This window comes from Cavia porcellus, unplaced genomic scaffold (assembly GCF_034190915.1).
Source record: "Cavia porcellus strain 051 isolate PalLab524CR breed Dunkin Hartley unplaced genomic scaffold, mCavPor4.1 scaffold_4, whole genome shotgun sequence".
In the NCBI taxonomy this organism is placed as follows: Eukaryota; Metazoa; Chordata; class Mammalia; order Rodentia; family Caviidae; genus Cavia; species Cavia porcellus.
Window position 1 is genome coordinate 104,343,957 of NW_026947487.1, and position 121,896 is coordinate 104,465,852.

The 121,896-nt window shown below is 41.0% G+C and overlaps 3 protein-coding genes, 2 long non-coding RNA genes and 1 other non-coding gene across 18 annotated transcripts in view; 3 read left to right on the forward strand and 3 right to left on the reverse strand.

The window, feature by feature from the left end:
• The window catches only part of LOC134475784 (uncharacterized), a 4,592-nt gene extending 1,940 nt beyond the window's left edge, over positions 1–2,652 (forward strand). The window contains exon 2 of the long non-coding RNA XR_010047025.1: positions 1–2,652. This exon is cut by the window's left edge and continues 1,599 nt beyond it. This is a non-coding gene — a long non-coding RNA (uncharacterized LOC134475784).
• Positions 2,653–26,976: 24,324 nt separating this feature from the next.
• Positions 26,977–32,164, forward strand: LOC134475785 (uncharacterized). Its single transcript, XR_010047029.1, has 3 exons — positions 26,977–28,161; positions 30,743–30,966; positions 31,903–32,164. It is a non-coding gene; the product is annotated as an uncharacterized LOC134475785 (long non-coding RNA).
• A 5,890-nt stretch (positions 32,165–38,054) lies between these two features.
• Ist1 (IST1 factor associated with ESCRT-III) lies at positions 38,055–90,845 on the reverse strand. Of its 4 annotated transcripts, none has more exons than XM_063247608.1 (11): positions 90,723–90,845; positions 90,061–90,221; positions 48,726–48,828; positions 47,313–47,493; positions 46,638–46,725; positions 45,061–45,144; positions 44,274–44,384; positions 43,147–43,350; positions 42,487–42,579; positions 41,246–41,294; positions 38,055–40,062 (listed from the first exon to the last, which is right to left on the reverse strand). In XM_063247608.1, the coding sequence occupies exons 2-11, from the start codon at positions 90,109–90,111 to the stop codon at positions 39,866–39,868; spliced, it is 1,161 nt and encodes a 386-aa protein (XP_063103678.1). In that variant the 5' UTR covers positions 90,112–90,221; positions 90,723–90,845; the 3' UTR covers positions 38,055–39,865. The 4 variants fall into 4 exon arrangements, with proteins under 4 accessions (XP_063103678.1, XP_063103679.1, XP_003472001.1 ...); XM_063247609.1 differs by lacking the exons at positions 90,061–90,221; positions 90,723–90,845 and adding exons at positions 68,849–68,964; positions 81,388–82,457; XM_003471953.5 differs by lacking the exons at positions 90,061–90,221; positions 90,723–90,845 and adding an exon at positions 81,388–82,456.
• LOC111757455 (small nucleolar RNA SNORA73 family) lies at positions 65,578–65,782 on the reverse strand. Its single transcript, XR_002791799.1, has one exon. It is a non-coding gene; the product is annotated as a small nucleolar RNA SNORA73 family (small nucleolar RNA).
• Positions 90,846–90,938: 93 nt separating the features above from the next.
• On the forward strand, positions 90,939–108,597 carry Znf821 (zinc finger protein 821). 6 transcript variants are annotated; one of them, XM_063247606.1, is made up of 6 exons: positions 90,939–91,105; positions 91,833–91,895; positions 94,497–94,613; positions 105,371–105,475; positions 106,654–106,820; positions 107,633–108,597. In XM_063247606.1, exons 2-6 carry the CDS (start codon positions 91,833–91,835, stop codon positions 108,285–108,287), a joined length of 1,107 nt encoding a protein of 368 aa, XP_063103676.1. In that variant the 5' UTR covers positions 90,939–91,105; the 3' UTR covers positions 108,288–108,597. The 6 variants fall into 6 exon arrangements, with proteins under 6 accessions (XP_063103676.1, XP_005004677.1, XP_003471998.1 ...); XM_005004620.4 differs by having other exon boundaries at positions 91,059–91,230; XM_003471950.5 differs by lacking the exons at positions 90,939–91,105; positions 91,833–91,895 and adding exons at positions 102,313–102,438; positions 104,417–104,562.
• Atxn1l (ataxin 1 like) lies at positions 94,496–121,489 on the reverse strand. 5 transcript variants are annotated; one of them, XR_010047027.1, is made up of 4 exons: positions 121,357–121,462; positions 119,549–119,607; positions 106,271–106,342; positions 94,496–105,181 (listed from the first exon to the last, which is right to left on the reverse strand). XR_010047027.1 is itself a non-coding variant. In XM_063247604.1 (4 exons), the coding sequence occupies exon 4, from the start codon at positions 118,246–118,248 to the stop codon at positions 116,179–116,181; it is 2,070 nt and encodes a 689-aa protein (XP_063103674.1). In that variant the 5' UTR covers positions 118,249–118,365; positions 119,113–119,470; positions 119,549–119,607; positions 121,357–121,467; the 3' UTR covers positions 110,679–116,178. The 5 variants fall into 5 exon arrangements, 4 of the variants coding, with proteins under 4 accessions (XP_063103674.1, XP_063103673.1, XP_005004675.1 ...); XM_063247604.1 differs by lacking the exons at positions 94,496–105,181; positions 106,271–106,342 and adding exons at positions 110,679–118,365; positions 119,113–119,470 and having other exon boundaries at positions 121,357–121,467; XM_063247603.1 differs by lacking the exons at positions 94,496–105,181; positions 106,271–106,342 and adding exons at positions 110,679–118,365; positions 119,113–119,455 and having other exon boundaries at positions 121,357–121,466.
• Between the last annotated feature and the right edge of the window lie 407 nt (positions 121,490–121,896).

Sequence of the window (121,896 nt, forward strand, 5' to 3'; positions counted from 1 at the left end):
TGCAGTGGGAGAAAGTGGCTTTATATGCCAGTGGCTTTGCAAGGGACTCACCTCTCCCTGCAAAAGCCCTGAGCTCAGCTTACATTTTTACATTTTACATTTTACTTTTTACATTTTTACACCTTTGGGCTGTGCCATGTTAAGTAAGCACGGAAAGACTGACCTTCAGTGAAAGCAGAGGTGACATAGAACTTCAAGTGGAATTTATCTTTAAATTTATTTCCATCTCTCTGTTATCTTAAGACCCAAGAACTCAACTCTTGGTCATAGTTAGATCCTCATTTAGGTTAGGAATGAACAAAAAGAAAACACCTGCAGATCTTAACTGAAATCAAATGCAAGTTTGTCCTTATAGCTAGACAGGATAGTTATGTGCAAGTCAAATTGTAATTTATTATCACTGCTGCAACATACGAGAAACCAGAAAGAAACCTGGTTTCGAAACATAAAAGAGGTTAAGGCAGAGCTGAGGACTTAGCTCAGTGGCATAAATACCTGCCCGGCAAGCACAAGATTGTGAGTTCAATTCCCAGTGCAAAAAAGGAAAAGAAACATAAAAGAAAATATTCTTTGGCAACTTCTTAAATTCTGTTTTACATATTTCTTATTCTTATATTTCCTTACATTTGGAAATTGTATAATACAGAGGACCCATTTCTTTGTTGTCCTGAATAAGAGCTTGCCAGTTTTGATAAATAAAAATTTCATAGTCTTATTTGCATTTTAAGTTAAGTACATAGTAAATGCATTTGGTTGTTAGTATGTCTCAAGTTATTCATTAATTATCTAACACTCAAGTTTAGCTGGGTAACTTATGATTCCTGGTAACTTTACCTAAGTAGGAGGATTTGGAAGCCCAAGGCCTGATCAGCTGATTCTACGCAGGCTTCATTTAGAGGCATAAGACCCGGAGTTTCCAGTCTCATACCCTTTAGTCTCTTGAGTTAGATCTACTTCCTTGTTCATCTTCTGACGTCTCCCCCGGATTTCAGTGCAGTTGGCAAAACTGCTGCAGTACATCCTCCTGGAAGATACGGGCTGTACTAAGAGGAAATCCGGCAGTTTTTGGTTCTGCTTTTCTGGCAGGTGAAAGTCACTGTCCTGGCTGCTAACAACCCCAGCTCTCAGTTCCACTACCTCATTCAGGTCCACCTTGGGTACGGAAGAAGGGCTGCCCCAAAGCTACGGTCAGTAGCATCCTGCACATTGCTTTGTGCCTCCTTCCACTGGGACTCATGGTAACCTGGTGATATCTCAGTGTCCAATGGCACTTAAAATAAGGATCACAGACCTGGGTGTGGTGGGGCATGCGTGTAATCCCAGTACTCTGGCAGGCTGAGATAGGAGCATCACAAGTTTGAACCCAACCCGGGCAATTAAGTGAGATCTTGTTTCAAAATAAAAAACACAAAAAGTCGCTTATGTAACCCAGGATAAGAACTTGGATTCAATCCCAATATAGAAAAAATCACAAAGATTAGTATTCTCTGGTTGTAAATTTTAACTGTGAAGAGTGATCTGTCCTTGTCTGAGATTTCAAAAATGTCATCCAAGTACAGATTTGTGTGTCTTCGCCTTTCTCCTTTGGAATAAACCTAAAGAATTAAGTAAAACTTTTCCATACTTTCTTTTTTTAATTTTACTTAAAGAAAGACTAAACAAAACAGAAAATAGGTAGAAATAATACATACATTCAGAGAAAAAAATAAACAATAAGAAATCACTAATTGATGTTTACATATTGGTGCAAGAATGGAACATGTAAAGTGGGGATTCAAACAGTGAGGCTGCAAACAGTTCTGTTCAATTGTCCAACAAAAACTTAGTAACATTGTTATCAATCCTATACACTTAAACATACATGCAGTTATCCATATCTTCATTTATGTTTAGATTAAACAAACTAAAGCAGGTTAAAATCATTCTGAACAAAGAATAATAGTATTGCTGGATTTCACATCATGATACTGCATGATCAGCACTAGATACTGTAGTGTCTTTTTTTAAAATTTAATTTAAAGGAAGACTAAAAACAGAAAACAGGTAAAAATAATACATAATTTCAAAGAAAAAATAAACAGTAAGAAATCACTAGTTGATGATTATAGATTGTCTTCTTACAAATAGTTATTCAAGATACTAAAGTGGAGCATATAAAGTGGGGATTCAAACAGTGAGATTGCAACCAGTTCTGTGCAACTATCCAACAAAAACTTAGAAATATGGTTATCAATCCTGTGCACTTAAACATACATGCAGTATCCATATCTTCAATTATGTTGAGACTGAATAAACCCAAGCAGGCTAATATCACTCTGAACAAAGAATAATACTATTGCTGGGTTTCACATTATGACACTCCAGGATCAGCACTGGGTATTTTAGTGTCTTTTTTTTCCTTAAAAGTATCTGTTTATTTCATCATATGTCATAAGATCAGTTGTCATAAACTGTTTATAGATTCTACACATGCATGAGTCTTAATGTGTATTTCCTTTCTATATTGGAGAAATAAAACAAAGCAAGACAAAACAAAGCATATTCCTATAAACGCATGAAATGAAACAAACATATAAGACCGTTGTACAAAGAGTTCTACCATGGTTCCTGTGTTGTCTCTTGTTATCTCCAATAAAGTTGGCTATATCATCAGACATAGTATGATTGAATATATCAGTACATAACAGTATTAATAAAAACACAACTTTTTATATAGTATAGAACTTCAAAAACCAGCATTTATCAAACCAGAATGTGTATCATAGAGTCTTGTCATCTTCTGTGTAGTTGCCTATACTCTCAGACTTGATACTATCAATCATATCAGTTTTGAATAAAATCTTCTCTGCCTCATTTTTGTTATGCTCTTTTTTGCCATCAGTTGTCTGCTTATTTTCTTTATTCTGTTTTCTGCTCCATTCATTGAGGCCTCTCTGCCACTGTCCCTGGAATCCCAGTACTTTTCTCTCTCTCTAGAATGCCCTGCAGTATTCTCTGTAGAGTTGGATTGGTGGTTGCAAATTTCCCAAGTTCCTCTTTGTGTTGGAAGCATCCTGTTTCTCCATTAATTTCTTTCTTTCTTTCTTTCTTTTTTTGGTGCCGGGGATTGAACTCACAACCTCACGTTTGCCAGACCGGCATTTATGTTGCTGAGCTAAACCCCCAGCCATTCTCCATTAATTTCTAGAAACAGTTTATCAGGGTATATCAATCTGGGATGAAGGTTATTTTCTTTCAGGGCTTGGAATATTTCACTCCAGTCTCTTCCTGACTTGATGATTTGTGTCAAGAAGTCTGCTGTTATTCTGATGGGCCTTCCTCGATAGGTTATCTGTTTCTTGTCTCTAACAGCTTTTAATATTCTGTTTTTATATTGAATTTCTGGGATCTTGATTATTATATGCCTGGGTGTAGCTCTGTTTTGGTTGTAGGTGGCTGGAGTTCTGTATGCCTCATATATCAGAATATCATTTCCTTTTCCTATGTTTGGGAAGTTTTCCTTAATTATTTCTGTGAATAACCTTTATAGTTCCATTGTTTGTACTCCAGCTTCTTCATTCACATTCTTTATTCTCAAGTTATAGATCCTTTTGTTGTCTTCTAGCCTCTGTGTTGTTACTGATTGTTTCCTTGTTATTTTTTAAAAGTTCCCCCTTTCATATTCCCACATTGCAAAATTGTCCTCCAGTTTGGATAATCTATCCTTACTTTCTTTCAAGCTGATTTGCCATCTTTCCCTAGAGTTTTTAATTTCCTGGTGATCTCTTTGAATCTGCTTCATGTATTCCATATTTTTTTTTTATTCTTCACCAAATGGATCTCTCCTTTGTTTGAGTTCCTCCCTTCTTCTGTCTGTGTCTGCTTGAGGGATGCTTTGTATCTCTTTTATTAATCTTCTTATATCTTTCTTTATTTGGCTAAATATTTCACTTTTGAACTCGCCTATGAGGCCCCGAATATATCTCTTTATGTCCACCAGTGCTATGTCTGATATTGCATGTTTGCTGTTCTCATTCTCCTTTGTATTTACCTGTCCTGGGTCAATGTTCTCAGGGTTGGGGTTTGGGGACTTTTTATTGTTGCTTCCTCTTCCCATCTTTTTTGCTTCTTCCAGGAGGCCCCAGTTTCTTTCTTTTTTGGTTACAATTCTTAAGCACGCTGGCTAGATGACCCTTCACATTGCAGTGTGCTGGTGAGTTGCAGACAGGGACAGTGTATGCTGGCCCCTCCCCTCCAGATCAGTCAAGCTGCTGTGGCCTGCACTGTATCACTGCTCCGCCTCCCCTTCGGGCCAGCCAAACCTCCAAGGCCCCACTGGGCCAGTGTAGTTAGTGTGCACCACTGCTGCAGGGACTTGACCTCGGATAACCTACTGGGTCTCAGCCAAGTCATGTGATCCAGGCCTAGCTCACTCAACCAATCCCGTTGGGAAAGGGAACAATTGACTGAAGTCACTGCTGCCCCTGTACTTGCCAGTCCTGCCGGTCCCAGAATGTCATCCGCCGGAGCCCCCCTATTTATGGAATGGCTCAACTCCCACCACTCACCACAGGTCAATGTAGGCACCCTGCCAACTCAGCTCTCCGTTGGGCTTGCTGACCCCCAAACTCAATGTAACTGTGCCTTCAGTGAGTCGAAGTGGCAGGACCTCAGACGGCTTGGCAAGTCGTGGCGGGACCTCGGATGGTCGGCAAGTCACCTTAATTTCTTCTTGGGATGAGAGAATTCATCTCCCTCTGAGGCTCCCCACTCTGTGTTATGTTGAACTCTAAGATGACTATCTCAGGGAGCCTCTGTAGCCAGTTGTTATCTGTCGGCCATCTTTGCTCTGCCTCCTACACTTTTTTTCTAGGTCACATTTTAGGTTTTATCACCCTCTAGGGAGGGTGACCCCCAGAAGACAGCCTTCAAATGCAGCAGGGGACTGAACGTGTTCCCATCACTGAGTCCTTGCTGGGGATCTGCACAGCCTTGGGCTATGGCACAACAGTTCTGGCAACAGCCCATGTTGGTAAGTGCCTGCCTCAGGTCACCTCATTTCTCCTTTGCAGTTGGTTAGTACCCTACTGAGAGAACAGCAGGCACAAGGAGTGATCAAAATGTATGGTGGATATTTACATTAAAACAGCTAGTACAGTAAAATATTTACTAAAGGAGCATATTTATTGCCACTAATCCTTCTTAAAATATTGCTCTCCAACATACTTATCCCCTAGTTTTTGCCACTTTCTGGGACAGTTCTGGAAGTTATCTTTTGTGTCCTTCTAAGATACGATAAAAAACAGCGTGAATGCTGCTGTCAAGTGCCATGCAACAGAAAGGCAGGTTTGTGAAAACATGATGAGAATCTAGGAAAACGGCAGAGTGATGAGCAGCAGGGAAAGAACCTCTCCAAGGTTTGGTGTCCAGACCCTGGAATATAGCAGCATGGGGAAGAGAAGGAGGAGAGAGGTGGGTCCCATGGACACAGGAAGGATCTGAACAGAGACCTGAAGCCCATGCAGAGAGAGAACACAGGAATCCATCAAAAATAAAACCAGAGGTGGCGGCCCTGCCAGACAGGGAGAAGCAGCAAGAAAGCCAAGTGGCCTTCATGTGTACTGGCAGAGGGCCTCCTGGCTGGGGCAAAGCTGCAAGAGAGCCATGCATCCCCCATGCGCCGTCAGCAGCCCCGCGGGCCGAGGAGAACCGTAAGAAAGCTGTGCAGCCCCACCCCGACCCCGTGCACCTGCAGCGGCCCTGCCAGTGGGAGGAACAGCACGGAAGTTCCCTTCCCCTCACTTCTCACCCATAAGCAACCGGACGCAACACAAACTGAGATGATAACCGAAAAGGGAAACAACCTGACATTTGTGCTGTTTGGCTGTGCAGGCCCAGGGTGGTAGTCTGAGTAACTATTTAGAGGATAACAATATGCAATGTAGTAACAATTGTGGATTTCCTACTGTCCTATCACTGTTTTGTTTTGTTTCATTTTACTGTTCTGTTTTATTCCCTTTAAAAGAAAAAAATTACAGTGTGTCTTCATCCACCCTATTCACCAGGCCTGGCACTGTGTAAATTCAGGCTCTTCCCCAAAGTCAAAATGGCCATGAGAGGTAAATGTTGGAGGTGACTCAGGACATTGAGGCAGCCACAATAGGCCACTACAGGCACCTCTAAAAGAGGACTTCAGAACTGTTCCAGAAAGTGGGGTAAGTGTGTACAAAGCAGGAGGGAGTTCTGAAAGATTGATGGGTAGGTGTCCTTTACTGTAGTATATTTTAAAATTAAACATTCATGATGTTTTTTAGTCATATCCTATATGTCATCACAATAAATAACAAGAATATCTCAGGCCAAACAATAACAAATGACTATTGAATTTGGCCATTTTGTTTATGTCTTAAAGCTGTATGAGGACAAAAAAACCCTGAAAAGAAATATGGGAAGTTAACAGTATAATTTTTGGATAGCAGAAATGATAGATGTTTTACTTTCTCTCATGTTATTTTCATTGCATTTCTTGGTTGTGTACAGCAAGTAATCGTAATGAAATATTGCTTGAAAGTACCATAAAAGTATTTCCAAATATGAAAAATGTCTCTAAAGCATAAATTTAATAAATAGCTATCCACTGAATTTTCTTTGGGTCAAAACTAAGAGCTTAAGGGGACGGTAAGGAATGGAGTTCGCATGCTGGACACAGCGGGGGCAGCAGGGACGAGCAGCCAGTGACTGCACAGGAACCGGACATGGGTCCAGGTGATCTGTTTTCCTTCAGTAGCACTCTGAGAACTAGTAAATGGAGAAAGAAAGGGAAAAAAGATGAAGATAGCTGATGCTTTGGGTTTTACAAAAAGAGAAAGGGATGAAGTGGAGGATCTAATTCAGGCACTCGACATCGGTTGCCAAATGTTGCCCACCTGAAAAGTGTTTGGAATCCACCTAAGCTTACTAGCAAAATATGCTTTCCCTCTTACGATGGCTACACTGGGCAGTAGAGACTCCCAACTGCCTTGCTGCATCCTTTTTTCAGATATCTAAAAACCAGTCTGTGTACCATTGTTCCTCTTATGTTGGTTGTTAAGTGGGTAAGGTAGGGCTGGGCGTGATGCTGCCTGATTGTAATCCCAGGGCTTTGGGAAGCTGAGTCAGGAAGATTGCAAATTCAAGCCTCGCCTAGACCTAGTGACTTAGTGAGACCCTGCCTCAAGATAAAAAGTGAGAAGGGCTGTAGCTCAGTGTGGAGATCAATTCCCAGAACTGCCCCAAAATGGATAATATGCTCACCATCCTTCGTCAGCAGGAAATGCAAATTGAAGCCACAGTGAGACAGCACTAACCTCCCACCAGAACAGCTAAAATTAAAACTTTTGACAAGACCAAGTTTGAGTGAAGCGGAGGAGGAGTTAGAATGCTCACAAGCCAGTGGTGGGAGTGCAAAACGGCACGGTCACTTTAGAGGACAGTTTGGCAGTTTTATTTTAAAATTCAAAAAAAATTGTTTTTGGAATAAAGTTCGAGCTACATTTACCATATGCCCAGAAATACCATTCCTAAGTACATACTCACCCAAGATAAAGGAAAACCTATATCCATGTGTGTTCAGAGTGGCTTAACAAGAGTCTGAACCTGGAGCACCCCAAATGACCATCCGGTGAATGAAGAAAACATGTCAGCACAGGTGAACCCCAGAAGCAGTGTGGGTTCAGCTCCAAGCCACTGCCATAAAGTAAATATCGCAATAAAGCAAGTGACATGAAATTTTTGGCTTCCTGTGCCTATAAAAGTTGTGTTTGTGCTATACCGTAGTCTTTCTAGTAAGTGTTCATTAGAATTTTGTTTTTAAAATAATGCTTATGCCGGGGGTTTGGCTTAGCGGTGTGAGCGCCTACTTGACAAACGCGAGGTCTTGAGTTCGATCCCCGGTACAAAAAATTAATTAATTAAATAATGCTTAAATTTTAATTTAAAAATATTTCAGCCAGGCACCATGGGTATAATTCAAGCCCTCTTGAGAGGCTAAAATAGGAAGCGCATTCAAATTTAAGCCCAGTCTGGGAAATTTAGTATCTTGCTAAAGTGTCAAAATTAAAAATGAGGCCAGGTATAGTGGCTCACGCCTGGGATGTAGCTGAGTGTAGAGGCCCTGGATTCAATCCCCAGGACCGAAGAAACAAAACAAAACAACTTACTCCTAAAGACTGCCAAGGATCATCTGAGCCTTCTAGAAGCTGACTCTTTCTGTGGGCTCACCTCGATGCTGACGGCTGCAGATGGATCGGGGAGATGGTTTTGGAGCTTAAGCTGGTTGTGGTGACTTCTTAACATAAGACAGTAAAGTCCGCCACGTCAGTCAGCTCTTCCTTTCATGAGAGATTTCTCTATCACATGCAGGACTGTGTCTGCATCTTATTTGCAATAGAACGTCTTCCCAAATTAGAGTGAAGTCTCAAACTTTGCTACTTTATCAACTACTGTGTAGTATTTTAAATCCTTTGTTGTCGTCTCAGCAGTGCTGACATTGTCTTCAGGCCCGGATTCCTTGTCAAGAAACCACTTTCTTGCTCATGAATAAGAGAAACAACTCCCGGTCTGGTGAGGTTTTCTCAGGAGCCGCCAGCCTTCCCGCCACAGCTCAGGCTCCAGCCCTCATGTGTTGGCCACTGCATCTCTGTTCCTTACGCCGCTGAGGCCTCGGACCCCTCAAAGTCACCCAGGAGGATTAGAAGCAGTTTCTTTTTTTTGAAGTATGGTTTGATTTTAGATTTTGTATTAGTACGTGTTTGTGATGCGTAATAAATGTATTCGTTGTGGGGAGCTGATGCATATGTGTGTATCACGGCTTAGTCCTTGTCACCTTTCCTTCCCTACCCCTGCTCATCTCCCCATTTCCATTGACTGTCTTTTATTTTGCTCTATAAGTTGTTTATTACTTTGGGCTTCTCATATAAGAGAAACCATATGATGTTTCCTTCCATGTCTGATTTATTTCACTTAACATTATGATCTCAGTGTGCATCCATTTTCCTACAAATGGCTCAGATTTATCCTTCATAGCTGAGTAGTACTCCACTGTATATAAATACTTTTCCTTCATCCATTTATCTGCTGATGACGTACAAGCCATTTCCAAGATTTTGATCTCCTCCCAGAAGTCACAAATGTTCTAAATGGCACCTAGAAACCTCTTCCAGAAGGTTTTTACTTAGCTCAGATCTGTCTGAGGATTCAGTGCCTGTAGCAGAGATCGCTTTATGGGATGTGTTCCTGAAATGAGACTTGAGCTGCTGGGTTGCTGCGTGCCTGTAATCCCAGCACTCTGAAGAATGAAGTAGAATGATTGCAAGTTCACACCCAGCCCGGGCAACTTAGCAATTTATAGAGACCCTGTCAGAAAGACAGAAAGACAGCGCACCAGCAGGCAAACCCAGTCTGGGAACCAGCGCCATGCACAGGCCACCGCTGGACTGGAACAGACAAACCCCAGCCCTTTCCGGCAAGCAGGCTGGCAAACAAGAAGTACCAAGCCCCACCCCTGCCGAAAGCGACCAGCCTACCCTGAGCAGAGGCTGTGGTGGTAGCTATGAAGGTGAAATGCAGTTGGACGCCTGTGGTGCTCTGGTGTTTCACTGACATTGCAGGTCTAGGGCGGGTGGGGTAATGTTCAGAGGATAGTGGTGCACAGTGTGACACCCAGGGGGGATCTCCGGAGGGCTGCAGCCATTGTTGATTCCCTGTGGTCTTGTTTTGGAAGTCCTTCATTGTTTCCATTGTTTTGTTGGGTTCAGTTTTATCCTTTTTTGTTTTGTGTGATTATGTCAAATCCGATGGCAGGAGCAGCCATTTCAAAGATAGCAAGATATTTTGGTAGCAGTTTTGGCTTTATTATAGGCTTGTTTTGAAGTCCTTCACTGCATTCATTGCTTTGTTTTTATTGTTTCTATTCCACTCTGTTCTGTTTGATTTTCACTATATCCAAAGTTATCTGTAGGTATTTTGAAGACATCAAAAGGCATTATGGTAACTATGTTGATTTTGTAATGTTTTGAAGTCCTGTATCTCTCACACTGGTTTGTTTTGATTGGTTTTATTGTTTTATACTCTTAAAAAAAAAAGACAGACAGACAGATAGGCTGGAATGTAGTTCAGTGAAAAGGCTCTATGTTCAATCTACACCAAAAAGAAAAGAAAAAAAATTTTAAAAAAACCTGGGGCAAAGTCGAAATTACTCCTTGGTCCATCCATTACATAATGATGTCATACTGGCAGGCACAAGAACATTATGAATCTCTTTATGCATCTCTGTCTGAGCTCTGGAAGGACAGATGCATTGCCAGTGATCAGTAATATTTAGTCTAAAAAGTCAGCTTAAAATATTTATTAAATAGGTGTGTTGTCATCTGGGCCTTGTTATTTCACGTAGAATGCATGGGCAGAACAGAGTCCCTATAACTCTCAAAGGCCCTGGGATTTTCAGAATTTTAAGCAATCATTGGCTTTGACTTAAAGTCACCAGACGCATTATACCATAACACGTCAGCCTGGCCTTGGAAGCCAGGCACTGACTTCTCTGGCTAGTAAAGTCCCAGCTGGTGTCTTTTCAATAGAAGGCAGCTGTCGTGGCCGCCTTCTGGGAGCGCGCTGCCTCCCCTGCACATCCGTGTGGCGGAGACGGCGTCTTTCCTTAAACCCATAAACCGATGTCTTCCAGTTTCCATTTTTCTTCTGCACCTCCTTCCCTTCTCTCAGCCTTCCAGAATGGAAGCGAGTTCGAGCTTTGTTGTGGATTAGGCTTTGTTAGAGCAATGCTGTGGCTGGTTTGCTTGGCTCTCCAGACCACTAAAACTTTCTCTGCATCGGCAATAAAGCCATTTACTTTTTAATCATTTGCAGGTTCCTTCAAGAACTTTTGCATTCACAGAGTGGCTGTGTTCAGCCCAAAAGGCCCAGCTTTGGGTTTGCTCAGCTTTTGACACATGCCTTCCTCATTTAGCCTAATCCTTCCTAGCTTTTGATCTAAAATGACAGTCAGACTTTTCCTTTCGCTTGAATATTAGAGGCCACTGGAGGGTTGTGAAACAGCCTTGCTTTTACTGTGTGTCAGGGAATAGAGGCCTGGCGACAGGGAGACATGAATGATGGCCAGTAGGGGGAGCAGTTGGAACACACAGGACAGAGCCGTCCGCTCAGATCTGTATTCTCAGGGGCATAGTATGGTGTCAAGATTATAGTGGGTCTCAATATTTGTTGCAACCTTAATTGTCATCATTAGGATGATAAATGTACATTACAATTCTCAAGGCTATATATCACCTCTAGAGGTTCATAACTTCGTATGTATTAAGATGCTAAAAGGCTTTTTCTAGTCACTTTTTGTGGAGGCTTTTTTATACTTTTCTATCTTTAAAACCTTAACTGATATGTAAAACTTGTACATAGCGATGGTGACATACGATGTTCAGATAACAGTAGACATACGTATACTTTGTGTAGTGTTCAACCCAGAATGAACACCCATCTCCGCAAACAACTAGCAGTTTTTAATATCATTTAGCTTCCTTTTTAAAAAATATACAGCACATTATCATTATCTAGAGTCACCATACTACTTTTCCCTTTTTTTTTTTTTTTTTTTTTTTTTTTTTTTGTCTTTTTCCTTTTTATCGGTACCACGGATCGAACTCACGACTGCCTGCTTGCAAGGCAGGTGCTTATGCCACTGAGCTAGATCCCCAGCCCCTACTTTTCCTTTTTCAGTTGCAAAAGTAAGTATGCTTTCATGCAAATAACTTTGAAAATACAGAGCAGAACTGTGACATTTTCTTCTTTGGCAAATGACAGTCTTTTCCACGATATCTTTCTGCTAAACATAGTGAATGCCTCAACACTGGGGTTTTTCTGACACTCAGAAGCAACACCTTGCCCCGCCCGTATGAAAGGCCAAGAGCATAAATGTTATACCAAAAGCATAAAAGGCCCTTATCTTATTTTAACCAACCTGAAAATTACTATTTTCCCTTTGCTTGTTTTGATTTTCTGTGTGTGGTAGAGGGATTGAACTCTGGGCCTTCACACTGAGCTACACCCTAGGCCTTTTTTGTTTTTTCTTTTTTGTAGTGGGACTCAAACTCATGACCTTGTGCTTACCAGGCAGGTGCTTATGCCACTGAGCTAAATCCCCGGTTTGGTTTATTATTTTGAGACAGGGTCTCCCTAAGCTGCTTTACTGCCCAGGCTGGTCTTGATCTTGCAGTCTCTCAGGCTCAGCCTCACAGAGTGCTGAGATTATAGGCAAAAACCACTGTGCCTGCTTTATTCCGTGCTTATTAAGCTTTGCTCTTTAAAAATGCACAAGCTAGTTTAAATCAAATCGACTTAGTCCCCTGTGATTTCATACACTGCCTCAGTAAGAGAGTCCCCAGAAAAATACTAGCTCTGAAGGAGTTCATGTTCCTCACACAAAAAATAGTTTTTAATTGAAATTAGACAAGGACGGTGATCAGAGCTCATGCTGCTCTGGGTGGAGGTTAACTGACTACATAGATGTAAGATGAACTCAAAAAGGTTGAACAATCAGGTGAGTCTGGGATTAGCATGTGAAGAGTGGGGGAGGGGGGAAGCCTGTGACTGCTGGAAAGAGGCCGAAATCTCAGGGCCTGTGACTTGTGAAGGGCAGTTGAGGCCACAGATCCAGCAGGCCAATAAGTTATCAATGTCAGTCTTTTTCTTTTTCCTTTTGGTTTTTTGAGACAGGCTCCCCCTATGCAGTTCAGGCTGGGCTCAAACTCACCACGTAGCCCAGACTGGCCTTGAACCTTTAGTGAGTCTCCTGCTTCAGCCTCTCTGGAGTGCTGGGATTACAGGCATGTGCCACCATGCCCATCCTGTTAATGTCAGTTTTGAAAAGCACTCTGCAGACCCTGTTTGCAGCCTGTGGTGATGAAGACCGAGGCTGGTAGGACAGGGAAGATCGGTGTGTGGAGCAAAAGAAGTTTAAGCGTATCACACATTCTGAACAGCTCTTAGGTGTCAGGATGCTGGCTTGGCTTAGCAGCAGGAAGCGACATACGGGCTCAGCTCTCATCTTTTCCTCCTTTCCTTGCAGTGATCAGCCCGTTACTTGGACACTCACTGGCAGTGCAGATTGTGTCTTAGCACATAGCAAGCGATCCACACCCACCTCTCGAAGGTGGAGATCTGTATCTTCCTACAGGTACATAAGCCAGGTAATCATCAGTGACATGGCTACTAGCAGGGAATGGCATTGCTTGTGTGACTGTTGGCTGCCAGAGATGTAGAAGACGGCGAGCATGATCAGCTCTTTTCCTGGCTTAGCTGGTTCTAAGCTTCATCTCTTTTCCTGGCTTAGCAAATCAGAGTTGTGGTTTTTTTTTTCCAAACTGCCATAAGAAAATAATTTTATTTGGGTTCTTTTGTTTGCCACAGCAAAACCTTTGTGGTTTGCATTTGCTGTATCCCTTAGCAGTTCTGAAGCTCACATTGAACATGTGTGCTAGCCAAAGCTGTGCTACTAACCTAGATTGTGGCCCAATCTGAAACTCATTTCTACCCCGCAGTGGCCTCTTAAATGGGTGCGAGCCACTTTAACTGATTTAGGACAATCATGGTTCACTTCTGGACGGGCAGACCCATGTTGCTACTTGTTACTGGAAAACAGGTTTTGGTTAGAAAAGAGGAAGGAGAAAATAAATGTCCATTGTTGGAGAGGCAACCAACAGGTTCTGCCACTATGCAGAACTTCCTGGTCAGGGCTGGAATTCTCCACAAGGTATCTAAAACTAGAATCCCTGAGTTGAAAAGTAGCCCTTTTGTAAAAGAAAATGACACCCTGTGTCAGTGATGGTCTCAGTTACTTTTCTCATTGCTGAAACAAAATACCCAACACTCCAGTTAAAGGAGAAAAAGTTTATTGTGGCTCACAGTTTGTAGAGGTTTCAGCCTATAGTTGGCTGGCTCCAGTGCAGGATGGCATTGCAAAGGAGAAAAAGTTCACGGCAGGAAGAAAGCAGCAGAGTCACAAAGAAACAGCAGCAAATGACAAAGGCCACCCTCATTCTGTCCTTTATAATCTACAGGCTGCACACCCCTCAGGCGGGTAGCGCTCACACCCAGAAGATGCCAAACCACTCAGTGAACTGACTTACTAATCCCAGCACCACACACCCTACTTCTGCTTCCCAAAAGCCCCCCTTATGACCACATGAGGCTTTGGGGGACATCTAGAAATAAGCCATAACAGATGTTGAATCTTTTACAACTTTGAGTGATACCAACAGCCCACAGTGGCATGCATACCATAGGGTTACCACAACTGCTCTATGTCAAACAAAATATGTTTGTCTTTTGTTTTAGGAAGGTCTTTTGAGATAGGATCTCACTATGTCGTCGAGGCTGGTCTTGAACTTGCCTCTGCCTCTCAGATTCATGACCATGCTCCTGCCTCTGCCTTCTAAGTGCTGGGATTACAAATGTGTGCCAACATGCCCAGCCTAAAAGTATTTTTTCAGTAGTCAAATTTGGCCAGATGTGGAAGCACACACTTGTAATCGCAGGTACTTGTGGAAACAGAATCACAAGTTCAAGGCTAGTCTGAACAATGTAGTCAGGCCCTGTCTCAAAGTAAAAAATTTAAAAATAGGCCTGGGTAAGTTAGAGTTAGAGCACTTCAAGGCTCTGGATTCAATCCCTAATGCTGCCAATAAATAAGGGAAAGTTAAAAAAAAAAAAAAACTTGTTAATACCAAGTATTGCCGGGCATAGAGGCACAGGCACATAATCCTAGCACTCAGGAGGCTGAAGCAGGAGGATTGTTGTGAGTCTGAGACCAGCCGGAGCTCAAAGCCAGCCTGAACTGCATAGCAAGACCCTGTCTCAAAAAGACCAAAAAAAGAAAAAAACACAACAACAACCACATATTGACATGGCTGTGTAACAGTGAGAATTATAAGAATCAAACCCAGTGCTTCTCATATGTTTTCCTTTATGAAAACTTAAAGGATGATGAATAAGTATCTCCCTATTCCTAACTCAGTTCTAACGTATTTTTAAATATTTGGTATATTTATTAGCTAAAATTTATTCATTTTGTTGAAATATTATTTAAATCTTTCTAATCTTGCAGTTTCCAATAAAGGTGTGGTTGTAGATTGGTTAATTTCCCTTTTAATTACATAAGTTTGATTTTTACCATATAAGCGTATTTTAAGGATATTTTCTTAAGAGCATCTAAATGCATGTTTGTTATTTTTTCTGAGTGAATGTTCCTTTACATTTTTATCGGTACCAAGGATCGAACTCACAACCACACACTTGCAAGGCAGGCGCTTATGCCGCTGAGCTAAATCCCCAGCCCCATAAGTTTCCTTTTCATCCCCCTAACATTTCTTTACCTTAACTTCTATTTCATATAGTATTCTTGGTAATTGGGCTCACTTTCTTTAGTTACTATGCCTATTGCCCCATATACCTTTATGTCTTTAACCCTTTTCTATGGTTATGTTGGAATGTATGTTTAAGGCCAGGCTTAGTGTTGCATGCCTATAATCTCTGCACTTGAGAGGCTCAGTTAGGGTTACCATGAGTTCGAGATCAGCCTGGGGTACATAGTGAGACCCTGTCTCAAAAGAACAAAAGAAAGAAAGAAAGAAAGAAAGAAAGAAAGAAAGAAAGAAAGAAAGAAAGAAAAGAATGTATGCTTACAAAGCAGGATATAACTGTAGTTTTAAAAATCAGATCTAAAGCAGGGTGTGGTGGCATGCTCCTGTAATCCCTCATGAGGCTGAGGCAGGAAGATTGTTGCATATTCAAGACTAGCCTGGGCTACAAAGTGAGCCCAAGGCCAGCCTGAACTGCGTGTCAAGACCTGCCTGCACACACACAGACACACACACACACACACACACACACACACACACACTCAGATCTAATAATCTATATGCAATATGAGTTTACTACACTGTTATGATTGTTGGCCTACTTGTATTTCTATTTGTAAATACTTCTTCCATTTCCTTCTCCACCTTCTGCTTTTATTGTTTCTCCTAATTCTTTTTATTGGTTACTTTAAATCTCTTTTAACATTTTCCTCAATAGATTTTTGGCATTGCCGAACTCAGACCCAGAGCCTCAGCGTGCCAAATGCTCTACCACTGAGCTACGTCCTCAGCTCTCACTATTGTTACTTTTCTTGGATGATCTCATTAAAGGTGTTTCTCCTCCTGAACATGACAACTAGGAAGGCTTTAACCTCTTCTGTATAATCTCCCTTTCAGATTGTTTCTCCCAATGTTTTAAATTACTGCCTAGTCTTCTAGTTATGCCATTGTGGATTTTAGATACACAAGGAAAGCTTTTTTCCCCTACAAGTTATAGCTGATGACGTATAATGACAGATGTTACCAGTCCTGCACCTAGCTTAGGATTTTGGGTGGATTGGGAAGGTACTTGTCGCTTTTACTATCTCTCTAGATTTTTTTTTCTTCTTGTTGGAAGTAGCCATTTTAGTAGTTGCTTTGAATGTGAGAGTGTGTGTGTCTCGTTATTCCTGACTCACAGTTTGGGTATAAATGTGTGGTGGAAGAGCCACTGCCACGCGGTGGTAGAGTGTTTGCCTAGCATGCACAAGGCCCTGAGTTCAGTCACCGGAAAAAGAGAAAACACTACTTTTCTGCATGTGTGGTGGATGAATTAGTAGTCCACGTGAGCGGGACCGCCCAGCTGAACTGAGTCAGCACGGTGTTGTTGCTGAAACTGCACACAAGGAGAACAGAGGGGACGGTTGTGTGCTGCTGATTTTCCTGGTGAAGCTTGCTATGGCTGCCTGCTGTTATCATCAGAGGAGCTGGGGCCTCGCCACCGTTGCCAGGGAGGACTGCTGTCCTCTTCCGGGGAGCTCTGGTCTCTGCCTTTGCCTGGAGCATCGCCTCCTGGCTCCAGTGCAGATCCTTCACCCCAGCAGTGCAGCCCTTCCAGCTTCCACCCCTGACCACTGGGTCTTCCCAGGGCAGATCCCTAATACGAACTTGCGCGGGACATTTCGGTGGGCTCCAGGCCCTGGACTGGATCCTTCGGGTCTCCAGCGCACAGACAGGTGTTTGCACTCTTCTCCATCTGATGCAAGTGAGCACCAACTAATACAACATAGTTAGCTTTTCCCCCTTCATATTTTGACTTTAACCCATTGTCTTCTGCCCAGCAAGCAGTGACAAGTTCCTAAGCACAAAAACAGTGGCAGCTTTGGGTAGAACAGCACACTTCCATTTGGCCTGTGAGAGGGCAACCGAGCACAGATGGATTTGTCTTCTTGGCGCATTGTCCCTGTCACTATAAGAATGTCCTTCTTTGTCTCTAGTAACAGCTTTAACGTCTTCTTCGTCTGATACTCGTACAGTCACTTGTGCTCTCGCCGATGATTGTTCATGGGATGTCTGGGCTCCACCCTTTACACTTCAGATCACACCCAGAGTCTGCTGTGATAATCTCTGCTTCTTCAGACTTTGACCCATTTGTGTCTAATCAGTAACAGTTTATAACTGCCATTCTGCTGTGTGTTTTCTACATGTTTCTTTCTCTTTTTTCTCCCAGTTTCTCTATTCTTCTATGTTGTACCAGGTATTTTGCAGGATACCATTTTTATAGATTTCTATTTCTTGCAATTTTTGTTAGGACACGTTTGCAGCACATAATGATTATCTCCATCATGACTGAGTTGGCACATGGATGTAACACATCTAATTCTTCTTGTTCCTTCCCCTCATCTCCCTCTTTCCTATCTGGAACTCTTGACCTCCTTCCCACTGGCAAAAAGTATTGGCTTGTTTCCTATTATTTATCTTTTATACTGCACTTTCATGTAGTTATATTTTGGGATTCTCATCTAAGAGAAATCGAGACATTTAAGCTTGCATGTTTGATTTAACATTAGTCTCAAGATGCATTTTTTTCTTACAAATGATTTAAATTTATCCTTCATAATTAGTATTCCACTGTGCATTATTAATACCATATTTTCTTCATCTGTTGATGGACATGTAGACTGCTTCTAAGATTTAGCTATTATGAGCTGTCCTATTAAAATGGATATGCATGTACTACTGGACTGTGATATCTTTAACTCTTGGGAAGATACATAGGGCAGAAATACCTGGTTCTAATGAAATTTCTGTTTTTAGTTTCTTGAGATTTCATATTGATTTACACAATGGTTATACTAGTTTATATTCTTACCAACAATGTAGAAGGGGTTCTTTTCCCCCCAAACCTCACTAGCATTTATTATTTGATTTCTTGATGATAGCCATTCTTTCCAGAATAAGATACCATATCAGTGTTGTTTTAATTTGTGTTTTTCAACTAACTAGAAAGGTTTCTCATAAATGGCTTTTATCAGATTGAAGAGATTGTTATATCTATTTTCTTCATTTTTTTTTATTATGAGTGCATGTGGTACTTGTTAGAGGATTTCTCTGCATTTATTTATTTTTTATTTTTTTTGTCTTTTTCCTTTTTATCCGTACCAGGGATTGAACTCATGACTGCCTGCTTGCAAGGCAGGCGCTTATGCCACTGAGCTAAATCCCCAGCCTCTCTGCATTTATTGAGATAAGCATTTGATTTTTGTCCTTGTGTCTCTTTAGTGCATCTACTGATTCGCATATGTTGAGCCATCTGTGCATTGCTGAGATGAAGCCTACCTATGAGACATGACTTTTTGGGGCTGGGGATTTAGCTCAGCAGTGTAAGCACCTGCCTGGCAAGTGCGAGGTCATGAGTTCAATCCTCAGAACCAAAAAAAAAAAAAAAAAAAGAAAAGAAAAGAGAGAGACATGATCTTTTAATGATTTTTTGCATTCTTTTTGACACTGTCTTGTTGAAGATCTTCACATCTATGTTCGTTAGTAAAATTCGCCTATACTTTTCTTTTTTAGTTGAGTCCTTGTCTGTTTTTGAAATGAAGGTAATGTTAGCTTCCAGGAATGACTTTAGCAAATTTCATGTAAAAGTTTGATGTCATTGTAGAATTCAGTAGTGATCCTTTTTTTTTTTTTTTTTTTTTTTTTTTTTTTTTTTTTGTCTTTTTCCTTTTTATCGGTACCAGGGATCGAATTCATGACCGCCTGCTTGCAAGGCAGGCGCTTATACCGCTGAGCTAAATCCCCAGCCCTTTCAGTAGTGATCTTGATATGGAAATATTTGAAGCTATAGTATATGAAGTTTTATTCAAATATTTCAAGGAAAAAGACAGACACTATGGTAACTACTATTAAGTCGGGTTATATGGTGGTGAAGCACTAGGTTGCTGAAACAGTCATGCTTTGACCTGTATTATTATATTGTTATGTCCTGTTTTATCTCAATCTCTCCCTTATTCATTAAAAAAATTATTTAGTTATTTTTAATGTTTTTTTTAATTAAGGGGAAAATTTAAAAAATTAGCAGGATATATAATAGTAACTTTTTTTGATTCCCTATTAACTTGTTTTGAAGTCCTGTAATACTCCCACTACCTTGTTTTGACTGATTAGACTCTGTTCAAAAAAAAAAAAAAAAAAAGAATTCAGTAGTGAATCTGTCACATCCTGAGTTTTTCCTTTTTGCTAGGTTTTTATTTTTGCCTCAATTTCATTGCCTGTTATTGGATTATTTGAGGTTTTTACATCTTCTTGGTTCAATTTTGGTAATTTATATGTGACTAGGAATCTTTCTATTTTTTCCTGAGTTCTCCAATTTATTGGAGTACAGATTTCCAAAGTAATTATTAATAATCTTCTGAATCTTTGTTTTTGAGTCTTTGTTTTTCTAGGAACTTGAGGTACATTAGTAGGTTATTTTTTTAGACTTGCTTGTTTTGCTGATGTGGGCATTTACAACTATAAACTTCCTTCTTAGGATCGCTTTTATTACATTCCAGAGGTTCTGATATATTATACTGGTGTTCTTGTGTCTAAGAACTGTCTAATTTCTTCCAGTATTTCTTCTGTGACCCACTGATTATTCAAGAGTGTATTGTTTAACATTCATGTGTTTGCAAAATTTCTGTGGTTTCTTTTGATTTTTAGTTTCATTTTACTTATGGTCTGATGATATGCATGGGATAATTCCAATTCTTTTGCATTTAAGCATGCTTTATGGGCTAGTATGGGGTCTATTTTATTGTTTGAGACAGGGCTTCACTATACAGTCCAGGTTGGCTTCAAACTCAGCAATTCTCCTGCCACTGCCTCCCAAGTGCTGGGACTACAGGCATGCACCTGACACACCTAGCTACTTTGAAGAAAATTTCTTGTGCTGCTGAAAAGAATGTATATTCTGTTATTGGGTAGAATATTCTGTAGCTATCTATTGAGTCCATTTGTTCAAAGGTATGGTTAAACTCTGATATTTCCTTGATTTTTTTTTGTCTAGTTGACCTGTTTGCAGTAATGGAGTATTGATGACCTTCAGTATAATTGTGTTGATAATCACATGATGCTTTACATCCAGTTGTGTTTCATGCAGTTAGGCTTAAACTTGCAATTCAGTTCCCCTGCCTTAATCTTACAGGGTACTTGGATTGTAGGCCTGCACCACCAGTACTCAGGATAATAAAGAGATTTGTTTAAAATGCCTGAAACCAACAAGCCTCCCAGTCTTAGCTGAGGAGCTTTGTGGGCACACTGTGGTGTACCATCAGAATTCAGGAAGGCAACTGACAACTCTGCCTTAGTCTTCACTTCCCTGAATGAGAGTTAAGGGCTTGTTTTGAGTTTTCTTGAGCATCTGCACAGCCCTACACACGCATGTGACTTTCTAGATTTCCAAAAATATATCAGAGCTTTTCAAAGGTCTAGTGAATGTCTAATATATCCCCTTTTATTTTTAAGCTACTTGGTTAGCCTATTGTGTGATGACCACATTAGGCAGCTGTGAAGTTAAAAGATTATCCCTGAATATTTTTTTAATGTTGCCAGAGAAAAATTATTTTGTATTGTGTGAGCATCTGGTGAGGCCAGATAGGAAGAGTTTTGCATGTAGGGTTCATCTCTTTTACTGTGGATTTACTTTTTTTTATATCATCGTGCTCAGGATTACTTTTAATATATAAAATCATGTTTCAATTCTGAAAAATTCCCAAATGTCATCTCTGAAATGATTATTCTTCTGCTATTCCCTTATTGTATGCTACAGCCTTTCAAACTGTCTCCAGTTTTTTGTTTTTCATGCTAGCACTTGAACTCAGGACCTCATGCTTGCCAGGCAACATGTTCCACTGAGTTACATCCCCAGGCCCTGTTCTTAAGTTTTTAAAATAGCTGTGTATTCTTTTCTCCCTGAGGTGTATTCTAGATGAACTTTTTCTTCCTCCTTTTCCTCTTGTCCTCCTCCCCCTTTTTTTTTTGTTTGCATTTATTTATTTATTTATGCATTTTGAGACAAGGTCTCACTGTATAATTCAGGTTGGTCTTGAACTCCCTATGTAGCTTAGGCTGGACTTGAACTCACAGATATTCTCCTGCCTCAGCCTCCAAAAAAAATTATGCTTAGTCCAGGCTGGTCTTAAAATGTTTTTTATTGTTGCTGTTGTTGTCTTATTTATTGTTGTATTTATTTCTTGAGACAGGAGTTCACTATGCAGTTCAGGTTGGACTTTAACTCATTATATATATGTAACCCAGGCTGAGCTTGAACTCGTGGTGATCCCCTCCTTGGTCTCTGAGGATTCTGGGGTTATAAGTATGGACCACTGTTAGCATTCTGGGGGTGCTATGGACTCTTTCCAGAGAATTTTTCTAGGTTTTTGTCCTGAACAAAAAATTGGTTAAAACAAGCACAAAAAGTAGCAGTATTTTATATTTATTAAAGGTAGGAAAAGGAACATGCTCTGCAGAGTGAATGTGAGCTAATTAAAGTAGGAAAAGCATACCACGTGGAGTAAGAGTGGGCCAAAGACTCCACAGAGCCTTTTTTTTTTGAGTAGTGGTGCATTTCCCTGGCACCCACAAATCATCAGGCCTTGCTCTGCCCTCTCCCGAGAAACAGAGAGATGCTGACAGCCTCTCATTGTACACTTCTCGTGTCTCTAGATCAGTTCTTTAATACTGCATTTCTTTTTTTTTTTTTTTTTGTCTTTTTCCTTTTTATCGGTACCAGGGATCGAACTCACAACTGCCTGCTTGCAAGGCAGGCGCTTTATGCCGCTGAGCTAAATCCCCAGCCCCCAATACTGCATTTTAATTCACTGATTTTTCCTTTTTTTTTTTTTTTTTTGGTGGCAGTTGCTTTGGTTTTTTTGAGACAGGATCTTACTATCTGGTCCATGTTGGTCTTGAACTCACTATGTAGGCCAACCTCAAAATTGCAGCAATTCTCCTGCCTCAGCCTCTCAGATTCTGGGATTATAGGCATGTGACACCACACCTGGGTCTTCCATTATGGTCATGTCATTTTTTGTTTTGTTTTGGGGGTCATGTTTTTTTAATTTCAAGATACCTAATTTAGGGTTATAGATGTAACTCAGGGGTAGTGTTATGGGGTTCAGGAGCAGACCAGAGGAACTTTAGAAGGCATATAGCTTTATTACACTAGCAGGGTAAAGGAAATCGTCAGTTCCAGATCGTCAGTCATTGAGTCAGCTTTGGATTTTGTTTATAAAGGTTTTCAAGCAGGAAGTAAATGATGCAGATAACATAATATCCTAGGGTTTGTCACTAAGTGTTGGGCAGAGTTCACTCTTACAGAAACAGCAACTATCTGAGATTACTATCATACCATGTACAACACAGAGGAAGAATCCATCATTGTCTGAGACCAGGCAGAGAAGTCCTTGCAGTAATAACTCTCTGGGACTCAGAAGTAAGAGAAACATTTCTTCCTGGCAGAGCTACACTTATCTTGCAATTGGCACCCGTAGTGTCCAGGATTGCTAAGTTTGTAGCTTTCTGATCATGGGAACACACTGTGTCCCCTGGTCTCCTCCTTAAACTGTATTAGAAATATGCTTAGTACAAGAAACACAAGTTTCAAAAATTTCTCTGCATTAAAATAGCTTCTGCAGTAGAGCACCCCTCTAGCATGAGCAAGGCCTTGGATTTGAACCTCAGCATCTCTCACACACAGATATCTAATTTACTTTAATTCTATTTTTGCTCATAATTTTTGTTCTTATTAAGTGAATATTATTCCTTTATTGTCTTTCAGCAACCTAAAGTACTTATTTTGAAGTCTTTGTCACACTGACCCATAAAATTACTTACTCTCAAATCGTTTGGCTCTTTCCCTTCTTCTCTTCCTCCCCTCCCCTCCCCTCCCCCTCCCCTCCTCCCCCCTCCTCCTCCCCCTCCCCCCTCCCCTCCCCCCTCCTCCTCCTCTCCCCTCTTTCCATGCACACTACCCCTAATTTTGCTGCTTTTCCCATCTAACCCTTCATATTCCCAGTCTAAAACTAGGTCTTAATAACAGCTTGGAGCACATATTCTCATTAGAATTAATGAAACTAGGACTCTTGAAGATCTCACCTTTAGTTAATGGGTATCATGGTTTAATTTCTGGTCTTGAAACTAACTGTGCCTTTTCCTCTGTTCCCTTGCTTATAAACGAATAGCCCTATGGCATTTTTCCTTCTCCACCATCCTTTCACAGGTCTCTGGTCTCAACCCTGGTTTTCAGCAGTGAAGTTGGATTTGTTCCTCCCTTTTCCCGACCTGTGAAATGTTTTGCCCCCGTAGCACTGAGCAGGGAGCCCAGGGCCTCACACATGCGGGCGGAGGGCTCTGCCCTGAGCTCCGTCCAAGGCCCATGAACGCTTTCAGTTCCTCTTACCCTCAGGAGAGTCAGTCCCTGCCTGTGTCCTGCTGCCTTCCAGATTTGGAGCTCGATGATCATACAGCTTCTACGTCACTCACCATCTTGTTTTCTCATTTTGTGTCTCTTCCTCGACGATGTTTATTTTGTTGCAAAGCCCAGTCAAATCTTTGGTTCTCTTTTAATGTACAGTATTCCTTACAGTTCCTCCACAGTTGGCGTAGAGAAGGTGCTCAAGGTATGAACTTGTCAAACTTTTTTAAGTAGATGCTTAATGTAACTTTTAAAGAATAAAATGGCTTATCAAAATTCTTATAAAGTTAATACCCTTTTTAATTTTAAACTTCAATACAACATAAAATATCCTTATTCTCAAAAACATTTTATCATAAGGTATCAAAAGAATCATCCTATCCGAGGGCCTGTTCATTGAGGTGTTCCACTGAACTGAGAAGTCTCTAAGCAGTTTGTTGCTGAACATCCTCAGAATGCCGCTCTTGTGACACCAACAAGCTGCTGAAACTCCAGCTTCATTATTATTCCAGTAGGTGGAACCCCATGTGCAAATGGTAAAGTCCAGAAGATCTCAGGCATGAGCTTTCCCTCTCCCTCCATTCTCTCATTGTTTCTGTGTCTTCGCTCATTTTTAATTTTTACCCTAACCAACTGCACGCTACAACCTTCTGCTCAGTTTAATTTTCTTAAGCTTCTTAAGCTTTCTTAATTTTCTACGTTCCCAGTAGCAGATTTCCATGCTCCATCTGCTTTGGTGAAGCTTTTGTCATTCTTTTTCTTGCAGGGGTGAAGTAATGTGACTTGCAGAATCTCACATGCGGACACTTACTGAGTAGGGTACTGTGATTCAGGTGAAAAAGCTCACTGAAATTTTGAGTCTCAAGAGCTGTGAAAATAACAACCTGAAATACATTGTCAGTGGGTTTGGACAGTTACCGTCTGCCACCTGCTCAGAGTTCTGTGGAGGCTGTAGTGTCACTTAGGCAAACTGGGCCTCAGCCAGGGTCACCAGCGCCTTGGTGTCCTGGAAGCAGCCGGCCAGCTCCACACGCGCCCTGCACTCTGGGAGGTGCAGACTCTGCCCGGGAGAAGGGCCATCCAGGGGAGGCGGCACTGGCACTTGTTACTGTGATGTCCCTAACCCTCTGCCTCAGCTGTGCCGTGCGAGATGTTCCTCAGGGAAGTGACCAGTTTCCCGGTCCTGACCCCAGGGGAGGAAAAGCCCATCTCTGGCAGCCCAAATTGTTGACTGACATCTGCTGGGTTCTTCTGGGTGTCACTGGCCTGGCTTCAGCTTTGTTGTTGTCATTTTGTTTTTAGCACTATATAGCTTGGAACTGAGTAAAGACCAAGCCACCAGTTGGGTCATTTCAATTTTTTTTTTATTTTAAAGAGAGTAAAGTAAACAAAAATAAAAACAATGATAGAGTTTCAAAACAGAATAACAATTTAATGGTTAATATATTACATACTGTTGTCTTCAAAGTACCTGCTCAGATTACAAGATACAGGCATGCAAAATTAATCAATATAAGCACCAGCTGATCTTTTCAATGAACTAAAAGAAATTAGTGGTACAAGTACGTTAACGATCTTATCTATATATCCATATATAGGTGCCTATATTTTATTTTCCTTTCCTTCATTTTTTACCCCATCTCAGTTATTCTTTCCATATGAGCAATTTCTTTCCCTTTTTCAGTATCTATTGCAGATTTTGTACCTTATTTACTCTTTCACTTTCTTTTTTTTTTTTTTTTGTCTTTTTTGTTTCTATCGGTACCAGGGATCAAACTCACAACCACGCACTTGCAAGGCAGGCGCTTATGCCACTGAGCTAAATCCCCAGCCCTCTTTTAGGTTTTTTTTTTTGTTTGTTTTGTTTTGTTTTTTTTTTTGTCTTTTTTGAGACGGGGTCTCGCTATGCAGTTCAAGCTGGCCTTGAGCTCACTTGGTAGCCCAGGCTGGTCTCAAACTCGCAAGGATCCTCCCACCTCAGCCTCCCAAGTGCTGGGATTACAGACATGAGCCACCACGGCTGGCTCCTGTTTTAGTTTCTTACACAAGGGATCCAAGACAATGTTTATACATACGAGCTTGATTTATTTCACTCGTGAGTATGACCTCTAGTTGCATCCATTTACCTATAGAAGTCTTGTGTTTACCCTTCTTTGTAACTGAATAGTACTCCATTATATAAAAATAATACATCTTTTTTTTCTGTTCCTCAGTTGATGGGCATTTGAGTTTCCAAGATTTAGCTATTATGAGTGTTGCTGCTATAAACGTGGGTACACATTTATTGCTGTGGTATGAAGTATTTAATTCTTTTAGGAAAATACCCAGAAAGGGAATACCTGGGTTAAATGGGACCTATGATCCTAGTTTTTTGAGGGCTCTCCACAGTGATTTCCAGAATGGTTACACAAGTCTACACTCCTACCAACAGTGGAGAAGGGTTCCTTTTTCCCCACAGCCCCTCCAGCATTTGTTATTGGTTAGTTTCATGATATTAGCCATTCCTTCTGGGGTGAGATGGAATCTGTGTTGTTTTAACTTGCATTTCTTGGATTATTTCAATATTATCAGTGCTTCAAAACATCTTTATCAGATCTGTGAAGAATGCACAGAACCGTGATAGTTGCAAAAAAGATTAGAAACTGAGATCCATGAGCATCAACCTAAGGTGTCTGCTGGTCCTGATATTTGACAATAAGAGGCAGAGTGACACTGGTTAGGATGTGTGTGAAATAATCACAGGAAAGAAACAAATCAAGAACTGACAGACTAGTGGAAGTAGGGAGAGAAGAATTAAAGAGGGGATGGTAAAAAATTACTCAAAAACTACTTTTAAAAAATGAACTTAAAATTTTTAAATTTTTTTAGTTAAAGTAAATGTTAAACCACAGGTGTGAATTCTTAGTGTGTGTGTGTGCACACGCAGCTCACTTGCTCACACATGTTCTCGGTCTCTCTGTCTCTGTCTCTGTCTCTGTCTCTCTGTCTCTTTTCTCTCTCTCTCTCTCTCTCTCTCTCTCTCTCTCTCTCTCTCTCTCTCTCTCATGTGCTGCTAGGGATTGGCTCCTGATAACCAATCTTGTTTCCTAGTCTTTGAAAAGAAAATGCCACACTTCATATCATTATCAGTTATTTCAGACTACAGGTCTAATGGCTTATGCCTGTAATCCCAACATTCAGGAGGATGAGGCAGGAGGATTACCCTGAGTTCAAGGCCAGCCTGGGCTGCATAATAAATTCAAGGCCAGCCTGATTTGCATGGTGAGACCCTGCCTCAAAAAAACCAACAAAAAAAAATTTTAAGAAAGAGGAATATAGCTCAGTGGTAGAATACCTCTGGGTTCCACCTATAGGACTGAAAAATAGTTGGCAGTAATTTTTATGTATATGTTAGCATACTTTTTGATACACAGTCTGGCTATGTATTTCAGCCTGAACTCACTAGCCCAGGTTAGCCTCAAACTCACAGTGATCCTCCTGCCTCAGCCTCTAGAGTGCTGGGATCATAGGCATGCACCACCATACTTAGCGTACCATAATTTTCTTTTATAATTTGTTATTCAGCATTTTATTTTTGGCTGAATTCAGAAGTAGAAGCTCTCAGAGAGGAAAGCCTGCGTCTCTTGGCAACTCACTCCTGGTGTTTTTTCTGGGCTTCATTCTACTGGCCAGAAGTTCAGCATATTCTGCAGCCTCTTCATTTTTCTTAGTTTGCTGCTGCTTCGGAGCAGTATGGCGGCTGGCGTTTGTGTTGGACATGTGGAGCGAGCAACAAGATGCTGAATCTTGGGGCCTTTAGTCCTGGGTTTCTTACCTTAAGGGCTTTCTGACAACATATTGGCAACATCATCTTCTTTTTTATTTTTATTTTTTTTTAAATCTTTTTATCGGTACGGGGGGAATCGAACTCACGACTGCTTGCTTGCAAGGCAGGTGCTTATGCCACTGAGCTAAATCCCCAGCCCCAAACATCATCATCTTTAGAGAGACTGAAACGCTTGCAGATTCTGCTTACTCTTTTGGACCCCAGGCACAGGTTTTTTTTTTGTTGTTGTTGTTTTTTTAATAATAAGCAAGTTCTAAATTCTCAGATCGCCATCCGCAAGGCAACCTCAGACAGATCTATGTGCTCTCCCAGTTCTCCTCGGTCTGTAATAGGATGTTCCTTGCTCAGTAACAAGCGAACTCGGCCATGAGTCAAGACGCCCTGCTTCATGGGGAAACCTTGTTTGTCGTTCCCACCACTGATTGAGACCACATAACCCTTCTGTTCTTCACCAGCAGCAACTGCTGTGGCTACACGATTTCCATAGGACCTATGAAGTTTGCATTCATCAGAGCTCGGTGAGTTTCTGGCAGCCCTGACGGGGAAGATGTTCAGCTTCATCTTGAAGCAACTGATCGCCCTCTAGGTTCCATGAAAAAGAGCCATAATTTTTTAAAGTATAGTCAGTGATCAAATTTTCCCAGTTGTCTCATAAATATTTATTTCACAGTTGTTTTTCTCATATCACTATCCAAATAAGGGCCTTGGGGCCGGGGATTTAGCTCAGAGGCACAAGTGCCTGCCTGGCAAGGGCAAGATTATGAGCTTGATCTCCGGTACCAAAAAAAACCCCACAAATAAGGGCCATGTTGTAGTGGTGTCTCCAGTATATTTTTAGATTTAAGCTATAGCTCCCTGGCCCTTTCCTTCTTGCTATTTTTCTCACAATGTGTAAGTTGGTTGTCCTGTAGAGTTTCCAGCAGTCTGCATTTTGGTGACAAGACTGCCTCTGCTTAGGGAAAACAGCTCCGGCAAGCAGACAAGCTCTGAGTCTGGTTGCACCGTGCTAGCTCCTGGGAGCTCTCAAAGCTCTTGCTTCCAAGGCCAAATTGAAGACAAATGAGGTGATATTCTCTGGACCTGGGGTCTGTGCAAAGCCCAGTATGCTTGGAAGCTTCCCACATGACCCTCTGGTGCAGCCCATTTGAGAACAGCTGATCTCAGAAAAGGCAGCACATACAAGGTAGATCTTAATGAAACAGAACAGCTGGAAGAGTCAAACACCAAAAACAAAAACCAAAAAAACCAATCACACTCTTAGGGTTGAGTGTCAGACCATAGCTTATGCTGATACAGCAAAGTACCTAGATACACCTCACACTACTGTAAGCACAGGCCAGCCTCGGGAGGCATTCTGCCTGGCTGCACTAATCAGACCCTCTGAGGAGGACGAACTGTGGGGATGACAAACACAGCAGCAGTTGCCAGAGGTTTGGGTATGAGAAAAGGCTGACTAGAGCGACAGCTAATGCCACACAAAGTGGTGACCATCCGTATCCCAAGCTGCTCAGGAGGCTGAGGCCGGAGGGTCACAACTTTGGGTCCAGCCTGGGCAACTTAATGAGATCATGTCTCAAAAAATAAAAAAAGTTAGGATGTAGCTCAATGTGAAGGCTATGGGTTCACTGGCTAGCACTGTTTAAAGGGGAGGAGTGGCTGAGGGAATCTGGGGGTTGATGACACTAGTATCTTGACTGTAGTAGTGGATACACAGCTCTATACATTTGTCAAAACTCAGAATTACACACCAAAAGGTATGACTTTAAAAAAAATCGCTTGTAAATTAAAGTTTCTTGTACTGCTGGGGACTTGAACCCAAACCCAGGGCTTTCATGCATGCTAGAAAAGTGTTCTACCCTTAAGCTACATCTACAACCCAATATAAATGTCTTTTTAAAAAAAGCCTTGAGATCACAGTGGCCAAAAAACATGTTAAAAATTCATTTTACTGGTCTAAAGAGATTCTAACTTTTGCTTTTAAAAATGGCAAAGAAAATGCCAGTTATGCGTTATTTATTTTATGTCTAGGGGGAGGGAGTCCTGGGAATTTGAACCCAGGGTCTCAAGTGACCATTTTTTTACCTTCATATCAGCAATACTTGCCTCTGCTTTTTTGTCCATCTTTATTTTATCTTCCCCATTTAAAGACATAAACCTGTTACTCTCCTGTTCAAATCCTTCCCGTGGAATCCCATCACCCCTAAAATGTCAGATCCTTCCCAAAGCCTCCAGGGGTCTGGATACACTCACGACTTGCTCCTCCTCCTACCTCAGGCTTCTGTGTGCTCTCCTGAAATATCAGGCATATGCTTACCTTTGGGCTTCAGCACTTGCTGTTCCTCTAGCTGCTGTTGCTATTCGGGGCTCCAAATTTTTATTACGCTCTTTCTTATGTCACCCTTACCCCAGAGAAACTTTCTGTAATCATTCTACATAAATCAGCACTGCTCCTATCTTACAAAACACTCTATCCTCTTACCCTGTTCAATTTTTCTCGTATCACTTATCATTACATGAAATTTATTTGGTTATCACTTGCCCCCTCACTCCCCAAATGTGAGCCCCTGTGTGGAGGAATTCCCTTATTCCCGGCACCTAGAATGGGGCCTGGGGCCTGTGAGCACCCCATACACCCCGTGTAACAGAACGAACGAGCATCAGTCCACAACAGTGGCAGGAATGATGTGCCTGTTTTTCATTAGTCTGCTTGGTTTTGCTTTATAGGGGCTCTTTATGTAGTAAGAACTTATGTAGCTGAAATATAGACTTACGTACTTATTAGATATTTTAAGTAAATAGCATATGGCTATATGAAGGCTATTTATTATGCCTTGCTGAGGCATCTTTGTTTTTCCCTTGATCCTCAATTGATATAAATCATACTTACCTCTTAAAGTAATTTCACTTCACTCATTTTTTCCATGTTTTCAAAAATAGCAGTAAGTTTTTGTCTTATTTTTATGACTTTGTATTTTTGTCTTGTTATTTATGAGGCACTTTAAAAAATCTTTCTCATTAGGATTTATTACTGATGAGAACTCCTTTCTTTGGGGCAGTGGTCTGCTTCACCAGATTCACATTATGCCTTACTCTTCCCAGATAGAGCACCTCTTAAAGAACAAGCAAAGCCGTCTCACCAACTCTAGGAGGACACCAAGAACTAAGGGGTGGGCTAGGGCCCTCCTAATGCAAACATCAGAATCAGACAGCATTTGGCAGGACCAGAACCAGGTGTCCTTGTGGCTATCCCATTCAAGGAGAAGCTGCCATTTAGGAGGAGGAGAGATTGTAAAACTTGGGGAAAACTCCGGTACTGTGTACAGGTGAGCAAGCCAGAGCCCTGAACAAGAGGACCAGAATATTTAATTCTGGCCACTTACAGGACAACTGCGAACCCAAACCCCAATTTAGTGGTTTTAACAGCTACTATAATACTACTATACCAAAAGCACTTTTTTAGATTTCTAAGGAAATACACCTTTTAAAGATTCCTTGTTCAACTTTACACTGGAGGTGTTTTGTTTTGGCAATGCCAAAACTCATTCCTGGGCCAGGGATTTAGCTCAGCAGCATAAGCACCTGCATTGCAAGCACGCAGTCATGAGTTCGATTCCCGGTACCAAAAGAAAAAAAAAAAAACACCTCATTCCTTCTCTAACTGGAAAAACATATTGGTTTCGATCCCAGCTGCAGCTGAACTCTGGCTTAGATCTTCAAATAAAATGAAACATTGCCCTTTATGATTCATGGTGTATACATCATCGCAAAATTCAGATGCCAGAATTAAATTGCTAAAGACTTAGGGTGTGATTTCGTGTAATAATTCTGAGGTCATTTAGTATCATATATGAAAAGAACAAACCCTAAATGACTCTTCACATTTACAAGGAATCCCTCAGAAACAGTAATGCCAACCGAAACACTTTCATACTCCTTTAATCTCACAAAACTGAACAGCTCCTACTAAAAAGTAACATTTAAGCCAAATACAGTGAACGCCTGTAATTTCAGCACTCAAGAGGCTGAGGCCGGAAGAGTTAAAGGCCAACCTGAGTTACATAATGAGACTGTCCCAAAAACCAACAGTAACATTTAATGCTTCCAAATTTTCAGATATGACATGGCATATGAAATTAATTTTACCTCAGGCCTCAAATACCAGATGTTCCCCTGAACGTTTAAAGTGAATGTTACTGTGAAAACTTTCATCTTTACACTCTTCTATAGGAAAATTACATTGCCCTCTTCTGTTTCTCCAGAATTCTACAGCATCCTGAACATGGGCATTGGCTAATCAATCCACAATCCTTTGTGGAATTTGTGGTCTTCAACAATAATGTGAACGTGTTCTGTGTTGTAACCCTGATCCTGGAGTCCATCGATGTAGGTAAGAAGGCTTTTCTCCTCCCTGCTCTGGGTGTCCCAGAAGGCTCACTTTCTCATGTAAACATCTGAGCACTCATAGCATATTGGTACTTTAGACATTGTCTCTATGGTCATTCTAACTCGGCAAGGGCAGCACCTTAAATGATGACACTTCCCTTTCAACTGACTTTTAGTGAAATTACCATTTCTCCAACAGCTCTACATATGATTGAGTTAATATGCATGGCAGCTCTAAAGGAAATATTAAATGGTGTTAAGACTCTGACACATTTCAAAATGATCAAACAGGAACAGCTGGAGTTATTTTGAAGATAGCAGGGGTTTTTTTTTTGTTTGTTTGTTTTTTTTTTTTTTTTTTTTGTCTTTTTCCTTTTTGTCGGTACCAGGGATCCAACTCACGACTGCCTGCTTGGAAGGCGCTTATGCCGCCGAGCTAAATCTCCAGCCCCAAAGATAGCAGTTTTAAAGACTCTTGATTCCAGGCATTTTGTCCTCAGGCACTTCACCTCAAGACTGGACAGTTTAACTTGCCTTCAGACATCAAAGGGCTTTGCCTGGACTATTTTCACACACATCATCTAGTATGTACTAATTTGTTGCTATAATTGTGTACAGGTTAATTAAAAATGTTACACGGGAGAAATAGTTGCCAGACTTTACCTGGGGAGCTCCACAATAACCTATGAGGAGAACCACAGCTACATTGGTCCTTTACAGAGGCTCAACTATTTACAGACCATTTTTTCATGTAGAATAGCTGTTTCAATTTTAGGAATTACAAAATTAACTGTGTAGGAATATTTTGTGTACAGTTTTATCACTCCTATATGAAGCACTATCAAAAAGTATGCTAAACCAGGCAAGGTGGTACATGCCTGAAATCCCAGCACTCAAGAGGCTGAGGCAGGAGGACCACTGCAGTTCAGGCCAGCCTGGCCTACATAGTGAGTTCAAGGCCAGCCTGAACTGCATAGTGAGATCCTATCTCAGACAAAAAAGAAAGAAGAAAAGAAGGGGGAAAACATGCTGAACAGAAAGTATTCAAAAATATGATTGCACTCAGTATACTCAGGCCGTAATTCGGAGTCCAAGGAAAGATGTGAGAAGTGCCCAGGTGTGTGCTTTGCCTGTAGAAGTCAGCAATATTCATAACACTTTCTTATAGAAAGTCCGAGCTAATCTTTTGGATAAGCGGTGTTAACTGTGATGTCTGCTGAGGCTGCGTCTGCAACAGCACAGGTAGAGGTTCCTCACTGAGAAACATCCTGGGTACAAGGACAATCTTCATTAGCATTGTCATCTTGGGGGCCTGACATGAGGTGCACCTCTTTACACGGCCCAATACCGTCATGATTGAGACAGGCAGAATATTGACTTTCCCACCTCATGCCATTTCCTGACAACTGGGAAGCATTGTTTCAAACTGCTCTTCTTTCTCCACCACCCTATCAGACTTGTATTTGTGTATGAATTAAAAGTAGAGCAGACTGATATTCTCAGCAAGTATAAAGATACCACTGATAGTTGTGTTGAAAAACTTTTCTGCATTCATAGTGCTTAGGTACGTTCTTCCCAGTGTTACTATACTTAGATTTCACAGAGCAAGGACCTGGAACTGGCTACTATTTTGAACACTGGCCAATGAAGTCCAGGACATGACAAATAATCATTTTTTAAGCCACAAGGGTTCATCCTTTAAATGCAAAGGGGACTGTTCTTTGGCTTGGATGTTCATCCATTAACACTAACACGTTTGATGATCCTTTGGGCGCTCTCTCTGGTCTTTCCCACTGGGAGAACAAATCTGTTTGGCACACTACAGCCAATGAGTAACACCTGGGCCACTAGTCTGTGTAAGACTTTTCCTGGGGCACTGTCCCAAGCAGTCCTTGTAGGGAACTGTTAAATAGGAGTGGAGGTTCATGCAGCTTCAGTAATGACAGCTGGTGGAGCCCAGCCTGTTACGTGGCACTGCCTAAGTCTTAGCCAAGAACTGATGTCAGTTCTGGGTGTGGTCTTTCCAGATAAACTAGTTCCTGCGATATAAAAGTATGAATATTCTCTCACAAAGCAAACATTCCTAATTTCCAATTTATTATGCATCTTTCTGTTCTCAGCATTCACCTAGTAGAAAATCATTTACTTACTGCCAAACAATATGGGGTGGTTGAGACTGGCAAGGAAATGGCACACCTCACTGGGCTAACTCATGTTTTCAGAGATTCCAGTTAAGACTGTGACAGCACACGACCCTGGTCTTGATGTCTAGGATTAATCTGAAATCAAGATTTCATGTTTCAAATTTCTACAGCACAATTCCCAACCAATGTAAGAACAGGCTATCCTAGAAAGCATTTGATCTAACAGGGCATTAAGCGGTTACATTTTAGCAGTAGGAGCATAGTACAAACAACAATCACAAGAATGCCTCTCACATTTCATGCTGAGTAACTGTCAGCTTTCCTTGCTAAGGGTTTTTATCAGCTTCTGTGAGGCTAACAGGAACTCTGTGACTCACTTTGTGGGCTTCCTTGTTCTGCTGGCAATTGTGAGGTATGGGAGCTGCAGCATTACTGAGGATGAGTCATCTGCAAACCCCTAAGCAATGCCTGCTGATCATCCTAATCCTGCTGACCAGCTATGCCAGACTTAAGCCCCACAATCACTCTTTCCTAAATGCTGTGATCTTTCAGTAACATTCCTTCCCTCAGAAAAGGGCACCTTATGGAAAACCATCAGTTCAAGTTGGCAGTGAGTTGTGGAGAAAATGTCATAGAATAAGCAAGCTGGGCCTAACACATCTCTGCCACGTGGAACTGCCCATTGCAACATGCATGACTGTCTCCTTCAGCAGCTCCTACCACCTAATGGGACTGCCCCACGTCCCCAGAGGGAGTGTCAGGTACAAGCCACCACTGGTTCAGAACTACCTGGTACAAAGACTCATAAATCAGAGCCCTGTGTGTGTGTTACACTGGCCATGGCAGCACATGCCTGTAATCTCAGGTGAGAGCAGCAGGGAGACCAATTCAATCTTAGCCTGAGCTTTTTGTTCCAAAAATTTAGGGGGAAAAAGTGAGGTTGTGTTTAGTAGTGTGATTTAAACCATTTCTCTTACCTCTAATAAGGACTAGGTAATGTAGTAGTGTGGAAGTCAAATTTGTGTGAAAATACTATGCAACTACAAAGCAACTCTGCAGTTCTCAAGCATATTTTTGGGAGGGGGGTAGTGGGGATCAAACTCATGACCTTGCACTTGCTAGGCAGGCACTTACACCATTGAGCTAGAAACCCCTGAGCCTTTAATCACACTAATTTGAGTGACCACGAGTCTACATTCCGCTGGCTCTATGCTGGCCACATCACCAAGCACCTCAGAACAAACTGCAGTTGGCCCCCCTGACTGGCCTTTCCCCCTTTGTTCAGCTTAATGCTGTTTGGATGGTGCATCTGACTACCAGACTTGCTTCAGCTCAGTACTGTGGAATTTCTTACCCAAAGAGGTAAGGAGATCCTGGTTTCTCTGCAGAACTTTGTTCGGTTTAACAGCTCTAACTTGAGGGGAACTGCCAATTCAAACAGTCCACTGCTGCATGCCAAAGGAGAATTTAGCTCCTGTTCAGTTTTATGGTAGTACCTATGCATAATTTTTGAATGGCTATTGCATTCAGCACTCTGTCCTTTCTTGCAGATTTGGGGGGGGGTAACTGGGGATTGAACTTATGACCTCGCACTTGCCAGGAAGGTGCTTATGCTGCAAGCTAAATCCCCTGACCCTTTTTTTTTTCTCTGTCCTTTCTTAAGTACTTAGTTTCCTCTTTATTCCCTGTATCCATGTCCAAGGAAAAGGGGGCTGAATTTGTATATCCTTATGCAGAGTGGTAAGTTGCTGCTTTTTCCATGGTCCTTTGATACTGCCTAATTGAAGGAACTTTATTCTCAGAAAGAACTGCATTCTTTTTTCCATAAGCATTTCTCTTTATTTTAAGCAATGGGCTATGTAAAATGTGCAGCTTTATCTCAACATGAAAATATTTTAATGCATGACATTCTTATCTGATGATGGGTTTCACATTATCTGTGCATCTGTTCAGAGCAACTCATCCACCACTCTTCCATTCTGTAGGAAATAGAAAAGCCATCAGCACAGAGGGACAATGATCACAGAATCACAATGTCTGAGGCTTTTAGAGGTCACTGGTGCCCTCCTTCTGAGGGCTAGTTTCCATTTCTTCATGGTCACAAAACTGTACAAGGCAGTTATTGAAGGCTGTTTGTATGATTTTTCCCCCTCTAAAGTTCTCTCCGCTTTTGCTTTTCTATGCAGTAGTTGACCTGCTCATATCCTGCCTAGTTGCATCAATGAGTTCTTTAGTTTTCTCAGTTCTTTACTCCTTTCATCTACGATGTCCTGCTTAAACCTTCACAGTCATACAGTCCTGTGTGGATTCCACTGGCACTGAGCTGTAAGAAGGGGCTGGATTTTGGTCTGGTGCTGACAGGGAACTTGCTGCCATTCACTGCATTCAAACTGCACTATTTCTATTTACAGCTAATACTCATCTCAGTGAGCCTATTACTTTCCCCCACAAACTACTAACCCAAACCAGTCTTTCTACTCAACATAACAGGCAAAGTAGGCTTATCACAAATGTTCTGAGAAGTTTACACTAATAAAAGCATTACACAATGTGTACGTATACCAAAACATCAAATGGCACCCCATAAATATACACAAGCCTTTTCTGCTTTCAATATAACTGTACAACATTAAGGAAAAAAGCGGGAAAAAAAATCTTGCGCGTTAATTGGTCAACGGGAATTTTAAGTGGATGGATACAGTGGTGCTTGGAAATAGCGTCACAGACTTGGTTCACAGTGGTGGTGTAGGTAAAAATTGAGTAAGTTATTACAGTTTAAAAGTGTCCCAGTTTAAAAAAAAAAGGGCCAATATAAGGGAACATAAGAATCACGTAGAAACTATTCTAAATAAAACCTGAATTTGTAAAGATCCTTTGATGCAGAAAACCAGGGGGCAAAGGTCAATACTCAGACCTTTAAAAATGTTAACTGGAAAAAATACTAAATTTTTTAATGATTTTTTAAATTGGAACCTTCCTGTGTTCAGAGAATCTCCACATGGTGGCAGAGGTGGTTTTTCATGATCACTTCTGGTATGGATAATTTCCATATGTGTTGGCACATCTTGAGGCTTCTATGTTAAATATATTTTCCAGACCTACCAAAACTCAGATGGAATCTGAATAATTTACAATTTCACTACAATTCAACTACTTTCTATAAAAACTGTTGAGGTCAAAATACTTTATCATCATCTTATGTCCACTTAAAATTTAGTACCCTTTGGGGCCTCAATCTAGTTTCTAATGCATGTTGGCTTAAGAACACGCACCACATGCGGCACATAGCTTGCTTATGGGGTAGAAACTCAGATGTCACTGTAAGTGTACAGTGACACAATCACTGTAAGTCTCTCACTGTTTTCTGAGGTCTCTGCATTACACCCAGTCCTGGGCGCCTTTCTGGTGCTCACCAGTGTCATAGTGATGGTTCTAGTGATTAGCAATCTTTTTTGTTTTGGCCATTCTCATGGCCTTTGGAAAACAAAGTCCCTTTAGGTGGGTGACTCTTGCTCATTAACTACCAGATAAACTATCATGGTTTTCCACCATCAGAAAAGGAAAAGCATTGCAGACTTAACATAATGCACAAAATCAGAATTTTAGTTCCAACAACTTTTCCCAGGAAACCAAAGTTGCCAGGACATTATGCTCTGTAGCCACTGTCTCATAAATATATAGCTGATGCTTGACTATTAAGGAGTAGAAGTAAAAAATACTGTGTATGGAGTAAATCACTAAAGAAGTACATCTTTACCATGCACTATTTACTATTTTTTATGTTTAGTACATTTTTACTCTAAAAATTAGTAACAATCTCAATTTTTCTCTTTTTTCTCCATTTGTCTTTGAATATTCAGAAAGAAGCTGCACTGACAACTATGTTGCTATAGAAGTTTTCAATTTTATTAGGAATCTGGAAGCACCAGAACCCCTCATCTGAGAAGTAGCAATAACAGATATCAATGACACTAAAGTATGAGACAGTGAAGTATCCTAATCTTGTTACCTCCTTACTTTGGTTTAGTTCTTCCTAGTATATTACTTATCTTTGCATGGCATAGTTTAGGAAATTATTTATAGATGCATATAAAATTCTGTCTTAATTCTGTAAGTTACCAAGGAATCAAAGTTCCCTGGGCTCCAAGTTCTTGTTTGTGGATCTTGGCACTGTTTGGAAGAGAGTAACACTGTAAAAATAACAACGGTAATAAACCAGCTCTGCTGCAAGCAGTAAGCAACAGGACACTGATCATCCATGCCCCAGGAAAGCTATAGGAAATGAGTAAGTCAGTGGTGAGCCCATTACAATCATAAGATGTACAATCATGAGATGTGGCTGAAGGGGTGTCCTAACACAGACAAGGAACCAACAAACTCACAGATGCTACCTTGGCTTTTAAGTTCAAAGAGGACACTAAAGGGCTCTATGTATGCTCATTACTAGGGGAGCCAACGGTAAAGGCTGACTCTGGCTTGTGTACCAATGTGAGCTGCTTGCTTAAAATATTCTCCACTAAAACCTAAATTCATACTTTATCATTTGACCAACAGTGGAGAAAGCAAGACATCAGATCTTTAACTTTATTAGCAGCTACTAAGCTATGAGATACAAACCAATCAAAAACACTAAAGAAAAGTTACTTGAAACAGATATACAGATACATTACATGGAAGCCAACCTTGTGGGGAAGGATGGGCCTACCGTGGGCACAAAGGAGCACGAGTTATAACAGAGTCTCATTCACCCAGGAAAGCAATGAGTTACAGCCACAAGGGCACTAAAAGTTTGAGATCACTTTTTCAAGATTCCTTTAATCATGAAGTTTTCAAATGAAAACAGGTGTCTGTCTTCTTCTGTAGGTTTTCCAGCTCACTACCCAAGAGACTTGAGTACATCTATTAAGGCAGTTGGAAGCCCACCATAGGCTCAAATGGCACCTTCTATCCAGTATGTTACCTGTCCCCTTCCTTTGCTAGTATCATGCTATGGGGAAAAGTAAATTTCTGTAGTGCTATCTTCGGGTAAAAGAAACACGGCATTCAAAATAAAACAAAAGGCCACAGAGGGCTCCCTGAGAATCCAGTAGAATGAAGAGAGGCCTTCAACTTTTTCCAAATAAACTTTGCAACTGGATCCAGATGGAACAGTGCCCTGCAGCGAGTAGTGTATATGCCATGAAGAGGGCCCAGCTTCTAGGAACTGTTACTATGACTTCCTGAACCATTTTCTCTCTTACTCGTGAGAAAACACACCACAACCTTGTGTCTCACCACAACTGCCCTCTACAGAGGGGTTTGTTTCTAAGTCTGGAACTTCAACACAGGGCTAAGACACTTCATGAGATGCTTTTCCCTCTTCAGCCATCTCTGGCAGCTCTCACCACACGTTTCATCTTCTCATTCCCCCGGGGAGGGCTAGGTCACAGGAGAACCTGGGATCCCTCTAACAGGAAACAGGCACAGCTGCCAGGAGCCAGCTGCTCTGGCCTCAGAGTGTCCAGATGTTAGTCTCTTAGGATCAGTAGAGAACTGGGAAGCAACAGAATCTGGTAGAGTAGGAAAGAGTCCCCAGAAGGAGTGTGCTTGGTGATGATTAATAGATGAAACAGAAATCCATGGAGATTCTTTGTGTACAAGGAGAAACTGCGCAGTTTCATCTCCCCGAAGTTGGAGGCATTCTAGGTTAAGAGACCTATGTTTTCTTTTTCAGCTCTTCAAATCTCCGGGAAAGATCATCAAAGTCAATGTCTTCAGATGCTGAGGTGCCGCCGCCAGCAGATGCCGTCGGTAGTGTGTCTGGCACAGATGGCAACTCTGGTAGGACAAAGTTGTAGTTATCTGCAGGTCTAGGAGGGGCTTTTGCAGCTGCTTCAGGCTTGGGTCCAGGACCTAATTAAACCAGGCAAGCACAATGTTAAAAGCAATAATGTGGCTCAGGTGTCACAATGTCTTTAGGCGGGGAGTGAGGAGTGGTGATTGGGGGTACATGTCAAAATTTAGACAAAAACATCTACATTTCTTAATTATAGTTGAATCTTAGCTACTATACTTTCAAACAGAGAGAAACAAGTTTAAGGTAAGTTAAAGTATGGTACATAGGGCCAGGTCCAAAGATCAGTAAGAGACTGCTATTTCACAAAGCTCAAGTCCCATAAAAACCAAGTCCAAAGTGAGGTACTAGCATTTATATAGCAAATATTGCTTCCATAAGAACTACTTTTTAAAACTTTAAGGAGGAATTTTTTATAAGATTTAATTGCCTGTTCTGTATTTCTAGTCTTCCATTTTGTATTTTTTAGTAAAACTATCCTCTTCTCTCCCTGCAGTATGCTTTTACTTAAAGTTCTAGAACAGGCAAAACTAAATGATAGTAAGTCAGAACTGAATGAGGGTAGAACTGACTGGAAAGAAACACAAGAACTTACCTTGTAGTGGTGAGTCTGGGTATAAATCAAACTATACAAAGTCTCTTTCTTACATGTAAGTTATGCCACAACAGAATTAATTGTTTTAAAGCTGTGGTTTTGGAGTGGTAATAATTGAGCGGATGGCTTATACAAACATTCACGATTTGTGCCTGTTTTTCTCTCCTGAATGTCTCTTTCTTCACATTCTACTGTGGGTGTGGTGTTTTGAGATAGGAGCTCGCTGCATAGGCCAGTGCAACCTTAAACTATGTATCCCAGGCTGGCCACACATTCACAATCTTCCTGCCTCAACTCCCAAATGCTGAAATTACAAGTGTGTGCCACCATGCATGGCTTAACACCCCACCTTTTTTAAAAAAAAGTTTAATTTCCAGGTTCCACGTAGCACCAACAAGAACCTGAAAGTGACTGAAAAGCTAGAAGACAAAAAAGTCAGAACTAAGTGGAAAGTAACAGTAATACCATCGGGCAGAAACAGAGAACTTGGGAGATACTTTTTATGTTTTGAAGAAAGAAATGCTGGACCCTGTACCAGCCATACTACAATTAGGGAAAGGGCAGGGTACACATGGATAGCATGCCATGCACACAGAATGAACAATGAGAAAATGGCAGAGGGTTCAACACTGGGTCTTCTCACTCACCAACAATCTGTGCAGAAGAGATATTCTTATCAGCATTAATGTCATCAACCTGCAACACAAAGATTGTTACAACAGGAAAAAGCAATGGCATCACTAGAGAAAGTAACAATATTGATGCAGCTGTGTTTCCCACAGCTAAGCTACTCCAAAGAAATGCCACTCTACTTCCACACATCCTTTTTACTTTCTTTTTAAAAAGCAGGAAAAAATACAAAAGTAGAAATCATGTGGTACTCTCAATTGCTCAACAAGAGCAAAGTTCTTAACACACTATGATCCCTTTTCTACCTTTGGGGCAAAGAGAAAGAACTGAACCACTGAATATATCTCTAAGAACCAAGTCCTGAAATGCTAATGAAGATCTTCTACCTCATTTCTACAAACAGTTTAAAGCCATGCTTTGACACATGCAAGACTAATGCAGCAGGGGGAGGAGAAAAAAAATTCAGGCCCAAAGTAAAAATGCATCAGCTAGAGATTAAAGCTAATGGAAAGAAAATAAGATTAGGGATAGGGATTACTTTATAAATGAATGATTTACATAGCAACTGCCATACCCATATGTTTTCTCAGTAAAGTATCTGATAAAAACAAGTCTCAAAAAGCATATACTAACTGAGGAAACAAGGTTGGCAGAAAATCTGATTCTGAAGCAAAGCAGTTATAACCATCTACAGTTCAAGAAATCATTACCACAGTAGCTATTTATGGAAGGTTTTTTTTTTATACTGGAAATTGAACTCATGACCCATGCTTGCTAGGCAGGTGCTATGCTACTGAGCTATATCCCCAGCTTATGGAGGTTTTAACTACAAGACTGAAATGTGAAATCAATGCCATATTCTGAAATTTACTAACACTTCTTAAGAATAAAACTCTGGTTATGATTCGAGTGTTGAAAACTAATAATAATTATAGTCCAACATAAAAGACTATTCCAGCTCAATATGCTTGTCTGTCTAGCTAGCTGAATACATGTAACTGGTTAATAAGACACTACAACCCTGTAAAAACTGCAGCTCTTTCCTGACTCCTGGCTTCACTGCAGACAAAGCATGCCCACCAGTATAGCTGCTGCAGCTTCTACCAACACCACCCCATGTCCAGGGCAGTGTAGAAGCAAAAGAAAAATCCCAAAGCAAGGACAATGCCAATGCTAGAGTTGATCAAAACTTTGCCTTCCCTGTGGTCTTCATGTGATTCACTCTCCTGTTGCTTATAAAAGAAGCTCAGGCACTTACAGATTCATACGATGGGGGAGTGGCTGGTATCTGAGGTGGATGAATATTTGGAAAGGCCTGATAAGTTCCCACTGGCAATCCATTGAAATCTGACTGCAAGGGGGAAAAAGGCAGTATCAGAGACACTGGGCTTGATTTGCAATTTCTGAAGAGGGAAAATACATAATATATGTATTCAGAATGAAGATAAATGTATTCAAGATCTCCCTACCAAAAAATGCTCAAAAGGGCCAAATGTTGTCGGAAGAATTTCAAGATTTTTAAAGATCTACAACCAAAGGCTATTTTTCAAATCTAAATTGCTTCAATGTCTGTCTAGAAGGGGAAAATTCTAATCAGACTTTCTCATTACCAATGCCTACTAATGACTTGCCTATAAATATGGTTTTTCTGCCTCATAATAAATGGAAAAAACTATTAGCATGACATCAAAAGATGTTCAATAACCCTGTATTTAAAATATTTTTGGAGAATACTCTATATACTTTTCTATTTTGTTACAGCTAAACCAAGACTGAATATCTTTTTTCATAATATGACCACTAACCTAATATCAAATATCATTGCTAAATGCTCCCAAAAAACTCTAATACCCAAGTGCATTCAGAGGCCCTATTTGTGATTTCTTACAGTTTACATCTACATTTCATATATACTTACTGGTCCCTTTGGCAATGGATATGAGAAAGGAGTGTTAGGAGATGGCATGGGCATAGGCATAGGCATGGGCATTGGCACTGTTCCATCATGTCCACCAACAGGTGCTGTGAACCCGCCACCTCCTCTTCCAGGACCACCTTTCTTCACATCATCTGTAAATCCAACGTCAATGAGATCGGTTTCTACCCCAGGAGGAGCTTCTGCCTGAGAAAAAGAGGGAAACTTGTATTACTAACCCATCATCCCAGGTTTCCAAGGAAGCAGACTGTAAGAGGTACAGATTGACAAAGTTTGCTGCACAGTGCTCTTGAGACTAACACTTGAAGGGAAAGCAAAGCAAGGGTGTGGCAGATGGACAGTGATGTGAGGGGACAACATTGGACTGCAAAGCAGTCACAAGAGAGGACTCTGCCAATTCCCCAGGGAACCCTGGAGCTGGACTGGACCTACAAAGATGTCCCCAAACAGAAGAAAGGCACAAGGTCTTTTAAACTAAACTAACTAAACTAAACACAGGCTGCCTCTCCCAAAGACTCTGGATGAAGCGGTACTTTTCAGGATAGGGCCATCTCTGAAGAAATACTCAACTGTGTATGAGATGCCAATTATCAACATTTTTGAAAGTTGAGAAAATAAATGTTTCTGTGTTAATGTCTGTCTGGAGGTAGGGAATGTGAGCAGTACACCAAAGCTGCTTCAATACCCCATCAATCTTATCTGCTAGATAATTATTACTTGCCTATTTACCCTTAGAAACAAATCTCCTATTCTGAAAGTCTATGTACATTCTCAGTTCTGGCCTGAGGTGGCCAGATGAACTGTTTAGGTCTTGCTAGCTACGGGGGATTTGCAATTCCTTCAAGTTCACTAGAAAGTAGTAACAATGCCACTTTACATTTATATCAAAGCTTGCAACTTCTCAAAAGTACTTTCAGTCACTCATATAATCTGATCCTTAACTACCTAGACAGATACACAGCCATAGTTAGTCTTACCCAAATAACAAAGTCTTAAAACTTACACATACCAACTTAAATTAGTGCAAAGAGTATGTATGGTTGGTTTTTTTTTTCAAAGAAAATCATCTCAAGAGACTCATTTTCCTTTGTGCTCTGGGATAAACTTACCATGACCACAGAGTCAGGTTCATAGGGTACATTGTAATTCTTGGCAATTTCAATCAGGTATCTCTCCACTAGGATTTTGGGTGGGGCTTCCACACTCAGTTTATGCATTAGCTGTAAGAAGACTAAAGGTTAAGATGTATCTCTTCCAACCAGCCCAATTCTAACCTGTCTCTTTTTAAACTTAGTTTCTCTTAGAAGCAAAATTGAGAAACAGGACCAAAGCAGTTACATGACTTTTTCTTTTCCAGAGTCACCAGTACAATATAGAACCCTATCTTGCACATTCTCTAGTTATAAATGGTTCATGTATTAATAAAAGACTAACATTATGGCCTTTCACACTTGTATTCATCCCTTCTCCCTACTTCCCATGTTTATAGCTCATAAAGGGCACAAAGGAGGGGGAGGGGAAGTCAGCAATCACAGAGCATTATGATCAGAGAGGCTGTGCAGAGGAAAGGAGATGATTACGCTGTCACCTACCCAGGCTTTCTTCTCAACCCCGCTATGAAACACACAGCCCCTGATTAACTCAGCTATTCAGTGGTACTAGCATCACTGCAGGCAGTAAAGTAAACCACTCCCATGCAAGTACAGTGGCACACGCGTGTAATCCCTGATAGTTGTGACACTGAACGGGAAGATAGCAAATTCAAGGCCAGCCTGGGTAATTTAGCAAGTCATGGGTTTAACGGAGGGATAGTAGGTGGAGGGATGGCACATAAAGATGGGGACACAGGACAATACCCTCATAGACTGCTTCACATTTACCAAGTACATTCATTACCCGGTCATTAACAGTTCCAATCTGGTTGGTCCTACATAACTTGCCATATTCTTTGCTGTACTTGGCACAGAGCTGATCAGCAACCTACAGAGGAAAAAAAGAGTAAATAAAAACTGCTTATATTACTCTGTTTCAAGCTTCCTTGTGCCAACATCAAACATGCTTCATTACACAATTCTCCCAAAACTGAGGTATATAAAACATTAATTAATGAACTTGTTTATTTATCTATCCAACAAGCAACAACCAAATACCAAAAACTATTAAAAGCATTATCATATGCACTATAACACAGTGAACAAAAACTCTGTTCATAATCATAAGTGTCTCACCAAATAGTAGTTACAGATAGTATATAACTATAACCATGATAAGTGTTACAAAGGGAAGGCATACCACAGTATTATCAGCATATAATGGGAGAGTTGTATCTGATCAGAAAGTTAGATGAGCTTGCCTGAGGCTTTGCCAAGATTTAAAAATGACTAGAAGTTAATTGAATAAGAAGGCAAGAGCATTCAAGGAAAAACCAACAGCATGTGAAAAGGCCTCCTGTAGTTAATACATGGCTAACATTCAAGTGTGAAAGTCAGGAGTATGCTGAGAAATGAAGAAAGCAAGCAAGTGAAGCCAGGTGTGGTGGTGCACTCCTATAATCCCAACACTTGGGAAGCTCAGCCTGGAGGACTGCTGCAAGTGTGAAGCCAGCCTGTGCTACATAGTAAGTTCAAGGCCATTCTAAATTATGTAATGAGACACCCCCCGCAAAAAAAGTGTGAGACCCGACAATGCAAGGCCATATAGGTCACATCATCATACCATGCTTTGTTTCTAGCGGTAGTGATAGGATTAGATCTGATATTTGAACAAAACCCCCAGGTAGTTCTTATGGCATGAATAGACTAAGGAAGCTAAAGTAGATGTAGGAAGAAAGAAGCTACAAAAATTCAGGAAGGAGATAATAATGGTACTGTATGGTTCCAACATTCTGGGAGTCCAGAAGAAGAACTTCTTACTATGTATTATGTGAACTATCACAAGTACCAAGTACTACAAATTTTCATTTGTCTTTTGACCTTTTTTTTTGCATTGTATACAGGGTTTAAATATTTTTATTACATTATCATTCTTTGTTTATGGCTTTTTGGTTCAACAACATATTTAAACCTTTTCCAGTAAGAGACTGTTTTCAAATGAGTATGGGGAAAGTTTATATAAGAAGCAGTTGTCTCTTCTCTCCTACTCATAAAACCTGGTATCTACCTTGTCCTCTATCTTTCATCAGAATATCGGAGATTAAAACATAGAAAAAGTAATTTAAAAGACAAAATTGAAGGAAATAAAATTAAAGATGCTTAAAACTCTACTCCTTAAAAATATTCAAATTTGCTTTACAAAAATGCTATTTGGCTTTGTAATATAAGGTATGAAAAGGAAAAACAACTTTACAAAGCCTATTTCAGTAGTGGCAGAAGGATACAAAAAAAACCTTGTTGAATAAGCAGAAGTGACTCATAATAACAAACCTTTCTGACACCTGAGAAACCACAGACACCACTAACAGAGGTTGTACTCACTATTTTTAACTCGGCCACTTCTGACTGGAGTCGAGGAGCAGCCCAGATCAGTGTAGACACAGATTCAGCCAGACCAGAATCTAGCTCTCTAATAAGGAAAAAAATTAATATAGCATTTTAAAAAACAAACCAATGTAATCCTTGGTATTCTATACTTGTTTTCCTCTTAAGTTATTTTATAACTCTCACTGGATTCTCAAGATAATTCTAACCTTGTAAGCATTTCTTTACCCTATTTTAAATTTGGGGAGATTCAAACTAAGAAATCCAATAGTCAGGAAATAGCTAAGCCAAGTCTCAAATTTAGAGGCCGGACACGGTGGCATATGCCTATGATTCCAGCACTTGGAAGCTAAAGCAGGAGGACTGCCTCGAGTTCGAGGTCAGCCTGGGTTACATAGTGAGTTCAAAGCCAGCTTGGACTCCCTAGGGAGACCCTGTCTCAAAAAGACCAAAAAATAAAACAAAAAAACCTCAAACTTAGGCCTCTTGATTTCAGATTCTTTTCTTTTCAATAGATTGCTACATTGAGAACACATCTTCAAATGGCTGGAAAAAGGTACCTGCGGATGACCTTTGTGCCACCCCCTTACATGTACATGTAAAAAAGAGACCAGTATTATTCCTCTCTCAAATTTCAGAAGTGACTTAAGCCTGTGAATCAAAATATCTTACTTCATAGATTGAATGAGGCCAAACCGAGCCAGCAGGAGGTCACAGTATAGTTCCAGGATCTCCATGGCCTCCACAAGGTAGTCTTCCCGGATAATGTGCTCCACTCGGATTCGTGCTCGTTCATCTTTCCCAGCGGCCAGATAATCAGCGATCTCCTTCCTGGCTTTCTGAGCCAGTTCCGCTAAAGCAAAAATTCCACTCTAGTCACACACTCGTAGAGTACTACGACTAGGCCTCTAAGCAGAGCTCTATCCCAACAGGGAGAACTGGGTATTTCTACATCATCCTAACTCAGGGAGGGCAAACCTTTTAGCGCTTTCAATGATATAGTCTGCTACAGCACATGTGCCACATTTTTGCCACCACTCTCCTAGCTCATTTTGCCTTAGCTAATTACTTTCATCTGACTCCCAACTCAATTATTCTAAAGCTGCTACTCTGTGTGAGAATATAGTATTTAGCCTGACATTTCCAACTCGGAGTCGTATTACTATTCTATGACCAAAATACATTTATCTCTAGATACCTGTTATAGTTTGTGTCTAAGTGGGCCCCCTAGCCTCATGCAATCATGGAGTGGCTTAATCTAGCATTTGTGATTAGTTTGTTGACTAGTACTCGGAGTGACCATGTGAATGCTGCACCCGCCCAGGAGTGCAGCTGGCACACAATGTAAGGTTTGCAGCAGCCATGAACAGTTGCCCCTCAGCCATGCCACCCCATCTTGAAGCCAACTGAGTATGGACTGAAACCTTCAAAAAAAAAACTAAGATAAGGGTCTGGGGATTTAGCCCAGTGGCATAAGCGCCTGCCTTGCAAGTGTGTGGTGGTGAGTTCGATCCCTGATACTAATAAAAACGAAAACAAAACAAAACAAAAAACTCAGATAAATAAACCTTTCCTTCCCTAATTTTGGTGTCAGGTATTTTGTCTCAGCAACAAGAGAAAAGTAACCAAGGCAGTATCCAAAAGGGATTGGTTCTAGAACACCCTGCAGATACCAAAATCCAAAGATGCTCAAGCCCCTTACATAAAATGTCACAGTATTTGCTTAGAACCTATGCATATCCAGTGTATTTTAAATCATCTCTAGGTTATTTATAACCATTAGAACATATAAATGTGTTGTAATACATTATTTAGGAATAATGGCAAGAAAAATCTGTACATATTACAAATATAATTTAAAGCAAGATATAGAACTTGTGAATTTGTAAGGTTCACACAACGTCCTTGTCTCAACAAAAAACATTTCAGTCTACTCAAAAAAGGCAGAAATGTATGCAAAGCTCAGAAAAACATGATGGCATTGAAACTTCACAGTGCTGGTCCCAAAGACGCAGAACTGGGGGAGGGCGGCACACAGTGATGTATGTTGGGAAAGAAAAGATAAACGGCTTATGCACTACTCACTTTTTTTTTTCTCCAGTAGTTTGAGGCGGTTTATGACTAATCTCAAATTGACTCGTAAACGCTCGGCTTTAAATCCAGAGCCCAGCATGCTGTGCTGTTCCTCCTAGAAAAAGAATCAATGAACAGAATGTTTGGAGTCAAAATTAGCTTAAGAACTAACACCATTTAAACCAGGTGTGGTGGTACATGCCTGTAATCCCAGCACTGGGATGCTGAGGCAGGATTACTGGCCAGCCTGAACTACATTAAGCGGGTTCAAGACCACCCTGTACTACCTAGCAAGACCCTGTTTCAACAAAACAAAACAACCAACTAAAAAACTGTAAAATAAATAAGCCTGACACTAAAAGTAGGGGTTTTGCCCTTCTTTTTGTTTTTGGTGTTGGATCTTGAACTTAGGCTAAGCTCGAGTGTTTTTCTAATACAGAAAAATGATAAGAACTCAATAACACTTTATTAAATATCATTTTGGCTGCTGTGTAAAGAACTGACTAGAAAAGGACAATATGGGAAACACGAAGTCCCCATGACAGTACAGGTAAGACAAGTCAGTAACTTAAGACCAGGGTAGTCAGCAGTGGCAGTAGTAGAGGAAACTGTATTTGAAATCTATTTTAAAGGCAGAGCTCAAAGAATCTGGAGGGAAAAAAAAATATGGTGAAAGATTAAATGGCTATTTAGGTAGTGGCAGGAGGAAGGGATGATAAAAAGATGGAAAAACAGGAAGGCCTTGGGCGTCTAAAAACTCTTGACAAGGGAGGTGACTGAAAAAAGATTAAATGTCATTAACATCTACTCATCTGCGAAGTGAAAAGTCCAAGAAAAAAGTGCTTTACAAAATTATACATGAGAAATTACCGAGATTTTCAGTGACCAGCAGTTAGTCAACAAAGCCCCTGCCTCTTACCCATAAGATCTGAAGTTCTACCCTTGAATACTGACTACCGTGAATTCTGGTTTTTAACACAGCACAGTATCTTTTGGTTTTTTTGAAACAGAGTCTTGCTATGTGATGTAGGATGGCTTTGAACTCACTTATATATCCTCCAGGCTGGCCTCAATCCCATGGCTATCCTCCTGCTCAGCCTCCTGAGTGATGGGAATACAGAAATGCACCACCATGCCCAGCTGCAGCACAGTATCTTTTTGTCACTTTTAATGCTGGACTCAAAATTAACTTTTTTTTTTTTAAGTCTTTTTTGAGGTAGAGTTTCATTATATGGTTCAGGCTGGTCTTGAACTCATTTTGTAGCCCAGGCTGGCCTTGAACTCACAGTGATCCTCCTGCCTCAGCCTCTTGAGTGCTGAAATTACAGGTGTGCACCACCATGCCTGGCTGAACTTGAAACTGAAAATATGTGGCACCCAGACCAATGCTGAAGATTAAACTGAGAGCCTTCACACTTTAACTATTATCAACCATCCTTCTCTTCCTCTTTTCTCCCCACTTCCCCAACAGGGTCTTGTTGAATCACTATGTTGCCCAAGCTTGGCTTGAATGTGCAATTCTGCTTCAGCCTCCCAGAATGCCTGGAGTATAGGCATGCACCTCCTCTCTTGGCTTACACTACATGTAATAATTAACTCAAGTCCTAGTTGAAAAACAGGGCTTGTATGTCACACAGTATCTCTCTGACCCACTATGCTGAATTATGATGTTCAATCCAAAGAACAAATACTTATTGATTGTATGTCACACTTGGGCTAGATGCTGGGGAAATAGTCTTTGTTCTCAAAAGGAACTTATGTTCTACTGGGGAGGAGGAACAGTTAAGAAAACTTAGCATTTGTAATGCTATTTAGTAAGGGCTATAACTCTTGAGTTTCTCAATCAGAAATTATTTTTGTCCTCAAGGGGACATTTAGCGATGACTGGAGACATTCCGGATTTTCTTAAATGGAGAATATACTACTGGCAACTGGTGGGGAGAGACCTGGGTGCTGTTAAACATCCTACAGTGAACAGGACTGTGTGCCTACAACAAAAAATTATCTGTCCAGAACTGAGAAGCCTAGAGAAATGAACCAACATAGAGAGAGGTTATGAAAGACTTTCTAGGAGGAGGGAAGGCTTACACTGAGTCATGAAAAACATGTTATCTGTGCAAGAGTGAATGTGAACATTCCAAGAAGAAAAGGTTGTATGTATAAATCCCAGGTACCAGAGAGAAAAAGGAGCTTGCAAAAGCTGCAAATTCAGTCCAGAGAAAGCATGGGATTAACTGCCATTTATGCCATAAACATACCTCTTGATCTTAAATTCAACATTTCAACTATAAGGTGTCAAGCACCACAGCAGATTCTGCTGCTAGCTAGCTCTAAATGATATCTCTGTTTTCAAGCTATTCATAAACAGAGACAGATGGGAAACAGAAAGACAAACATGAAAACGAACCACTACCAGTTACTCTATCAGGCTTTTGCCCAAGATCAGCCAGCAACTAAGAGTAAGGCTAAAAATAAAACCTAAATTATCTGAAATCAAAACCCAAGTAAACAAACAAACAAACAAAAACCCAAGTAAATAATCTTTATCATATAATATTACATCATTTTTGGCACAGTAAGTCACACAACAATGTATGTTTTTGTCTTTGTCTTTTTTTTTTTTTCACAAAGTCCTCACATTAAATGTCTTTGTCTTTTTATCATTACCAGGGATCGAACTCATGACTGCCTGCTTGCAAGGCAGGGACTTATGCCACTGAGCTAAATCCCCAGCCCCTAATGTAGATTTTTAACCTCTAACAAAGATTTACTCAACTCCTATTACACTGTAACAGGCACTCAAGATGTACCAGTAATGGAAAAACCAGGTTATTGCCTCAGGGGATTTATACTCAAGAAACACAACTATAGTACTGTATTTCAGTACCACAAAGAAATGGTGTTCTGAAGCTTATTACAGAGCATGTGATCTCCTCAACTATCTGCATGGAAGCTATCTCAAGATAACAAAACTGCAGCTCAAATACAAAGTCCAAGTTATGACAGAAAAATGTCAAGATTTCTGTGGTATTTTTTTAAATGACTTTTTCCCCCAGTACTAAACTCGGGGCCTTCACACTGAACAATCCCCAGCATTGCTTTTGTTTTTTATTTTGAAAAGGGATTTTACTAAATCACCTAGACTGGGCTCAAACTTGCTATTCTCCTGCCTCAGCCTTCCAGAGTGCTAAGATTGGTTTGGGTCACCACACCTGGCTTTCCATGTGATTCTAAAGTAGCCCAAGCTGGCACATAAAAGCTTCAGTTCCATGATGTGTCCATCTTTTTTCTTTTGTTGTTTGGGTTTGTTTGTTTTGTTGAGGCAGAGTTTTACTATGTAGTTCAGGCTGACCCAAAACTCATTTTGTACCCCAGGTTGGCCTCGAACTCACAGCAACCCTCCTGCTTCAGCCTCCTGAGTGTTGAGATTACTGGTATATGTGCCACCATTTCCAGCTGATGTTTTAAATCTTTACAAGAAAATTGCAGTCATATCTGTATTTTAAATATTTTCAAGAGGTTTAAAAACACAAAACTTTTTTTTTTTTTTGGTACCAGAGATTGAACTCAGGACTTTGTACTTGCCAGAAAGGGGCGTATGCCACTAAGCTGAATCCCCAGCCTTTTTTTTTTTTTTTTTCCTTTTTTGAGACAGGGTCTCACTATGTAGTCCAGACTGACTTCAAATTCAAAGTGAGCTTCCTGCCTCAGGGTCCCAACTGCTAGGATTACAGGCTTATACCACTATGCCCAGCTCAAACAAAACATTTTGACAAAATAAATTCCATATCTATGAACCTCTAAGGAGATAATGAGAGCTTCATGGGTATTTTTGTATCAAAATATTTACTACCTTTTTTTTCCTTTGATTTTTTGAGACAGGGTTTTGCTATTATAGTTTAGGCTGGCCTTGAACTCACAGAAATCCTCCTGTTTCAGCCTCCCAAAGGCTGGGATTACTGGTATGCACCACCATGCACAGCCACTACCACACTTTAGGACCAAAAAAATTATAATAACGAAATGTATTAATCATCAATATTATCAGTTAAACAATTAGAATTTGGTGGAATTTTATATAACCTTATAACACTTTTTAAAAGGCACTTATGGACATGAGAATATTTTAATACAGGTAGCTTAAAAAACAAGTTGTAAACCAGGCATGGCGGTATGCTCTGAAATCTCAACCTCTGGTAAACTGACAAGAGGGTTGCCAAGTTTGACTCTAGCCTGGCAATTTAACAGGACTCTGACTCAAAAAACAAAAAGGCTGGGGATATCGTACAGTGTAAAGGCCCTGGGTTTGATCAATCCTCAGTACTCCACTGCCAAGTAACAAATCAAAACAAAGAAACCCACCCGTGCATAAATGAAAGTTAGACTTCAAGAAGGGAGCGGCTGCTAAGGATATAGCTCAGTATGTAGTAAAGTGTTTGCCTATTACAAATGACAACCCAGATTTAATTCTCAAGACCACAAAGAAGAAAAAGATTTAGCCATATTTATATGTAAGCTTCTCTCAAATGAAAGGCATTTGAATGTTTAAGCCAATGTAAAATGCAAATCTATCTTGAAAGCATTTAATTTTAAATTTCTACATCAAAAGAATATAAAAACTTGCTCTTTTAGAGAAGAAAAATACTCATCAAAAGATATTAACAATTGTAAAAAACAAGTTTAAAATAGTCTGTTTTCAGGAAAGGGAATTTCATAGCCTAAGGATGTGACTGTGCCATAGCAGAGGTCTCTAAAGAAAGAGGGTAGTCAAGTAGTGAGGAATTCACTAGCAAACTCTGAAAAAGCACTGTCAGTTAAAAAGTTACAACTGTAATCATTTGCTTTAAAAAAAAAAAAAAAAAACAGCCTATTTATAGAAGCACTGGGATAAAAGGGGTTAGGCACCTGCAGAACAGACTGACTCAGTACTCAGTCAATGAGGAAAGGAAACGGGAACTGCACATTAGGATTTATACTGCTCTTTGTAATCACTGTGAGGATGTCTGTCTGTTGGGCTGGCATGCTATTTTTGCAAGAATGAGAAAAAAGTCTTGGTTTCACTATTCTTCCTGCCTCTAGTCTATTCTTTGGGTTGGCACACATGATGGTATTTCTCATACAATCAAGAGTAATTTATTACAAGCCAAGTGTGCTTATAATCCCAACACTCAGAAATCTGAGGCAGGAAGGTCCCTTACTTTGAGGGCTGCCTGGGCTTCAAAGTGAGTTCAAGGCCAACCTGAACTGCATAGTGAAACCCTGTTTCAAAAGAAAAAAAAAGTGACATTACAATAGATATCAAAAAGTATCTATGGCAGCACACTTAGCCCTGGATTCCATCCCCAGCACCAGAACAGAAAGGGAACAGCTACTTAAAATGAGCTACATACATACCAAAGGACCATCTTAGCTCCTCACTGCCCATACCCACAACTCAAAGGAGATGAGATTTATTTTTAGCGCCCATTTCAGCAATCCTTGCAGAGTTGGCAGCTTGGTGGGAGGGCCCGGACAGAGGAAAGGTGAGCAGAAGCAGAGAAAGGAGGCATGGGGCAAGACTGGGCAAGGTGCACAGGCTTACGATCCCAGCACTTGGAAGGCTGAGAGAGCTTGTCTCAAACCAAACCAAACCAAACCAAACCAAACCAAGAAGCAATGGGGAGGGAAATATGCCCTAGGAGTTAACATCTCCCATGACTCTTCCCACACCACACCACCTGTAATGCCTGTAATGACCATATATTACAATCACCTTTCAACCCACCCCATCTCTAACCAGCTTTGGGATATCCAGATATAAGCCATAACAAAGACACAAGAAACAAGTAAAACAGTAATGTGCAAAGTGTGAATGTCTATTTCACATAACTGCCTAATGATCACATAATTGCTCAACATCCATCAACACTAGTTTGGGACCATATTTAGCCTAAAATGAAAAGATTTCAATCTCAACAATAAGAGACTCTGAAGACAAAAAAAAAAAAAAAAAAAAAGGCGCTAAAATTCTTTAAAAGTTATGCTGCAAACAGAAATCAAGCTTGGTAGTGGTGTGTACACCTGTAATACCAACACTTTCAAGGACAACATGGAAAAAGCTGAGTCAAAGACCAGCATGGACTATATAGCAAGACCCTATCTCAAAATTAAGTAAGTACATCAAACTCTGTCACTGAGGTTGAAAACACTCAATAACAACTTAAACCGTAAGTAACATTACAAGGCAAACAATATTGGGAGGTAAATATGCAATAAGTTTATGTATTAGCAGGACAGCCGGGGAGAAGTGGGGAGGTACAGCTCAGGGGAGAGTGTTCACACTTGTGCAAATGCATGAGGCCCTCACTTCAATCTCCAATCCCACAACAAGAAAAAGAAAACAAAATGAACCCCCCCCCCCAAAAAAAACAGTGGTAAGGAGTGTGTGAGGAAACTGGAACATACTCAAACTTGCTGACAACATAAATTAGCACAATCTTTGCAAACGCAAATATCCTGAATACGTATGCTGAAGAGCAAATTGAATGTGTACAGAAGACTATCTGAGAATGAAGGAATGCAATATTCCAATAATTGGAATGATTAAATTGAGACATTTATTTGATGGACTATTTGGCAGCAGCGTTGAGGGGAGACTTCTTAAACCACTGGCATTCTTAAAGCCTTTTTTTTGTGTGTGTGGCGTGAAATGAACTCAGGATCTCATGCCTGCCAGGCAGGCGTTAAGCCACTAAGCTAAATCCCCAGCCCTTCAAAATATTTCTTAAAGAATAGAGGATGTCCATGATGTGGGGCTTTTAAAAATCAAAGTAAAATGGAAGTACAGCAGTGACAGCCAAGTTTCTAGAACTTTCAATGATAACAGTCAGCTGCTATATATGTGCCACAAGTTCACCACCACTGATACTACATATTCAGTATGATCCCACCGTCTATGTGTACTTAAATGCACCCCCCTTCAGTATCTCCCTCTCCATATTATGATGCCTTTTTTTGCTTTCTGACTCTTACTGGAGTAATATATACTGGTAAAATAACAAAAATACCAAAAGAAATCCATGGTAATTCACCCAAGAGTGTACAACGTGCCTCCCCTAAGAAATTGTGACTGCTCAATTAAAAAAAAACCTTATAATTCAACTTGGCCAAAAAACCTTAAAAGTACACTCTGATTTTAGGTAACTGTTTTACATGTCTTGTCTGTTTGTCTGTTAATCTATAATAATTGGCCTTGGGCATGAGAAACTGCCAGACAAAGCTCCTACATGATGAAAAGGGCAGCTGCCTGAACCAATTTACTAGTTTTCTGTACATTGTATTATTTCTCTAATATTCCCTCAGGGTCCCCAAATTCCAAAACTAAGAAAAGTATTAGTGTTTGTCAGTAAGATAAACTCATAGTGGCCATAGAATGCCCCCCATGGGCACAACAACGAAAACTAAACTCCAAACTCATACCAAGTTGGTGTGTGTGTGTGTTGGGGGGTAAGTTGCGCGGGTTAAGATAAAAAAAATAAATCAGTGCCAAGGGAAAACAACGTGAGAGATAAAGACAAAGAAAAAGGTCTAGACCAGTGCTGGAGCTACCTATGGTATATGTGCCACAGCAGGCTATGTGTTATCAGTGAACGCAGTAAACAGGTCTCCATCACTGGTCCCAGCCCATTGGACTGAGAGCTCAAGCTAAAATCTAAACCAAGTTGGTATGAAAAGTAAAAACGTAAGGGTAAATGTTAGATAATAAGTGTGCTTCCGGTAACACACAGCCTAGGACACTGAGTCGTAACAAATAACAAGGTAAAAGTTAATTCTTGTATCAGAATTAAAAAGAAAAAAAAAAAGCCTTCATAACAGCCTATAAAAAGATAAGACAGCCCCATGAGGAAACATCTTGACTGGTAAAAACTACTTACTTTTAAATTCTGTAGTTTAACATTTCTAACAGATTGGTGTGACTAAATTTCTTGTAAATGTCTTTAGGATAATTCTTAAACTACAAACACAGCATTAACTTGCTCTTTTGTTGCTGCATGTATACTGAATATATACATGCTATATAATGTCCTGGTTTTTTGTTTGTATTTTGGATTGAAGCAGGATTGCCATATGTTGTGCAGGCTGGCTTTGAACTCACTATGTAGCCTAGGCTAAAGGCCATATCAATCTTTTATTTTTTTTTCCCAAATCCATTTCAAAGAGAAAAAGAAAAAAAAAGTCACACATGTATAAACATCGTATTGCTTCATTAGTATGATAAGGAAAAAACATGTATTTTGTCCCAGAGAGAATGACTTCAGCCAAGCAATGACTCAGATCACACCTGCCCTTACTTTAACCCACTGTGAGCCATTTTGAGTTGACTTTGGCTGTTTTAAGAAATTTTTATAAGGTTTGGGTTTTTTTGCATGTGGATATCCAGTTGTTCCAGTATATTTATTGAGGGTACAATCCTTTCTCCACTTAATTGCTTTTGCATCTTTGCCAGAAATCAATTGTGTTATGTGGGTATCTATTTTGAGCCTTTATATTGCTACTCTGGAGGTTTACCTATCTTGGTATTAATGCCGTTTTGTCATCATTGGTAACTTTGTGATAAATGGTGGGACTGGGGAGGGTTGGAGCTCTAATTTTGTTCCTTTATCAAAGTTGTTTAGTATTCTAAGCCTCTTCTATTTTTACAGAAACACAAGAATCAAAATTTTAATCTATATGAAAAATGTTGGCATTTTGACAAGGGATTGTATTTTCTGATCTTTATTATTTTCTTCTATTCATTTTTTGCTTTATTCTTTCATTTTTAATTTCCTAAAGAAAGATATCAGGATATCGCATAACTTTTTTCTTTCCTAATAAATGTACTTGGTGTTAAAATTTTAAAGAAAACCTACAACACATATCAAGTCTTAAAGTATTGTCAGTACTAGCTAAAAAAGCAATACCTTTGCTCTTCTTTTTATTTTCTGGTGATACTAAAATAATTTACTGCCAGGTATGGTGGCACACCTGAAATCCCAGGAGGCTGAGGCAGGAGGATTACAGCATGTTAGAGGTCAACCTGGGTTATGAAGTGAGCTCAAGGCCAGACTGAGCAGCATAAAGAGACCTTGTTTCAAAAAAAAAAAGGTACTGTTGCAAGTTGCTTCCCAGTCTGTTATTCAGGGGCCAGTGATTTAGTTCAGTGGTGCAGTGCCTGCCTGGCAAGTGTGAGGTCCTGAGTCCCAGTACTTTCCCACAAAAAAATAAACTGTAGTACCTATATGTTAACTGTGTGATAAAAATTCACCAGGAACAGTTTAAGATCCAAGAGGCAACTTATTATAAAAATAAAGTATATATATATATATATATATATATATATATATATGTATTTTTAATATAAAGTGACTTTATGTAAGGTTTTGCTCTACAAATATGAGGAAAAAAACCCCCAAAATTAGACAATCCAAATATGTCAAAAAGGTTTGTGGGAAGCTTTATAAGGCTTATTAAAACCCATAGCTGGAGCATGGACCAAGTGAAGAGGTAAACAACAGATTCAGAAAGGCTAGCTACAATGTCTAAGACCAGCAAAACAGCCAGCTGTGCCTGTAATCCCCAGCACTTGGGAGGCCGAGTTAGAAGGGTCGCCATGAGTTTGAGGCCAGCCCAGGCTACATAGTGAGTTCAAGGCTGGCCTGAACTACACAGTGAGATCCTGTCTCAACAAACCAAATGGATTAGGAAATGAAGTTTGATGGCTTCATGAAAAGGAAGGAAGGAAATAAAGAGAATAACAGGATGGAGCTAGATGTGTCCTTTCAGGGCTTACAGTGGATCCTTTAGACAGGGACCAAAGGTCCCTGAGGTTAGGTCTGTGGTATTATTAAAGATGGATTTGTCAAGATTTGAGAGTACATATATCTCTAGTCCAGCTTTTGACCTATCAATTGCTTGATTATACTGTGGCTCTCCTGGTAGGACTGCCTGCAGCCAAAGAAACCCACTTGATAGTTCTAACTTTCCAGTAACACAGCAACTTATCACCCTAGCACATAAGTCTGTCTCCTGGGGAGTTGTGTTACTCAATTAGCTAGTCCTCTGATCTGTTCTGGAGCCTGGTAAGTTTCTGGGCTGCAATGCTAATTATAAGTACTGTAATGCACTATATATCCTTCTCACTCCATCTAGAACCAGACCTTGTGTTACAGAAAGCCTAATGTCCCAATCAGCCAGTAATACATTCCTGGCACTTCAAATGCAGCCAGCACTAATTCCTTCCTCTAAGGAGTGGGGATACTCACACCTTCCTTTTAAGTGCAAGTGAGGTAATACATATACATACTTACCACAGTGCCGGGCACTAATAGATGTTCAACAACTCTTACTTTGCTTCTTTCCCCTTACTCCACAGAACTTAAAAGCGTACAAGTTATTACAGCTTTATCTATACAAGTAGCTAAATATTCACATTTCAACTATGACCTACTAGCCTCGGTGATAACTTTGGAAGATGATGGACCCCAAGGGTATGATAGAAGGCTTCTTGCAACACATGGGGGTTGGACAGGTACTTTGTTCACTTTTTATTTTCAAGGACAAATACTAAAACATTAGAGAATCAACTTAAGAGGAAAATATGGGAAAAGAAATTTTATAATCTTGGGATGATGAATATCTTTCAAAGTATGATAATAAAGAAAAATAAAGTCATAAAGAAAAAGTATTTAAATAAATCATAATTTCTACACGATACTAGAAATAAAGTTAAAGGACAAGTGACAGGCTGAGGATGTAGCTCAGAGTAGAGCATTTCTTTAGCATGTATGAGGTCGTAAGCTTGTCAATGCCCAGCAATAGGAAAAAATTTTTAAATTAAAAAACAAACAAAGGGCTGGGTAGCTCAGTGGTTTAAGTGCTTGCCTGGTAAGCACAAGGTCATGAGTTTGATTCCCCAGTACCAAAAAAAAAAAAAAAAAAAAAAAAAAAATCAGCCATACCTTGATATTTGAATGCTTTGAAATTCAATCAAATTGAATGCATTTTGAGCATGAATATGTTGTCCTGATACTTATCATTTGTTTGGTACTCAGTGCACAAGCTAGAACTTGTCAGTGCTGTTTGCCTCTTGACATGCTACCCCTCCAGCCAAAACAACTTGTCCAGCATTCATTGCTTTTGAAAGTAGGCATGCTTGCCCAGAACCTGAGATACCACTATACCCAAGGTGCCACTATAAAAAACAAGTGATAACTTCCTCAAAAAACAAAATAAAGTCAGGGCCAGATGAATTCTACCCAATAAATAATTTATACAAATCTACCACAAAGTCTGCAAAAAAATAGAAGGAAAACTTCCCTACTTATCTGGTCCTGACCTAGATCCTCGATCTCCCAAACGAGTGTACAGCAGAGGTTAAATAAAAAAGAGAGAAATTATATGATTTTTTTAGAGCTCCAGGAGGGTCAAAACCCTTTAATTAAGCTTGCAACTCCGAAGGTTAAGACAAAAAGTTTTCTAGATCAGTCCACTTTTATTAGGACCAGGGACAAAAGGCAGAGAAACTGAGGAAAGCACAGGCAATGAGCAGGACCTTGGGAGTCACTTCAAGGACGTCTCCAAGTAATGAATCAAGTCAATTCAGTAGCCCTGTCTTACGAAGACATGGTAGGAGTGAGACTGTAGAAGTGATTTCTGCAGCTGCAGTCTCAATCTTGTTAATTGGGGTTGGAGCCAAGTGTCCACAGCTGTGGCCTTATCGTGCCCTTTGAGGTATCTCTGGCCTCACAGGCACTACAGGCCTCAGCCAGGACCAGTGATTCATAGAGGTTCACTTACTATGAATCAGCTCCTGTCGCCAGGCAAGGGGCCGAGGCCTAGGACAGACTCACAGATAAAACATAGAAAACGAATTAGTAAAATTTAAATCCTGCTCAGAACCGCTTAGTAGCGTCTCCAACACCTCCTCATCATGTGAGTATTACCTTGATACCTGAGAGACAAAATTACCACAAGGAAAGAAAACTATAGACCAATCTCTTACGAAAAAAAAAATGCTAGGAATTCAGCCAAGCAACAAATAAAAAACATTATAAATCATGCCAACTAATAATTTATTCCAGATATGCAAGTCTGGTTTAATACCTGAAAATCAATTACATAATATGCTATATGAGTATAAAATCATACAATAATCTCAACAGAGAAAAGCACTTGACAAACTCATCAACTTTCATAATAAAACTCAACAAACAAAATTCATCAACTTGAAAAACCACATTCATGAAAAACCTACAGCTGACATCTCTCACAATAGTGAAAAACAAGGTTTTCCCTGTGAAGAATTCAATATTACATCAGCTGTTCTAAGTGGGGCAATTAAGTAAAAAAAAAAAAAAAAAAAAAAAAAAAAAAAATACAGAGCTACTGAAAGTTAATAAAAATAAATTCATACAAAAAAAAAAAAATCCCATAGGTGGGTGTGATGGCACATGCCTGTAAACTCCCAGCACTCAGGAGGCTGAGGCAGGAGACTGTTGCAAGTTTGAAATCAGCCTGGGCTACAAAGTGAGCTCAAGGCAAGCCTAGTCTTGCATAGCAAAACCTGTCTCAAAAAGACAAAAATAAAATAAAGCAAAACATATGTTTGGTTATTCTAAGTTTTTACACCTGTTGGTTTGGTTAGGCTAAATATCTGTTCCTTTTAAACCTCTATGTTGCTCCAAAAGAGGCTATGATGCTGACTTGAAATCATCACTCCCTCAACAACAGCTGAAGGACAATAAACAGTGAATTAACAATGCTTTCAGGACAAGAGGAAATACAAAAGCTGTCAAAATCAAAATGGAGTATATAATAAAAAACCATAATGGAGTTAAATTCAATCCTAATGAGTCAAGCTCAATCCTACCAAAAGATAAAGAGGTTAAAAAACAAGTGTTCTTGCATATAAATGCCTGATGGTAACTATCATAAAGGGTATTATCTGGTTCTGGCTTTCAAATTCTTCTTAATAAAAATAGCTACTAATGATTCCCCTCCTCCCCCTTTTTGAGACAGGGTCTTGTTCAGGCTGGCCTTGAGCTCACTTTGGAGCCCAGACTGGTCTTGAATTTGCAAGGATCTTCCTGTTTCAGCCTCCTGGGATTGCAAGTGTGCACCACCATGCCCAGCTAATGATTATTCTTAAATAATTCTTTTAGGTCCATGTTTGTATAACTGTGTTCTCCAGTCTATTTCTTTCAGAACCCCACAGTTCTCAATGATAAGCCTAAATCTACTACTAATGCCTAAACCTACTACAAAACTTACTTAGATCTCATCAGCCAGCATGATAATTAACTGTGCTATCAACAGAAGAAAACACCGGAAAATTGGTTTAGCACACTTCTAAATGTGTCTGGATGGCTGACTTGTTGAAGACCCAGCAGCCTTCAGCATCATCGTCTGTGGATGCCCATCTCCAGCAGACTCCAGCCTGTCAGCACAGACCTGTTGGCTTCCTGATACAGACCCGCATGAGACTTTGCAGTGTGCTCCTGGCCTTCAACTTTTGTCTGGATCCTTTAGTTCTTTGGCACACAACCTTTTTGCAGTTTTACACCCTTGACCTTACATGTGGCCACTGTACACCTACCTTATAAATTCTTTATACACCTCATATATACATACATACATACTAAAGATATTCCTGTAGTGATCCACCCAGTTTAAAACTCAACTCTAAGCTGAACTGTAACCCTAATTTTGATGATCAGCAAAGTAAAAAGATGACCCTAACAATGTCCCCAACTCACCTTAAAGAATTACAGGTAAGACCACTCTGTTTCTTGTCAATGATGTAACTTTTACTGATTCAAGGAAAAATATGGTGACAAGAGGGTTAAGTCTCAACATCCAAATTTCACTGATTACATACTTCTGCCCAGAACATTCTGAACAGTTATAAAATACTACACTATGAGGACTAAAAACAGCATAATATAAAAGAAAATATAAAGCCCATCTTTTTTACAATTTGGAAAGTAGAAGTCACCATCAGAGCCCCACAACTTGGTGGTAACAGGGGGTGACCACAAGGATACACTTGATCCTCAGGAAGAGAATCCTAAAATACTATTGTGGAGCAAAGGCTAGCGCCTTTGCAGGGTGGAGAGTTGGGGGGTGGTCAGTTTTTGTTTTTGAGCCAGTCATACTAAGTAGTCCAGGTTGGCCTTGAACTCACTAGGTAGTCCAAGCTTCGAGCCCCTGGAGCACAGAGCCACTTAGCTCCCTTATGAAGCTGCTACAGGGAGACAGGGTCCAGCACTGAGAGGACATGGCCAAGTGCCCCAGGGCTATGGAGAAAGAGGTGGAAAACTTTACAGAGGAAAAGGAGAAATGCCGCCATTAATATTTTCAGAAAGATAAGGAGGCTTGCTTTCAACATACTCATTTAATTTCTGAATCTTTTCAAAGTCCCACAGTAACTTGGGTAATGTTCCCTGAGATCTCTACAACTGTCTTGCTACCAATATAAAGTTATCATAACTAAAATTGAAATAATAATAGTAATAATAATAATAAAGAACGCTCTGACCCTGAGCTAAAGGGACAAACTCGTAATAAATTCTCCTCTGAGTCTCCCCCAAGTCATGCAGGGCCTGTGAATAACCCAGGGTTTACCTGATGGCAGCAGGTAAACCAATCTCTTCTTTTGGACATGAAAGCAACACACTTAGTCCTCTCTTCTGTCTTTATTACAGGAGTTGATGGCCTTATCTTCAAACTGCTCTGTACTAAGCCTCTGCCTTGCACCCTAGGAACAGTTTTCCTGCATTCCTTTCTAGTACACTCAACCTGTTCCACCCCATTAGTGGGACAAGACACACTTTCTTTCAAATTCATATTCACCACTACTCACCTCCCAGAGCTGCCACCTTAGCTACTCTTTTCCTTACCTTTTTCCCTCCACCTCATACCACACAAGCTGGTCAACACCCTAACAAGGTCCTAAGTTTCCTAATAATATTAATAATTATAATTATAATAATAATAAGGTCCTAATAAATTTCCGAATAAGGTCAAGGTAATCCTCAAAGACCCCACCTCTTTTACTAAAAGATACAATAGCCCTTAACCCACAGGCTATATAAGGACACCAAGTGACCATCTCCAAACTCCTCTCCAACAGACATTTTTGGAAGAAGCAGAGTCTCACTATGTAGTTCAGACTGTGCTTGAACTCACTATGCAGCCCACACTGGCCTCAAATTTGCAGCAGTATTTCTGCCTCAGCCTCACAAGTGCTGGAATTACAGGCATGCACTACCACAGCCACCTATACTAGACTTCTTAAACACGTCAGTTCTCCTTACTGTAGAAGACTACATTGGCACTTCTTGAATGCAGAACAACTGCTGCAACATTAGTTAAATGACAGGGTCTACCTCGAAACGCGCAACCCCTACAACCAAAATGGCAGGAGCCCTATATGGTTATCCTTATGGCAACAGTTGCAAAACTTCTGGGTCTTCCCTTTTGGATTCACATCTCCAGACTAAAATTTGTCTCTGGAAAAAATCCAAACCCATATGTTCCTCAGAGTAGAAACCCCAGCTCCTCACTTGGCCTCAAGGCCATCCCAGAAAAAACAAATCAACATTATCAAATGCACAAACTATAACCCACCCCAAGATCAGTCCAGTCCCCTACAGTTCTATGACCTTATTCTGATTATCCTTAGGAAGTACCAACCTCTTTTGTCCACAAAACAGGAACTCCTTTCCCTTTTGTGAGACTGTTACCTACAGTTTTTTCTTCTGGTAACTCCTCAGCCTGACTAGTTGCCAGTTTGTACTTTAGGTTTCAATTTATTTACCCCTCTTCTTTATAACCTTCCTCTCCTTTTTCTTGGTAAAATCAATGCCTATAAAAGGTTTACTTCTAGTCCAAAATTTAGAATATCCCCAGTCTCACCTTTAACTTTTTAAAAAGGACAAATCCTTTCCTCGCCCAGATTGCTGTCTTTGCCTGTCTCTACCATTTTAGGATTATATCACAATTCCCACATCCAAACCAGACTGAAAAAACACATAGGGAATTTGCTCTACAAAACAAACCTGGCCTTCAAAAATCAGGGCAACACCCTCCTTAACAAGCCTTAGGATATAAAGCCACTAAACTGTCAGACAAATCCCACTAACTTCTCTAAATTCCCTACAGTGCACCACCCAATTATTGATTCCATAACACTTAACACTCCTTTCCTATGTCAAGTCGTCTTTTGTACTTACTGTAAGCCAAACTGAACAGCTCACAAGACTATTGATCTCATCAGGTCAATTACTACACCTCACCTGAGACAAATGCAAGTTCACCCACATCAAGCATGGGAGCGCACACCTGTAATGTCAGCCACTTGGGAAGCTAAGGCACGAGGATCACTGTGAGTTCGAGGCCAGCCTGGGCCATAAGTAAGTTTTAAGCCACCCTGAACTGCATACCAAAACCCTGTCTCAAAAAGTCTAACAGAAAGACAGAAAAACAAAGAAAAGTTCATCCAACCTGCTTATGTCCCCGTCTATGGACTACCCATCTCAATCTCTTCCCTAGGCCTAATTACTCATAAGCCCTCTAAACTCTAACCTAAGAACATTCCCCAACCTGCTATTAATTATTCACTATATACATGATTAATAAAGAAATGTAGTGTAAGACCAAAAAAAAAAAAAAAAAAAAAACAGGAAAAAGTACTCCTGAGTATGCCTCTATCACAGGTCCCATAAAATAGACCTTATGAAGATCTTACTCTTGGTAGACAATCCAACTTATGGATAAATTAAACTTGCTAAACTCATAGTAACATTTTTCTTGATTTTACTTTAATTAAAAGTCTTAGGATACTAGACATTGTTTCCTGCATGGCTTATCTTCTCAGTCACTATATACAGAACTCAGAGAAGTGACAGTAATATGCAGGTGCAGACACAAAGCCCAGTTTCACCTAAAACGTTTTGCAAAGGGATTGGAAACCACAGAGCAGAGCTCTAGGCTTCTCTATGCTACTTGGACATAGCCTGGCACTACTGACCTCCCCAGATTATCCATGTTAGAAAACTAACATTTCCAAGAGAAGGATAATCTGAGAAGTTAGTCTCGAGTTTTCCTTTACTATTTTGTTTAACAATCCCACATGTAAATATACTAACAAAAAAAATTACAACTGCAAAATTGGCATATTGGGGGAGTATAGTTCAGTAGCAGGGTATTTGCCCAGAACATACAAGGTCCTACATTTGACTCCCACGAGGGAGGGAGAGAAAGGGAAGGGGGGAGAAGGAGATGAAGAGGGGGAGAGGGAAAGGGAGACAGGAAGAGAGAAAGAGGGAAGAGGGGAAGGGGGAGGGAGAGAAAGCAAAATTAAAAGTAGGATGTGAAATACTGGGCAAGATAAATGTGTAACTCGTACATGTTAGATACTACTTTCGTAATATTTAATGATATAGAAGACACCACTTTAGTAATATTTAGAAATTAAAGTTAGATACCCCTTTAGTAGTATTTAATGAGGTAAAATATTTAATGAGATGGGTATCTTACTAAAAGGTATAGATACAGCTCAGCGGCACACCTGCCTCACATGCCTCACCTGCCTCAGGAGGTCATGAGTTCAATCCTTGGCACCAAAAAAAAGGAAAAGAAAAGAAAGTCTTAGAGATCTGTGAAACAATAGCAAAGAACCAACGGTTGTCATGACGTCCTGGAAGATATGAGATATACTGTTTATTATTATAGACAGCTAAGCTAGATAGAAATTCATATGCAGTCAGAAAAGGATTAGTTCTTACACCAATAGTGAAAGATGGTGTAAGATGAGACACACCAAGATTGTGTTTGGGGGCGAATCTAAAGAGAGGCAGACCTAAGATGGAGACACAACAGCCAAGCCTGCAAGCCTCTCTAGAGGTAAACAGCAGTCTGAAATCAGACTGTAATTAGCACCATCTGGTCCAATGAGTCCACTAAGCATCAGACCATAGGTGAGTGACCAGGACATCCAGATTCATACTCACATCCCTTTCCAGGAATGCCTTTGTTGTTCTGTTACTCCTTTCCCTATTGGATGAGCATTAGCTAAGCAACTGTGTAATCCTATAGGCTGAGTGTGATTTGACTTACACTGTACACATTTCGTGATTTTTCTGTATAAATTACCCTTAGCAAAAAAACCTTACTTCCTCAGGACTCCTCCAGGAGCTAGTCCTCTTATTTCCAATAAAACTCTTCTAACTTCCTTTGGTTTGTGCCTTTATTCTTTGATGTCGTGAGACCATGAATTTCAGTATAGGGATGAGTTATTTCCCACCTCCCCATAATAGTACATGCACACGATAAAAAAAAAAAAAAAAAAACTTTGAAAAGCTACTAGCTAGAGGGGCCAGGGATATAGCTCAGCAGCACAGAACCTGCCTGGCAAGCACGGGAGTTCTGAGTTTGATTCTAGTATCCACATACACACAAAAGCTACTCACTGAAAATCCCCCAAATTTAGGAAAATATGAATCTGCAAACTCAAAAAGTTCACAAATGCCAAATAAAATCCAGAGTCATGCACAGACTCACCATAATCAAACTGCTGAAAAACAGAAAACTCAAAATTTTAAAATATTAGACAGCTTGGATGTGGTGAGGCATGCCTATAATCGTATCACTCTGGGAGGCTCACACAGGACTACACAAAGTTTAAGCCCAGCATGGGCAACTTAGTGACTTACCAGGTAAATATGTTAAAAAGGGATTGGGATGAAGCTCAGTGCAAAGGCACCGGGTCCAGCCCCCAATAATCCCCCTCGATCCCCAAAAAGAGGTTTGTCACAAAGGCATAGCCCTGTAATTCTAGCTTCTTTTGGGCTAAATCAGAAGGATTACAAGATTGGTTCCAGACCAGCATGGGCTGGGATGTAGCTTATGGTTTCTAAGGGCAAAAACATATATATTCCCAGCTCCACAGTACAGCACACTTCCCTCTCTTGAGGCTTATGTTCTATTTCTTTGAGTGCTTACTTTTAAATTATTATCCCATTATGTCTCTTAAAAAATACTAATCAGAAGAAAGCTGAAGAGGCTATATTAATAGGGCAACAATATCAGTGACATCACAGTATATTGCAATGAAAAAAGGGTGAATTTACCAAGACAATGTAATGATCCTAATTGTGAATACAGTTTGTAATAATTTCAAAATATATGATGCAAAAAAAAAATTTTTTTTTTGGTCTTTTTTTCATTTTTTTTCGGTACCGAGGATCGAACTCACGACTGCCTGCTTGCAAAGCAGGTACTTTTATGCCGCTGAACTAAATCCCCAGCCCCGATGCAAAAAAATTTACAAATACAATTGTAGCCAGACACATCAACATGTCTTTCTTAGAAACTGATCAATCTTGCACACAAAACATCAGTAAGGACATGGAAGAACTGCTCACACCTACCAAATGCGTTTCACTGATATTTATATGATACTCTATTCAACATTAAAGTACACAAGCAACACTGATTGATTAATGTAGATCATGTTGGAAGTTAACAAATCACACAAAACAAATCAACAAGAATGGTTTTCCTATAGTACTCATTAAGCCAAGACAAAAAGACTTGGGTCTGAGGCTAGCCTGTGCTATATGGCAAGTTCAAAGCTGGCCTGGACTATATACTGAGACTTTGTCTCAAAAAGCAAACAAAAAAAGAAACAGACTAAAAACGAACCCCTGTGTGTTAGTTACTTTTCTCTGACTGCTAAGATAAAATACCTAATATCCAAAATAAAGGAAGGAAAGGTTTATTCATTTAGCTCACAGTATGTGGAGGTTTTAGTCCATAATCTGCTGGGTCCAAGGCAGGGTGGTGTAGCAAAGGGCAACAGTTCATGGTGATAGAAGACAGCAAAAGTAACAAGAGCATAAAGGGAGATAATTTTCTGTCCCTTATATTGTACGTAGGCTACCCACCCTAAGGTGGACATAGCACTCATACTAATAATCCCAGCATTGGACCATCAATCAATCATAAATTCTAGAAGCCTGCTCCCATGACCATAAGAAGCTGTGGGGGGACATCCAGACACAAACCATAATACCCCAGCTGGGTATGTAGTGCAGTGACAGGGTCTTGGTGCATACCTGTAATCCCAACTCTCCAGAGGCTGAAGGAGGAAGATGCCCAAGAGTGCAAGAGTTCAAGGCAAGCCTGGACTACACAACGAGTTCAAGGTCAGCCTGAACTACATAGTGAGACCCTGTTTCAAAAATAAAAACAAAAAGAATAAAGCAGATAGGGCAAATTAAACCAGTGAAGCAAGTGGGCAGAGAAAGTGAGCGTGACCAGTCATGGAGATTCAGGAATGTACCAGGAAACAGTCCCCAAAAGACTGCTATCTTCAGTTCTCAGAACTCAAGCAAGTTTTTGATAGGAAGACCTCATATCAAGCCTGAGTGGGAGATATTAATCTCCTAGCCACTGTGTTCTCTCACTGACAGCGGAATGCTCAAAATGTACTGCACTTCTTTGCCTACTCTTAAATGGCCCACACCCACTATGCAGAGCATTTTTCTTACCGCTAATAAATGTAAAGCCTATCTTTTCCACTTGTCTTGACCAACTCTTTATTCAGGACAAGAACAGAGTCTCTAAAAGGAGTCCCCAGTACCCCAAAACCCAATTATCAATAGAGTACTTGCCTACAATGTACCAAGCCCTGGGTTTGACCCCTAACACTGAAAAAAAATTTTTTTTACCCCTAATGGAATTATTGTCAAGAATTATTATTCTCTTGGAGGTTCTCACTGGAGGTTTAGCTCAGCAGCACTGTGTCTGCTTGGCAAAAGCAAGGCCCTGAGTTCGACACCCAATACCAAAAAAAAAAAAGAATTATTATTCTCATCACAAGATTAATAAAAATCTGCCATTAGGTTTTGGGGTTTTGGTTTGTTTGAGACAGGGTCGAGCTATAGTTCATGCTGGCCTTAAAACTATTAGCCCAAGTGGGCCTCCAACTCAGTGATCTCCCTGCCTCAGCTTCATGAGTTCTGGAATTACAGGCACACACCACCACACTTGATTTGGAAATTAAACATGAATTTATAAAATAAATAATCCAATTTTAAAGAGCCTCAATTTTTTTAAAAAGGACTCAACTGAAAGTATGTGAAGATACAAACCAAGTACAGTGGTACACACCTAGAATCTCAGCCACTTGGGAAACTGACAGAGGGTTGAACATTTGGCACCAGCCTGGACAACTTAGCAAATCCCTCTCGCAAACTAAATTAAATCAAATCAAATGAGCAGAGGAGGGGCCTGGAAATGAAGTTCATTGTTAGCAAACCTAGGTTAGATCTCCAGTACTGGCAAGAGGGAGGGAAAAATTGGTGGAATATAGCCAAAGATGTGTTTAGGTGGATACTAACAACACTAAGACTTATAAAAAGCCTCCAATTAGTTAAACAAGGTTAACCTTAAGGTTAAACATTTAACCTTAAGGAGCCAGAAACTGAGGAAAATTAACCAACAGCAAGCGGGAAAAAAACAACAAAAAAATGAGAATTAATGCAACTTAAAGAGGGGAAAAAAAAAAAAAGAGAAAATGCTGATTTACTCAAAAAACAGAAAACTGGATTGATCTCTCTCTCTGTCTCTCTCTCATAAACACACAAACACAAGAAAAATCACATTATCAAGGATAGGATTGAAAAAGGAGGTATCAACACAGATTCTACATATACACTTTAAAGGTGGTATTAACTCAAATTTATATCCTCAAATTCAATGAGACAAAACGGACAGATCCCTTAGAAAAACTTGAGTAAAAACAACACAAAGAAAAAGAAAACTGCAGTGACAAAAATTGAACCTAAAATTTAAAAACCATTTCAAAAAAAAAAAAAATCCAGGCACAGCTGGACATGGTGGCACACCTATAATCCTACCTATTTAGAATTCTGAGGCCGAAGAATTACAGACAACTTCAGCTTGGGAAACACAGCCAAAACCCTGTCTCAAGAAATAAGATAACAGGGACTAGGGGTATAGCTCAGTGCCATATTCGTTGGCTAGAATGCATCAAGGACTTGAGTCCGATCCCCAGTACCACAAAAAAGGGGAAAAAATGTTTTTGGCTTCTCTGGTAAATTCTATCAGACTATCAAACATATAAGGAAAATCAGTATTAAATACATGAAACCCCCACACACATCTCATAAGCCTGCTATTAAAGTAAATGAAAATTTATTTTCTTTCTTTTGTTTTTTTAGACAGGGTCTTGCTGTGTAGTTCAGGCTGATACTGAACACACTATGTAGTCTAGGCTGGCCTTAAACTTGCAGTGATCCTTCTGACTCAGTCTCTTAAGTGCTGGTATTATAGGCACATGCAACCATGCCTGGGCATGAAAATCTCTAAACAACCTAGTACACAATGCCACACAGCCACAGCAAGCACCATACAAACCTTTTTCAAATTTCAAAAAAGAAAAGTAATTTCAGCCACCAGAATTTTTTTTTTTTTTTTTTTTGTCTTTTTCATTTTTATCGGTACCGGGGATCGAACTCACGACCACCTGCTTGCAAGGCAGGTGCTTATGCCGCTGAGCTAAATCCCCAGCCCCCAGCCACCAGAATTTAAAAAAAAACTTACATTGGGTATACACTAGTATCCCTAGTTACTTGAAAGGCTGAGACAGGAGAAGCCCAACCAAGTTTAAGGTCAACCTATGCAACCTAGAAAGACCTGGTCTCAAAATAAAAAGATCTGGGGATATAGCTTAGCACTAGACCGTGAGTTTAATTCCCAGCACCACCACAACAATGACAACAGACTTTTTCCATTTGCTTGTTTGTTTAGGTTCTTCTTGACACATGGTCTCACTATGTACCCCAGGATGGCTCTGAATTTGTGATCATCCTCCCTCAGCCTCTCAAGTGCTGGAATTCCAGATATGCACCACCATACCCAGTTCCCATGTCTTTTAGATTAAAATTAAATGTTGCTATATGTTTCTGTATGTTTTTACTCCTGCCTTTTGCTGGGGGGGGGGGCAGTGACAGGAGCTCAAGCATGCTGGGCAAGCCCTCTATCACTTAGCAATATACCTAGCCCTAACATTTCTGGTTAACCTGTTTTCAGCCTCAGCAGAGGACTTCAATTCTTTTTTTTCTTTTTAGTGACTGAACCAGGGCCAAAAGCATGGAATGACAAGAGCGCTACCACTAAGCCACATCCCTGGCCTTAACTACTTAAGTACCAGTGTTCCTTTCATATTGCCTAGTAAAACTGTAACTCATAATTTTATGTTAATTAATTTGTAATAATATGAAGATATTTAAGTAAAATATAACACTTTAAAAATTATACATAATCTACTTTTTTAGATTTAAGGATTGGAAAATAATTTACTGCACTATTTGGATTTTCAACTCTCCAAGAGGTTACTATCTACAAAAAAAAAAAAAAACGCATCACTAATGACAATGACATGAGCCTATAAAACAATTACAAACAGGCCCTAATTACCAACATATGAAATAAATGAGCCTTCAAACTACTTCAATACATAAGAGTGACTTATTTTGGAATTTGGACCTGTGTTTCCAAAGCTAACATACAGTGTATCATGTATGAGTAGGAATATTAATTTTAGGGAAAACAATCTAAAAGTTAAAGAAATTCTAAGCCAAGATGGTAGCACACATCTGTAATCCCAGCATTCAAGAAGCTGAGGCAGGAGGATTGCGAGTTTGAGGGCAGCCTAGACCACATATTGAGTTCAAGGCCAACCTGAACTACCTAGCAAGACAACACCTCAAAAAACAAGATAGATTGATTAATTGATCTGGGGATGATGGCAATTGTGAGCCCCTGAGTTCAAATCCTACTAATAGGGGGGAAAAAAGTTTTCCCCTAGCTTCAGGGTCTGTAGCTCCAAAAGTATGAAGAGAAAAGGGAGACAACAGAGTTGGTAATAGCTCAAGAGACATTCTGCAATACATATAAAAACTCTTGTTTTTCTGAACATCTTTCCTACAAAATATACAACATGCACAGATTCAGGTAGGTCTACTGTAGTCGCAAAATTGCAACATACAGGGGGAATACCCAGATGATGGAGTGGTAAGGAGCAAAGAAAAGGCCTGAGAGTCTGCTGTCCATACACTGAAATACAGCTATGTGAGGAAGACAAGGAGAAAGTGGATCCCTAGGACCCAAGAATCTGAAACGCTAATTGAAGCTCATAGAGAGAGTAAAGAGATAAACTTCAACACACCCAGCGGCACCTTCTCCAAGACAAGACTCACTGGGCTAGAGGAGCACTTCAAATCTGTAGAAACACGGTAAAAACTAGCAACCCCTGAGGCCTCCACAGAGAGAACTGAGTGGATGGGGAGCAGTGGACATGAAGGACTGCACCAGCTGGTGGCAAATGCTGAGGCTCAACCTCTTGGGCCACAGCACGATTGATAGGGAGCCATCTAGGAGAGGAGCCCACTAAGCTCAGAACCCAGACTACCTGCTGGCTCCACCTATCAGCTCCAAACTAGGCCAGAAAGTGCAGGCTCGTTGAGATTAGCCACTATCCTGCCAAAAAGCTACTGCTGGCTTGCTGGGGTAGGCATGGATCAGGACTGTCTTCAAATGTGTCTGCCAGTGACAGCAGAGCCAAAACTGGAGTGTTTGTTTGTTTCTCTCTCCCTTGCTTGTTTTGCTGTTGTTGTAGTTTTGTTTTTGCTTTTCTCTCCACTGTTTGTTCTTGTTTTTATATGTGAATATGGTTGCTAGTCTCTTTGTGGTTCTTCTGTTGTTATCTTTTCCTTCTCTCTTTCCTGCCAGTCTTCTGCACTAGTTTCCCAAAGTTAACATGATCCCCTTTGTCCTCCAACCTTATTTCTAATCCTTTCTTCTTCCACTTCTATTTTCTCCTTAACCCATTTTAAATTTTAACCCTGACTGTATAATGAATATAATTTTCTGGCTTGTTTTAGATTATTATATAGTCACCAATCTACTTCACCTGGTTAAAAGTAACTAATGATTAGCTCGGTTTGTCATATTCTAGGCTTTGTTTGATGTTAAAAGTGATATAGTTGTTCTAAACAACTCTTCTTCTTGGTAAGCCACGAATGAGACTGACTACAAGTGACGGAAAATACTGTGACACAGTGCCAAACATCCAGGGCCTGGTAAACAAGCAGCAACTTCTCATCCCTAACAAAGATGCTACTAGGACCTTCCAACATACTCAAAACCCAAGAACCAGCTATATCTGGAAGATACCTTGGAGGGGTACTCATTACCTAAGGGTTCTAAACACTAGCAATAAACCAAACCACCATGGTCAACTTATAAGCATTATCCTAGGAATAAAACTAAAAAAAGAAAAGAAAATGAAAAGACATTTAAACAAAATGCAACCCAAGACATCTGGTTCACCAAAGGCAAGTCCAGAGAGTAATAAGGCAGAACAATCCAAAAGCCTCCCACCCTGACCTCTTTGAAGTGGTAACAAAGCAACTGAACAAGGCTCTGGAAAACATGAAATCAGCAATAATTTCTCAAAAACTGCAGGGATTATGCCCATAATGCAGACTATGCTTAGTAACTCAAGAGCAGATACAGATGAAAAGATAGATGAGCTCAAAAAAATTATGGAAGCCATGAATGCTCAGCATAGGAAAGAAATGGAATCCATAAGGCAGATCCAAGCAGATATCCAGGAGAGTAAAAATTCCAATGAAAGTGTTTGCAGCAAATTAAACCAATGTGAGAACAGGATATCAGATACAAAAATAGGTTTGCAGTTTGTGAACATCAAAAGAAAGATTTCTTAAAAATAGCAAGGGATGGGCTGGGAATTTAGCTCAGCGGCATAAGCGCCTGCCCGGCAAGTGGGAGGTCATGAGTTCAATCCCCTGTACTGCCAAAAAAAAAAAAAAGCAAGGGATTATGAGAAATTAATCCAGCAACCGCTAGATGAGACAAAGAAAAAATTTCAGATTCACAGGAGTCAATGAAAAAGCAGGATAGCACAAATGATTAAAAAAAATTCACAGATGTCATGGCAGAAAACTTCCCTGGTGTGGAAAAAGAATTTGACATGCAGGTAACTGAGGAATAGAGGACTCCAATTAGCCACAATGAAAAAAAATCTATAGCCAAGCATACCATACTCAAGATTCTAGAAATTCAACACAAAAATAAAATCTTAAAGCTGTTAGGGGAAAAGAAACAAACCACCAATAAAGGAAAGCCCATCAAAATCATAGCTAACTTCTTGACACAAACTTTCAAGTCAGCAAGAGCTTGGAGTGAAGTATTTCAAGTTCTAAAGGAAAACAACATTCGACCCAGATTGATGTACCCTGTAAAACTACCTTTCAAAACTGATGGAGAAGATATTTCCATGACAAAGAATATTTGAGGAAATTTATAACCACCAAACCAACACTTCAAAATGTTTTAAAGGACATTCGAGAAAGAGATAATAAACAAGGTCTACAACTCCATGAACCACAGAAGGAATCCACCATGCAAGGCAAACAGAGGAAGGGAAAAAAAGTGGTGGTGGGGGGAGACCAACAACAGAAAATCACATGACAAGGATAAATCAATATGTAACAGTGATAACCATCAATGTTAATGGATTCAATTCACCAATTAAAAGACAGACTGGCAGAAAGGATCAAGAGACAAGATCTAACAAAACGCTGCATAAAACAAACACATTTAATTAAAAAAGAAACTCATAGACTGAAAATCAAAAAATGGAAAACAATACTCCAGGTGACAGGAACCCAGAAAAAAAAAAGGAGGGATAGCTATTTTATTTGCAGGCAAAGTGAATTTCAAATCAAGACAGATTAAGAGAGATAAAGAAGAACACTACAACCTTGGAAACAATCCACGAGAAGTTAACAAGCATAAATATAAATGCAACAAATATTAATGGGTATGAAAAATCAAGCAAACACTAATAAAATTAAATTGTATTGGGAGACCTTATATCGCACTGTCACAAAAAGATCAACTAGGGCTGGGGATTTAGCTCAGCAGCATAAGTACCTGCCTTGCAAGCAGGTGGTCGTAAGTTCGATCCCCGGTACTGGTAAAAAACGAAAAAGACAAAAAAAAAAAAAAAAAATCAACAAGGAAATATTAGAACCCCACAACATCAGAATACACATCCTTCTCAGCTGCACACAGGACATTCTCCAAAACAGAATACATACCAGCTCACAGAATATGCTTAAGTAAACACAAAGGAATTCAAATTATTCCATACATATTATCAGACCATAGTGCAATGAAATTGGAAATTCATGGCAAGAAAACCTGTAAGAACTTCATAAATACATGGAAATCAAACAGCACCTTTCTGAACACCAATGGATCACAGATGAAATTAAAGAAGAAATTAGATAGTTTTTACAATTGAATGATGCTAATACAACATATCGGAACTTGTAAGACACAAAGAACGTAGTCCTAAGAGGGAAATTTATAACAGTAAATACCCCTAATCAGGAAAATTGAGCAAGCACATGTAAACAACTTAATGATAAATATAAAGCTTCCAGAAAAAAGGCAAACTATGCCAAAAGCTTGTATCAGGGAGGAAAATTATAAAGATGTGAGCAGAAATTAATACACTGGGGACTAAAAAAACACTCAGTGAATTGAAGAACTGGTTCTGACAGATTAAATAAAATCGACAAACTCTTACCCAATTTATCAAAAAAAAAAAAAAGAAAGAAAGAAAGAAAGAAAGAAAGAAAGAAAGAGAAAGACTCAAATCCACACAATTAGGAATGAAAACGGTGAAATTAAAATGGACCCTACAGAGCTGGGGATTTAGCTCAGCTGATAAGTGCCTGCCTGGCAAGCGAGGTTGTGAATTTGATCCCCAGTACCAAAAGAAAAAAAAAAAAAAATCACACTGCTTAAGATGTTAAGGATTGCTTAAAAAGCTGGGTGTGGTGGGCACTCCTGTAATCCCAGCACTGGGGAGGCTGAGACAGGAGGATCACTGCAAGTCTGAGACTAGCCTGTGCTACAAACTGAGCCCTAAATTCACTGCATAGTGAAACCCTACTCAAAAAGGCCAAAATAAATAAATAAAATAAAATGGAGCCTGCAGAATTCCAGATCATCCATACCTACTATGAAAACATATTCTAGTAAAATGGAAAATGCAGGCCAGGCATGGTGCTACATATTTGTAATCCCAGCACTTATGAGGCTGAGCCAGGAGGATCATTACAAGTTTGAGACCAGCATGGGCTACAAAGAGAGCTCAAGATCATCCTGAACTGCACAGAAAGACCCTGTCTCAAAAACACCAAAAAAGAAAGAAACGGATGGATTCCTAGATACATATAAATTACAAGCTGAATCAAGAGGATACAAAAAATCCTAAATAAACCAATACCAATAAATGAAATTGAAGATGTAATTAAAAACCTCCCAACAAAGAAATGCCCAGGCCCTAACAGATTCATTGCTGAATTCTATCTACAAGAATTTTACAGAAGATCTAACACAACTACTTTTCAAACTCTTTAATGAAATTGAAAGGGAAACAATATTCCCATTGGAATATTGGAGACAAGCATTACCACAATACCAAAGCCAGAGAAGGATCCAACTAAGAAAGAAAAATACATTCCAATTTCCCTAATGAACACAAATGCAAAAATCCTCAATAAGATTACTGGTAAACAAAATGCAACAAATCATCAAGAAGATTATACACCAAGGCCAAGTAGGATTCATCCCAGGAATGCAGGGATGGTTCAAAATATGCAAATCAATAAATGTAATACACCATACTAATAGAGCCAAGGAAAAAAATCATATAATCATCTCAATAGACGCAGAAAAAGTTTTTGACAAAGTCCAGCACCCATTCGTGACAAAAACTGAAGATTAAAATTAAAACCATATTTTCACCATGCACTAATTTAAATTTGGAGTGGATCAAAGATCTTAATATTAAAACAGAAATATTGGGACCGAGGATTTCACTCAGTAGTGTAAGCCTGGCAAGCACAAGGTCATGAGTTCAATCCTTGATACCCCCCGCCAAAAGGAAAAAAACCCCAGAAACATTAAATCTACTAGCAGACAGAGTAGATAAAACTCTTAAAAGGTATTTGTGTAGGCAAAGACTTTAAGAACCCTGACTGCACAGAAACTATCAAAAAAATCAGTAACTGGGATCTCATCCTATTGAAAAGCTTTTGCACAGAAAAAGAAATCATCAACAGAGTGAAGAGACAACCCACAATGTGGGAAAAAATGTTTATCAGCTGTTTCTCAGACAAAGAATTACTGTTGAGAACTTATAAATAACTCCAAAAAAAAAAAAAAAATCAGACCTTCCAAATTTAAAGACCCAATCCAAAATGGGCATCTAAGAGAAAAAACAGACTTCTCAGATGAAGAAATAAAACAGCAAATAAAAATATGAAAAAAATATTCAACATCATTGGTCATGCAAGAGATACAAATTAAAACAACATCTCATCATCTCATCCCAGCAAGAATGACTATTATCAAGAAATTAACCAATAATAAATGCTGGTGGGGCTATGGGGAAAAACAAGCTCTTCTCCACTATTAATAGGTGTACAGACTGGTTCAACCACTGTGGAAATCCATCAGATTCCTCAAAAAACTAGGATTAGAGGTCCCATTTGACCCAGCTATTCCCTTCCAGGTTTCTTCCCAGAAGAATTAAAAACATACCATATCTGCACCCATGTTTATAGCAGCACAATTTTTAATAGCTACATCGTGGCAACAGCCAAATGCCCATCAATCCAGGAATACATAAAAAAGATGTGATCGTTTTATACAACGGAGTTCTACTCAGCCATAAAGGACAGATAGAAGACTTTTATTATGTAAACAAAGGCAACTTGAGATCACACTCAGAAGTGAAATAAATCAGACTACTGTGTAAACATTGTATTGTCTCCCTAGTGTGAGAAGCAGAAGGAGTAAATGATGTAAAATGTTAAGAAGCTTCAAAAGAAGACAAACTGGGATAAGGGAATGGAGGAAAGGGAAAAGCAAAAAATAAAATACACACACATATATAGGATAGTTAACATAGTTATATTACTAATTTCTCTTAGTTCATTGAAAGATCTGTGCTAATATTGTTTGGACAATTAAATCCTGAAGTAACTAATTTAAAGATAATAATATGCAATGTATTAACCAGTTACTCTCTTATTATCTTGTTTAGAAACTGTTTTTTTGTCTTTAAAGTAAAATAAAAATAAAATTTCAATGTAATATTGGAAACATAAAACATTGTGGTGCTAGAATGCATTAAAAATGCATTCTCAAGGTAATATAGGTAAAAAAAGATAATATACTTTATTTCTTAAAAGCATTTCCCGTACAAATTGCCAAGATGTTTACTGTTCTTTCACAGTAAGCTGTATTCAGAGCTTTCCTGCACAAACTAATCAAGACTGAAATTTTAATACAGTAAGAACACCATCATGAGTAATTCATGAGAAAGTATAGGCTTCAAGTTTGGTCTTAGGGCACTCATTGGTAATCTTACTACTCTGTGAGGATCTCAAGTTTGGGCCTAACCTAGACATCCCAATTATTTAGTCAGACTCTGTTAAGGTTTCTCTTCTAGATGTCATCCCAAAGTTTCATGTGCTCCTACGTCGGAATTTGGGGAGGTGACTGGTCACTAAGGGCACAGCCTGGGAAGTTGTATCTCTCTCCCTTCTCCTGTGATCTCTCTCTGCTTGTCTCCCTTGCCATGAGCTGTTTTCCCTGCCATGCCTCTTTGCCATACCACCCTGCATGGAGCCACCTGATTATGAACTACAAACTGCAAGTCAAAATAAAACTTTCTTCTTTAAATTTTGGGTGCTGGGTATTGTGGCCCAGAAACTAAGACAGACCCTGTCTCAAAATAAAAAAGGGGCTGAGATGCAGGTTAGTACAAAGACCTTCCATTCAATTCCTAATACCATGGGTGGAGGAAGAAAGGAGGGACAGAAGGAAAGGCTGGCTTCAGAATTCAGAGGCCATCTAACTTTTTTGGAATGAGTTATAAATACTGGAATCTATAGGTATTATGAAAGTATCTGTATCTTACTTCTCAATAAGCTACAAACAAGTTGCAAAAAAAAAAACTTACTGGGTATACTATAATGGCATTACAAGCATGCACGGCCACACTTGGCTTATTTTCCAATTTTATTTTAAAATCAAAATAGCTTCCGTGTAACTGAGATTCTGGTTATTTTATAAGAATGAAAAATCAAGTAAACTAGAGTTGGTAATTCTAAAGCTTCAGATATTTTAGAAGCCAGAGGCAATGACAGAAAATAGAATATTATTTTGGGGCTGGGGATATAGATCAGTCACACAGTGCCTGCCTGGCAAATTGGCAAGTGCAAGGTCCTGAGTTTGATTCCTACAAAAAAAAAAAAAAAAAAAAAAAAAGAAATAAAGAAAAAATACTTTAGACAGTGAGACCTTTTTTTTGGCCTTGGGGGCCGTGGTGTCTCAAAGTGGTCCAACCTGGCCTCAAATTTGGCATTCTCCTGCCTCAGTCTTCCAAAGTGCTAGGATGACAGTCATGCACTCCTACATAAGGCTTAACAACGCTTCAAAATCGGACTTAGGACGCTGACTTAAAAATTAATACTAATATTGCCGTTTCAAAACATTTTTATCCTTTAGTAACTATTACCAAGTCTTCCTATCTCAGGAAGTGTGCAGAAGAGTTGCAGGTAATCAAAACAATGTATTAAATTTTACGATGAAAGACAGGTAAATATTGAAAATACAAGACTGGCTATGAGCTGACCGTTTCTTAACTTTTGTGTCTTTAACGTTTCCCAAAACAAAAAGTTAAGAAGAACTACATAAGCATAATTTTAAAAATTTACAGTTCCCCTAAAAGAGCATTTAAGATCAAATTTTTTCACTTCGCAATCATCCCACAGTCCTATTACCTAATTATTAAACGAAATTTCGTGGGTCTCGATCTGCTTTAAAGTTTTTGCTGGTGAGTTTCAAGACCTCACTGCAAAAGGCAGACGCTGAGAACACAAAGAGGAGAAGGGCAATCACTGGGCTCAGTCTCCACGCGAGGTCCCCTGTAATCGTCGGGGGTCTGCGACTGGGGCAGAGGCCGCTGCTTGTCTACGCAAGCCCGGGAATAAGCTCAAGCGACCAAACGGCCTGGCACAGGCAGCCTGGGTTTGGAGGTAGTCAGCCAGTTAAGATACTGAGACACTTATCTCTCAGAAACACTTCTGAGCCCAACACTGGGCTGCGCGACACCGAAGGGCAGGAACCCAGGCCCAGGCCGCGGTGTTAAGGCCTCTAGGAAGTGACACCTTCGGGCGGTAAAGACCACAAAAGAGCTTGACAGCTCCGGTCGGCGCCCAGCGGCCTTGCGACCCCGCCCCGCCCCTCCCCTCCCCGCCCCCGCCCCCGCCCCCGCCAGGGTCCCCTTTGGCGCCGCCGTCCCTAGGGCCCCACTTTCAGCCTGACTCCCATTTCCAAGACTTCCTGTTCTCCTCTCCACCACCCTGACTGTGTCGTTTGAACCCGGGGCCCCAGCGGGACTACGCAGAGCAAAGACTAAGAAGAGGACCCTTGAAGTTGACAATGCCACACTCACCTGACCGTATTCAAGCGTGAAAACCTGCAAGATCGACTTCCGAAACAAGGCTCAGCATCCAAAATGGCAGTTTCACCGGCCTCAGCACAACCAGCGGGAGCGGAAGGATCCTCGGGTCAAATTAACCACGCCTCTCCTCGCAAGGATTGGCTGCGCTCTGGCCGCTGCCGGGACCCACGAGGCCGCTTCCAGCTCCCTTGGGAGTCGGCGCGGCCAGGGACTATTTGCTGCGGCGGAGGTGCCGGTTGCGACATTGTCCCGTGATGACTGAGTCATCTGCTGAGACACTTCCCGGCTTTTGCCCTGAGTTTGGTGATATGGGAGGCAACTACCGGTTCTCTAACTCCGTGCTTAGTACCTTTGTCTCGGATTGGTCCAGCCCCTGGAAAAACCGGACTGCAGAATTGAGTTCCTCGCTGAAATTTCCTCAGTCCCAGTCTTGCCTTCCCTTCGCCCTCGTCGGCTTTGCCCTACGTCCTGGTTATTGTCTGCTGGTAGAGAGACTGGGCGCAGGTTTCGATTCCTCCCTAGCAGAGCACCATTGTCTGAGGGATTCTGCCCTCGCTGTCTCTGCATTTCCACCTGCTAACGCTGATTCCTCTGCTCTATTGTTAAAGCTGTCTTGATTATTCTTTCAACCACAGACTCTTGGGCCACGTTAAATTTAGCAATTTTCTACACTATACCACCCTGAACGTACCCGATCTCATGTAAATTCAGTAATGTTTCTTCAGCACCACGTTCTCTGGCAATTTCCTCTACGTATCGCTACGTATAGAGGAAACTTTTCATTCGATTATCTGTTTTTAACTTGAAAACCATTTTCTTGGCTTAGCATTGGCAGGGGTTTCCTGGACTCCGCTTCCAGAAAAAGGTAATCCTGCCCCCTGCTGTAGAGGCTGCGTCTGCCGAGATCAAAATTGTGATGTTTCATCGCCCTGGGGCACTCATCTGAGAGGTAAAGAGGCACGAGTTTCTGGGAGATTTTTATGAATACCAATACTGTCTCTATTGCGTTTTGCAGCATTTCGAAATAAAAACAGGTTCTGACAACTCAAAACACAACATTTGGTTTCTTGTAAGTGGATTTTTTTTTCAGTAAATGCATATGAAAATTGAATTATTCTGCAACAAAATCATAGCATTAAAAAAAATGAGAACAGACCGCTCCAATTTTAAGAGTGTAGAAATACGAACCCAAATGTAATGTATACCGACCTTATTTAGATATTTCAAGCAAGCCAGTTATAAAACATTTAGAGGATAATTGAGGATATTATATCATGGAGTGAGAAATACCAAAAAGCCCCAAAATTGTTATTTTATAAGAAAAAAATCCTGATATTTTAAGACAGGCATTGCAGAGGTAAAATGGCAGTAAAAATCTCGATAATTGGATGATGGCTATTATTGTATTATTTCCTCTACTTTTAAGTATGTTTTAAAATGTTCACAGTCACTAGGCAAAAGGTGGAAGCAATCCAGCTGTTCATCATGGGATGAATGGATAAACAAAAATATGTTTATGGTGATTTAACTTTAAAATTTTTGAAGCAGTGCATAAACATGGCAAACTACATACAGCTGAAAATGATATACACTGAAACTAAGTCTTTCTAGTCTGAACCTTAGTCATACAGTCCCCCTTTTTATAAGTAACCACTGTTACTAGATTCTTGTGGGTTTTTTTGGAAGTTACCTAAGCTATAATAATATCACTTACCTCTATAAAATTGTTGTGATTAAATGTCTAGTGTATGAAAGCTTAGAATGGTATTCAACAGATTTTGTTTTGTTTTGGTCTCACTATATAGTTCAGTCTGACTTTGAACTCACTACAAAGCCCAGGCTGGCCTCAAATTTTCAATGATGTTTGCATGTTTTGTTTAAGATAGGGTCTCACTGTGTAGTTTAGGCTGGTCTTGAACTCATTGTGATCCTCATGCCTAAGCCTCCAGAGTGCTGAGATTACAGGCATGTGCCACCATGCCCAGTTTGCATGGTTGTTGTTTTTTTAATACATATAGTTGCAAAATAGATATACTTTACTATAAAGTTTAATACATATAGTTGCAAAATAGATATACTTTACTATAATTTACTTTATGATATATATCCTGGAGATTATCCCAAACCAGTAGTTATCAATAATTCTCATTCTTTGAAAGGACTACATAATATTCCATTATATATGTGTACCTTAATTTTAAAGCAGAGTTGTACTGATAGCCATTAGGTTATTTCCAATGTTTTGCCTCTGAACAATCCTGCAGTAACTAGGTATTTGCCAGCATGACTTGTATTTACTGGGTGAGTTCCCAGTCAAAGGGTAGATACAATTTTTTAATAGATTCTGGCAATTCACCTGTGAAAAAGGAAGTACGAATTTGCACCTACATCAAAGTATTCTTTTTTTTTTCTTCTTTTTTGAGACAGAGTCTCACCATGCAGTTCAGGTTGGCCTTGTGCTCACTTCATAGCCCAGACTGGTCTTGAACTTTCAATGATCCTCCTGCCTCAGCCTCTCGAGTGCTGGAATTACAGGCTTATGCCACCATGCCTGGCACCAACACCAGACTATTGATAGTTTCTATTTTCCTGTGCCCTTGACATTTTAGCAACCTTGTTAAATCCATGGAAATAAACATAAGCTAAAAAGTGTCATTAGTCCATGGTCTAATGACACAATTCATTTAGAAAAATTGCTTCCTACTCAGGATTTGTTTGATTCAACAGTCACTACTTGTGTTCTGGGTCTCTGCAAAACCCACCTGTCTAACCATTCAGCTTCTGCAACAACTGTGAATTGTAATAACACAAGCAACCAGTTATTCAAACACTATCTGGGAGGATGAGAAGAGAGGCAGTATCTCTATCCCTGGCTAAAAAGACTGTTTTCATTCAGAAGCAAAGCATAATAAAAAACAAACTGACTCAGACTGTTTCACTTAAAAATCCTGTTTTGCTGTTAAGAGAAAAATTTCAGCATTTCTTCAGTTAACCTGTACTCTTATTTGTTTGTTTAAATCATTACAACTAATGGCTCTAACTAAAACTTGATTACAGTGTTTGAACCCAGTAAAATAAGAATCTCTCAGTAACAGGCCTGAAGGCCCATATCAGTCAATTCTATTTTTATACAATTTTTTCAGTTAAGCATGGCTTTTACATTGTTTTTCTGTTTGGGTTTTTGTTGTCTGTTTTTGAGCCAGGGTCTTGCTATGTAGTACAGACTAGCCTTGAACTTGCTTATATAGTCTGGGTTGGTCTCGGTACTTCCAATGATCCTCCTGCTTCAGCGTTCTGAGTGCTGGGATTACAGATATGCACCACCACACCAGGTTTTTACATTGTTGGGGGCACATGCCTATAACTGCAGCACTCAGAAGGCTGATGCAGGAGGATTGCCACAAGTTTGAGGCATGGGCTACATAGTTCAAATCAGTCTGAACTACATAGAGACCCTGTCTTAATAAATAAATAAATTAACAGTCCTTTTGTTGCCTACAAACCCTAAAATATTTACATACTGTCTGGCCCCTTATAGAAAAAGTTTACTGACTCCTGCAATAAAAGTAAAGTACTATATACTGTGTAAGAGAAAAATGGAAGACAATGGAGATGGAGATATTTGCATTAGGTACTGATGTTTGGAAATGAGAGCTTCGGGACTGGGGATTTAGCTCAGTGGCATAAGCGCTTGCCTTGCAAGCAGGCAGTCGTGAGTTCAATCCCTGGTACCGATAAAAACGAAAAAAAGACAAAGAAAAACAAATTAGGAAATGAGAGCTTCAGACAGCTCAGGCTAAAGAAGATAAAATGGAATAGGAACAACTTGGCTACCTTCTCAGGTCCATGGAAGAAATCAAGATGGTTTTCTACAGCATCTACAGAACAGTTCTTAAGAGCAATACTCAACATTTTTAATTAGGACTTTATACTAATATTAAGCATCTGTGTGTCATTTTGCAGTCTACAGGGGCTGGGGACAGAGCTCGCAAGCTCACAAGCATGAAGCCATGAGTTCAATTCCTGGTACCAAAAAAAAAAAAAAGCAGTCTCTGAAACACTTATAAATGCATTACCTCAACTTGAGGCTCACTATATGTCCAGGAAGCACCTGTAGGTCAGAAATCTTTATCAATTTTTATAGAAAAAAAGTGAAGTAACCAACCAAGGGCTAGCATCAATTGGAAATCAGATCATGAAACCAGATCTTGAGACAATATTTTATATTTTCCATATGCCCATATAATTTCCATTTTAGTCTTACATTTGTTTCCTGGGCCGGGCACATTAGTGCACCTGTAATGTCAACACTGGAGGCTGAGACAGGAGGATTGTTTTGAGTTGGCTAGTTTGGGCTACAAAGTGAGTTTAAAGCCAGCCTGAACTGCATAGTTCAAAAAACAGAACAAAATGAAAAATTTTTTTCCTGGTCTTACATTTAATCTGTTAATTGGATTTATCAATAAATACAAATAAAATGCATTAAATTACTACTCTTGCTTTGGAGCCAAATATATATTGATCAAAAGTTTTCAAAGTTTTAGTTGTATTAATATTACTTATCATCATTGTAATAGTCCTAAAAAACTCATTTTTCCTTAAATGATTTTAATGGAATAAGACTAGTAGTAAGTTTTCAGAATAAATTCAAAAGTTTAAACTTCACCCTTTAAAAATATAAGATTCTTATCAAAGCTGTAGCAATCTGGCATAAGGATAAAAATATGGGTCAATGAAATAGAACTGTAAGCCCAGAAATAAACTACACATTCACGGACAATTGATTTTTATCTTATTTTTTTTTATTTCATTTTTTTAAGTTGTCTCACCATGTAGTTCAGGCTGGTCTTGAACCCACTATGTAGCTCAGGATAGCCTCAAACTTTCTGTAATCACCCTGCCTCAGCCTCCCAAGTGCTAGGATTATAATTATGTGCCACCATGCTGGGCTGGATAATCTATTTTAAATAATAATATTGAGAGAATTCAGTGAGAGAAAATAAGTCTTTTTAACAAATAGTGCTAGAGGGGCTGGGGATTTAGGCATAAGCGCCTGCCTTGCAAGCAGGCAGTCGTGAGTTCAATCCCCAGTACCGATAAAAAAAGAAAAAGACAAAACAAACAAATAGTGCTAGAAAAGCTGGACAACCACAGGCAAAAAAAAGTTAAACTCTCCTGCTTCATACCATATACAAAACTAAGAATGGATCAAAGATCTAAATGTAAGAACCAAAATTATGAAAACTCTTAGAAGAAATAACAGGTGAAATTTTTCATATCTAAGTCCTAGTTTCTTAGTGTTGTAGTCAGGGATTTCAAGGAAAATAATTACATACAGGACACATAATTTATAGTATTATTTTATAATAGTTTAATATAAGAAGTATAGGAAATCTGTTCCCACTAAGATCCTAGGAATCCAGTCAAGGGCATGGATCCCATAGCAAAGTCCTACATGAGTCCAGCTGAAGACCTAGAACCCATGACAGTGCCCACCACGAGTCCAACTGGAGACCTAGAGCCCACAATAATATCTCACACAAGTTCATTTCACACATCTACACTGGGGAGGCCCAAAGGGCAGTGGTGGAAGCTAAAAAGTCTGTGCCAGCAGGATGAAAAATCTGTGCCAGTAGGTTGAGGAGTCTCTGCACTGGAGCCAGGAAGCAATGCTCGAAGTAAGAACCAGAGCTCCCCCCAAAAGTCCCACAGCCATCTTCAGTGACAAGGTCCTGAGTTCTGACGATGATAACAGCCAAGTTCATGTCAGGAAGCCAGCATGACAAGTTTCTCCTAGAGATTGAATAGCACTCATCTTCCCCTTCTGAGCCAGGAAGCCCTGAAGACCAGAGCTCCCCCAAAGTGAACCACAGTCATTCCAGCGATAAAACAAAGGTCCCAAGCTCCTCTGAGGATGAGAAGCTCAGGAAAGAAGCTTCAAATCAGGAAAGAAGCTCAACAATTTCCTCCAGGAGAACCAACAACACTCAACTGTTGTTCTCCAGTTCTTTATCTTGGCAACAATCCTCTGTGTGTCCACCACACAGCACCAGGCTGATTCAATTCAGCTGGTATTATAAGGTGACCACTAGTTACCAATCCACCACACTTAGATGTGACACTCAAATCACAACCAAAGAAAAATAAATTGGTCATCTATAAATAAAAAACTTTGGGGCTGAGGATTTAGCTCAGGGGCATAAGCACCTGCCTTACAAGCAGGCAGTCGTGAGTAAGATTCCTGGTACCGATAAAAAAAAAAAAAAAAAAAAAAAAGAAAGAAAGAAAGTTAAACACAATTATCATATGACCCAGAAGTTTTACTCCTGGGCATATATGTATACACCCAAGTGACATGAAAACATGTTGACACAAAAAATTATACAAAAATGTTCATAGAACATTATTCATAAAACCCAAATATCCATCAACTGATCAATGGATAAATAAGTGGTATATATATGCATACCGTGGAGTATTATTCACCAATGACAGGAATGAAGTACTGACACACACTAGCATGGATAACTCTTGAAAACATTATACTAAGTAAAAGAAACTAGATGCAAAGGTTCAATATTATGTTACCCATTTATATGAAATATCCAGAATAGGCAAACAGACAAAGAGCAGCTTAGCATTTGCCAAGAGCTGGGTAAGAAAGAATGGGGACTTACTGCTAATGGTAGGAGATTTCCTGGAGTGATGAAAATGTTCTTGAATTACATGGTGGTAGGAGTTACCATTTGGATCTTAAATGTCCTCCCAAGGCCGTGTATTGAAGGCTTGGTTTAAAGCCTGTGGAGCTATGGGAAGGTGGGAGATCCTTCAAAAGATGGAAACTAGGGGCCTGAGATTTAGCTCAGTGGCTTACACACCTGCCTGGCAAGCGTGAGGTTGTGAGTTCGATCCCCAATACAAAAAAAAAAAAAAAAAAAAAAAAAAAAAAACCAGATGGAAGCTAGTGAAAGTAGAAGTCAGGTCATTGGATGGGTGCCCTTGAAGGAAGATACTATGTTCTGACTCTATCTCTCTCCTTCTCTGTCTCCTTCCTGGGTGCCAGGACGTAAGCAACTCTGCCCTATTTACTTCCATCCTGACAGTTGGCCTTGCTACAAGCCCAAAGCAGAGGCCAAAAAACTATGAAATGAAACCATGAACCAAAATAAGGCTTTATGCTTTCATTTGTTCTTATCACTTATCATAACAATAGAAAGCTAGCTGTAATATTCCATAACCCTATGAATATACTAAAATCTACTAAATTGTATGTTTTAGAAAAGTGAGTTTCAAGGCATGTAAATTATACCATAATAAAATTTTTTCCCAAAAATAGGTTAAAAAAATTTTTTTACAATTACTATTGTAATATACAGCTCTAACAAGTTAATCATACGATCTAATGAATGTAAAATGTATTTCAGAGCTAGAGGTGTAGCTCAGTGGTAAAGAGTGTGCTTGGCATGTGTAAAAACTTGGGTTTGAGCCCCAGTAACAAAACCAAACAAAAATGGATTGGGAACATATTTAAGGGGGAGAGTTAATATAGTTGAGGTGGCAAAATGATAGCATAACTGAGCAGACTATAAAAGTAGAGAAAAAAGTGGGGGGATCCACAATTAATTAAAAAGCTTTCTGAATCTAGAGTTCAGATAAGAGCAGAGGAAACATTACTTTTTTATTTCATAGTTTTAAATTATTATTTGATCATAACCCTGAGTCACAACACCTCAAGGACATTTTTAGAGCAAAGGAAATTTATAAGAATAGCATCATTGGGCTGGGGATATAGCCCAGCAGTACAGTGCCTGCCCAGCAAGCCCAAGGTCCTGAGTTTGATTCCTGATACCAAAAAAAAAAAGCATTATTAAGATCTTATTTTATGAGAAGATGGAAAAGGCTGCCCAGCTTCCCCACCCAAAGTGCTGCAGATTGAATTTAGGGCATCTAGTTGCTGTACCACAGAGATACACCCCAACCCCAGACACCCAGCTCCATACAGTAACTTAACAATAAATCTAAGAAGTTTCACTGGAGACTAATTTTTATCTGTTAGCAACTCTCCCGCTGAAAATACCAATTAAATCAATTTCATAGGGTATAATAAAGTCAAGTTTACATCGTTTAGTCCAAACTAATCAAAAATTATTGTGAAGTATAAAAGCTAATGCCTAAAAAATATATATAAAAGTTAATATCTATTCGAGCTTGCATTCTTACACAAAAGTCTAAAATCTTACTGGTTGAGTGAAAACAATTCAATTTCTGAGTATGTAGAAATTAAAAATTTAATTGAAATTAAAATGTTTTCTTGACTGATGTCAAACAATTCCTACCTATCTAATTTACAATAAAGAAACGAATGAATAAGCTATTTATCACAGAATTGTGAAGGACCAAGATTCTTCAATATAACCATTATATCGCATTAGATGCAGACAATGATATCATCTTGTTGGAGATTTGGGGGAAGGACAGTCTGGAAGAATGCTTTATGCAAATACCAGAACTTGTCGTTGTCTCAGTAAGGACAGCATTCTCATTAGTTCTGCCTTTGTAGGGCCAATAACCATAAGAAATATTTGCATAATGCTTTCACAAATGTATTTTACTTAACTATGACCGAGGAGACTAGGAATTACTACATTGTAATTCATTTTATACCTTAGGAAACAGAGGCTCAAAATATGGAAGCGACTTGCCCAAAGTCTCCATTCATCAATGGTAGATCTGGGGATCAAACCAAATCTTCTAATATCACCTCATCTTTTCATCGCGTTCCTTCTTTTTCCAAGTAGGCGATGTTAGAGGCAGGTGTGGGCATTCTACAAGATAGGATGAGAGGAAAGAAGGAAAGGCAACAGGGAAAGAGTGAAGATTTTGACGGGAGAAAGAGTTTTATTAGGAACCCAGTCACTCTCAATCCCCAAATGCCTCTTAAGTGGCAACAATGATCACAAGTTACCCTGAGTCTACCAATTTCTGTTATTTTGAGTCAACCATCGTGCTGGAGAAATGAATGTTCAAAAGAAGTCTAAGGATGTTTCTTGTCTGAGGTTCTGACAGCTGAATTTAGCCCCTCCTATGGAGGCCATAGCCCCTCTTCCTTGCCCACAGTGCATGCCTTAGGGAGCAAAGACACGGGGAACTGTTAAGAGAGCGGAAAGAAGAGGGTTGCGCTGGGTTGGGGGTGCCACGACTGGGCTAAGGAGAAGGGGGAGCTTGTGGCGGAGCTGTGGTTACCGGCATGTGGGTTTTGTGGCCGAACACCACGGTGGGGTAGGAAACCAGGATTAGAGCTGACAGTCAGGGTGGAGTTCACGTACCCAGGTAGGTTTGGGGAGCCGGAAGGGCAGAGCGCGCCAGAGAAAGACCGAGGTGGGCGCGAGGATGGGTGGTCTCGGAGCCAGAAGATGCAGGTTTCTGAAGTCCCGCCCTCCCGGGCCCCTCTGCTGCAAGCCCCGCCCACAGCGCCAGACACGCGCCTGAGGGCGGGGAGGGGGCCCGTGCTGGGGAGGGGGAAGAGGGAGAGGTGAGATTCGTGCACGCGCCTCACTCGCTGCGGGTGCGCGAGCAGCGCGCTCCCGCCGCCCGCGTCGCCATCTTTTTCCCCCTCCGTCCGTCTGTCTGCCTTTGGCTTTGTCTGTCTGCAGCGCCGCCCCTCCGTTCCTCGCCACCGGCCAGCCCGGAGCCGCCCTCCATCCGCCAGGTCCTGGTCCCGGAGAACCCCTGCCTGGCTGGCCGGAGCTGCAAGCCGGGGCCCATTGTCCGGCGGTCCGTCTGTCCGGAGGCGGGGCCCAGGGACCCGGAGGCAGCGCCGAGCCGAGGCGCCGGGTAAAGACACCCCCGCGCCCTTCCTCCGGGCCGGACCGAGGATGCGGAGGCTCCTCGCCCGCTTTGGGCCGCCGGCTGTTGGTCCTTTTGTCTGTCCGCGTCTGGGGAGGGGGCGGGGGCGGGGGCGGGCAGGGTTCGGTCCTCCGAGCGGACAGCGCCCTCCCCACGCCCCGGCCTCGCAGTTCCTTTCCGGCCCCTCGCGGTCCGGGCGCAGGGTCGGTGCGGCAGCCCTCCCCGCGTGGGCCCGGGCCGGGCGCCGCCTGGACGGCCCAGCGTCTGACAGGCTTGGGCGGCGCTGGGGGAGGGGAGGATGGGCGTGGGAGTGCGGGCCAGGGTCTCTGTGGCTGCTGCTGGGTCTGGCCAAAGAGCTTCTAAATTTAGATTTCAGAGAGGACTGTGTCTGAGCGTTTGTCTGAGCCTCCTTGGAAGACCTCTGGCTCTCTGTAATTCCTGGGAATTAACCTGTGCCCGCGCTTGAAAAACCCGAAGGGACCATCTCAGCGAATTGTACACACGCTCCAGACCCGACCCACGGGGAAAGAGGGCAAGGGGGCAGGGAGGCGACTGCGCGACCAGCTTTATTGTCCTCTTGTTTTTGGCAGATGCAAATCACTAGGATTCAGACGAGTTTACTTTGCTCCGTGGGAACCGCACCAGAGCTGGAGGTGGGAGTGCACCTTCTCCTTAAGGCTGGATTTCTTTCTGTTTTTTGGTAAAGTATGTGGTGCGCCCTAAAAGCTGCAACCTAACACCTGTAGCAGGCCGGAGACATCGCTAAGGGGAGGTGTGGCACCCTCCCAAGGGGACTCTGGACTTGGCTCTTTAGAGTTGCTTTCCTTTTAAAACAGAATTCCTTGTAGACCTGAACTTCAGTTTACCGTTCTTCCCCATCCCAGTTTCCTTCCAGATGGTGATGTTCAGGCAGCTGTCAGTTCACATTTTTGGTTTAGTTTCAGATGCAGGCTTGGAAACTAAGGCAGTGCTGAAAGTGAGACAGAGTGACCTCCAGGCAATGTACCTATGTGTTTTATTAGCCTTTTCCAGCCATAAAACAGTTGTGTCTAAGCTCTTGCAGTGTGGTCATGAGTGTCCTTCCAGTGCCATTTATTTCCTTATTTATTTTCAAGAGTCCATGAGTACACAGGGCTTTTTGTTTTGTAAGAGGGGAGGTTATTTGCTTATTTTTATGTAGATCCCCCAGGTGTGAACCCCACAGGGTATTATCTGGTCAGTTCCCCATTGGGCCACTAGGAGGACTGTGAGAGGCAGAGGACGCTGTGGATTTAAATATGCAGATGCTCATCTCTGTCTTCTGCTTTGTAGCTTTAGTATTGAACTGTCATTTTGCCAAGATGATTTGAATGGAGCTTGCCTCGAATTATTTGGTGTTCCTTCAGAAGGGACTTTATTAACTTTATCTCAGTTTCAATTTCTTGAAGGGCAGAAAATGTAAATTAGTCAAAAATCCCACTTTTTTTAATACAATACAGGTGTGAAAAATCAATAAACAATTTGGCTTACATTCAGCTTTCCACTTTGTGATTCATAGACGTAGAGAAAAAAGATATGAACTGTGATTCTGATTTACTGCTTCCATTAATAAAAACTGCTTGACTAGAAATGATACACAAGCAAAACTTAAACAGAAACCATTAGATACCAGTAAGCTGGTCTCTAAATAATAAAAATTGGTTTTTATTGTATACATTTGGAGTTTTTCTTTCTTTTTTTTAATTAAAGGTCTGAAAAAGAACTGTGTTTGATATGCAGATATGATAGAAGACTGCCTGAAAGCTGCTTCCTTTGCCACTTCCTGTGGAGGCCTGTCTTTGCCATTTGCGGTTTTTTTCTTCTTTTGGTAAGGGGAGGCAGGATCTGATTACAGGTTTGAGGTCCTTTCTAGCTACATAGAGGAGTTAGTTGGCATAACAGGAGGCAAGTCTTCATTAACTGGAGTGCAAAGTACAGCTTGTAGTAGCCTCATTCCTCTGAAAGCAGTAAACTACAGTTCTATATTTTTATGCTTACGTACAGTTTGAGAAGGCAGAAACTGAAAGAAAACTTGATGACTAGATCTGTATTTCTTCTTTGGTAAAAGGAAGAATCTCTTTTTATATATGTTTATTCACTCTGTCTTCCAGAGGAAAATGTGACAGCTTCTGGGACTAATCCATTTCAGATTCTATAACAATGCTTACTGCTGGGCTAGTCTCTCTTGTAGCTAACCAGGAACCTCCAGAGCCCATTCCCTCCTGTATCAGAGGAGCACATGCATGTCTTCGCAGCACTTCTTGGTTAGAGAGCTGTTTTCTTTGTTCCTACACTGGTCTTTTTGCTACACAGAGGCAGTAGTGGGAAGAGGCTGTAAAGGTGTTAACTGTATGTATGCAGAGTTAGGTTAATGTTCCACACTGGGGAGTTTAATTAGTATTCAACAACATGGATGGCATGTGACTCTTCTGGTAAGAGCCTGTCTTTAGCATTGGAAGTGCACCTTGCTTTAGTGCTGTGTCATCCACAGTCCCCTGTGCTATAACTGTATCATTCTTTCCCATGGCATTTTCTCATTTATAGATGCCTGTCCCACAGGGGTATGATGCCCTTGTTACTTCTATGCAAGAAAACTTCTTGAAAAATAAAATATCTAGAGCCTTCCACTGGTGCTATTTGCAGTCAATTTGCTTGACTTCCAATGGGCATGTGATGTATGAGCAGCTACATTCTTACTATCTTTTGTATTCTTTTACAATCTATAGTGATTACCCTGTGAGCCCCTACTACTTTTTTTTTTTTTTCTTGTCTTTTTGAGACAGGGTCTCACTACAAAGTTCAGGCTAGCCTTGGGCTCTCTTTGTAGCCCAAGCTGGTCTTGAACTTGGAACGATCCTCCTGCCTCAGCCTCCCAAGTACTGGGCTCACAGGAGTGCGCCACCATGCCCGGCTCTAGACCCTATTACTTTGAACCTTGATTGCCTGAGTTTCACATCTTTTTCTTCTTACCTTGATCATGATTATTTAACAATATTCTGGATTCTGAAGATGGATATAGAGTGAAATTTTCTAAGTCCTCTGAAGGAATCCCTCTTAAACTTCTTGATATCTTAACACTGTGCTAGAGATTTATTTCCTTCTTTCACTAGTTCTGTGATTTATAACTGGTGAGTTTTATATGCTTAAGAGTTATTTTAAAAAGTCTTTATCTTTTAATTTTGTATGTTCTGTAGGGAGGGAATGACATATGCTAACAACACCCTTTTTTGTTGTAGGTTAGCACCTTGCAAGAAGGTAGTAACATATCCAGTCGTGAAGCTGGGAAAGGTCAGAGTTCTCAGATCAGGAAAACATGTCCCGCCGGAAACAGACAAATCCAAATAAAGTTCACTGTGAGTACTGAGCCTTGCCTTCTGGAATCTGAGAATGTTAAAGGATAGAATGAGAGAGTAACCTGAATTAGGGTGAAAGACATACACTAATGTTTAAAGAAGAAAGTGTTAAAAGTTTTAGATATATGGAGATACCAATTGTGGTGTTGCGCGCCTATAATCCTAGCACTCAGGGAGTATTGCTGTGAGTTTGAGGCCAGCCTGGGTGACAAAGTGAGCTCAAGACCAGCCTGAACTACATAGTGGAACCCTGTCTCAAAAAGACCAAAAAAAAATTAGATGCACAGACTTAAAGTGTATGTGGTTACTAGAGTAAAACAGGGAGACATATCTGTCTTAGGGATTTGTGCATTTGATTCATCCTTAATCCACAGTAATAGTTATAGGTTACCTACCTATGCAAAGCACTTTGGCAGATATTAAGGCTGTAAAACAAAATAGATAAAACTGTAATGTAGCCTCAGATACACATGCACATACAAGATAGTATATGCTAAGTGCCAAATAAGGATGTTACAGGCTGTATGTGCTACAGATATTAAGAGATTAGAAATTTAAGAATTCTGTGCACTGAGATACCAAGAGAATGCATGATGGAAGAGGCCCTATCATGAACTTGAATTGGATTGTAGAGACTAGAAAGTGGAGTGGAATAAAAGAGAGAGAAAAAGGAGAGGCAAAATCATGTGGGAAAATGATGACTAGTTACAAGAGGGAACACACATGGCATGTTCAGAGGGCGAGGAGACTTTGTATAAAACAGAAGTTTCAGAAGTCATAACACATAAAATTGAGATGTTTAATTCTACATTTTGGAGGCCTGAATGTTGGACCACATGCAAACTTCATTTTGTGGATTAGAGAGCTACCAAAGGTTTTTGAACAGAGAAAGAAGAGTGACATTCAGAATGTAGTTTTGGTAATATGAAGCAGTGTGTGGGATGGATCACATGAGGGACGCTAGAACAGGAAGACAGGCATGCACTGTTGCTCTGTATTGTTTCTCAGCAGTTTCATATGTACATATTCTAGTCTGAACTTCTAAGGAACAGAGATTATGTGCTGTGTATCTCTCTACTTTTGGCACTGCTCATAGATGGTGCTCCAAAAATGCCCTTTAAAATTAACGGTAACATCTATGTGGATCCGAGATAACCATTTTTTTACGATCTGGGGGGATAAGCATTCTTAGACAAATGATCATACAGGAGACAAATAGTTACCTTTATGGCAGACTGTTTAAGTAAAGTGCAACAGGGGCTGGGGATTTAGCTCACCGGCATAAGCACCTGCCTTGGAAGCAGGCAGTCGTGAGTTTGATCCCCGGTACCAATAAAAAGGAAAAAGACCAAAAAAAAAAAGTAAAGTGCAACAATCTTTGAAGAAAATTCAAAGGCATAACGTGCAAGATTTTGTTTTAAGGTTAAACAAAAAACCAAAAACACTGCATTTGAGAGGATAGTTTAGCCAAGGAATTAATTAAAGTTTATTAAAAACATATTATATGCCAAGCACTGTGATAACTCTTCTTTTCAGTAATTTTAAGAGCAGAAAAGAAAATATTTTATACAAAGGAATTAAGATGACTTTGACTTTTTATAAATTAATGAGACTAGGGTAGCAGTCTTCACATATATTATTCTTTGTAAGTCCTGGGAAGGTTCTATAAGATGAGACCAGTTAGATGCTTCAAGATGTATTCTGGGCAGATACTGTAGCACACATCTATAATCCTAGCACTCAGGAGGCTGAGGTAGGAGGGTCACCAAGAGTTCAAGGCCAGTCTGAATTACAGCATAAGACCATGTCTCCAAAAAAAAGTGTATTTCTAGAATAAGTAGATATGCAAGACAGCTTAATATAAAGGTAAGTGATTTATGAAGATTTAGAAGTAAGTGCTAAAACACTTGAGATGCAATGTGCCTCAATGTGAAACTTGTGAAGGGAGATAAAGTTAAGTGTGTCTACAGTAAGTCATCGAACACAGGTTCAAGAGGATTGTCTTCCCTTCTGTGGTCAGAGATTAAAAAGATATAAATACAGACCACAAGAAGACAGAGCAGGAAAGATACCCTTCATAGAAATGATGGGTTTACAAATAAGGCAATTAAAGGAGTTGAGTATTCATTTCTTTTCTTTCTTTCTTTTTTTTTTTTTTTTTTGTCTTTTTCATTTTTATCAGTACCGGGGATCAAACTCACGACCGCCTGCTAGCAAGGCAGGTGCTTATGCCGCTGAGCTAAATCCCCAGCCCCGAGTATTCATTTCTTAAAGCTACTTGTACAGAGTCTGATTAGATTTGGGAAAAGTAGCTGGAGGAGGTGATGGCATAGTTGTATTAAGGCCAGAGGAACCAGCAAAGGCTTGTTGGCCTGTGCTTACATCCACATAGCGTATATCCATCAGTTGCATCTCCTCTCACCCTAATTAGTCAAAGGCAAGATGAACTGCTGTTGGTGTTGGAGTTGGAAAACAAAATCAAACAGGCCATGAAGAAGGAGAAAATACCACACATTCACAGCTACAGAAATCTATTTCCAGAGTCAAGCAAGTGCATGTTGTACTGTTTGTAGAATGGGTGGGACTTCACAGGCTGTTTATTAAGCAAGTCTTTACTGTGGGGCTAGAAACACAAGTATCCCACAGCAACTGAAAAGTAAGCCCCAAGAAGGGGCTGTTTTAAGTGATACATCTGGGCAAGGAGCTGTGAAGGCTGTTCAGGTGATGGACTAAACTTGACTAATGAAAATAACATGTAGTTCAGGCTGGCCTTGAATTCACTATGTAGCCCGGGTTGGCCTCAAATTTGCAATGATCCTCCTGCTTCATTGTCCTTAAATGCTAGATTACAGGCATGTGCCACCACGCTTAGCTTGACCCCACCCTTTTTGAAAGATCATCTTCTCATTACCCATGACAATAATGGCAAGCAGAAGTAGTAGGTAATTTTAATTTTCTGAAAATTTGAGGCTCCTATGCACCTTGCAGTGAAATGGAGCCAATCATGTATTGAACTTAATGCTGTTTGTCTATTTAAAGTAAATGGAGTGGACTAAAGCTCTGGAAAGCAGGAAAGTCTGCAGAAGCTTTGCTTAAAAGTCAAAACCAACCAGCACTTGAGCAGAATAATGGCTGAGCTTCATTACATCTGCCTTCTGGAAAGAAGATTATGTGGCATGATGCTAAAAGCACGCCTAAAAGGATATATTAAGAATCCCACGGCCATGGCCCAGCAACATGTGTCAGATCTACTCTAGATTGAGAGGCTGGTTTGGCAGTTATTTGGTTTTCCTGAAGACTTTTTATATCATATGCTGGAATGATTCTTTCCTCAAAAATATTCACACAAACTCTTTTTATCTTTTGCCCACTTGCTTCATTAATAGACTCAGTTGCAATAAAAGTTCAGAATTGTTAGTCATGGAGACACTGTTGCTGCATTGCTGTTTTATACCTTTTCCATTTTTGCCTCCATCTCACCCCTTTCTGAGTACAGATCCTGTCACTTCTAGAAAGGCCGAAAGCAGAGTCTTTTATAGTGCTCAAATGTAGGGAGTTTGAACCAAATAAACCACTAAGAAAAGAAATCTTAAGATACATGAAAGACTAGAAAACTTCAACTAAAAGCTTTTCTTAAGAGAAGGAATAAAAGCCTGTACATTCCTTTCACTTCTAAAAAGCACAAGTTCTTTTGTCTTCATTCATTCTGTTTGGCATTCTTGTAAGGTAATGGCTGTGTTCCCAACATGTGATACCACCTGGGTTACAACTGTCAGCTCCAAATGGAATCCTAAGCTCCTCACTTCCACTAGCTCCTTTTTTTCTGACCTTGACATCTGCTCCCTTAGAGAATATGTTTTCACTGCTTTATTTAATTTTAATCAGTCTGAAATTGCATTTGTTAACTGTACTAAGGATCCAAGAAAGAGAAATTCTTTTTTTTTTTTTTTTTTTTTTTTTTGTCTTTTTCCTTTTTATCGGTACTGGGGATTGAACTCACAACTGCCTGCTTGCAAGGCAGGCGCTTATGCTGCTGAGCTAAATCCCCAGGCCCCATGGGCTCATTCTTATATGATCTGAAAAACCTAAGCCAAATCAAAGACAAAACAGTGTTTCGATTTTTGTACCAAAAAAAGTAGATGTAGTACCTTTTTGTAGTGGAGCCCAATTATTAATAGACAAATGCCCATATTTAATAAGATAATTACCCTACATTAGTGTCTAGGGACCAGATGATTTTTTTAAACCTCCAACTGTCTCAAAATAGAAATAATTTTACATTATAAAAACAGGCAATTTTATAACACTATCTGTGTGTGACTGAGGATTGAACCCAAGACCTTTACACTGAGCTAATTACCCTACCTTAGTGTCTAGGGACCAGATGATTTTTTTTATACCTTTTTATATTTATTTTGAGATGGGATCTTGCTAAGTCACTCAAGGTAGGTGATTTTCCTATCTCAGCCTCCCAGGCTGCTGGGGTAACAGGCATGTACCACCATAGCTAGCTAATACTATAACACTTTAAGCAAATATCTTTTTTTTTGAGCCGGAAATCGAACTCACGACCTCATATTGCCAGACAAGCCATATCCCCAGCCCTTGTAACACCTTAATAATTGGTATTTCTGTGGATCACATTATTCCTGAGATAATGTGACACAACTTTAGTAAGTTCTACTTCTTATGAGAAGGCTAATCCTGGACAAGCAACTTCAAAAGCTTGCTAAAAGTGACTACCAAAAGGTGACTCACTTCCCTTTTCTTAAGGTGTCTCCTAGAACTGCTTCTTTTTCAAGGTTTCATATATTTTGTTTTATAGTGGTCCTTAAAACAGGAATAGCCTTGAGGAAAAACTTTAAGCTTAGCTATTTTTCCCAATCAGGAATAGAATAAAAGAGCATAAACTGCCAAAAAGGAATGACAGAATTAATCTATCTCAGTTATCACAGGTGAGATTGCCAGCAAGTGTTAGATAGACAAATTATATTTAAGCAACATCAGTAGACAAAAATAAATTTTGAGTTTGGGTTGATAAAGACTAAGCAGTTACTGACTCATCTTGAAAGGTACATATCCTTTTAGATGCCTTTCTGCTAATCCAGTGGTGATTCCCCAGTACAAAAGGGAAAATAGTATTGTTCATTCTTGGCACGTTAAAAACCTCACTGGTTTCCACCTAGGTTTCTTTAGAGACTAAAAGTATCACTGACAAGGATGGTCTGCCTTTGATAATTATACTATAGCATATAACTTTTTCCTTCGTGCCATGTCTGCTCATGACCGTTTGGTCCAAAAACATACATACCTAGAAGAATTGAAAAACTATCCTGGTTGGCTGTGATCTTAGGGTTTCAGTGAAACCAACACGGAGAAATTAAATATTTTACTTCTGCAGAGAAATATAAGAAAGCACTCAGCACAGAACTCATTTTTTGCTTCTCTAGGAGTAATTTATATCTAATGTGTCACCTTAGATACTGTGAAGATGACTTTCAACAACTTATTTTTCCTTTACTTGAGGGCTGTGTAGCTAGGAGTATACTTTAACACTCTCCACCTCCGTTCCCACCCACAGGGTGAGTCATAGTTGCCACAATGTGAGTTACTCTAATCCAGGCATGGTAATTCATGATGTGGTTTGAGAACCATCATTTTTCCTTTTGTCATATACTGGCCTTCAGAACACTATTTTGATATTTAAGTTGTGTGTAAGTTTCTTATGGTACAAGGATAACACCAGTACCAAGCTAAGATCCATTTTTCCCACAGAGAGAGAAACATTTGTTATTAGCAAAACCACTTCGATGATTGTTTTAATCTTGAACTCTTAGCTCTACTAGAAAACTTAAAACTTAAACTTTAAACTTAAAAACTATGGACCTTAGTGGGTAAGGGTATAGCTCAGTGATAAGAGTGCATTTGTAACATATGCAAGGCCCTGGATTCAAGCTCAGCACCAAAAAAAGAAAGACATTAGAGCCAGGCATGGTGGAACAAGCTATGATATCAGCACCTTAGCAGGAGGACCACAAGTATGAACTGAGCTGAACAACTTAGTAACTTATCAAGACTCTGTCTTAGGGGCTGGGGATTTAGCTTAGCGGCATAAGTGCCTGCCTTGCGAGCAGACAGTTGTGAGTCCGATCCCTGGTATCGATAAAAACGAAAAAGACAAAAAAAAAGTTTTAAAGACTCTGTCTTAAAATATAAATGGGCTATGGACGTAGCTCAGTGCAAAGGCCCTGAGTTCAATCCCAAGTGTTGGGAAAAAAAGATGTTATAGTTGGTCAGACTTAGGTTTAGATGGTTGGTTCCAAATAGATCTTATTTTCTCCATAGTAAATTATATGTAAGTGGTAATACTAAGAAGTAAGAGCAGTAGTGTAACGACTATAATGCATGTAGTGTAGAGCTTGGAACTAGCATAGTAATTATAGTTCATATTCAACATTTAATGTATGGTAGACATTCAATGAATATTTGCTGAACAAAAGACCAAGTAAGTTACATGAAACATACTCCCACCTCAGTATTTTTCACTACCAGCCAGGCACACCGTAATCCCAACACTTGGGAAGCTGAGGCAGGACTGCCATGAATTTTAGGCCAACTTGAGCTACATAGTGAGTTCAGAGCCAGCCTGAACTACAGTATTTTTTCGCTGCCCAAGGACTAGCAGTACAGATCACCTCACCAATTCATTTTTCCTACATCATTGTATTCTAGCTCAGAACCTGAGCCTTTTTAAAGGGCCTACTCTATTGTCAAACATGTCATGAGGGCTTTTTATTAAGCTTCTTGCTGGCTGGGTAATGGGGACTATAGTTTTCCCTTTGAGATAATGGAAACCTGGAGAAACCCAACTCTTCTCCTTATGCCTGGTATCCTGGAAATAAAAGGGCATTTAAATGTTAACTCTTCAGTAACTACATGGATCCCAGGCAAAGTTCATCAGAAGTAAATGCAAAATCAAAGATGTGACCAGGGCTTTGGGTCCCGAAAGGGGGCAAGGGCACACCGTCCCAAGGAGACTATATACAGTAAATATTGTTTGGTATAAATTAGTTGATGTGTTTTCAGGAAAAACAGAAGAAATGAGTTTGTATGTTATTTGTTCTCTTTGTCCAATTTTCAACAGTTGGTTTTCTCATGCAAATTCTGATAGGCATTAAAAAGAAAGTAAAGGAAGAACTTTCAGAGCATATCTAGAAAAGACAGTGGATGAAAAATGAGATGGGATGAAGATGAAATTTATTTAGAAGGATTATTTGAAGCACTTGTTTGCAGTTCAAGATAATGCTAGTAACTTAAGGAATAGGGATTTTGTCCAGATTTGTTGCCCGGTTATCCATCCCTTCATTTTGCCTCTGTTCCTCAATCCTGATGGAAATTGTAAATGGAACTGAGAGCCTGCAATTAAATTCATAAAGTAGCAGTTGTTCACCTTTTGAACAGACTCAGAAATAAGAACATTTAAGAGAAGTGATGTTTTCTAGTGCATCTGGCTTACTGCCCAGGAAGAGCAGCTATGTACAGAAGCTGTTGGAGAAAAGCAAGCTGACTTAGAGATGAATGACCTTACCACAGGGTACCTGCCTGTCTCCTACCTTTGAATGGTCTGACCTTCCAATGAGCTTGCCTGGGGATATGCTTCCCAGCTGGTGGCCTGACTATTTTTCCTTGTGACCACCAGGGGATCAAGTATTTGCTGGGCTAGAAGAGCAAGCCCGCCAGGCGATGATGAAAACTGATTTTCCTGGAGACCTTGGCAGTCAGCGACAAGCTATCCAACAACTAAGAGATCAGGACTCCAGTAGCAGTGAGTTCTGCACCTTCTGGTAATGACTCAGGGCAATGGGAGAAGAATTATCAGAGTGTGTGCTCTGGGATTGTGCATGGGGGTTGGGAGGAAGACACAGAGAAGCAAGTATGTAGATTTTGAGTGTTCCCGCAAGTGCTCTAAGATGTGAACTTATGCTTATTCAGAGGAAGAAAGAGAAAAATCAGGTTTGGCATTATATTTTCTTTAACTCATGGACTACAATACTCTGTACAACAGTGCCTTACACTGGAAGTTCGCAATGGTTGCAATAGAAACATAGGATAATCAATGCTTGTGTGGTCCCTGGATTAGGTCAAATGAAAAAAAAATCTCTATCTCCCAGGATCTATTTATTCACAATTAATAAAACGAGTGGCATTGGTGAATTTTTGCTGGAGGGCATAGTTTTAATGTTACACAAGATTTGCTTAGTGATAAGATTATGCAGTATATAAAATGGTATACTCTAGATCTTCCTACACCACAGCCCTCAGAGTAGATCATAACAACTATAATGAATGGTGGGACTTTCTCATGGAGAAAGAGAAATATAATGTTTTGTTCAGATATTAGTGAATTTGAAATTACGCAAAGGATAGTAGAGAGAAGACAAGCAGCACTATTAATGAGAAAATCTGAATCTCACTGTGGATGCAAAGAACCTAAAAACTCTACCATGTATGTCTCTTTACTTACATCAGATCCAGGAGTCCAGGATCTGGGTGAAGTTGGGATAGGGATGAATTCTGACAGCTTCCATAGGTTTGGCTTCCTCTTGTGATTGTTAGGGTGCTAGTTTTTTCCTTTTAGAAAGAACTCCATTTGTTATTATGCAGTAAAGTTTTTTTTTAATTTTTTTTACCGTTTTATAAATAATAGAGAAAAAAACCATCAGCTCATGCAAACCAGCCACATCCTGTCACCAAAACTAAAACTCAATTCTACTTAAATCACAAGAAATAGCATTAAATTCTTTTTTTTTTTTTTTTTTTTTTTTTTTTGTCTTTTTCATTTTTATTGGTACCGGGGATCGAACTCACAACCACCTGCTTGTAAGGCAGGTGCTTATGCCACTGAGCTAAACCCCCAGACCCAATAGCATTAAATTCTAAAGTGAAGAAAAACCCATTCTTTCTACTTAATGCATTTAGTTAATGCAAAGAAACAATAGAGACAGTAGAAATATTGAGCTGGGTGTGGTGGTGCTACATTCCCATAATCCTAGCACTGAAGCTGAGGCAGGAAGATCACTGAGAGTTCAAGACCAGCCTGAACTACATAGCGAGAGTGTCGCACCAAAAAAATATATATATATATTGAGTTTTGAATGCTGCATCACTAGTGGAATAAAAACAGAGCTAGATACCACAACAAAGTGCTTGAGGTTGCTGTGCTAAGTTTTCTACTTTAATGAACAGACTTTAGAGTGACATCATTTTTAGTACTGCCTTTTTATTGATAAGGGAAGAAAGACTTACTGGTGTTTCCTTAAGATTTGTTGGGGGAAAACATATTAGTGGAGCTCAGGATAAAATAGTCTGTGACACCATGGAGAAATTATGCAGAGATTTTGGGGAAAAGTAAGTAAAATATCAGCAAGAAATGATGGTAAGTCAGAAGTTGCATGTTGTGGGAAACAGCCTGTTATAAGGTACTTGAGAGGTATGATTTGAAGTGTGAGATATTTGAGAACTATTCACTCAAGGATAATTTTTGTGATAATGTAGAGGACCCAGTAGCCATTTTCCAATGTAGTCTCCATTCTGTCTCCATTTTTTTCATTTGTGTGTATATGGCATAACAGTGATAGCTGCTTTACACTTCACATGATTTGTGCCCAACTAGACACAAATTTAAACTATATTATGGAAGATCTGAAAATGTTTTTCATTATAGCTGCAAACTGCAGGGTGGATAGCAGTTCAGGACGTATTCCTGCAAAACTCAGAACAAATGACCAGTTTGTATGTTCCAGGTGACAGTGAGGGTGATGAAGAGGAGACCACACAAGATGAAGTCTCTTCCCACACATCAGAGGAAGATGGCGGGGTGGTCAAAGTGGAAAAAGACTTAGAGAATGCAGAGCAGCCTGTTGGTGGGAACAAACTAGTAGAGCATGAGGCAAGTGAAAAATGGCTTTTAAAAAAAAATGTTTTTTTGAGACAGAATCTCATTATGTAGGCTAGGCAGGCTGGCCTTGAACATACTGTGTAGACTAAGCTGACCTCCAGCTCATGGTGATCCTCCTGCCTCAACCTTCCAAGGGCTAGGATTATAGGAGTGTACCACCATGCCCAGCTCAAATGGCTCCTGAGTCCTGGAATGCCCTACCCTCCTAATCAGCCCTGATGCTTCTCATCCATATGTCAGTCTTGACAAAGCCTCTTCTTCCACAGCACCAGAACCTGCCCCTCAGACACAGCCCTCATTATACCCACTTTCCTTTTCCACTCCTACGACTCTGCACCCACTACTCTCAGCTCTCCTTGCTAAAACTCCCCATTTCTTTCCAGGTAGAATAGCCACCTTTACAAATTGAAAGCTTACTTTTTAAGGTGTATGAGACTATGCCTGCAAATGTGTCAAAATGTTACTTGAGGTGTCACTTTCTCACTATACTGTTTCCTGAGGACTCCTACAAGAAGCATGACAGGAGAGCTGCTAATCCTTTACTGCAGTGTTTCTTAGGCAAAATAGCAACTTTCCCTGGGGCAGTCCTGTGTCTTCATGGTGGAAAACCCTGGAGAAAATGAAAATTGTAATAAAATTTAATTTCCTTTCAAACATTACTTTTTCCTTTAGCCCACAGTAGAAACCTAAGAATAACATACGATTTCAGAATGTGCCCCTTTTAACCCTGTTAAAGAGGTGTGACTAGGGAAGAGACTAATGAAATCTCTTCATGAATTGCCTGTTTATTAAATTGCAGGTCACAGAGAATCTGAGTTCTGACCCTTTGCTTGAACTCTGCCAGTGTCCCCTCTGTCAGCTAGACTGTGGGAGCCGGGAGCAGCTGATTGCTCACGTATACCAGGTACAGCATGGGAAGCCACGAGCTCTGGAACCCAAGTGCCCATGGCTTGTTTATAGCCCACATCCTGCATTGGCCTTTGCCTCAGGCTTCTGAAGCATCTTGAGTTTTTGCTTCCATAAAACTCATCTCTAATTCTCAGAACTTCTGAGAGAGTAAATGGGGGCTGGGGATGTGACTCAGTGGTACAGCTCTTGCCTCGCATGCACAGGGCCCTGGGTGTGATTCCCTAGCACCCCAAAATAAAAAGAGTAAGTGAGATTTGTTGGGAGAATAGGTTCTGGGTTTCAAGCAGACACAGTATAAAAATTGTCATCATTTTTTCTAAATTAAGACAAAAATAATAAAATTACTTATGACATATTTAAGAGTGAAACAGAAACTAACATATTAATAATGAAGGCTTTCAAAGAAAAAAAATGAACCGACATGTTTCTGAAATACCAGTGGAAGTATAAACAAGGGAATCAGCAAAAGAATCTTTTGTCTTCAGTTTACCCTGATCCAACTTCAGGGCACCTGTGCCTTGTGATTCCTATTGATAAGGCATCAACACATAGGGCACAGAATACCCTGTGTTATACCAATTAGTTTGCCAGAAATATTTCTTTAGCAAACTTCTAAAAGAATGAGGAAACACATAATAAGTATTATCAGCCAGCTCCTAGATTAGGCATTCATCACTGCCTTTTTTGTTGTTGTTTTGTTTCTGAGTTAAGGTCTGGGTATGTAGTCCAGGCTGGCCTTGAACTCACTGTGTATCGTAGGCTGGCCTTAAACATGTGATGATCCTCTTACCTCTGACTCCCAAGTGCTGGGATTACATGGTGCACCACAGCAGTTCATCACTCTTGAAAGGCACTTGCTTACCTGCACAGTGTGAGCCAGAGAAATAGAACTAAATGATTCTGAACGTGAGTTCCTCACAAGCTCTGAAGAGAGCCACTGTTCCTCAGACTAGGCATTTGTCTTAGAATTTAGTCAGACTTCAAGGTAATGAAATCAGAACAATGATTTGACCGGTGCTTCTGAAGATCCACTAATACAGCAAGCTGTATACAGACAGAACAGTTACAAGTCCCTGGTTCTGAAACTAAGGAAAGAGGATATTTCTCAGAAAATAAAGTGAGTAGATTGTCCTGGAGTAGTGTAAACTGACAAATTGGGGCTCTGTTTTACAGCATACTGCAGCAGTGGTAAGTGCCAAGAGCTACATGTGTCCTGTGTGTGGACGGGCCCTTAGCTCACCAGGGTCACTGGGTCGCCACCTCCTAATCCACTCGGAAGACCAGCGGTCCAACTGTGCTGTGTGTGGAGCCCGTTTCACCAGCCATGCCACTTTCAACAGGTTAGCCGGGCACTTAACCCTTCTGTGCTGGGGTGCAAGTTGTTGGATATGGATTCTGCTAGTAAGAGTACAAAGCCAAGTGATACACTCTTTAGAAATACAAGTAATGGGGCTAGGAAATACCACTTAGATGTCCCCAAAGGGAAGTACATTTCCATTTCTTTCTTCATCTCTATATATTCAACTAGAAAGAGATGGAAAGAAGTGCAGGAATGTTTACAATAATGCATGAAGAAGTTGCAAGGTGCTTAGAGGAAGCTGGTATGGGGACATAGTCTCCACTGTGTCCTAGGAAGACTGAACTTACCATGTTTGCCTAAAGTACAGTATAGAGACTGCCTTTCATGGGAGGAGGTGAGGCAATGAAAGCTGCCACTTCAGGTCCCTTCATTTGCACAGTAGGCCTAGTCCTATACCATCCCTTAACTTCACATTATCCAGGTTGATTTCTGGTATGACAGGTGCCTCGGTCTTTTATTCCAGGTAGGCTTTGAGACTTAGTAAGACACTCTAGCCCACAGAGAAGGGGTTTCCCAAGCATTGCAGTGGACCTCTAGCTGGGTGTGGTGGCACACACCTGTAATCCCAGCATTTGGGAGGCTGAGGCTGGAGGATTGCAGTGAGTTCAAGGCCAACCTAGGCTCCATAGTGGGTCCAAGGCCAGCCTGAACACAGCAAGACCCTGTCTCAAAAAGAAAATAAAAGGAGGTCCAGTCATGAACTTAGCCTGATAGAAAACGACAGTAAATTAGGGCTGAATATGTGAGCTTTGGTACAAGGAAACACTAATCATATAAAATGTTGCTTTCCAGTGAGAAACTTCCTGAAGTACTTAATATAGAATCCCTACCCCCAGTTCACAGTGAGGGCCCCTCCAGTGCCGAGGGGAAGGACACTACTTTCAGTCCTCCAGTGTACCCTGCTGGAATTCTACTTGTATGCAACAACTGTGCTGCCTACCGAAAGCTGCTGGAAGCCCAGACCCCCAGTGTACGCAAGTGGGCCCTGCGTCGACAGAATGAGCCTTTGGAAGTACGGCTGCAGCGGCTAGAACGAGAGCGAACAGCTAAGAAGAGTCGGCGGGACAATGAGACCCCTGAGGAGCGGGAGGTCAGACGCATGAGGGACCGTGAGGCCAAGCGCCTGCAGCGCATGCAGGAGACAGATGAGCAGAGGGCGCGCCGCCTGCAGCGAGACAGGGAGGCCATGAGGCTGAAGCGGGCCAATGAAACCCCAGAGAAGCGGCAGGCCCGGCTCATCCGAGAGCGAGAGGCCAAGCGGCTCAAGAGGAGGCTGGAAAAAATGGACATCATGTTGAGAGCTCAGTTTGGCCAGGACCCTTCCGCCATGGCAGCCTTAGCAGCTGAAATGAACTTCTTCCAGCTGCCTGTGAGTGGGGTGGAGTTGGACAGCCAGCTTCTGGGCAAGATGGCCTTTGAAGAGCAAAACAGCAGCTCTCTGCACTGAAGCACTCTCCTTCTGCCCTTCCGGCCAACCAGCCCCACAGGGCTCATTGCTGCAGCCACCTACAAGGCCATCCTTGCTGCCAGAGGCAGATATGGGTTTGTTGCAGGCAGACGTGTGCACCTTGAATGTGGGAGCAGGATAATAGGACCAGGAGGGATCCAGCTCAAGGCACCCTAGACAAGGAAGCAGGTACTCCAGAGGACTGGACTCCCCAGCCACTGTAGCAGGCTGGGCTCATGGGACTACAGGGCCCCAGTATAGCCCATGAAGTTGTGAGGGCAAATAAATTAATTTTATCTTTACTGGCCCATTCCTGCTTTTTGTCTATTTATTCTAGTCAATGAGGCGAGCTAGGAGAGAGCTGAGCTTTCAATGTGGCTTGCTCTTTTATAAGGGTGCTCTGGCTCTTCTGTTGAGTCTGTCCAAGCCCATGTGACTTAGAAGTTGATGAGGCAGGAAGGGAATACAGCTCAACAGCACAAGCGCCTACCTGGCAAGCACAAGGTCCTGAGTTCAATTCCCAGTACCAAGAAAAGAGAGGAAAAAAAGGTTGATGAATAATTGTGGCACTGAAGAAAGAACTGACCCTGAGGGGCTGGGGATTTAGCTCAGTGGCATAAATGCCTGCCTTGCAAGCAGGCAGTCGTGAGTTCGATCCCTGGTACCGATAAAAACGAAAAAGACAAAAAAAAAAAAAAAAAAAAGAACTGACCCTGACATTAAGAATTCATCCTACAACCATAAGTGATACCCATGATTCTATGGGCTATATAAACTTAGCTTACTTTTTCCGAACTTAGGAAGTAGTAGAAGCCTCTCCTCATAACTGGTGTTTTCTAAACACTGTATACTTAAAACTAGGTACAAGCTACCTTTCCAAACAAAATACATTTTGTCAGGCATTTATAATACCATCCGAGAACAGCAAGATGTATCCAGGAATATGTTCATAGAAATGGTTGCAATATTCCATACACTTTAGAACTCATGTTTGAGAGAAGAGCTTATCCATCTTTTATTTATTCCCTAGAGCCAAGGTAGAATGATAAAAGCCATTGAGGAAAACTAAGGAGGGAATAAGAACGGTATCAAAGACTAAATTAAAATGACGATGGCAAATGTAGAAGACAAATGCTGAGGTCATTTCTAAAGTTCCTGTGACGGTATAGAACAACTAGAGAACTTTTCTTAGCCTGCACCAAAGGTTGTATACAGTTCAGATAATTATAGATCTTGAGGTCCAGAAGGAAGTGCCCTAGTTAAACTGTAGCCAGAAAAATAACTATGCTGGAAATGTGGGCCTCTTCCAATACCGTAATAGGGAGACTTGGCCTCCTCTCTGACCTCCCTAGGTCTAAGGCTCTCTAATAGTGTCATATGACAAAGTAGGGTGTGTTGCTACTAGGAGGCTGTGTTGCTACAGGCAGGCTGAAATGTTTTGAAAATTATATTTAAAAGAAAGTACTTAATTGATCCAAATGGCTTTCTCTCATAGCGCTCAATACTTAAATCCAATTTGGAATGTTTCAAAATGGTTGTGCCAAGGATTACTATGATCAGTTTACATGGACTATCTCATTTAGTCCCCACAACACTAAGTAAATACAGATTCATAAATTAGATGCCTGGGTTCGAAACTGCCTTGCTGGGCTGGGTATGTAGTTTAATGATAGAACCTTTGCCTACCATAACAAGCATGAGCCCTTGGGTTTAATTCCCAGCACCAAAAAACAAAACAAAAACTTGGCCTGCTTTATTTTACTAGCTGTATAATGCTGGGCAAGTTATTTAACCTGTATGTCTTGCTTTCCCCACCTACAAATGGAAATACTATTAGCAAAAAATGACAGTTATGTTCACACCAGGCCTACAAATGTCTTACTGCTGACATGCTCTTGAATTATCAGATGGTAGAAGCCACTCAATGGGACAGTCATGCAAGCACCATCAGAAGATCAAGCAGGCAGGAACACACACACCTACATACATAGTTTGTGGCACATAGTGTTTTTCTACCTAACTATAGTAATATGCTTTTGAATATTTTCACTACTTAACTGGTGGCAAGCTAATTTAGGAGTAATAACTATGATTGGGGCTGAATTATGCAATTTTGGACACCATTCCTGAGCAAAGAAAAGAATTGGGGGTAAAAGGTCAGCACACTTACAGGTCCTTGTGGTTGATTTTGCTGGTATCTTAAGTATACAGGTAAACTTTCTATCAATAGCAGATGACACTTTCGATAGCTCCCACCGTCTGCCCTGAGCTTACTATATTAAGGGCACTGTTTGCATTCCATTTCAAGTGCTCCCACACAGCATTTTTACCCCCACACCACCCAACAGCCACAACCTGAGGCTGGTAGGAAGGAGGCGCAAACACCAAAAGGAAAAGCTAGTAGTTTATATAGATAGATATATAGATATATAGATATTGATATATATTGTGTTTACATAGTCCACAAGTTAAATGCAGGTATCCATAAGAAGAGCATTAACAATAAAAATACAATCTGTGTGTAGCCAAGTACAGAGACTTAAAATGGTAAAACAGCAAAAAGGATCTCACAAAAGTACAAATATACAGTACAAATTGATTTATTTAAAACAGTTACAAAAAAGCACAACAAAATAGAGATTATCCTTAGAATTATTAATGCTTTGTTAAAGATCAGGTAGGATTAGAGGGTAAGAAACGGTATTGGGTGGGGGGAGCACCTGACTAGTTCTAAGGCTTTAGATACAATGCAGTTGATTACATATTAATTCAGCCATTACATACCGGGGATAGTAGTTGGGGATCAGTAATTTATCTACAGGGAACTCCTACACAAATCAGATCCAACCAGACCTCCCCAGTGCCATCCTTCTCTAATTTTTAGGACCCTAAAGCCACCTGGATGACAAAATTCCCATCCTTTCTCCACCCCATTCCCTACCCATATATTCTTCCCTCCCCTAAGGTGCTGTGCAAGCTGAGAGCAGTTTGCTCTCTGCAGCTGGAACTTATACTGTTTGGGCTACAGGGATCCTGTGTGACTTAGCAAGTTTGTAGGGGACAGTCTTATTTTAATACTTCAAGACAGCCATGAGTACAGTCTCTTCCCCAACACAATCCAGATTCCCTTCCATGTATGTATGAAGCAAGTATGAGGGATCAATCATGCCTTCAGCAGGACCAGAAGCTCACTAACCCTCACAGTTCACCACTACGTGCAAACTCCTTATCCAGGGGGTGGGTGTAAAACCAGTCATAAGTGTTCTCTCTCTCTGAAAAACCTAAGTCCCCATGACAGTCATAAAGACAGGTAAGATGCTTGCAAGTTTGACAATGGGTAAAGGCACATGGGTTGCTACCACACACTGCAGACAGGAACCCAATATGGGGCCATCTTCACTGCTGGGCATTTGCAGTGGAATGGCTTTGGGATCAGACTTTGAGTTTGCAATCTGCTAAGGGAAGATCTAGGCTTAACAGAACTAATAAACTTTTAGTGTGAAAAGTGCATTTTTTAACCACTGTTCCTGCTGGGGAGGCTCAGCAGGGCAAACCATACTTCCTCTGCTCCTTCTGCCCCAGGCACTGTGCATAGTCTGCAAGTAAGGAGAGAATGCAGCCAACTCTAGCATCAAGGGCCAGTGTCGTCTGAGGCCCAGACCAGGCTTCTGGTCCAGTGATGGATCCTAGAGTTGAGAGCAACTGACAACTGCAAAGACACCGAGGCTTATTTTATTATTGCATAATGTGGGAGACCTTTCCTACCTCAGGGAAGCTGGAGGGTGGGTAAAGGCTTTGCAGCAAAGGGCTAATACGTTCCTGATCAATATCTAACCTAGCAGGGCTCATGTCTTCAACTGTAGTGTACACTTTTTTTTTCTTTTTCTTTTTTTTTTTTTGGTACTGGGAACTGAACTCAGGACCTTGTGCTTGCCAGGCAGGCACTTATGCCACTGAACTATATTCCCAGCTCCTGTAGTGTACACTTTTTCCCATATGGAAAATACTCTAGCTTCAGTGTGGTTTAACAAAGTTAGCCCAAGGAAGTCAAGACATCTCCCTAAAACTTGGCCTCTGTTCTATTTACTTGGCTTCTAAGACTAAGGCCTAATCTCCCATGGCCAATTCAGTTAATCCAGTTATCTTTACTCCAATGGACCTAAGCCCTTTCCCAGTCATTCCATGTCTACTTTCAGCTTCAATGTGATCAGTCAACTCTACCATGTGCCTGCTTATTGCAGGTTTAAATATTACCATACTGTGCTTCCCCTAAATTGCCTGTGATGCCCATTGGAAAAAAATACTAAACCCTACTAGAGGGGCTACATTAGCCAAACTTCAAATCCTCTCCCAACCCTAGAATCCATGTAAACAGAGCTACATGAATCTTGCTGGGATGCTGGCACAGGCCCTAATGGGGTTTCCCCTTACTTGGTTCTTAAAACAGAATACAAGATACCACAAAAGAATACAACAGAACACACCCTCTCATAGGAACTGCTTATTTCTTTCTTAAGACAGGCAGAGCTTGGAGCCAGAGAGCTCCTGATACCAATGAAGCCATATCCCTTTGGATTCATCAGACCACCAGCAGCATTTCATACCATCCCTACTCGACATGACTGTGCTATACAGTAACACTGGCAAAACACAGATAAGAATAAATGCCTGAATTTAATTTACATGGCCAAAAATATAGAAGGACAGGGAGCTACAGAAGGCAGCAGGCAGGACAGTGAGCAAAAAGCAGCCGTGGCAAAGCAGCGCAGAGGAAAGGCCATGGTGTTATGACCAACTAGACCAGGAGTATAGAATGGTCAGTCCAGATCTGCTGGGACCCTCCTCATGGGGACAGCACTATGCTCTCAACTCCCAGCTCTCTTTCCTAAGTATAAGAATCTTGACAGGAACAGTGATCTAAATCTTAGGATCTTTTGAAACATTCTTTTGGTTTCCCTTCTTCCAAATTCATACAGGCATTTCTGTACAGTTCTAGAATTTAATAGTCCTTTCTATCACCCCTAAGCTCTGAGAATGTCCTACCACTAGGACTTGGACTGGTTAGGGACTGACCAGCCTATGTCCACTGTCCATTCTCAAAAAGCTGACAACTTCCCATATAAATGCTCACTCTCCAAAAACTACTCTCGTGTTTCTTGCAAGCTTAGGTAACTCCTATAAGGAAAAAATTCATAACATCAGTTTACTTACTTTTCATGGCTGGAGGAAAACAGTGAACCAAAGGAAAGCCAAGGGCAATGACAGCTCTGACCAATTTAGAGGACAGAGCTTCTTTTCCTGGGGACCAGTAACACTACCTCTGCAGCTCAGCAAAATCAAGTAACATGCTACATAACATGGCACAATATGAGGGGGGCTGCTGGTATTGTTTCACCAGCAAAAAACAGATGAGGAACCAGGGCAGCAGTGTCAGGGCTGAACTTACCAAGGTCTCCCACAATTTCTCTTTCCAGGACTCAATGGTTGTTATCAGACTGGGAAGTCATAATTTGTGTGAGTGGAGGGTAATTTGACTTAAACTACTTGGCTTATAACTAATTAAATACAGATTTGTCCTATGAAGAAGCTTGGTTGGTGTCATGGTGGATACTTCTTGAATGTCTGCTGTGTCACCATATTCCGCTGATGAGCCCTCTGATGAAGGATGCTTGTGAGAAACCCATGCATATGACAATCTCTAGGTTGCTCATGAAATAACTAGAGATGAGGTCTTTGCCCATCTGAGAATCCTCGAAACTCAACCTCACAGGGCCTTAAGTAAGCCAGAGAAAGCAGCATTCAGAGAGAATGGGGAATAGAAAAGGGAAAGGACATGATCTTAAATTCAGTACAAGGTTGGTATTTGGTCTGACATAAACCAGAGACTGAAGAACTTGTGGTCAGGTCAGGAGCCTCCTTTGGATGACTCTACAAAGCTCACTGACCAGGTAACTGCTCTCAAGGAATGAAACAGTGGTGTGTAGGGCTTGTAGCAAACAAGCCAGTTTCAGTCACACTGTTCCCCCAGGAGAACAACCTTTAGCACCTGAACACTAAGAATGACTCCATTCTCAGAACTTCCCCTCCCCCCAGGAGGTAGGTAAGATTATTTATCCCCATTTGGCAGCTGGGGAGGAAGTGAAAGCGAGGTCATAAGACTTGCCTACAGTCTTCAACAGGGCAGAACTGAGACCTCAGAGATTCAGAACTCCTGATGACAGGCCAGGCCTCGGCCAGTCCCATCAATAAAAGGAAATACCAGGATCATACCTGGGAGAAATCTAACCAGAGAGTTGGGTGGACAATACCCTGAGTTGCCTTCAAGAGTCTAAAGACCCCCCTCCCCCAATCAAACAAACAAGACCACTCACCCACCTGATAACTGGTGGGGGAGCCTAAATCCCAATACCCAGTAGAATCCCACAGTTGAAGCTGATGCTAAAAGTTGTGGAAAGTTATGACAAAGGGTAGCACATGCAACTAAGACTGAAAATACTCTGTGCAGAGATAATCATGAAATGAAATGTACTTCAGGTATTAAAATGTTACTAAGACTATCCTAGATCCTTAGAGCTGGCGGTGGGAAAGGATGGCTTGGAGAAAACTGAATGTTAGGAGAAGCAGTGAAATAACACAAAATGGGGAGCTTTGAAAATACCAGAATGGAACTTGCCTAGCCAGGTGCATCTGCCCTGGGAGGGCATGGTTCCCTTCTTGTTTCTCCCCCAAGGTATGTGGCAAAAGAGGAGGGGCCACAACTTAAGAATTCTTAAAAACAGATTTTAGCTGATAGGAAAACCAGAGACCGCTACATACCAGAAATTGGAGGTCTTGGCCAGAGTGGACAAAGCCACTTTTGCAAAAGAGGAAAGGCAGGGCAGCTACACAAGGCCCAGCTCAAGACGCCATGCAGATGCTAGAGTGGCAGAAAGGTGGGGGCAGTGCAGGCACTTAGGCACAACATAGACAGACAACAGAGGGGTACAGGTGCCTGGGGAAAAGGTCCACTGATTCTTTCCAAAGTCACCATTACCAACTAGAGACAAGAAAATCTCAAAGCAGGCCTGGCATACTGAGTAGGAGGAGCTTTGTTAGGTCAGCTACCTTCCCAGAAGCCCCACCTAGAGCCCAGTCATCTGGCTGTGAGGTTTTTCTCCCAAAGTCCCCTGACTGGGTCTCTGGCAAAGCAGAACTCCACTCTGAACTCTGGAAGGGCTTCTTCCTCTCCTGGCCTCCAAACTGCTAGAAGCCTCATAGGAGGAATGGTGAGGAGAGATGGGAAAAGGTTGAAGCCAAGGATCAAGCGAGCTCTGCAGATGAGGGTGCTCTTCTCCCACACACCCAGCCATAGATATCTGTAACAAATACCACCCTTTAAAGTGCACATCTCTCACAAGAAGGTTCTGGGTGGGAACCCTCTTTTTTCTACTATGGGGCCTCCTGCCCTTCCACCACAAAAAAGGAAAAAAAAAAAAAAAACTTCAGTTTTACTGCTACTATAAGCTGTGGATCATTTTTGGCTCTTTCTTTGCTCCCTCTCTCTGCCACCTGCCCCAAAAGCCTATATGTCCCTTGCAGGAGCTAGGGATAGGGAGGAAAGAGCAGGGAGGCCCTGATTTTGGAATGTTTCTTTTCCTGTGTGCACCCCCTCCCTTTCTTGCCCCAGGCCCGCTGCACCCTATCACAGCACCCCCTGGGGCTGTGCTTAAAGGATGCCAACGGGTAATGAGCAACAGATCCTGCCTTGGGAGGCTGCCTTCATGCCTCCCTTTTCCTCCTAAATCTCACTGCCAAAAGAGCCATTCCCTGCTCGGCGTGTGCAAATCCTCTGCCTGCTCACGGTGAGGCTCACCTCTGGGGTAAAAGCCCCAGTCTGGTCTGGGAAAGAGGTTCATTTTCCCGCATTTGAACGCCCTTCGATGGACAGCTTTACCTCTTGTGGAATGAAAGAGGGACGGAGCAGCGCAGCCCGTGCCTCCTCCCCTTGCACACTGTATCTTTGGAAGTTTGGGGCTGGCCAGCAGGCCTGAGCACCAGGCTCAGACTGGGAGGGCTCTACCACATGGGGGCCCTCTCCTGTGGGCTGGCTCTTCCCCTCACTGTCACATAGGTCTCTAGGTCCCACGACCATCCTCTCAGGCCTTTCTCGGGAAGGACCCAGCTGGCTTGGGGGAGCACAGCTGGCCTGAGAAACTGAGTTACTGTTCAAGCTCTGTAAACTGATAGAGATGCAGACATCTCCCACCTGTAGTCGATGGCAGGGCAGAGAGAAGAGTTGTGCAGTCCGCCCAGGGCTGCAGGAGGACCAACCCTGGCCATATACAAAGAAGGGGTGCTCAGGGGGCACCTCAATGCTCACTTTGCTCTGCTGCTCACCAACCACAAAATGCAGCATAACAAATCCAGGCCATTGGCTCTCCTGAATGTCCACAACTGTGCTAGAGTCAATCTTCAGCCCCCCACTCACTTCGGCACTGCGCACAAAATCCTGGGTCTGGAGGTCCTCTACCCGCTTCAGCTCCCCTGTAGCCAGCTGGATGATGGCCCCTTTCATGAAATGGGAGGGCAAGTGGGAGGAGGTAATAGGGGGCGGTGTTGGCTCCTTGTCTGGGAAGGTGGCTCTGGGCTGCACATCCAGACTTGATGCCACCAGGATCTCCGAGCCCACAGGTAGCAGGCCTGAGTCAGTTCCAGTGGGCACCAGGTTGCCATTGGCTACAACCATTGCTTTGGGTAAAGGTCTGTGTTTCACTGGTTCCTGATGGGACTGAGAGTAGAACCCACGGGCCTGATTTTTCTCTGCCACCTCTGCAGGGTTCCTGGCTGACCCTCGTCCCTCACCCTGATGGTCAGGAGTATGATGGGACAGGTTGAGGGGGCTGGATTCATCTTTCCTCTGAGCTGCCACCACATGATAGTCCTGAGAAGCTAAAGCACCAACTACCCGCTGGACCTCAAGGTCGGTGTCTGGGGTCCCTCGGTGTGCCGGTGCTGTCACCTCCACCCGTGAAGTCTGAGAACCTGAAAGCAACTGTCCATCCACCACACATTCTACCACTGGCACCAGTCCTTGACCTTCACCCTTGCCGCTGGGGGAGTCAAGGGCTTCACCTTCCCGCCTTACTAGGTTTCGCTCTCGTTGTCTCTGTCCTCCATTGGCAGCAGCTGCTTCCAGAGCAGACTGGCCCTCCTGAGGGGTAAGAACTGGGCTGGCACCTGCTGGAGGGTCTTCATGCAAGGTGTATCCAGCAGGTAGCCTGGACATTTGATAATAAATGGGCATCCGGCCTGGAGCAAGGTCCAGTGGCTGAGTACTTGAGTGATGTGGCAACTGCCCAGGTGGGGACGTAGCAGGGGGGGCTTTGTTAAATGAATGTGCTGGAGATGAAGGCTGGGGGGGAGGAGTGGCTTCTTCTGCCAGGAGTGAGGCGTATGGCACAAAGTGTGGAAGGTGAGAGGTGGTGAGATTAGTGGAAGGAGAAAGGAGGGGACTTGGCAGGAAATTGGGTGGCACAGCATAGGGAAGGCTATAAGGAGACCCAATAAATTGCAATGAAGTGGATGGGAGCTGAGCGTAGTGGATTGGGGGATAGTGGATTCCTGGATGTTGAATCAGTGAAGACGCTACATTAAATGTAGGGGGCAAGGGGCTCATGTTCACCACAGATGGGAGGCCAGTTGGTGAGAAGGTGGCAGGTGGCACAGCCACCTTATAGAGCATGCCATACTGGTCTACCGTCAGACCAGTGATGGCCTCAGATCCATCACCCCCCAGGCTGACTCTGGCTCCAGCCTGGCTTTGCCCGGCCACCACAACCCCTCGGGACCATTCAGAGGCATCACTGGAGGACGTGTGGTTTGTGGAGCAGCTGGTAGTTCGCCCCATATCCTCGCTGGTCACAGGGAGGTCTCGTTTCTTTGGTGGAAGGCATTCCTGACTCCTCTCATGAACAGGTTTCATATTGCTTAGTGGTGTTCCTGGAGCCTGGAAGGGGCTGGCGTGCTCCTTGGGACATCAGAAGGGGCTTCTCTGTGGCTTCCCTGCACCCCTTTCTGCTGTTGGCTGGGGCGCCCACATCTGCTAGGGAACAAATCAGAGGCAAAGAAAAGTAACCTACAGAAACACACACACACACACACACACACTCACAAAACAAGAACAGTGCCCACGGAGGAAGATGTAATAAAGGTGACTGGTGGAAAAAGGAAGTATGGGAGAAGGGCAGACGGGGAGGCTATCTCCCTGCTCACCAGCCTAGGACCAGCCTAAGAGAAGCCATCAGGAAAACCACAAAGCACAGAGAGCTATAAGAATGAGTATCAATAATACATAAATAACTTGAGGGCTCCACAACCTCAGAGATCAACAGCTTCAAGATTAATCATGCCTTTCATAAAGACCTTGATTCCTTTGCTTCTAAGGGGGCTTTGGACACATGATCTTTGCTTATTACTTTTTCCTAAATTTCTCCTTTTGCTACCAAAAAGTAATGTGCCATCTTCTTCCCCTGAATGTATGATCTAATCCTTGTTTCCTTTCCCCAGCCTAATTTGGGTTATGATCTCACCCACTCCTATCCCTCCCACCTCAAGACTGACTAAACTCCCATACTCCTTTGCCTCTTATCACTAGTACCTAAGTAAATCCTGAGATTTGTGGGTTGTTTGTTTTTAAATCTTGGTCTCTAAACACAGTTTCAAATATAGTACCTGTTTTGCCCCAAGAAACTGCATTCCAAAGTGGGCCCTCTGGGAAGAGTGATACAATAGCTAGCTCTACAGTTTGTTTCTCTTCCTCCCCAAAGAGCAACAAAATTCTTCTGACCTCACATAAACTGCCTGTTCTCTAGTCTGGCAAGACTTCTTTTCTTCTCATTAACCACCTTCAATTTATCTTTTTCATTCCCTTTTTCTTCCATTTGCCAATGAATCCTTTTTCATTGCAAAGTCTCCTCAAACACATAAAATTCTTCTTTCATTCTTCCAAATATGCCTGTTTGCTTCTGTCTTAGATCTATGAGTCATAAAAAAATTCTGTGTTCCCTTTCTTTTACTGTCACCTTTCACAATTACTTTTGTCCACTGTCAAAAAGAATCTTCTTGGTCTGAATATCTCAATGAATATGAACTTTGCACCTTTGTTTTCCAACTACTCCAGTTCTTTGGATCTGAAAAAGAGATTCCTATAATGCACTATATTCAGTTTTTCCATTGCTGCATCCCAGATATTTTTCTGCAACAAAGTATCCAACCTGTATTACCTGAACTGCTGGTACTTCCAAGCAGCTGTGGTAAGCGTGCTCCCGGCTGATCTGGGAGTCTAGAAGAAAAAAGGATAGAGTAAGCAGAAGGTTGACCTCTGACCTTCCCAGGGTCACTATGGGGAATTATAATTATAAAGCCATAAGAAAACCTTAAAAATACACAAGCCCCATCCTATTCTCTAGAGGCAACAGTATATTAAATTAGAGTACCTAGGCAGTTAGAGTAAATTAAGCTCTAATTTACATGAAGACACCTCTGAAAAAATTCTTCTATGCAACAGATTTTATCATTTTTCCTCAACATCATCTTCCTCATTCTCTATCCTATTTCCTATTGAAAGGTAAAATTTCCCAAAGGTAAAAATTTATGTACCACTTTAATTTTTGGTAAATACAGAAATAAAAATGACTTAATACTGCTCCATGTGAACAATAGGAAGCAGGGAATTTCATTCTTATTCAGGGCCAATGATTAGAGATGTGGAGGCATTTGAAAGGTGGCACTAGAGGAAAAAGAACAATTATTTATATTTCTGGGGCAGAAAAAGAGGTCAAGGGGGGGTCATCAAAAGGAGTTTATTAACATCTTTCAGGGGGAAAAGTGTGTGTGTATGTAAAAAATTCTGACAACTTTACATCAACTGAATTGAGTGTGACAGAAAGTGAAAACACCACTTTGGTTCTACATAGCTAACGATGGGGAAACAAAACTACCACTATACTATCAATATCTGGATCCACACGTGCCAGAAACATTAAACACTAAAGAAGGGGTCCTTTACCTGTGAACAGAGAAAAAAACCATAGGGACAAGTACTAGAAACTACCGACTGTCATGTTCCAGTTCTACAGAACACTGCAAGCCTGCATCCAGACCGAAGTCCACATTTATTGTCGGCTTGGCATGGCGCCGGGATATACAAAAGGGGGAAAGATAGGCAAACAAGGGCAAATGACAAGTTACTAACCCCACAAACTGCAGAGTAAGCATAAGTCATGCATCTCTTCTTTATGCATGCATCTCTAATAGTTTCAATAATTGAAAGCATTTAGTTTTTCTCCATTGTCAACAGAAACTGGGGTCACTTCTTCATCCCAAAATGATCCTTGCTTTCTGTAACTAAAATAACCGGAGAAAACCTACCTGTGGTTCACTGAGGGGCCACTAAACACAACAGAAAGCCAAGGGACTTGCTGAGAATTTCTAAAGGAGAAACATAGTGTGTGACCTCAACTGGGCTAACGGGCTGCGGGGACCATTCCACAAAGCCGTCAACAAACCTAGAAGAAAACTCCTCAAGAAGCTTGAGTCAGAGTTTAGAGAGTGAACCCTGCGGTAGACCTAATTCTCACAGGGTGAGAAGTGCACCCGATAGAAAGGGAGAACCGTGGGAAAGAGTAGACGTTATGGTTTCCCGTGATCCTGAAATCCTTGATTCAACGAGAGTCGGCCCCAAAAAGAGAAATTCAGCGTCCAGAGAGTGAGGGTCAGCCTTCAAGCACCCGGACGGAGGCCAGGCCCCGCAGGCGATGCTTCCTTGTTTGGGGGCCCCTTTCCCGCTCCGAGGAATAGGACACTCGGGCCCGCAGAGACACAGGCTCGGGGTCACCAGGGTCTAACGTCGCCTTCCAGGAGAGAGAGAGCCTAGCGTAGAATATCTAGGCGCGGCCTCTTTCGCTCCCTTTCTGCAGCTTTCGGGCCCCGGCCCGTGGGGCTTTTGGGTACACTTCCCCCGAAGCTCTGAATCTAGGCCTATTTGGCCTCTTAGACTGGTCTGGCGGCCACCACTCCTAACAACACTCACCGGCCCATCTCACAGCGCTCCCTGGGCTCCTCCCGATCGTCCTGGAGCCACAGCAACCGCCATCCCCGGCCCTGGAGCCGCCCCACACCCAGCGCCCCCCTCCAGGCCGGGCGCCCGGAGATGGCGTCAGCACATCCCGCCCCTGGCGCTGAGAGATTGCGTCACAAATAGGGCCGGAAAGCGACGCCAAGAACTACCCTTCCGCCCTTTGGTTCCAGCGCCCCCTCTGGTGCGAAAATGAACTCTCCCTGAAATAGGTCGAGTGAATAGGGCGTAACCTAGCTGCTCAACTTAACTTTACATTGACACCTCCGTCCTCCACTCCAGTAAATTTTAGCGTGTTCCAAGCATAGTAGTGGTATGTAGTCATCAGCGACGCTACCTTAGCAGGACTTCCGGTCCTGATTTGGGAAGCCGGCTGTAAGGAACCTCTGGGAATCCGGAGTTGCCCAAGGCCCAGGAGAGTTAAGAGATGTTTCCTGGGGCTAGGGTTGTGATAATAGCTCTATACAAGCTGAGAAATAAACCAGGCATGGTGGC

Coding starts and splice junctions, on each gene's coding strand:
- Atxn1l (XM_005004618.4), bottom strand. CDS start 118,248: ATGAAACCTGTTCATGAGAGGAGTCAGGAATGCCTTCCACCAAAGAAA.
- Znf821 (XM_003471950.5), top strand. CDS start 94,574: ATGTCCCGCCGGAAACAGACAAATCCAAATAAAGTTCACT. Junction 102,439..104,416: donor AGATCAGGACTCCAGTAGCA/GTGAGTTCTGCA, acceptor TGTATGTTCCAG/GTGACAGTGAGGGTGATGAA. Junction 106,821..107,632: donor AGCCATGCCACTTTCAACAG/GTTAGCCGGGCA, acceptor GTTGCTTTCCAG/TGAGAAACTTCCTGAAGTAC.
- Ist1 (XM_063247608.1), bottom strand. CDS start 90,111: ATGGAGACTTTGGGCAAGTCGCTTCCATATTTTGAGCCTCTGTTTCCT. Junction 45,145..46,637: donor AAGTGGCCGAGTTAAAAATA/GTGAGTACAACC, acceptor TTTCCTCTGTAG/GTTGCTGATCAGCTCTGTGC. Junction 42,580..43,146: donor ATCCATTGCCAAAGGGACCA/GTAAGTATATAT, acceptor TCCCCCTTGCAG/TCAGATTTCAATGGATTGCC.